This window comes from Cydia fagiglandana, chromosome 3 (assembly GCF_963556715.1).
Source record: "Cydia fagiglandana chromosome 3, ilCydFagi1.1, whole genome shotgun sequence".
NCBI lineage: Eukaryota > Metazoa > Arthropoda > Insecta > Lepidoptera > Tortricidae > Cydia > Cydia fagiglandana.
The window spans coordinates 17885700-18029878 of record NC_085934.1 but is presented as its reverse complement, the minus strand read 5'-3'; the positions used below and the strand labels follow the sequence as shown (position 1 = coordinate 18029878).

The 144179-nt window shown below is 39.2% G+C and overlaps 5 protein-coding genes across 5 annotated transcripts; 1 reads left to right on the top strand and 4 right to left on the bottom strand.

Moving 5' to 3' along the window:
- Nucleotides 1–62453: 62453 nt before the first annotated feature.
- On the bottom strand, nucleotides 62454–77033 carry LOC134680252 (fatty acid synthase-like). Its single transcript, XM_063539345.1, has 20 exons — nucleotides 76969–77033; nucleotides 75287–75441; nucleotides 74431–75185; nucleotides 74122–74352; nucleotides 73357–73993; nucleotides 73033–73226; nucleotides 72577–72805; nucleotides 72076–72326; nucleotides 71771–71998; nucleotides 70305–71142; nucleotides 69829–69926; nucleotides 69167–69364; nucleotides 68083–68484; nucleotides 67531–67737; nucleotides 66675–67417; nucleotides 66461–66600; nucleotides 66080–66200; nucleotides 65517–65716; nucleotides 64728–65135; nucleotides 62454–62712 (listed from the first exon to the last, which is right to left on the bottom strand). Exons 2-20 carry the CDS (start codon nucleotides 75429–75431, stop codon nucleotides 62528–62530), a joined length of 6210 nt encoding a protein of 2069 aa, XP_063395415.1. The 5' UTR covers nucleotides 75432–75441; nucleotides 76969–77033; the 3' UTR covers nucleotides 62454–62527.
- Nucleotides 77034–78644: 1611 nt separating this feature from the next.
- LOC134680251 (tripeptidyl-peptidase 2) lies at nucleotides 78645–108032 on the bottom strand. Its single transcript, XM_063539344.1, has 24 exons — nucleotides 107831–108032; nucleotides 107617–107748; nucleotides 107286–107472; nucleotides 106765–106915; nucleotides 106259–106422; nucleotides 105130–105373; nucleotides 104321–104451; nucleotides 103952–104114; nucleotides 102496–102566; nucleotides 101924–102063; nucleotides 100525–100702; nucleotides 98561–98726; nucleotides 96823–96983; nucleotides 95984–96162; nucleotides 92546–92763; nucleotides 91798–91909; nucleotides 91143–91265; nucleotides 90629–90784; nucleotides 89746–89834; nucleotides 88737–88960; nucleotides 87680–87791; nucleotides 86938–87096; nucleotides 85654–85825; nucleotides 78645–84992 (listed from the first exon to the last, which is right to left on the bottom strand). The coding sequence occupies exons 1-24, from the start codon at nucleotides 107993–107995 to the stop codon at nucleotides 84783–84785; spliced, it is 3807 nt and encodes a 1268-aa protein (XP_063395414.1). The 5' UTR covers nucleotides 107996–108032; the 3' UTR covers nucleotides 78645–84782.
- A 7910-nt stretch (nucleotides 108033–115942) lies between these two features.
- LOC134680250 (mitotic spindle assembly checkpoint protein MAD2B) lies at nucleotides 115943–116705 on the top strand. The gene has a single exon (XM_063539342.1). The coding sequence runs from the start codon at nucleotides 116121–116123 to the stop codon at nucleotides 116703–116705; it is 585 nt and encodes a 194-aa protein (XP_063395412.1). The 5' UTR covers nucleotides 115943–116120.
- Nucleotides 116706–116939: 234 nt separating this feature from the next.
- On the bottom strand, nucleotides 116940–118405 carry LOC134680249 (gamma-butyrobetaine dioxygenase). The gene has a single exon (XM_063539341.1). The coding sequence runs from the start codon at nucleotides 118186–118188 to the stop codon at nucleotides 116953–116955; it is 1236 nt and encodes a 411-aa protein (XP_063395411.1). The 5' UTR covers nucleotides 118189–118405; the 3' UTR covers nucleotides 116940–116952.
- Nucleotides 118406–119587: 1182 nt separating this feature from the next.
- Nucleotides 119588–132491, bottom strand: LOC134680248 (sulfite oxidase, mitochondrial). Its single transcript, XM_063539340.1, has 11 exons — nucleotides 132349–132491; nucleotides 131847–131998; nucleotides 130763–130910; nucleotides 130057–130235; nucleotides 128919–129072; nucleotides 127856–128045; nucleotides 125168–125299; nucleotides 123837–124029; nucleotides 122342–122542; nucleotides 121913–122076; nucleotides 119588–120701 (listed from the first exon to the last, which is right to left on the bottom strand). The coding sequence occupies exons 1-11, from the start codon at nucleotides 132372–132374 to the stop codon at nucleotides 120576–120578; spliced, it is 1665 nt and encodes a 554-aa protein (XP_063395410.1). The 5' UTR covers nucleotides 132375–132491; the 3' UTR covers nucleotides 119588–120575.
- Between the last annotated feature and the right edge of the window lie 11688 nt (nucleotides 132492–144179).

Genomic DNA, 144179 nt, shown 5'->3' with positions numbered 1-144179 from the left:
TGTCGTAGTTACTCACAAATAACTCACTTTCGATACATCTAATAATCATGGTATCGGTTTTCGCTGTCAAGTTAAATGTAAGCTAAATCGCATTCTCAATCTGCATAACAACGTATCACATTTTTGAATTTACTTAAATATCAACTTCATACACATGTACCATAAGGACGGATTTGGAACGTGTGGAACGTGTACGTCAATAAAATTCGACCCATGTACGATTGGCGATGAAACCGTTGTGCCATAAAAGGGACAAAATTAATTGGTTTTTATTAAAAAATTCTCGCGCTTAGGATGACCACGAAGCGGATACACGCGAGTTAGACAATTATCGACTTTCTGACAATGGTTATAGGGTTTTTGAGGGATATTGTTTATGTGGTTTTAGGGTGATGAAACGATGCAGATTGACGTTGTGTGCCCTTTTATGGCGGGATCCTTTATCACGCGATGCGTGTAATCAAGGGTGTGGTTTTTCACTTTCCTCGCCAGTGACAGTGAAATTGTTTTTCCCGACAGCGTGAATACGGTGCATGATTTTTTTTTACTGCTCATACAGTGAAACCTGGAGAATTAAGTATCAGGAATAAATTTTGAGCCGATTAAAGACACACATACTCGTGCTAAACAGATCATATAATCAGCATCGAAAGAAACGGATCAGACTATATGCGTTAAGAACAAACTTTTCTGCCCTGGTGAAATACAAACGAGATGTTTTCATCACACTAACGAGAGGCATTATAGGTACTAGCTGTTAAACATTACAAATTAATGCTTTAAAAGTTGGCCGTTAAAAACCTTCATCCATACCTACATCCTACCGGTTAATATGAGCAAACAACTAGAAATTTGCACTTTAGATAGAGGATTGATTTCAAAGAATAAAGAGAGTCTTTTCAACTCGGAAATTCCGAGTAATACTTTTTTATTCAGACTAGGTATTCACTACTCAGAGTACCTTTTATCGCAAAGTATTTGTATTTTGAAAAAGTATTTTGAAAATACCTATTTCGTATTTTGTATTTAAATACAAATTCAAAAACTATTTTGTATTTTGCATTTGAAATAGTATTATCAAGGAAGTATTTGTATTTTGTATTTAAATACTTTTTATAAAGTATTTTTCACATCTCTGAATAGGATTCATCTTTAGTTTAGGGCGGCCAGTTATTTAAAGTGGCCAGTTACTGGCGAATTACCCTACTTAGTAGTAGCAGTAACAAAAAGTGACAATGCAAATTGCAATCAGTGAGGTGAGGTGCGCGCTAAGCGCGAGTACGGGCGCACCGCACGCGTCTGTGTGCGTGCATTACACACACAAATACAGTCTCTCACGCCGCGGTTACGCCCCGTCAGAGCGACGGGTATATTCAGCTTGAAATCTCAAAATTGACTTTTAGCTCAGCTCCCGTTTCGTCTTAAAATAAAACTATGTAGAATTAGTTGTGTTTGCTCAGAGCAAAAAAAGGTCAACCACGGCGTTGCATGAACAAGAGATTTCCTTTAGCAGGATTGGTCCTTAGGACCCAAGGATGGATTTAAGAAGTGGAGCCACCCAGATTTTTGATGCAGGTGGGGGGTGGGGGGGCTTTAAGCGTCTGCGACGTTTGAGGTTAATAATTCTTTAAGTTTAGGTTCTAAGTCAAGTTTAGTATCATTTTCAACTAAACCAAAGATGTAGACATAGATTTCATCGAAATCGGTTCAGCGTTTATTGATTTCCCATACAATCCTACACCTTACCTTCCATTTTTAAGGTATATTTTTTTGGGATAAAAACTATCCTATGTCTTCCCTGGGACTCAAACGATCTCTATACCAAATTTTATCTAAATCGGTTCAGCGGTTATTGAATCCCCATACAAATTTCCTCCTCCCTTTTCACACCCTTAAGGGATGATTATTGAGATTAAAAGTATGCTATGTTATTCCCTGGGACTCAAACTATCTCTGTACCAAATTTTAACTAAATTGGTTAACAATCATAGTTTAACCACGGCGCTTTTAAAACTTCCGTTAATGTGTTTTTGTTAAAACACAGTTTTATGTAACTTTTTTTGTAGTAAAACAAAATGTAATATACTTAGTACAAAGGGATATAAATCTGACAGAACAAAGGCTTTCTATTCAAAATGCACAAAGCGCACAATACAGCCGGCTTGAATAAAGCGAATTACATTCATTTATTATTTTAAATTAGCTTTAAATTTAGTTCCGGCTTGAAGTGCAGAGAAAAGGCAATGGAAACGGGATCGCGTTTTACAAAATGGAATACTGCAAAGTCAGTTGAGGAACAGTGGAAATTTAGGCGCTTTTTAGGGTTCCGTAGGCAAATGGCAAAAAACGGAACCCTTATGGATTCGTCATGTCTGTCTGTCTGTCTGTCTGTCCGTATGTCACAGCCACTTTTTCCCGAAACTATAGAACTATACTGTTGAAACTTGGTAAGTAGATGTATTCTGTGAACCGCATTAAGATTTTCACACAAAAATAGAAAAAAAAACAATAAATTTTGGGGGTTCCCCATACTTAGAACTGAAACTCAAAATTTTTTTTGTCATCAAACCCATGCGTGTAGGGTATCTATGGATAGGCCTTCAAAAATGATATTGAGGTTTCTAATACCATTTTTTATAAACTGAATAGTTTGCGAGTGAAACACTTCCAAATTGGTAAAATGTGCCCCCCCCCCCCCTAAAACTTCTAAAATAAGAGAATGATAAAACTAAAGAAAATATACGATGTACATTACCATGCAAACTTCCACCAAAAATTGGTTTGAACGAGATCTAGTAAGTAGTTTTTTTTAATACGTCATAAATCGTAAACCGCAATTGTATTATGTTACTTGCTGCTACGGAACCCTTCATGGGCGAGTCCGACTCGTACTTGGCAGCTTTTTTTCTCTTATTTCACTGTAAAAAGTAAACTTCTAACCCATTCATGAAACTTTGCGGGCCTGATTTGGTTGATTTATGTTTTATCCCTTTCTTCCTTTTCCTTTTCGACAAACGATTCATAGCTTATTCAGTATTTATGTTATGGTAACGTTTAATGTACTCTAAATAATAAAAAAATCTCCTTGTTTTTGACGGGGTTTTTCTTTTTTTAATATTGATGATGATGAACCATATATATAATAATTATAAAGATGTAAAATGTTTAACAACCATTACTTTTTTATTATAGAAACAGCTCGTCTGGAAGGAAAGTTTAATAGAATTTCTCTAATGAAGTGAAAACGATAATTTATTTCACATAAAATTTAAAATTAAGTGTTGATTAATATTGTAGACTCGTCTCCTCGCCAGGGCTATAACTGCGAAAATCGAAGTTCGCAAATTGCGGGGTTTTTTTTCTGTCACTCTAACTACGCCTTCATTGGAGTAAAAGAGAAAGATCCCCGCAATTTGCGAATTTCGGTTTTCGCGGTAGCCGCTCTGATTCCAATAATCTAGTCCAAGCTTGAGTTCACACAAATAAATGTTCTTACGAGGATTCGAACCTAGGACCATTTATTTCATAGACAGGATCACTACCCACTAGGCCAGACCCGTCATCAAACGGCCTTCCGACTGATCTCTTAAAGTCCCCACTGATTACCATTTCGCCGGATATTAGCCGATATCACCCTGTGAGTTAAACGCAAAATTTGACAGCTCCGAAAAACTGACGAGCAATTATTTTATGCAACCCGATGATGCCATAACTACGGGGGTGCGCGGGACGAGGTGAGCGAAGTCCCGTGCCGTGATTGGTCCGTTCAAATAAACGGACGTCACACAGAGACACTTTCGACTCGAACATGGAGTAAAATTACCGTATGCGTGGCAGAGGGGGTAGCGCGACTATACTCAGTTTGGAGGATTTTTTGTCTGTACGTCCGGCGAACTGGTAATCTGTGGGTCCCTTTATTCATATCATAGCGAAGGAGATTGGGCACTTTAGTATGGGAAGTGTCCAATGGATGTATTCCACCTGTTATTACAATCAGAATACACCTTTTTGTAACTAAAATTAACACGTGATAGTTTCAGCTGCTCTATTATGTAGGTAAGTACATTAACAACATTCTAAAGCAAACAAAGGAAATTAATTAACAATGAATTTATAAAGGGAATCTAAATTTCTATTACGGTTTTCTTCAAGGCTTCCGCTTATTGCCAATTAACTATGAAAACAAACATTGTACGATACGTACCATACATTCAGATATAGGTATGTACCTAGGTAGAGGACCAAAATACGAGTATAATAGTCAGTTGAACGGTAATATTTGCCTTGTTCACATCACCATCATTTGCAGAGATGTGACTTATTTGACTTATGTCAAACACTTACTTACTTGTATTTAAAATACAAAATACCTATTTTGTATTTAAATACCTTTTGAAGAAAACTATTTTGTATTGTATATAAAATAGTTTTTGGGACCTATTTTCTATTTTCAAAATACAAAATACTTTATAGTAGGTAATTTAGGTAGGAGTTACCTCTTCTGATGTTACAATCCTGGCAACTCTCTCATTCTTTTAACATGGAACTGCTGTTTCAGGGCACGAGAGGAGAACAAACTTTTCTGCCCTGGTGAAACACAAACGTGACGTTTTCATTACACTAACGAGAGGTATTACCTATACTAGCTGTAAAACATTACATATCTAAATTAATGCTTTTAAAAATTGCCCGTTAAAACCATCATCCATCCATCCTTCCGGTTAATATGAGCAAACAACTAGAAATTTGCACTTTAGATAGAGGACTGATTGACACACTGTTTTCAAAGAATAAAGAGAGTCTTTTCAACTTGGAAATTCCGAGTAATACTTTTTAATTCAAACTAGGTATTCACTATTCAGAGTACCTTTTATCGCAAAGTATTTGTATTTAAAAAAAGTATTTTGAAAATACCTATTTCGTATTTTGTATTTTAAATATAAATTCAAAAACTATTTTGTATTTTGCGTTTGAAATAGTATATCAAGGAAGTATTTGCATTTTGTATTTAAGTACTTTTTATAAAGTATTTTTCACATCTCTGATCATTTGGAAGTAGAAATACGTATATTACCTTGTCTTCGTAAAATTGTATGTTGGCGTTTCTTTTATAAAAGACCTGCGTCCATCAAATATTCCGAGTTAATTTCGAGCGTAAGCAAGCAAGCTACATTTTAAGTACCTATTTTAACAGACCTCCAAAATGTCTGCTGCTAACATACTTAGAAGTTGCCTTTATTAGATCCGCCTCAGTTAACAAGTAAAGTTAAAAACTTTACGGAAACCACGAGTTTTTTAACGCCGCTCCAATATTCAGCCAGGGCGGCCATTGTACCTTTTGTCGTGGAACGTCACATATCTTTACTATTTCATATCTAGTTCATCTCTAATTCATTTCCCGAATCGCGTCGGATATCCTTATTTAAAAATAAGCACAAACAACAGCAGCACAGACTTTACTGACAAAGCTGCTTGAAAAGCTTTACGCTGGAAATACAGCTGTCTTGTTTAGGAAATAACGTCCACTAAAAACAATTAAATAACAAACAGAAATACCAACGACGCCAAATAGCATTCGCACTTAGCATATTGCCACTACTGCAAACACAGACCATGTATTTGATTAGACACAGCAAATACCTACTCATACTTTATGTAATTTTTTTTTATTAGTGTAACGCACTGTAAAGGTGACAGTCCATTTCCAACGTCATTGACAATTACGGCGACGCGTTCAGTACCGATAGTGCAGCTGCGGTTAGAAATGGAATGTTACCATAAAAGTACCTACATTACTCAGCCCAGCTCTCGTTTCTAACGTTCTAAATGTCAGACCGCAAACATCGGAAATCGATAATTTCGAGCAACTATCTCTTTTTTTACCCCAACTAAAGAGTCACAGCTCGAAATTTGCGAACTGTCGGTGTTTGCGGTAGGCCCTTAGATTTAGATTATATACTTAAGTGCAATTTAGTCGTGTCCGATTCAGCTTCGACATTAATACTTTTGTACATTAAAGTATGTCCGACTCTTCTTCTCCACAGGTCGTGTTTCTCGACCGACTCTCATGAAATGTTATGTAATGAGCTTGTTCGAAAATTGTCGATTTAGTTTTTGAAAATTAATGGCGGATTCGGACTCGCGTCTACAACTAACAGGGCTACCTTATTTGTGACAATTCAACCAAAGTTCTAATTTATCATCACTACATTTTCTTTGTGACGTTAAAGTGACATGCATGCACTGAAAAAAATATGAGCTATCGAGCACACATTAAAATTATTTCATTAAGATTAACTGCTATTACAATATCGACTAATGTACGTTCGTTCGTACGTAACGTACAAACAGTAAAGTTTACTGCTTGGTTCAATAGGCTCCCCTGGAACTGTTGAAAACATTAAAATTTAACGCAATTTCAATTGTTTCAACCGATATTTTTTTTCAGTGTGGTTGTCGAATAAAAATTGAAAGCGCTTGCGACGTCTAGTTTCATCTACGGTCTGCGAGTCTGAGACTGCAAGCCATTACACTGGCATTGAGCGGAAAATAGCAATACCCACGCCAGCAGCACGATGTTTTCAGGTTTTCACACCTCCTATTTGGAAGATAGCTTTCCGTTCCGACTTTAAGGCTCCTCTACACGATGGGTCAACGCCGGCCACTCCAAGGGACGCATTTATGCGTCAGAGGGAGCAAGTGATATTGCTATCTCATTCTACCGCATGGCTGCGTCCCTTGGAGTGGCCGGCGTTGGCCCATCGTGTAGAGGAGCCATTACGTAGATACTGGCATGAACGGAGCATGTACGCCGACGTAGGTACCTTTTTTTTTACTCCTTACAATAGGGGGTATCCTTTACTCTTATCAGGCGGGGCTCACACCGCGATTTCGTTGCGTCGCTACAAATACATGCGACCACACCAGTTTTGGTGTCTAAAGGGGCCCACTGATTAACAGTCCGCCGGACGGTATCGGCCTGTCAGTAGTTCGGAACTGTCAAAAGTTTGTTCTAACTGACAGGCCGATACCGTCCGGCGGACTGTTGATCAGTGGGCCCCCTAACAGTAACTAGTAGTTGCCGCGCACCGCTATGGAACGGACGCCTGCGCTTGTATTTCTCGTAATAGACCCGTTTTGTTAGAGAGTGAACCTTTTGTACCTAGTAAGTACTATTATTTTCTCCACACCAGCTCGGAAAGGCTTACTTTGCACTTCAAAAACGGATAGCAAAGTTGCACTTTGCTATCAGTAATTCACATGTGAGGTAAAGTAATCAAATGCAAATTTTGAGTTGTTTTCTGATGTTGACTGGTAAAACTGACTTTTACAACAACAAAACAACAAATCGTTTATTGACCAAATATTTTTACAATTGACATCACAGATTGAACTTAGCAGAAAATTTGATTTTACAATTAAACTTAATATCCATCGGCCCCAAACTAGGCGCAGCCTGTATCTCGGGAACCGGAAAAATAGAATTTACTGAGAGACTTTAACAAAACTGAATATGATGGCCGTTTTTTTTTTTTTTTAAAAGAACTATCTAATATAAATTTAATTTAAGTACAAAAAATGCATGCAGGAATATATACAAACAAAAAGCACAATCAGAAATAAACCATGCAGCGTAAGTGGATTTAAATTTAAGGAGTGAATTGTGTGTGTGTGTGTGTGTGAATAGGTGTGTGTGTGTGTGTGTGTGTGTGTGTGTGTGTGTGTGTGTGTGTATACGCTACCTAAGTACGAATAATTTCTTCTGTCTGATCGTAAGACTGTGTAAGAAGCCATTTCTTAGTTTTCGATTTTAATACAGAGCAAGAGAAGTCATCAAATTTACATAATTTAGAAACCCTATTGTAGACTATGGGGTGCAGGAAGAATGGAAAGCGTTTGGCGAAAGCAGTGTTAACTCGAGGACAACAGACAGTCAGGTGATTAAGACGTTTTTGACGACGTCTGACGTGGTCTACAGTTTTATATTTTGATATTTTACATTTAATATTTGCTTTGGGTTGGTGTGGTGAATAATTTTGTGTTTCACTCGTGGGCAAATTTTGTTTAACCCTCGTGCTTTGAAACTCTCACAACCTCAAGATTCCATTTTTCGAACCACTCGCTACGCTCGTGGCTCAATTTTGGAATCTTTCGCTTGCTCGGGTATCATTATTAGCACGAGCGGTAGAACAACAACTTTGCCACCTTGTAAAACAAATAATTATTATTCTGTGCTCCTATTTAGATACAAAAAAGCCTTCCCTTTTCTTTTAGTGAGAAAAAAATTAGATATTTTCCATTCCATACGTTGCGTTATCATACGTCATATCATTATGGAAAAGTCGCACGAAGGGCCTAGTGCTATAATGACGACGCTTAGGATACAATCTTCCAAAGAAATCATTCGAGATAAGCGAAGCCCTCGTCGCCCGAAGGCTACCCTGAAAAGGGTTCGTATCTTATATTTGTGATTTGTTGCGTTTGACAGTCACATTTGGCTAGTACGCCAGTCAAAGAAGACGGAGACCTAAGAACTCTTTTGTCTCAATACGAGCACACTATGGATGCAATTCGCACGTCGCGTCGCTCCGATGTGCGGGAGGATGTCGCTATAATACGCGCTATAATTGTCACGCTCAAATATCGGAACGACTTGCGAATCCCATCCAGTATGATAACCGCCTATGGGGTTTTGGTCTTGCCAAGCCAAGAGCGAACCGGACATGCAAACCCAGGAGAGTATCGCGTATTACTAGTATGATATATTAGGAGCATTCCACGGGCTGTACCGTACAAACGCATTGTATTTCCTGTGTTGCGACTTTTTTCTCGGGATTTAAAGCAGGCGATTATTTTTCTGTGCATATTTTTGACCATTTGTCATAGAAAAGAAAACTCTTATACCTTTAAATCTTCAGAAACTTCGCGTTTGTACGGGACAACGGTAGACAATTTCACGGAATGCTCCATTATCATTTTCATTTTTTTTTAGTAATTTTATAAACATTTGGTTTTTTTTTACATTCACTTTAAATTTATATTTTAGATATTCATTTTTTATTTAGCAAATCGTGTTAAATCGTGTAATCAATTAATAAAGATCTGGAATATCAACGTCTATCTACATTCGCTTGATATAAAATCTAATCATAGCTTGAAATCAGTGTGACCTTCATAAATATCTTTTTTGACTGGTCTAATGATTGGACTCGAGAGACGATCGTAAAAAATGCTATCTTTGCTCTTTGCTATTCGTACTTAGTTATCTGTTGCTACCTATATTATTAAAATCCCTTGGTAAATCCAGAAATAATATTAATATAACTATCAATATGCTCTAAAACGGCCATATTATGGAAGGTGCCACAGATATTTTCTCCAAAACGTATAAAAAATAGAAGCCCAAACATCCTATACAAGTTAACCAAAGTGGCTTGATATATTTTATTATATAATATTTTGCATACCACGCAACTTTTTGTATGGAAGGCCGTCCGGCGTAAACCCTTAACTTACAAACTGACGAGGGTAGATGGCAGCTAACTTACCATGCCATATATATGAGAATTCATTTAATAAGCACAATATAATAAATCCGTGGTCCGCAAGCAAAAACCTAATAACACAAACTATAACTCCCGGTAACAGTCGCGCCACCGACGTATGTAGAAATGGCCCAAGTCATGAGCTTAATGAATTAAGGGTTCATTTAGACTGCGCGCGAACTCTTATACGATTTTAGTTACATTGGTCCATGGTCCGCCATTGAGGCTACATCAATCCGCCAACCGATCAAAAAAAGTAATGTATGAAACCCATGCATGCGAGACGCGAGTATTGCGAATTCTCGGTCCATCTAAATGAGCCCTAAGGTACCGTTGGGATTTAGACTGCAACAAACTTTAAACGGCATCGTATCAAACGGTATCAAGATCGATGTCGCCGCCCGAAACTTTGACATTTGCGGCAGCAATACAGTCGACAGCAATATCGCGCCCCAATAAACCAGCAAATGCTGGTGCAGTCTGTATCCGAGTGGTACCTTAAAGACAATAAGCGTTTACCACACTGAGGCGCTCCCGAACTTATTTAAGTTATACTTAATGCAATACTCTGTTGCACACTTCAAACATAAAATGAAAAGAGTGAGTAAGCGTCTTTTGAATCAAATTTGTGGTGAAAGAGTTGCTTTTCAATTTATACAAAAAAAGCTTGGCAAGTTTTTCAGAAAAAAAACACTTAAGTTGTAGGACAGCGGTATGTGAACCACATATATTATGTAATATTAAACAGGCCTTATTCAATATAGGTTCGTGGATTTACATTTTTCGTAAAGTTACAAGATCCAGCCAATATTAATTGAGCTTTAGTTAAATTTTGTTACAAGATGACGCCTGCCAAGGGTTTCCTGCATCCTACGCGATATTGGTTTTTTTAGGCGCAAAACAAGGGATGTTAGCGTTATCTAACCTATTTAGTAAACCCGTCATCAGATAGAATAATGATATAAAATGACAAAACTACGCTCTCTGAATTCTACTTTTACCTTCACCTTAAATATTTTTTTTATCCGACTACTACAATAATCAATTTCAAGTGGTACCTACTATTTTAACGTCCTTTATTAACATCGCAGTTTTTATCATAAGTACTTATTAAATTCTGGTCTTTCACTATCGGCCTCATCTCAAAACTCAAAGTCGCTCAACGAGCTATGGAGAGGGCTATGCTCGGAGTTTCTCTACGTGATCGAATCAGAAATGAGGAGATCCGTAGACGAACTAAAGTCACCGACATAGCCCACCGGATTAGCAAGCTGAAGTGGCAATGGGCAGGCCACATTGCACGCAGAGAAGATGGCCGATGGGGTCGAAAAGTGCTCGAGTGGAGACCACGGACTAGCAAGCGCAGCGTAGGACGTCCACCCACAAGATGGACAGACGATCTTGTTAAGGTCGCCGGAAGACGCTGGATGCGGGTCGCTTCCAACCGGCACGTATGGAGGTCCAAGGGGGAGGCCTATGTTCAGCAGTGGACGTCTTATGGCTGAGATGATGATGATGATGACTTATTAAATTTGTCAAAAACTTCGAGCATATCTTGCTCTATTATTATCCGCTGAATCTTTTTGTGAATCCTATTTTTAAAGTGGTTTAATATACCTATATGGGAAATAATGTAAACAAACAATGCTACCTTAATTACATCGGAATCTCGAAATTTTTAACTTTATTAATTTCTAGTTAATATATATTATACGTTAATTATTAATATTTCATTGAAAATAACCTACATAAAGATTTACATTAATACACATATAATATTTTTCTAATGTTAAGAAAAGCTGTCACACAACTTGTATAGTTCTGCGACCCGGACATCCTGTCCATCCGCTACCGCCTGTGCCTCGCGCCTATGCGTAAGCCGTCTTACTTTCCCTTGGTTTATGAATGCTGCATAATTTAGGGACGCCACGGTTATTTCCTCGCGGGCTGAACCGCTTACAAAACGCGATTATGCGGGCTCCAACCCGAGATGGTTTGTGTCGTGTTGATGGGGACTTATGTCTTAATCTAAAAAAAGAAGCAGCGTGGCTGCTATTTTTGTATCTTTTGAATAATGTGATTCGTTTTTTAGGGTTCTGTACCTTAAAAATAAAAAACGGAACCCTTAAGCAGGCCACTGACGAGCCTTCCAAATGGATGCCGTTACAATGGATTCATCCAAATGGAAGGCATCCTAATATTAAACATTGTACGTTTTTGACATTCACGGACCGATTTTGGATTGCAGACACGCTATTTGGACTGTTGGAAGGCTCGTCAGTGGCCACCTTTATAGGATCACTCATTACCATCATTACCCCCTCCTCCCCCTTTATCTCCAAAACTACTAGGTCTAATTTTTTTTTTAAATTTCACAACAATTCACAATCTATAGATGACAGAAAAACCTATTAGAAATGTACAGTCAAGCATAAGTCGGACTTAATTTACTTAATTTATGATCCGGCCCCTGCGGGTTTTTAAAGACATATCATTCACATTCCTCATAAAAAATACATTGTAAAAAATTCGGTAATGTACGGAACCTTTAGACCGCAAGTCCGACATACACTTGAACGGTTTTTCAACGTCGAAACAACAATTTATTTCAATTGATCTGAAAAAACGAGGGAAATAATAATATAAAATATGAAGATAAATGTGCCCGATTATGTTGTTGTGTGTGTTATGTGATTCTACCGTTCGTTCGTTCCTTCTATTTATAAGCATTCTACTTTCCAAAAGTCAGGAGTTAGGTGCAAAGTTCGTGAACTATATGCCGTATACCAACTGCGACACGTGCCTAGTTTTTCGGCTTGCGAACTATTCGGAACAGCTTAGCACGGAGATGCTTTTTGCGAGAAACCGTTAATGGAGAGGCAGCTTAGTAACAGATGATTCAGTTGCTTTTCTATTTACTTACACTTTTTTAGATAGGTAATGCTCACCAGCGACTATGTAAGAATGAAGTCTTTGTAATCGGGTGAGACTTACTAGGTGGGTCCAAATAACATAAAAAAACAAATTTTGAGAAATTTGTCACTTACTAGGTTTTGTATGTATTTACTCTATTGTACATAGAAATAAAAACACGAGAAACACAGTTACAGAGAGAGAGAGAGAGTTACACGGTTTTGTTATGGGACAGTCGAGCATCATCGTACGTTTTACTATTTTTTACCGTTACTTTTATCCCGTGTGCGGCAGGCTGTATCTCATGAACCCTCATAGCTAGGCAGTTGAAATTTTCACAGATGATTTATTTTCGTTGCCGCTATAATAACAAATACTAAAAAGTACGGAACCCTCGCCCACCGACGAGCCCGACTCGCACTTGTCCGGTTTTATTTATTTATACATAGTATCTCGTAAAATTGATTACATATTATTGACGGCAAACTGAAATTAAATAACAGATCCGCATTCATCGGCCCGAAAATGACTGCTAAATATATTAAACCGGAAAATGCCTGGAAATGTTTCACAATGAATCAGTATTATGTGAATGGTTAAATGTGATTGGATTACCTTGTTGCAATCGGAAATTGAGATTTGTGAGATAGCCATGTCAAAATTGTCATTAAATAATCCAATTCCAATTTACTTACTGATATACGACGGGGCTGGAACCATGTACATCAGTTGTACAGTCAAGGAATTTAAATTCCGACCCATTTCGTACTTTGTCACAGTGACAATCAATATGAAAGCCGCTAGAGACCTCATACGGTTGTCACTGTGATAAAGTACGAAATGGGTCGGAATTTAAATTCCTTGACTGTACACGAAGAAGTTTTTTGATGTGGACTGTTACGGCACATTTAGATGGTACGGGCACTTACATGCAGGTTTCATTACATTGCGGTATTTTATCGGTCGGCTGAATTGGATGTAACCTCAATAGTCCGCAATGTAACTAAAGCTTCATCTAGCCTCCCCAAGTTTCCTCTTAAGCTTTAGTTTTGTTTGTGAATTTGGAACGTTGTCTTATTTAATAAAATAAAAATTAAATTTTGGAATAAAGCCTTTATAATATAGCTGGTCGCTGGCAGTGAATGTGTTAAAGATTTTGATATTTATTTTATATAACATGATCGCTCGCGCTGATTGGTCGTCTCAAGGTATTAAGTTTAGTTATGTTGACATAACAATATCAGATCTTTAACAATTTAAATACAACTCCTTAGTATTGAACTGTTATTTCTGTGCTACACCTTCATCTTGTTTGGATTTGCCACCAAACTCTGCTAATCTATTAGGCACCTACTGGCTAATATTTACGTAGGTAACATCTAGATGTTTCTGTATAGTTTCAAGTTAGTACCATAATTAGGTTGGTGTATATTTATTATGTCGTACTACACGTGTATAATCTATCATCCTGTAAGTAAGCGAACAAGAAATATTTCTTTTTACACGTGTTTCGTGTACCTAAATACTGTACCTATACTTGCTTTGATATTCTGTTATAGCATTTTCAATAAGCAAAATATGTATTTTTAAAACTTTAAAGGATGACTCACGTTAGACCGGGCCGTGTCCGGGCCGGAGCTTCCTCCTCTTCCCTCAAAGCTCTTCTTTCAAAGTCGAATCGAATAAAATCACGGCAAAAAGGATTTAGGAGGACTAATCGAGAAAAGTTAACCGCGGCTGTGTGTTTCAATATTTTAGGAGTACCTAACCATGGAACTCCGAATTGGTACGAATACAAGGAGATATAGGATATACTGCAGAACCCTTGCTTATAATAAAGCGAACGTCATTACGATTACTAACGGTTAGTCTAACCGGGCCTAAGTTTAATATCTTAGAATAGAACCCACAAAATTCAAAACTACCCATTCAACAGATTTATATAAATAGTGTACCTCGTAAATGTTTATTTGCTCTGCAAAAGCATTAATAACGCATTCTTACTTTATTAAAAGCACTCTGCGACCCGGTTTCCTCCACATCAAAACCATGTAAGTCCTTACTATGTTTTATAGAGTTACGCCATTTTTGTTTGGTCGTGAAAAATATGCTTGCCGCTCAAAATGTCGTAAATGCTTACTTTTGCCGCGGATTTCCGTCACTTTGGGTGAACTTGGAGTATTACACATCTTCAGAACCTTATGTGTGGCCATAAAACATCGTTACATTTACATTTGGCTGTCGTAACACGGGCAATTTAATCGTTGGTACAATAAAATTAATGGAAAATAAAGAAACCCGTGCAATTGCTACCCGCATACGTGGCATAATGACAGTAAATCATATGTTGTAAAACAAAAAAATTACAGTATTAAAGGAATGTTAGGAACGCCACAATTTTGTCTTTTTCATGCGTAATACGAGTGAATGTAGGTAGAGAGCCGAGACTAATGAAAAATGGAGATCCGTCCTTATCTGTTATAACTTTAACATTAAGCCTCGTGATTACAAATCTGCCTATAATTTTGATGACAGTGATAAACCTATTTAGGTTTAACCTGTTTAGGTTTAGAGAATATCAATAATTATTAAACAAATTATTTAATTTGTTTAATAATTATTAAACAAATTATTTAATTTGTTTAATAATTATTGATATTCTCTAAACCAGGAATTATTTAATTTGTTTAATAATTATTGATATTCTCTTCCCCTTTGATATTAAATGTATATTTTCAATGTTCGTATTTGTATTTAAAAGTATTTTTGGTTAAAAATTTTGTTACACGACATAATAGTGATTGTCTAAAGGTGACAGTCCATTTCCAACGACAACTGCACTGCTACTGCTCATTTTACTAAAATTAACAGTAATAACAACAACAAAAAAAAAACTCAGTAAAATTAACAGTAATTTTTAGGGTTCCGTACCCAAAGGGTAAAACGGGACCCTATTACTAAGACTTCGCTGTCCGTCCGTCCGTCCGTCCGTCCGTCTGTCTGTCACCAGGCTGTATCTCACGAACCGTGATAGCTAGACAGTTGAAATTTTCACAGATGATGTATTTCTGTTGCCGCTATAAGAACAAATACTAAAAACAGAATAAAATAAAGATTTAAGTGGGGCTCCCATACAGCAAACGTGATTTTTGACCAAAGTTAAGCAACGTCGGGCGTAGTCAGTACTTGGATGGGTGACCGTTTTCTTTTTGCATTTTTTTCCGTTTTTTTTTGCTTTATAGTACGGAACCCTTCGTGCGCGAGTCCGACTCGCACTTGCCCGGTTTTTTGTTAAATTGACAGAAATGCAGCTGTCGTTGGAAATGGAATGTTACCCTTAAGCGCGTTTGTACGACAGACTTTATTTTAATACTTGTCTTCACGTTACCTAATGGCTTTCTCGACAAAATATGGAGTAATAATAGGTTGGGCGGGCCTCATATTTCACCAAGCTGACTTTAACATCCTTGCTATAGGCTTACTGTGTCCCGCGGGTTCAAAAATTAGAAAATATTGCTTGCTCTTGGCAGGTTAATAAATTGTGTTAAAGTTATAGATACACCATTTTAACTTATAATTAGAATCTGATGACTTTTGTACCTAATTAACAAACAAATCGAAGTTGTTAATTGAATTTCAAACAGAATATTGGACGAATATTCAATAACAACAACAATATAAATTAACATAAATAATTACGTTATAAACTATGTGAGGTGTGCAATATAGAATTTTGTATTGTACAATTAGTTTAAATGAGTGGTACGTTTAAACTTTTACTAATTGTTCATTATTAATTGCCCACGCTTTAAAATTTACATGTACATATTTTGTAAAAAACTAAACTTGTTAAAATTATTTTCCTAAGCACTGAACTTATCCAATTGCTCAAATAAAATACACAGTAGTAGTACACTGAATACAGGGTGATTCAGGAGACGTGAGCAGGACTAACTGCGCATTTCGTAAATTATAAGCAACTGTTTCGTATCAGTATTAGCGAGGTTAACGTTAATTTTCTAGTCTTGGTGAAAAAAAAGTCACTAATTTATTTACGACATGCATGGTCACCCTAAAATCAGAATACTAAACTACTAATATTCTGTGTCAAATTGAATGTCATCACTGTCATCACGGTCTGGTAACTTTTGAAAACTCGTATCTCACTCAAGTTTGACAGTTTATTTTCTTCGTAATCAAAATGCTGTCATTACGGTTAGAAAGGTTTTATGTTTCTTAATTAGGTCTTGTAGGGTAACCATGATTGTAGAGAATTAAATTTGCCCTCACCAAAAAGTTAAAAATAGGAAAAAGTGTGGTTGTTTCACCTAAATACGACAGTGATCGATCAATTATCAGTTACTGAGTGTGCAGGATTAGTCCTGCTCACGTCTCATGAATCACCCTGTATAATTTATATTTGAATAACCAATTCAGTAAGTTGAGCTCGAAAGTCATTCAAGTGCTTAGGTCAATAGTCGACATGCCAAAGGACTTGCTTGTAATATGATTAGGGCTTAAGGCAGGAGAATACTCATGAGAGTATTTTTTGCAATTGATTGGAGAGTACGTGCCTAATTTTTTAATTCGATTATTGCACTGAGAAGCTAAGTCACATTGAATCAATATAATTATAGCTCATTGGATATACCGGGTGTAGCCCGTAATATGAGCAAAAAATTAAACTGTAGGCTGTACTCCTCATACTGACCAACTTTTGTTCAGCGACTTTTAAAAATAACTTGTGGTTTGATTTTTAATACACTTTAAAGTTTATTCTAAGACGCAATGTATTGCGAATTTTGTTATGTTTAAGGCGTGACAAGCAACGTCAATCACAATGATATGGCGTGGCGATGGCGTCTATTGAAGATAATATTTATTTTGTATGAAAAATAGGGAGTCTAAATACTTCATAATTTTTAAAAGTTCTTGAACTTAAGTGTTTTAATTGTTTGCTCGTGTTACAGGCCACACCCGGTATGTATCCTAACAATTACAGAACATTTGTAGCTTAACCCATTAGCGCCCATTGTACCTACTTGGGTATTACTTATTATTGAAAGGGGTTTACTTAACTATTACGCGCATGGGCGCGAGCGTGACTTGCAAATCATAATAAATAAATAAAAAACCAGGCCACCTAGCCAAGGTTACAATCGCTATCGCTTCGACAACGAAAAGCATTATGTATCTCTATCACTCTTTCACATTAGTGTGACAGTGACAGTTGCGTTTCGATCGCTACGGAGCGTTAGCGATTGGCATCTTGGCTACGCGGCCTGTCAGGATATCGCCGTCGACGGATACGTCTGGGAGGACATCATCATCATCATCATCACCTACTTAGGTACACCTGGGTTACGGCGTTCGCTTGGATTTTCTACTGTCTCTACCAGCATTATAAAAATGGTGGGGCCCTAAAAGTGGGTGTAGCCGCAAATATGTGAATCATACAAGAACGGCTGAACATATCGCTCATCACTCTCATGAGAGACTTTACAATTTTTTCAAACGTAAAATACCTACGTTATTCGTTCCTGAAATTCCGTTCCTAATTTTCATCAACTTATCGATTATCCAATTGCCTTCTGGCCATATTTGCGAACACATTTTCAAGCATGAGTGGCAAAGCCACACGTGTACCTACGGTAAACACAAACTAATGAAAAGTTTGCTACAAAATACACACATAAATAAGAAAACATCAAGGAATATACACGTTTACCCGTTGCTAATTTGAACGATTAGGGTAAGTTTCTTGTTTACAGAGAAGACTGCGTAAATTATACTTGAGCGCTCAATTATGTTAATAGGTAAATGCGTGACCGCCATAATATGCTTTCAAGACCTCGGGTTGTGGCTTATACGTCGTATAGAAGACATATTTCAAGGTGCAAATATTTAATCGCGTGTCGGTAATCTACAGCAAGAAGCCAGGTCGTATTAGGCAAGCATTCCGCACATTTCACGCCTTATTTCCAGATTTGTGTTGATTTTTCATTGGTCGATCGTGTCGTATCGTGTTTGTCAGCTACTTCTAAGCGTGATTCACGCACTTTAAACTCTCGCGTTTTGTACACATATTTAATTACACAAACGGGTCTACCGCGATATAATTTCATTGTTTTTACCTTTAATTCCGATGTTTCAGCTGAGTTGCACCAGCTGTGGTCACAAATGTCAACGGAGATATTAATAAAACACCACTAAACTACCCGAAATTAGTTTATAAAAAAGTTCGGGGTATTAAAAGTAAAAACAATGAAATTATATCGCGGTAGACCCGTTTGTGTAATTAAATATGTGATTCACGCACTTAACTTGGAGCCAGCTTTACTTGAAAAAAAAACTATAATAGAGAAAACCAAACTAATCTGAAGCGTTTACCAGGCTGAGGGATATATATTTCCCACATACGGCAATTCAAACATGTGTTCTATTTTCGATGAGTAAGACTCGATTGTCATTTTTGACTGTCAAGGTTAAAAAAGCCTCAATTTCATTTTGGATTAGAAGCTTTTGCTTTCGTAAAAACTGGTGCCTGGATTAGGTTTTCAAGCCAACCCCAGCGGCGTTAGAGTTAGACAAAGAAAAGTCTGCATCGATTTTGATAGCCCACGTAGTGCAAGTGTTATTTTAAACGTCACATTTCTATGAAATTATGACGTATAAATAACACTGACACTGCATGGGCTATCAAAATCGATGCAGACTTTTCTTGGTCGAACTCTAGCAGCCATAGTCGCGTTTTATCGCCTGTCATGTCATGCGTCATTTTAGCCCTTACATATACCTATTAGAACACAATAAGTACATACGTGTAAATGACTTAGGTTTACTCAGCTTTCTACTAGGTTTATTTTTCTCACTGGAATAGCAAAACGCTGGTGCTAAACAAAACAAAACTATTTTCTAACCTATAACAGTTCGTTGGTATAAAAACTTTTCTCATAACTGTGCTTTTCTAACTCGTAAAATGGACCTAAATTAAAATAGGTACGCTAAAAACATTTTCAAAGCAAATCTCAGAAGGACAAAAGTCCAATTTGTGAGTCGCAAAACCTTTGAGCTCTTCAAAATTTGTGAATGACGTCTGTGAGGGCGAGTATATTAATGAATAGAAATAATACAAAGTCAATCATTTTTGTATTAAGCCGTCGTTTTTGCCATATGTGACATCATAAAGTAATGTATGTATATGTAGTCTGTGGTGACATAAATTAACGCAAGGAACTTGGCGAGGGCGTAAATTAAATGGGTTATTCCCACTAGTTACCACCAAGTTGTTACCAGTGGTAACTACTGGGAATTTTTTTCCCACCTTTTACCACTGGTAAAAAAACAACTACTGGGAAAAAAATCCCAGTAGTTACCACCAAACCGAGTTGGTGCGTAATAACGTCATAAGAAAACATTGATGAAAGGACATGAAGATCTGTCCACAACGTTACCATGGAGAACTGTCCACAACGTGACACTTTTTCGTGTATGCTACCGGTGTTCATCGATTTATAAGACGTTAAAATTAACAAATTATGCTTTTTAAAGTGAACTTCCGAGGCTAAGGGTTAATTCCGAATAGCCTTCGCGTGTGCGGTTAAACCAAATTACTAGTTGCGCTGCATGAGCTAACGAGCCTCGGCCAAGTTCAGGGACTTTATTTCTCGAAATTTAAGTCGAGATTTAGAGAATGAAATTATTTTCTTTAAACTTGTTATTTAACTAACGTCAAAATAAATCAAATTTTTGATAAAATTATAAACTGTTTTCGATAAAACTTTCTGCAGGTAGGTATTTACATTGCGTTTAATTTTTCCTGATCTTACGGTAAATGCAAAGGCTTCGTTTACGTTACCTACAGAAACTTTTACAATTTTTCAAACACCTCCAACTCGAATAAAAAAATACAAACAAAATACGCAAGTCAAATTCATTTCACAGCTATATTTAAACCGCCACTCGTTTCGTAATTATTTTACCTGCTACTCTCTGACTTAAATTTTACAAAAGATATGACTTTTTAAGGTACCGTAAGAAGCAGACATCGTAAATTTTATATCATTTTTGGTGCAGCGAAGTGGTGTTAACGGAATTGGTATACTTAAACATATTCAACCCAAATGATTAATTAGCGTTAATTACGTTAATATTAACCTTAATTTACCATTTCAGTTGGAATTTTCTATACCGATTCCGTTAACACCACTCCGAGCTCCGCTGCACCGAAAATGCTATAAAATTTACGATGTCTGGTATGAACTCACAAAAATAGTTCATTTTCTTAATATACCTACCTAAACAATGAATTAAATAAAGTATGGAAATACCTAGCGTGACTGTTAATTGGCCCCTCCATAGTAATTGGCCACCTAATAAATCAGAAAGAAACAAGGCAATAGAAGTCTCATTGTTAGGAGCCGCCATTATTATGTAGTGGCCAATGACTATAGCAGTCACCCTATTGTATGCCCATGGTCCCATGTTAATTATACGCATAAATAGTTACCATGAGCATTTTCATTTTCTTGCAGTATTTTTTTGTATTGCGACAATTTTAAAAGTTTTAATTGGAGTCTGCCTTTGCAAATATAGGCTAGTTTCCTTGTGAATTCTTACATGCAATTTACCCTTACTTACCCTTAGTAAAAAGGTGTGAATTTTCACAAAAAAACTATAACTTTTTATTAGCATTTATCTTAAATGCTAATTTACCTTTCTAAAGCGAGGTCCTCCCAGACTAATTTATTATACATGTAGGTATTGTAGGTACATACCAAAGACATATGTAACTACGTATAAGATGAATAAAGACTAAGGAAAAAACGTGCCTCGGAAATCAAGAAATAGTCATTCTCGCATAGATGGTGCACACACCTTTGGCCTATGCTCGGCTAGATGGCGAGACGACACCGTTTCATATTTCACAATTTTAACAAATAGATATCAGTGAATGAGCAATTGAGCATGGGTCAAAACAATATAAAAATAATAATATCATATATATACATTTTTGATAATTTTATACGTGTTAATTTTGAGTTTTAGTCGTGTGGCGATAGATGGCAGTAAATTTACAGTGACTACAAAATTTACTATGACAGGACCCCTCTGTACTATCTATTCTCTTTGGTACATACGATTCATTTTCTATATTTTTACGCTCCAAACTTCATGTTAAATCATAAACATTTTGCAGCGATCTTTTTGAAACGAACTTTGGAACGAGCTGTTAACCACCACAAAAGACCATCAATGGAGATTTTAAATACTATTAAACCTTTTTTAAATATTGATCCAGGAGAACCGTGGCAAAGATTGACAAGAAACAGTTAATTTACCGATTTTATTTTACCATTTACATTTAACATTTTTTTAATTTACGATTTTCTTTCTTTAAAAAGTAACAATTCCCTGACAAGGCAATATATGTGACGTTCCACGGGTAAAGGTACCTTATGGCGGTTGGCGCTTACGCTATTACTAACGCCGCTCCAATATTATTGCGGTGCTATGTGACGTAAGCACCAATCGCCATAGGGTACCTTTTTCCGTGGAACGTCAGATATAATGCCTTGTCAGGGAATTGTTACATTTTAAATATTTACAAACGGGTAGGAAAAGAACCAGCCCACGCCAAACCAGACACGCTTGACCGGTTCTTTAATTTCAATCCCAGCCTCTATTACGTGAGGGGTATTCGGACAATTTTTCACTCGCCAGCGCTTCCGACCTCTGGAGAGAACGCAGTGCTATGCCGAGATTCGATATTATATTCTGTATATTCTCATTTGGCTACCTAATTTTCGTAACAATTTACGTGACGGAAACTAAAATATTACAGTATGCCAGTGTGTACCTAAATGCTAGAGAATAGTATCTCTCATCTCTGTTCGTGAAATTACGGTGTTTTTGATCTGAGAGCCTACCGCGGACCACGTTCTACGTGTTGCCTCCCTGTCACACTTACGTACGAATTTACAAGTTCGACAGAGAGGCAACACGTCGAACGTGGGTCGCGGTAGACCTTCTGTCTAGGGCTCTTTACTCTAGTCATAGTGGAGCGGTAGAGCGATTGAACTGGGTGGTGGGAAGGTAGTATGGGAAAAATCTAGAACTCTGTGATAAAACAACGAAACCTAATTGTGTTTGGGGGTTTTTAATATTGTCTTGATAAATGTTGCCTATGGAAAGAAAACTACAGTCAGCGATAAAATCTTATACCAAAAATATTTTTTTTTGCCAAAAGGTTCTGTGCAAGCATTATTCATTCTCTCAAAATTTAAATCCATTGCCTGTGTTATGGCATGGCAACACCACGATGCACTGCGCAGTCGCGCAATAGACCAAGCATTCAAATGGACCAATGAGAGCAGTTTGGTTCTCGGTTAAAAAGATGTCGGGTTATGAAAGTTTTTCTCGGTTCATAAAACTATATTTTACATAGAATTGTGTGATAAATGAACTCGTTTGACCATAAAAAGATTTGTAACATAACTTTAAGTGTGTGTGCATAAAGATTTACGCTGGGCCCGGTCGAAACATTGAAATCTGTGTGTAAATCAACCAGTGCATATAGCCGCCGTCGCCAGACTCGTCAAAGAGGTATGTGGATTCATTTTTGGTGGTTTGTGTAATGCTAGTACAATAAAACATTTAACCTATGGTTTACAGTTAGTAATTATAACATCGAAGGCAAAAAATACGAACAGGTTCGATCAACTATTTCTTGTTGTTATTCTGTCCCATCACAGCCAGGATACAATAGTAGCATAGTTTCTTAGAAGAGCTGCTGTACCATGTTCTACAAACGTGCTTAGTAGATGTCCCATATATGGAAAGGCCTTATAACTATAAAATTTCAAGTTTGGGTCGTTTAAATACGAAATAACTAATATTTTAAGAATGAGCCAGGAGACCGTAACCATGGCAACAAGTGACAATAAAAGATCCAGATATTTCTATTATCGTTTAAATATCGACCCTATAAATACGTTCAACCTTAAATAACGACTTGGCAGGCCACGACGGATTCTCATAATTTATCTCCAAGATTTGCTAGAAGTGGGCTCCATATTCATGACTTGAACTGAACCCAGACTTGGCTAATTAAATTTACATTTGTCAAACGCTTCTTACTATAGAGTCTGCGACTGGAAAATTTCCAAAATCTTCCGCCCTAGTTAACAGATCTAATTAATCATTTATTTTACGTTAAAATATGAAGTTATTTTAGTCTTCAGCCCTAAGAAGTCAAACTTAAATACCTATAAATATTATTACCTTAAAATATGACTTTTTAACTGCACGTTTGAGTATGGGAGTAAATTGTAACGATTTCCCGCAAAATATTAATCAGTTCTTTAAAATAGTATAACCCTTTCATAAAAAAATAAAACTAAAAGTCTATGGCGAAGAAATTAAGCTAGATTTACTTTTCAAGAAAATTTGTTCTTTCCAGGCGTTCTGCCTTGCCAATCGTTGATATTTCAAAATAGGTATTTTAAATAGTTATTTGCCTCGTAATATAATACCTATATTAAATAAACACCCCATAATTCACTGCCAATTACACATTACTTAAGTTAATTAAGACTTTCACACGCTTCGAATATCAATTAAATATAGCTTGGAGCAAAATTTAATCAACCTTTACGCCCTAGAGCCATAAAATAAATTGGCTGCGACACATGGGCGGCACAAATCTTCGTTACTTGTATTTACGATGACCTTAAGGTATATAAAAGAAACGCTAACGGGAGGAAAATACGTTGTTATACTCTGTACCTAAGCCTTGATAAAGAATAGATACATTGATTTAGGGTTTGGTGGTATTTCGCCCTAACCCTCTTCATTGTTAATACAGTATGTTGCTAATGCTCTGGTTTCCTAGAATAGCGGTGCCGTCATATAGCGGCCGTCTCCATACAAAACTACACTGAGAGAAAAATCACCAGGAATTAAAAAACAGTTCTGTACTGGGGGAAAAAATGAAGTTTTAGTAATAATTATGGACGTTTCACTATTTCTGTAAAGTTTATTTATTTCTACAAACAGCTCAGTAATCCCAAATATAATTTCAACAAACAGATAATAGAAATTGCAAGAACTAATAGAAATTGCAAAAGTCAATTCGTTCCTATTAGTTAACTCTCCTTGTCCCCGGATTAAGTGTATTTTTGTTGTACTTTTCTCTCAGTGTACTACATCCATATTTAGCCGTATTATTTAGTATGAAGACGGCCGCTATATGACGGCAACGCGTTGTAACGCTGTCCTAGGAAAACCGATCTTAACTTACAGATCGTCTACTGACTAAAATATTTTGCTTATTTTTCGCTTCATCAACTAAACGGCAAATGTTGGCCACATTTTTCCGTTTATGTGAAAAAGCAATAAAATAAAAAATTAAACTATGTGACAAAGGCCATAAGTTGGGGAATCAGTAGGACAACAATAGTTATATATTTACCTACTGATTTATACATAAATTAATTGGTTTATTATACAACGCAATTTCCCGGATGAGGGCGCCACGCAGTCTTAAAAATAAAGGCAAGATAAATTTTGTCCACTTCGTTGCGGGTCTTTCCTTGTTGAGCCCTCCGGTTCACCTCAGAATCTTTATAAATCTTCCCATTTGATGGTGAATAAAGTATGTATAATGGCCCCTCTACACGATGGGCCAACGCCGGCCACTGCAAGGGACGCATTTATGCGTTAGAGGGAGCAAGTGATATTGCTATCTCATTCTACCGCATGGCTGCGTCCCTTGGAGTGGCCGGCGTTAGCCTATCGTGTAGAGGAGCCATAACTCACGCTGGAGCGAGCCCGGGCCGCGTGCTTCAGGCGCTTCGTTTTCTATGTAAAGCACCACGTGATCACCCATCAGCCGTCATAGAAAATGACCCGTTGGTCGCCTCGGCCCGGCCCGGTCTAACGTGAATAATCCTTCTGAATATACTCCGCCCACTGCCACTTAAATTTATCAACTATCGAAGGGCCACTTGCACCATGTCACTAACCTGGGATTAACCGGTTAAAACTGGAGTTACCATAGTTACCAGTACAATTTGACACTGGGTTAACGGTTTAACCGGTTAACCCCGAGTTAGTGGGATGGTGCAAGTCGCGCTAAGATATCTTAACGACCTCTGTCCTTTTGTAGACTAAAATATGCGGGGATAAAACATTTTCCATCTTCACTGCACTAAACTCAATTGTAGAGAGTTAAAGTTTACAATACCCAATTATATCGTCGTTCGGAAATATTGGAGCTAAAACCGATTAGAACAGCGAGGGAGCAATTTGAAATTTAATAGGGCGTGTTATAATAAGTTAACTCCGAAACTCGAAAAATAGTCAAATGAATGTTTTAATTTTCATGTTAAATAGGGATGCGCTCACTTTATGGTGCCGTAGGTTTAGAGAGCGGAGTTTTTGAAAAATCGTACCGCTTTTTTATATGACAATACGGTTGCCAAAAATTTAATAAGCAATCTTGGGGATTTTCTCTAGGGACTTCAGCGTAACATACAATGCACTTTACATTTATGCACAAAAGCTAAAAATATGAAAATTACTTAGGTAGGTACTTCTCAAAATACGCAGTTTCATTTTTGAGGGAACTGAACGAATTTTCTTTTTAAAACTTACAATAAATTATAAACAAAAAGTGAGAGTGAGATAAGAACATGAACCTACTGGGCCTTAAGTGGACACCTGAGACTCAATAGAACTTGTCAAAATATCGAGGCCATTTAGCATGGCTGTATAATTTAGGAAAAAGTTAATTGACACAAGTTTTTATTGTCGGACAACAGGGACCTAAATGGACTAAAGTGAGGCTGCTGAGCGCCTTTGGGACATATTAATTTTATTATTGTTTGACTTTTGGCAGTATAATAAATACAATTACAAGTCTTGTCATAAAAATTAGGTACGGAAAAATGACTGAAGCCATTATTGAACAAAATCTGAGTGTTTTGTATAAAACAGTTATTAAAGAACCAATTTGTTTTAAGTAAATAAATAAATAAGTATTATAGGACATTCTTACACAGAATGACTAAGTCCCACAGTAAGCTCAAGAAGGCTTGTGTTGTGGGTACTCAGACAACGATAATATATATAATATACAAACACTTAAATACATAGAAAACACCCATGACTCAGGAACAAATATCTGTATCATCATACAAATAAATGCCCTTACTGGGATTCGAACCCAGGACCATCGGCTTCGCAGGCAGGGTCACTACCCACTAGGCCAGACCGGTCGTCAAGTAGAATCGATCAAAATTACTACATATTTTTGTAACAATAGGTATTTCCTTAAGGTATTCAATCGGTATTTGCGCTTTTCTGTACCGTGATCGTGCCATGGCCTAACGTAAAATGATAATGCCTAATATTGAATTAATATTTGGTATAAAGTGACTACATACATGGCAATCAAGCGTCAGTAAAGGATGACTCACGCTAGACCGGGCCGAGCCCGGACCAAGGCGTCCACATTTCATTTTCTAAATTTTATATTAAAGGAAAAATTGAAAAATTACGCTTCCGGCAGGACTTGAACCCGCAACTCCGCAATCCGTGCGTTAGTTAGCTCTGCCAATTGAGCTACGGAAGCCTACCAGAACCACGGATACAACGCACGCACGCACAGATTGCGGAGGTTGCGGGTTCAAGTCCTGCCGGAAGCGTAATTTTTCAATTTTTTCCTTTAATATAAAATTTGGAATATCGCTCGCAAACGCAGACGTATCTGCATGTTTAAAAAATTGATGTAATTTTCTATGACGGCTGAGCGGTGCGTGGTGCTTTCCTTTAGCCTAAGCAAATTAGAAAAATCTGCGGAAATAATTCGTGTAGTTTTGAAAATTGGTACAGGTATACCTTGTGGTGTCCAGATAAACATACTAAAAGTCCTCGAGGGTAGGGGGTGTGCTGGGGGTGTAGAGGGGGGTTGAAGGTACTTTTTTTCATATTTTTGCTCATATCTCGAATATCTGTACGAATAGCATTATAATTACTTAAGACAAAAGTTTTAACATAAAATTTACTACAAATTTGGTTATGTTTATTTTTACTCTGTGATCAATACTTTAGGGGCTACAGGCTGTTAAAGTTAAATAAGTAATAAAAAATAGACGGTTTAAGAAAACGTCGTTTTTTTGTAATTGTTCATCACAAATAAAAAAATTAGCTTAGAGTAAGCAAGCTAAGCAACCTGCTGATAAAATATAAAAAAATAGGCCATATGCATGTCGGGCCATGCTCAGTGTAGGGTTCCGGAGTTACCCGTCTGTCAAAATAGACTATTTGCCATAACTCAAAAACAGCTGTACCGATTAGATTTGCTACATTTTTCCTTGAAAGTATTTACTAAGTTATGTTTTCACGATTTTTTTCATATTTTTTGGACCCATGGTTCAAAAGTTAGGGGAACTAAGGGGTAAATCACAACTTTTTTTCTTTCAGATCGATTATTTCCGAAAATATTAAGTTGATCAAAAAATGGTTCTTGAAGACCCTTACTCGTTTTAAAAGACCTATCCAACGACACCCCACACTATAGGGTGGAAGCGAAAAAAAATTTCATCCCCACTTTAATGTAGGGCAACCACCATAAAAAAATTTTTTTCTACTTTTCATGTTTAAATTTGACACGAATATATAAATCAGTTACACTGACAAAGTTGTAAAATATAAATTAGAAAAAATATTTTTTTAGGGTGGCTGCCGTACATTAAAAAGGGGATGAAATTTTTTTTCGCTTCCACCCTATAGTGTGGGGTGTCGTTGGATAGGTCTTTTAAAACGAATACAGGTCTTCGAGAACCATTTTTTGATCTGCTTAATATTTTCGGAAATATTCGATCTGAAAGAAAAAAAGTTGTGTTTTCCACTTTAGTTCCCCTAACATTTGAACCATGGGTCCAAAAAATATGAAAAAAATCGTGAAAGTAAAGCTTAGTAAAGACTTTCAGAGAAAAATATAGCGAACCTAATCGATTAAGCAGTTTTTGAGTTTTTGCAAGTAGTCTATTATGACGGACGGGTAACGACGGAACCCTACACTGAGCATGACCCGACATGCTCTTGGCCGGTTTTTTTATATTTTATTAGCAGGTCATTTAGCTTGCTTACTCTCAATTAAAATTTTTATTTATGATGAAAAATTATGAAAATACGACGTTTTTTTAAACCGTCTATTTTTTATCTCTTATTTAACTTTAACAGCCTGTAGCTCCTAAAGTATTGATCGTAGAGCAAAAATAAACATAACCAAATTTGTAGTAAATTTTATGTTAAAACTTTTGTCCGAAGTAATTATAATGCAATTCGTACACATTTTCGAGATATGAGCAAAAATATGAAAAAAGGTACCTTCAACCCCCCTCTACACCCCCAGCACACCCCCTACCCTCGAGGACTTTTAGTATGTTTATCTAGACACCACAAGGTATGCCTGTACCAATTTTCAAAACTACACGAATTATTTCCGCAGCTTGCCCAAATTCGGCTTAATTTGACGTGGCTACTTAGAAAACGATGCGCCGGAAGCTCCGGCACGGACACGGCCCGGTCTAACGTGAGTCATCCTGAATGCAACAGCAGTTGCCATCCAAACGTCACCTTTAGCCGTGCTGCTTATGAAACCAAAACACAACCTAGTCCGAACCCCTAAAGCCAACTTGGCGAAATTCGACTTTCCCCATCACCGCGTCTACAACTCTATAAAACTTACTCCTTCGAAAAGTTCCCACAAAGCCAGGAATATTCATAGAGCCAATTGTTTAATAATCCCTTCTTATTAATTCAAATGAAGTTTGGTGAAAATTTATTTTGGAGCGATGAAATTATACAGCCCGTGTTAATTGGGCTCTTATTTTATTTTTAAGGCCCTTTGGGGGCGCGGGGCTCAAGGCCGAAACACACCAGATGGGCATTAAGTTTCAGGGATGGAAAGCTGGACTGACTGGAAGCTGTGTTCTGAACTGAGAATAATATTTATTTGAAAGTTATAAATGGCATGACATGTATTTAGTTTGTTTTACAGCACATTATATTAAAAGTAAGAGCCCGATTCGGATTTTGAAATAGATATCTATTAGATATCTTTTAGACATCACCAAGATACGATAACGATATGTTTAAGATCTACCCTGTCAAATTTGACATTTGCGCGATTCTGGAGATACTCTTGAACGATTTCCACAGGATATGACTTAGAGATCCAATTCACATCTAATAGATATCTTACTCTATCTAACGTAAAAGTGACATTGGTTGCTCGAATTGCGCTGCAAAAGAGAACTAGTTGATATCTAAACTATAACGTATCTAGAATGGATCTAGTACGTGTCGTCTCTTGTGAATATCTTGAAGTTCGAATACGGCAGTAAGACAGTAAATAAACTCCCGTTAATTATACAAACAATAAACGAGGACAAACAAGACTTAATCAGAGAACGTAATTGAATACATAATAGTACATTTCGATGCTAGTGCGGAAGGTATGTCATTACTTCACGAGTACCGAGATATCTTGCCACGAGCCGCAGGCGAGTGGCAAGACTCGGGACGAGTGAAGAATGACATTTCCGCACGTGTATCGAACGACGTTTTTTAATACAGTTGCGAAAAAATAAGAAAAACATTGTTAATTGTACACTAAACAAAAGTGGTAACAGTGATAGCTCGGTTAGACGTCGTCTTTAAGTATATTATATCTATGGGCGTTTGGCAGCTATTCCGTTCCATTCAGTCAACTTATTAAGAACGGAATTTTCAATATTGAATATTAAAAAATAAACGTGTTATAATGATGAAGAGGTAAGTAATTAAATATGAAATATGTAATATTTTTCGTATTCTTACATTAACGGTAGGTTTTTATGCTGATTACGACGTTTAAAGGAAACTAATATTAACACTCATCAATAAGTAGTCGTGAATTGGAACAAGTATAAATTTAAAAAAATTGGAAAAGTAAAAAGCACTAGTTCGAGATAACCAACTTTCCGCACGCTAAACAGCTACGTAAAGTAGCACTTTTTGAGCAACTGTATTAAAAAAGTATTTTATATCAGGTCGTTTCTCAAAAAGTTGGCACCGCCACCTGTAAATAGGTTTATGTTAGAACTTTTTTTTCGTTATGTACTATTTTTATATATAAAAAATTAATACATATTTAGAGAGACTTTTTACACAGAGGCCTAATACTTTGAAAAAGATTTAATAAATATTGATTACAAAAAAAAATATTGTAACTACGTTTATCCGTTAACCTGCCGTGTCCCAACGCGAGGTACTGATGTTCCGAGCTATGAAAACCACACAAAATATTAACTTAATTTAACGGCATTGCCGTATTTTATTAACATATATCCTTAACTTTTAAAGTATTACTATCGCATAACAATATTATACTTATATTTTAAGTTATTCGGCTTCAAAGTTTGTCCAAGGCAATTCTTAACAGTCACCTGGCGCGTCACGTTCACGACGATTGTATAACCCCCACCGCACCTTTCCCGTCTCACTCCGCACGAGCTGAAGCCGTCACTCATCAGCTATCACCTGGTAGGACGAAGACGTGGTTATTGTGCTTCACAAATAAAACACAAACGACAAAGTATCGGAAATTGGAGTTTGTAATGGGTAAGTACTCTTTATCCTGGAGTCGATATCTTGCTAATTATGTAACCTATCGCATTACTATCAAGATATGTAACGTAAACAATAGTTTAGTTTTATATGCCTATGTATGGAGTTCATCAAGCTAATACATTTTGTGTATTCGCGATATAACTGCCATTTTCCCCATCACCTGCATATCGTCCACCTGGCTAAAACTGCCAGGTGGATGAGATTTTGCGGCAGGTTAATGTCACTGATACCACAACTAATACTCGTAACTATATAATTATATAGCGGTTATATCGCTTTTGTGTGTTAATTTAGGAATAAAAACTATCCTGTCTGTTAAAGCTGCATATTATTGAAATTTTTGTACTTTTGTCTTAAGTCTCGTTAACCTGTCCAAAAAAGTCAGGTGAATGATGTAATGGCAGGTGAACGAAGCGTCATTCACCTGCCATATGACAGGTGATCGATAATTATTTAAAATCCACGTTACATATACTCAAACTAGATTTGTGACGTCCCACGGGAAAAGGTACCTTATGAGGGTTTTTAGTTTTAGACATATCTTAAAATGTTTTGTAAAAAGTATAAGTATATGCAGATTAGTCCCGTTCTTGTCAAAACCCAGTTCTGATGATGGGATCTATGAAGAATCGAGGGAACTCCTCAAATCTTAAAGGCATACGTATAGTGATTTTTGTATTTTTATTTACAAATCAAGCATATACATTCACAAAAGTGACATTGGATGAAGTGGAACTGCTGATGAAGATCAGAACGAAACTCTTCAACGACGCATAGTTCACGTTTGGCGATTTGTCCTCTTCGTTATGTTTGTTAAGTAAGATAAGTTTGTAAGCTGCATTTTTGTCAATCTCGAGTTCTGATGATGGGATCCACGAGGAATCGAGGGAACTCCTCAAATCTTAAAGGCATACATATAGTGATTTTTGTGTTTTTATTTACAAATCAAGCATATACATTCACAAAAGTGACATTGGATGAAGTGGAACTGCTGATGAAGATCAGAACGGAACTCTTCAACGACGCATAGTTCACGTTTGGCGATTTGTCCTCTTCGTTATGTTTGTTAAGCAAGATAAGTTTATAAGCTGCATTTTTGCCAATCTCGAGTTCTGATGATGGGATCCATGAGGAATCGAGGGAACTCCTCAAATCTTAAAGGCATGCGTATAGTGATAGTGACTTTTGGATTTTCATCAGAAAATCAAGCATTTTCATTAAAAACTGTCGCATTTGATGAAGTGGAACTGCTGATGACGATTAGAACAGAACTCTTCAACGATGCATAGTACACGTTTGGCGATTTAGATTTTGACTTGGATTGGGACTGGGGCTTGGACCCGGACCCAGACTCGGGCCCAGACTCGGACCCGGACTGTGACTCGGACCCGGACCTAGACTCAAACCCGGAGTCGGACCTGGACCTGGATCCCGGCTCTTATCTGAACCTGAACCCGCGGACCTAACCTGACCTGACCTTGCACCAAACCTGAGTTCCACTAGGTACTGCGAGGGTTCATCATCAGCTCTATCTTAGTAACCACTTTTCCAAGTGTTCATCAAGACGTGTTGGATGACCAAAATAGCGTGTGTCTATGTTGCACCAAACCTGAGTTCCACTAGGTGCTGCGAAGGTTCAGCATCAGCTCTATCTTGGGTACTGCTCTCCCAAGTCCTCATCAAGACGTGTCGAATGACCAAAACAGCGTGTGTCTATGTTGCACCAAACCTGAGTTCCACTAGGTACTGCGAGGGTTCAGCATCAGCTCTATCTTGGGTACTGCTCTCCCAAGTCCTCATCAAGACGTGTCGAATGACCAAAACAGCGTGTGTCTATGTTGCACCAAACCTGAGTTCCACTGGGTACTGCGAGGGTTCAGCATCAGCTCTATCTTGGGTACTGCCCTCCCAAGTCCTTATCAAGACGTGTCGACTGACCAAAACAGCGTGTGTCTATGTTGCATCAAACCTGAGTTCCAGTAGGTACTGCGAGGGCTCAGCATCAGCTCTATCTTGGGTACTGCACTTCCAAGTGCTCATCAAGACGTGTTGGATGACCAAAACAGCGTGTGTCTATGTTGCACCAAACCTGAGTTCCACTAGGTACTGCCAGGGTGAATAGACAGCAAGATTGAATGTTTACTTATTCACAGAAACTTGTTGTTAAATTGGGAATCGAATCGAAGGTGAGGTGGGTCAGAATCCAAAATTTTAATCATCGTGGTGGACAATAAGTTCCCTTTTTATCGAAGATGACACATTTTTCGATTATTTTTAGATGGCATTGAAATGATGTGGTGGACAGGTGGATGACACTCATTACAGGTGAATGATGACAAGAAACCAGGTTAACGGCAACGGACACAGGTTAATGACGCCTCTCGATAACCTGTCAATATTTTCATTGGAATTTGTACTTATTTCTCGATAACCTGCTTCTACTATCGATAACCTGGAGACAAAATATCTTTCACCTGCCCTTGATATCATTCACCTGAATTTCAAACGCCTATATCTTCTAAACTAATTGAAGGAATTGCTTCCCTTCCACATTTTCTAATAGTTTAAGTTGCCTTTTAACGATCCCAATAAAAAAAAATGCGAAAATGCAAAATTTTTGAAAAACATAAATTTTAACCTGGCGGTGCCAACTTTTTGAGAAACGACCATCAGTAAGTGCACGTCTGGCAAATTGCCTGTTTTTGTGGGCCGTATTAAATAAATAAACATGTTACCACTGATACATGACGATGCGGGCTGTAAACCGCTTGAAAATAAAGCAAAATTTTAACACAAATGATCAAACTCGTACAAGAACATTTAAAAAATATGAAAAACATTTTAAATTTGATGTTTGGTGTAAAAAAATAAATGGAAAAGTAGGCATTTGTAACAATTAAAATGATTCAATGTCAGGAATAAGGATGACTCACGCTAGACCGGACCGGGGTCGGGCCGGAGCTTCCAGCGCTTCGTTTCCTATGGAAAGCACCACGTGCGCATCGATCAGCCGTCATAGAAAGTGACATGTCGGATTCCTCGGTCCGGGCCCGGCCCGGTCTAGCGTGAGTCATCCTTAATCAGGAGCTCTCGGTATATGCCTATTATATGAGCGTGCAAACACATTATAAGTTGGCTACATGTATCAGTAGGTTCAAGGAAATTGTGAAAAAATACACACGGAGACACGGATTTACGTGGGCCTAAATAGTTCGACGTTAAAACGTATGCAGCTCCATGCTGTAAAAAGGGACAACTTGAAAATCCTTCACTCTATCACGTCACGCCTCCAAACAAAATCCTACGTGCCGGGCCCCACGCCATCAGACGACCATATTTCGCACGACTGGTCTTACGATTCCCAGTGACAAATAATACCCTCATCGAAGAAAATCTGCCGTATTCGAACTTGAAGATATTCACAAGAGACGACACGTACTAGATCCATTCTAGATACGTTATAGTTTAGGTATCAACTAGTTCTCTTTTGCAGCGCAATTCGGGCAACCAATGTCACTTTTACGATAGAGTAAGATATCTATTAGATGTGAATTGGATCTCTAAGTCATATCCTGTGGAAAACGTTCAAGAGTATCTCCAGAATCGCGCAAAGGTCAAATTTGACAGGTTAGATCTTAAACAAATCGTTATAGTACCTTGGTGATGTCTAAAATATACCTATCTAATAGATATCTATTTCAAAATCCGAATCGGGCCCTATATAACCTATTTCAGTTAGATACATTCGGCAAATACGACCTAGAGAGCAAGAAGTCGAACTGGGCAGTACTTATTAGTCTGCGAGCGGATTTAGTGAATAAAATATAATAATTGGAATTTAGGTATATTAGATGTCAATATGTAAGTATGAATTGACCTTTATAGGTAAGGTAAAGGTATTCCACGTAAAGTCTCATACTGGGAAACAGATGCAATTCGATTAGTAAAGTTGGTTCTTATTATTATCAGGAAGTTTGTTACTTTCAGGAGAAGCTAAAGTTAGCTTTTTATAACAAGCTCAAGACCTCAAGATTTCTACTTTGCTTTAGTAGCTTTATTATGTAGGTGTTCGTGTGTATTTGTGTGTAATGTAAAGGCTAATACATACCATACATAAAAAAAAATTTTTTTTATTTATTTTTTCAAACAATATACTTTTGGCTAGGTATACAAAAGTTTCGCCAAACTGTAGACAGTTTGTTGGCGAATAGTGCGCTCTCAATTATTTTTATAAGTAAGTAAAAAAAAAAAAAAAAAGTACTTTATGCGTTATACCTACAGAGTACAGCACAAACTGTTATGTCATACTATTCTTAGATTAAGTTAATTCTAAAAATTGTTAAAATGCATATATCCGTAGTTCAACAAGACCGGTTTGTAACACTGTACGTACGGTCAGCATGCGTACCTACTCAAACATTCACCTCAAACGCCACTTTAATTACGAACATTGAATCAGCTGAAAAGTCTAAACTGGACCAAGTCAAGAATTTCCCGTGAAATCCCACAACGACCGATCATGCAGAATCGCACCAAATCGTCGGTTTACCTCATTAAAGGGCTTTCTACTCTTAAATCTCGACCCTTAAATCTAGCAAGCTCTAGCTCCTCCAGTGAACCTATACCCTCAACCTAATAGGGTTAGACCAAGAAAAGTTTGCAGCGATTTTGATAGCCCACTCAATGCAAGTGTTATTTATACGTCATTATTCCATAGAAGTTTGACTTTTAAAATGGCACCTTTACTGCGTGAGCTATCAAAATCGCTGCAGACTTTTCTCGGGCTGACTCTAAGGGTTTTGTCACCTTAGTGCAACCGGTAATCAATTTTTTCCCACCCCAAAGCCAGTTACGACCATCTAAGCCTAGAAAATACATTCTAGCAAATACTAGCCCTGTCTAACTTCTGCACTCTCTGCTGGCTCCACGCAAAGGGCCTTCAACGGCCAATTTTCTGAATGGCAATTATTACTTAGACACAGCTTAGGACAGCGGAAGCACGTTACAAAAACGTCGATCGTCGTCGAAAATCCATTCATCAGTAAAACATGCAAGGTGTAATAACGTCTTCATTTTGACACGTAATAATCTTGAATTTAAACAGGCTTTTACTTTTTATGTATATGCCACAGCTAGCAACTGAAATGGTGACTTGATGCGTGGTTTCTAAGGGTAGAAATTAAATAAATAGCCTGTTGAACTTGTGAATCCCAGTAACATAAATGCAATTTCCAACTAACTCTACCTACCTGTTTCGAAAGAAACCTCAGTTTTGTTAGAGAAGGAAGTGAAGAGTCACAAGAAATTAGCTGCCGCTGTACAAGAAAATGGGAAATACCTAATTCTATAATATTAGAAAAATATGTATAAGCACCTGTGGAGACTGGAGGCTCGCATCGCGCTTGGATTCATTGAAATTACAGGCACAACTCTTTGGCACGGTTCCCAGAATTTAAAGCCAAGGATTTTGAGGTCATATTATTTCTGGGGTGTAATCAATAATAATATATAATGCGACCGCTTCAGTTGTAGTTGGAAGTAAATACGGAACTGGTGGTTTTAGTTTTAAATCCAAAAAATACTAAAAAGACCGTCACGACGACACCACCAAGAATATTTCTGCAACGCCGTTCAGCAGACAGTTGCAGCGTCTAGCGCCATTGTTTTTCGCGCTCGTTTTTCACACTTTTGTGACTTTTCGTTGCTTCCATAATAAAGGCGCACATTTGCGCAAATGAACTACCCGTCACTTTCAACGTCTGCGCCTGCGGTTGCCATCTAACTTGGTCCCATTGATCACCAACACGTCATGACCATGACGATGACGCGAACTTCGCTAATAGGGTGTCGGAAATCTTATTAGTGAAGTGTTTGTGCGCTACTCGAAGTATGAAGTTTGGACTTAGTTGTTAGACTTTTATGAATAAGTTTTGTTTGATGACATATTGGAATTGAGTTGAGAATGAGATTTTGATACATTAAGTACTTGTATGTCCAAGCGCTTAACAATTCGGTTTTAAGAAGCTTAGGCTGCTTGGAGTCGTGTCGTCCTAATACGCCGCGTAAGTATCATGGTATTTGCAGGGCCCGGGGACCGATTTTTGAATTTCGAGCGATAGAAATTGGGAATCTAGTGGTATTGACCACTCGTTTTCAATTTTATTAGTAGAATTTAAATGCCTAGTATTGGAGATATTATTGAATGAAATACACGAAATCGAGCGGTCGAATTTCAAAAATCGGCTCACGGGTCTCGTCGGATCGAGTGTACCTACATAATGACGTGCTAAAAGCTGCAAGGGCCGGTGCCCATTTTTGGTCAAAAGCATAACCTTATAATAATTATATCTTTACAAAACAAGCCTTACTTATTTTTCGCTTATTAATATACTATGATTTTGGCATCACAATGCAAGGGCCACAACTACACGAAAATATCGTAAGTCGGTTTTATCCTTTTGTCCAAACATATACAACAACCCGTTTGTATTACCACCGTAGAATAGTGACTTTAATTCGACGCTTATACGTATTATGTTTTGTTGTTTTTTTAATAGAAACTTGTTCTAGATACTTACTTTCTTTTCTCGTCGTTGGTCTACATATTATCTCGAAGCAACCTGTTCAAATATACAACAAAAGAGATATTTCCCGCGGGTAGGCTGCGCCGCAAGATATTTGCTTAATATTGCATGCAAAGCTAGCCTTCAGGTGCTCTCGAAGCACATACATTCTGAAGAAAATGCAAAACAACACTTTATATTTAGTGTGACCAGGTAGTTATAAGTTTTCTCGATATTGCCACGATGGTAATACGTTTTAAATGTTCGTAAATAATCGTTCATGTCTACACATGACTATCATTATTGTGAGAAAAATGAAATGCATGGGGTGGCAGACAAAACTTAATATTTTCGACTTATAAAAAAAAAACAGAAAAAGCCCTAATAACAAACTTTCGGATTCGGAAATAACAAATATATTCGATTTAATAACACACGTAAACGCATATTTACGAGCGAAACGTCTATCACTATCTTTTATCGCTGGTACTGAAGAAACAAAATACCTAAAAAATGAAATACTGTCTGTGTGTACCAGCGGACTATTTATAATTTTATTATTAATGCGAATAAAACTTTTATCCTTATAGTCTTACGTAATACTGACACAGAAGCATGATGTTACAATAAGTTATATAATGACTTATAATAAATATTGTACCTAATTTATATTTATCTTTATCTTAATATATTTAATTTATTGGAACCGCTAATGAAAAAGAAATTTACGGACCAATGAAATTAATTTCCGTAAAAGCCAATTAAAGTTAAAATGAAAGTGCTGGGCAATTACTCAACGAACAAAACCCACACTTGAAGCGGAAATGAAATGAAATGTATGTACAGTCGAGGTCAAAGATATGTTTACACTTGTGCACCTTACTCCCTTGTAATATCTTCGACGTCTACTGTACATACAATATAAATAATCTATTTCTTATAATAATAGCATAAGTTTAAGGCGTGCTTTTTCCGTAGGAGCTAAGCGAACCAGTTTTTTGAATCCATTAGAAATATAAGAAACAATGTTTTAAAATTGTGAAAAAAATATATCTTATACTTAAGGATCTGGCAGATACGTTTTGGATCTCAAAAACATGATTAGATAAACTTTGCTCGATAGAAAAAAATTCCAAAGTTACGCCTTTTTTTAACAATAAATCAAAACCAGAGCTACAATACAAACTTTTTTGACTTGTTTTTTACATAAATGTATAGGTAATAAGATAATCTAGATGTTTTGGATCACTTTGTCTCGGTAACATCATTAAAATAATTTCTATGTTTCAATACCTACTAAATCTGCAAGCGCCATCACTCGCGAACGCACTTACGCCCTCTTCAGTCGCGCGGCAGCGCTTGTAGAGGATGGACCTGCGTCAGTGTGTTCCGCGCGGTCACGTGATTTTACCATTTACAAACAATGGGAAACAAAGCATATGAAACGCAAGAAAAAGTCACTAAGTGCTATAAAAACACACTTTCTGATAACAGAAGCATCTAATACTTTACGAGGTGTTTGAAAGCGCCTAGCTTTACTACATCAACAGTTAAAATATTTCAGTATTTTCACTAGGTCAGCAACCAATTTCAATGTAGGTAAATAATATTATATTCCTAGATAATATAATTGTGAGTATGTAAGTATGATATATTTACAGTATTTCACCTTTACTGATATACCTACGTCAGATCTGCAAAATGATTATATTCCTTCGTGCTCTTTGACTCCTTTGAAAATCAGAAATTATTTATTTGGATTGACACAGTATGGGGATGTATAGTGTTACGCTTTTAGTATGAGGGTGCCGAAGGCGCCCGGCTTTGGATCGCATGCAACGTGCCAGGCCCGTCAAGCGTGCAATTACATCATCATAATGATAAATTTATATAAATATAAAATTTTTCTTTAATGTATTGTTTTTCGGGATGTATTCAAGCGATTTGCTGAAATTTATTGAATAGTGTTCTTTATTTAGGTATGCCTCGATACTCAAAAACCGAATACCATTTTGTCATATAAAAAAAATTACTCTCTACTCAACCGGTGTTTTACAATGTAGTATACAAACTCTTCGATTATGTTTGCGTTTTCTTATCAGGTTGTCGTATTTAAGAGTAAAATGCTTATCTCTCACCCCGATTGATTAAGGTTCTACCTACCTACCTACCTACCTTACCTACCTACCTACCTACCTACCTACCTACCTACCTACCTACCTACCTACCTACCTACCTACCTACCTACCTACCTACCTACCTGCCTACCTACCTTACCTACCTACCTACCTACCTACCTACGTACCTACCTACCTACCTACCTACCTACCTACCTTACCTACCTACCTACCTACCTACCTACCTACCTACCTTACCTACCTACCTTACCTACCTACCTACCTACCTACCTTACCTACCTACCTACCTACCTACCTACCTACCTACCTACCTACCTACCTACCTTACCTACCTACCTACCTACCTACCTACCTACCTACCTACCTACCTTACCTACCTACCTACCTACCTACCTACCTTACCTACCTACCTACCTACCTACCTACCTACCTACCTTACCTTTATATGAACAATACCTTACCTTAATTGACCGTCACCTTAAAAATGTTTATTGTATACAGCCTGGTGACAGACGGACGGACGGACGGACGGACGGACGGACAGCGAAGTCTTAGTAATAGGGTCCCGTTTTACCCTTTGGGTACGGAACCCTAAAAAGAGGATTCGCGAGATTCGCGAGATTCCTTGGTAACCCCGTCCCATATATTTCCAGACACGTAGGTTTATCTCTTTTACAAATTCTGGGTGCGTTCCAGCGCCGAGATTCACTTCGCTCCTATCTCAGTGAATTAACCTCGCGGACCTCGCCCACATTTTCGCGGTGTTGTTTACAAAATGTTTACAAAAACGGGTACCGTGTGTGGTGTGGACGAGACTTTATGACATAAAATGTAGAACGCGCATATATAGGTAACACCCCTGGAGTTGCAAGCGTCCATAGGGGATCTCTATTGTTTCCCAATAAGTTTTAAGTCATAATGTAGTAGTAGTAAAACACTTTAATGTACAAAAATCAAAACAAATCAGGAAAATTAACATTCTTCATTAGTACAAAGGCGAACTTATCCCTCTAAGGGATCTCTTCCAGTTAACCTTTGAGCAATTGAGGGAGAATTCGAGATGGTAGACATTCGTACTGTACCAACAGCGTAAATAAAAGAAAAAGAAAAAGAAAAGAATAATAATAATTAAAACGAAAAGTTTCTTAGTTACTTATAATATAATACTAGCAGCTTACCTACAGCAAATATATACATATATAAACAACTAAATACTTACATATTATATAATACATATGTACAAAAACTACAATACCACAACAACAAATACATTAATGTATTGTTTGTCCGCATTTTAGTTAGTCATAATTTGTTTTTCTCAAACACGGTTTCAGAATTATGACTAATAATAATATGACACGCCGCAGGGCAGCTTGTGGCGAGCTGTTGGGGAGTAACGACCCCACGGACCCGAGTGCTCCCGAGAGTCGGTCAGGGTCTCCGTCTCCGGCGTGTCTTTGTCGGTCGGAGTGGACCCCAAGGGGACCCGCAGGACTCTCAGCTCTGGCTTGCCTTAATTGGCCGTCCAGAGAGGAGTCGCTAGAGCTATATGCTCCAGAGGTGGAAGTGAAAGATGCATAAGACGCGAGTTGGCACAGTGGCTGGTAACAGCCACTGGGTAGAAAGCGGCGCACACCTCTCGACACCCCTGAGCCGCTCACACCGATGTTGCCCCTGGTCGTCTTCACGACGGCAGTTTCAGGGGCCCATCTAGTCAGCGGCAAGTCACCACCTGCCTCGATAACGTGTGTTAGCATTGTTAAGGCAGGTGTCCGAACTCTTTACAATAGCCCAGTCTCATTGTCCACCCAAACTTCAATCCATAGACCTGTATACTATTCACTTTTGCTACAATAGTCCCAATGCCTGCTGAGACCGGTTCATGGGTGTCTATTGTTGCACCTGTGAACGGGTTCCAGCAGGCGTTCTACATGACATTAAAGCTCTCCAAGGGGCCTCTACGTGTTGGATCTGTGTCCCCACGCAAGCCTATCAAAAAACCGGGATTATAGGCCCGTGATATCCAAGGATATGACAAACAATACATTATGACTTAAAACTTTACGTCAAACAAACCCGTCCATAGGCTACGGTGACCGCTTGGGTCTTAAGCTTGTTTGCCACCCACAAGACAAAAACTCCCGCTTTATAGTTGTACAAGCAATTTACCTGCAACCAGTTTGCATTCAATTCCGAGCTACAATTTCTTTAAAAGTAATTCTGAACGAGGAATCCAGAACCTGCAGACAAATAGTTTTTAACTTTTTATTTAAATGCATATTGCAACGGACACCTAGGTTGGAGTTTCGGTCAGCGGTCGCGGCTTTTCCTGTAGGTTTAATTAAATTTCAGAGTCTGCCGTAGGTTGTGATTGGCTGAACGAGCACGAACCAGAGGTTCTACCGCGAACGTTCAACGTGTTGCCTCCCTGTCGCACTTGTAAATTCATACGTAAGTGTGACAGGGCAACACGTCGATCGTGGTTCGCGGTAGGCCCAGTTTCAAGGACTATACGTTTTATAAAGAGAAATTGTTTAACTTTAATATTGAAATGAACTTTCAAGAGCTCTATTTATAGTTCATAAAAGAGAGTTAATAAAATTTCCGTTGCTAGCTCTCTCAGTATTAAATAATTGACCTGCAAGGCGAGGAGTTTAATAAGTTTCTTTACAGTTTTTTATTACATTTTTATGCATGACTTATCGGATCCTAACTTGAACGCTTATTTGACAAGACTATCCCATTCGTTTAAATTAAATATTATTTTGCACAACTACTAGTATCAAGAAACATTTTTAATGGGTTAATTACTGGATCTTAACAGTTGCGTTTCAGTCGCTACGGAGCGTATACGATTGGCATGTTGGCTACGCAGCCAGCACAGTGGCACAGAATAATTAATAGTACTACCGTACAGAAAGGAATCTTCCTACAAAAACGAAGTATGACACCGGTTCAGGGTCGAATCATGCTGTCCCTTCTAATATATGGCACTATCCCTTTCGGCTATTTAGGGTTTTCAATAATCAAGTGATTATCTTATCTGTGGTCGTGCACGCAAAAGGAAGTCAAGTGGTGCCGACCCTAATAATTGCTCGGAGCAATGCTGAGCCGAGCGGAGCCGAGTTTGACCAAAGTCAGGAGTTTTGCACGCCTGTCCACCTGGGGAAAAATCGAGGCCGATTTATAAAACAAGTTAATAATTTGCGTCGTTTATTTAACTTCATTTAAATAATATTTAGTAACGTTAATTAACCATTCTAATTTAATGATTAGAACTTTATTGTCCACTTTATCCAATGAATAATAATTTAGCATGTTAAGTAATTTACAAATTTTGCGTTACCAAGTTTGGCATTTAACTTAATATTTTGCTTTAAGCATTTGAATATTGTATAAGCCGAAATGGTTAAATCGCTTTTGAAGGTTTCTGATCTCAAATTAACAATTTCATATTGAATATAAAATTAAATAAGTTTTATAGATGGAAAATGGAGAGTTTACCCAACTGCGGCAAAGCCATAAAGGAGGGGTATTTTTACCTGACCCCTTGAGAAAATCCTCTTATGTGTGCTCTTTATAGGACGAGAAAAACTTATTATATACCTAACTATTTTTAGAGTTGACTCACGGACGAAGAAGAACGAAGGGGACCATAGAGACCTTATTGTTCATCTGTGTTATTATTCATCTGTATTAGAGTTACACCAGGAAAAGTCTGCAGCGATTTTGATAGCCCACGCAGTGCCAGGTTATTTATACGTCATAATTTCATAGAAGTTTGACGTTTAAAATGACACTTGCACTGCGTGGGCTATCAAAATCGCTGCAGACTTTTCTCGGTCTGATTCTACCTATTCATAAATCGCTTAAAAATTAAACAGTAAAAATTTTCACAGGACTAGTAAGGTATAAAAATTATCCAATTTCCTATAAAAGCTAAGCAGAAGAGATTGAATTATGTAGGCATTTCTGATACCTACAAATATTTACAAAAAAACATCGTCATTTTTTAATAACAAGAAAATGTGAAATTCCTTTAAGAAAAACTCCGAAAATTTATTTAACAAAACAAGCAAATGAAAACCCTTTACCTTTTTACCTGCCAGTAAACAAAGTCTAGTCTTTAAGAAAAGTGTAGTCTTTAAGAACAACCACTGTACCTACATACTTTTCTCAATAAATGACATATTTGTATTTGTTTGTAAAAAAATCAATAAAATTACAGTTTCCTGCCACGATTGCGGTTCTGCTATAAAAATCAAACCAAGGGGAAGCGGGAAGAATATACGAACAAATTAACAAGCGGTTGTTCTGGCAAATTAGTATTTTATACAATCGTGATATAATAGAGAGCTTTTCAGTCGAGTACCGTGTTTAGGCAACGAAGCTTGCTGAGTTGCCTAAGTCAGGTACGAGATTGAAAAGCTTGATTATATCACTATTGTATACAATACTTTTTCTACGAGCCAACAAAAATAATACTTGAAACTAGTAGAATCATACAAACAATTGGTTTGGTACCAAAAGTATACGCAGCTAAGATATACAAGCAGCCGCGATACCTTCATACTGGTACGCGCCCCCGCCGCCGCGCCCGGCGCTTTGGTCAACGACACCTTCTCGTAACTCATGAGGCCCTGGTACCTGCTCCGCGCTAAATTAAATTTGTAGACCATTGTTTTCTAGATTTTGGCCACCGTAGCCTATGGAGACTAACAAAAAACACTAAGTACCACCACCAACCACCACCACCACCACCGTAACCACCTCATCAAATACCATTGAAACCATACACATATACACTATTAAAACGATCCGTTCCGTAAAATACATAAATATGTAACTGTATCTTGGATATTTAATTAAAAGTTTAAAATGGTTTCATGAGTTAGGTTATTAGGACCTGATGGAATGGCGGTTTTGTTTCTTTTAAATTCTACTATTGTCTATGATGGGTAGTGTTGTGACTAAAGTTTGTAATATAAACCCGCTACACACTACCCAACCCACGCTCTGTACCTACCGCCACGGTTATAAAATACATCAATACATGATTCTTAAGTACTAATTTGTCTCCTGATCGTGATTATGCAAATTAAAAATAAGTAACTACTTGTTTTTTACTTTTGGTATTTTATTATTCGATATGGTTTGACATTAGTAAAGTAGTATGTAGGAGTCTTGCCCATCACTAGTAAATTGATCATTCAGAGACAATTTCAATATGGCGGTTTGTTTACATAGTTAGCAAGTTCTATTGAAATAGACTTTACTATACAACCTAAAATTAATAATTAATTTGAGCTGTGGTTTTGTTTCGTCCTGTTGATCGCGGAGAGCTGTGATTGGTCAATTTCATTATAGTTGACTAAACTGTATCGTAATGAATATTATAGTTGAGTTGGGAGCCCACACATTAAAAATACCCAATTGAAGTTTGGTATAAGAAATCTTAATTCAAGAATTATAGTCGACGAGTAGAAAAATGTATTTTTCTCAAAAATGGACGGCAAAGTCGAATTTGCCGTCTAAAAAATAGGACGCGAAGCGCGTAGTTTATGGTCAGTCAAAAATTAAAAAGTTAAAAACATTGCAGTCTCGATTTTGGGACTGCAATGTTGTATACAAATTCCATTATTTGTCGAGTTCCAAACTTTTTAAAAGTTGAAATGACCATATCAAATGAAGGCACAGGCCCATTAAACAGCCAAACAGATGATTAGTACCGCGACTATTTAGATGTCTCAAATAGGTTGGCGTATTATTTTTTTATTAAAAAAATAAAAAGGCGGCAAGGGCTTTTTTCTGTCAAAATATATATAAGAACGTTGCTTTTGTAAAATATTTCTATGATATTTATATTTCTTGCACCATTTTTGAGAAAAGCACTATATATGACTCGGCTGGAAGGCTACTTGCTGGCTTCGGATTCAATTAAACGGACTCCCAAGGTCGTCCGTTTAAAACGAATCCTCAGCCTGCAAGTAGCTACTTCCGAGCCTCGACAATAATGTACTATATGTACGGCGGGCCCGTGTTTTACGAAGCGAATTTGAACGAACATTGCTAGCGTCGCACCAAACAAAGTCTGCAGCGGATTTGATAGCCCACGCAGGGTAAGTGTTAATAGTGTTATGTATACGCAGGCGTGGCTCACTCCGCAATTTCGTCGCTTTGCTACAGGTAGCTAAAAGTACATCCGTTCGGCCCCAATTTTGGGGTTTGCCATAAGCCGTGCGTGCGGCCATATCTGTGCTGATCGTAACAGACGCGTTTTGTTAGAGAGTGTGTTCTGTACCTAATACTATTATTTATTCTGTGGTAGAGGGCATCTAGCACAATCATAATCATAGGGCCGCGGATCGCGAAAATCAAAATTTCGTTATTTGCTCTATCGATAGAATAAGCAAGAGTGATAGAGAGGCAGGGGGCCGATTTTTCAAATTCTACTTACCACTCGATTTCGTGTATTTCGTTAAATGATATCTCCACTACTAGGCGTTTAAATTCTACTAATAGAATTGAAAACGAGTGGTAAATACCACTAGATTCCAAATTTAGATCGCTCGTATTTCAAAAATTAGCATTTCGCCGTTTTCCACCGATTTTCGAGTGACCAAATCGAGCGCTCGAAATTCAAAAATCGGCCCCCAGAAACCGAACTTCGATTTTCGTGTTTCGCGGTAGGCCACCTGAAACAAACCGCCTTGATGCATCAAGGTCATGGTGAAAACTGGTCAAAAAAAGTGCTTAAGGCCTAGTATGTGTATGTAAATTACTCTATGGTTTACTAAGTGCACTAGTGCTGCACTCTAGCGGCAGAACATTGCAGTAATACTCCCTATTTATAGAAAACATTTCTCAGTGAAGTTTTTCTATTGCTGTTGAAATTGTTAAATTAGCTAGGCATGAGACACTACGCATTTTTTCCGTCACATTTGCTCGAAAAGGCGATATTACTGCCATGAAGGTAATGAACTTGGTAATGGTCTGTGTTGTCTGAATTTACGGAATCCACTATTTTGCATGGCTTGACTGACTCCCATTTAGCCCGTTTCACGAATATTAACCCCCCATATTCATAAATGTCTAAGAACCTGATTTAGGTAATTTATATTTTATCCCTTTCTTACAAATACATAAGTCAAAATGACAGATAAGGGCATACGATTATTAAATAATTGAGTTTTGTAGTGCTATTATGAATAAGGGGGTAAGTAAGGGGGAGTTTAGCTTCTGCCCGCGACTTCGTCTGCGTGGAATTATGATGATGATTGACAAAACTACCCTGTCCTTTCTCGGGGCCTGAACTATCTCCACACCAAATTATGTCCAAATCGGTTCAGCGGTTTAAGCGTGAAGAGGTTTGACAGGCACATTTTCGCATTTATATTATTAGTGTGGGTAACATTTGTGAAACCGGATATACACGGTGGCCAAAAAATAAGTGCATTCCCGTTGCCAGGGAGGTTTTGGGATTATACTGAGAAGAAAAGAAAAAATATTGCCTGTTTCATACATTTTGGCCGGTCCATTTTCTATGGGGTAAATTTTTTATTTGGCGATTTCGTGGTTGGACCCATAGTAAAAGTTGATCAGAATAATCTTAAAAACTACCAACAAACTAGACTGCAAGCAACCGGATACTTGTAATTTGAGTCGTTTCTTTTTTACATCTATTCTATTTTTATATAATTGGGTACTATATATGTTTACACTAATTTTTATACATTTGTAAATTATCTTTGTAAATTTGGAAACTATAGGTCTATACTAAAATTAATTTGTAGCTACTAGCTAAGTTGCTCATATGTTTATTGTAAGACTGTTTTTTACTCAATAAAACAAAAAAAGCACTTAATTTTTTTTGGGCAGCCTGTATATACGTACAAAGAGAGGTATATATATCAATTAAGTACAGTCGAGTGAACTTAAGTTTATAACTAAGTTAGAAACCGGTGTAAGGTGTATTGTTGATATAGTCACCAACGCGCAATAAAGCGAACCGACGGCAGATAACGTCACTCAAAACACTAGTCAATGAAAAGGTTTCTATGAATGAGCGTAACGTGAATTGATTATTATTAATACATACGTTACATATATGCATATTTAGGGTATATGTACAAACTGTAGCGATGCTACATAATTTCCTATACCAAACATATACTTCCTCATACAACGTGACCTATACAACATTGGTGTCGCATTTTCGGCAGAATAACATACACCAGAGTATGACACTTATGTAAAACTGTAATGTACCTTCTCAGCTGTAGGTTGATTAGCATATACTGTCTCCTGGCTAACTGGTTTCGAAGAAACAAGTCCAAAGAGCATGCCATTCGAACGGAACTTGTCATCCAGATTGAGCAGAGGTTGTCGAACCAAACCTGGCTTCACGTATATCAAAATTATCTTCGTGATATATCCTAACTGCCCAAGTAGGTCACATCCTAATTTAATTCGTATTTTAGAATCATTTTCGGAATTTTTATGAAACATAAATTGCAACTTTGAGGGTGCCAATGAGTTGAGATTTTTGACAGGTGAACTGTCAGAAAATAAGTTACGCGTTTAGTTACCGCATCGGAAGGAAGATATTCTGAATGAAGCAATGTAGAAAACAGTAATAAAAAATATAATTATTAGCAATTATTATTAACCACTTAGAATATTACAAGTATTAATGAGTATTGACATTTTCCGAGAATCATTTGATTTGGAAAGGATTTAAGTTGGTTTGACGTTTAGTGTGTTGATGTGAATCGAAACGCAACGTGTCCGGTAGGATTTTATTTCGAACTGTCACTGTCACTTCACTTGGACTTGGAATGGGAATACGCTAGGATGTAGATGGTTTCGAATTAAAGATTAAGAGGGATTGCCTCGTCTCCTTCCGCCGCCTGGTCCGGCTGGTGGGAGACCGATTTGTAAAGTGCGTATATCGCTGTGCGTGAATTGTGCGCGTGATTTATTTAGTGCGTCCCGTGTCGCCGATGGACATGAGCACGGTTGGTGATCGTGTTCCCTGGCGCGCTGTTGCGCGTCCCCGATTTTGCTGAGCGTCATGCTGACGCTGCTTCTACGCCGTAGGACGCGGCCTCGACCTGCAGGCCGTGTGTCGGATGGCTATGCTGCCGTCCGACGACTCCAAGGTGTCTTCACGCGGGTCCTTCCCGTGAAACTCCGAGCGCCGCGGCTTGTTCTCGCCTTAGCTTGTCACAGCTGGGGCTCGATGAACGCCCGCCGCTGATCTACGTCGATCTGTCTGCTACGCTAGGTTCCAGGATGAAAGCTACACCCGGTATCCGTGAGTGCACTAGACTTTCGTTTTAGGTTTTGGCCAAAACTCCGCGTTTCGCCCGTCTCGCGATCGTAGGTTAAGAATTGCCATAGTGTCACCCCACAGCCGCCAACGGCTTATAGAAACAAATTGTATTTTGAGTAGCGCCCGCCCCGAAGCGGAGTGCCTTGTAATTATTTAGCGGGGTATATTAAATTGCATGTCAAATATTTGGTTTTATCTTTTCAATATCCTACCAAGTTCCCGTTAACCAGGTTAGAATAACAAGAGGACCCTTGTACTCCAATAGTCCAATGTTTTACTGCGGATCTTATCCGAGGCACTTTTTCCTATTAACTATTTAAACATTTAAAACCTTATTATTTTTTATACACTATAATGTCACACCACTTTAAATTGTTATTTTTTTATTCACGACAATGGCGCCCGAAGAAAGCTTAAATTAAATATATAGCCTGGTTACTGTGAGCTTGGGAAGCGATAACATCAATTTTATAAAATTTTTGTCATTTAAAAAACTTTATTTTTAAAAAATTTAGTGAAATTATTTGTTTTAAAAATATAATATTAATTAATTTGTATGTTTACTTGTGACAGGGTAGCGAATTCATCAATTATTACAATTATTATTAGGCTACACTATGACTAATTAGCATAGCGCTCAGCCACATATTATTTTTTCACCATGCTCCATTTGAGAGGTAGGTAATTTATTTTAACACTTCCTGTATAAAGTGAAGTGTTACCAATTTATTATACTTTATTACATACCCTGACACAAGCAAACCATTTTTTTCTACCGACATGCCGGACGGGGAAGGAGAGGAATTTTATGAAGTAGGAGGGGGGGATACCTTATCTACTCACCCCTACCCATGCCTAATGCCTCATTGTTTAATACGCGACCATGGGGTGCCGCGTTAGACACCCACCCGCCCGACCCACCCATTTCAAAAGTATTAAAATATTTATTCATTTTTATTTCTCAAACCAACTCAAACTTTTCATTCCGGTGACTTAGTATGACAGACGAGACACTCTAAATTTCTTGGTTTTTGACTTATTCGGTTCTAAATAGAACTATTTTATAGAACTTAAATGTTCATATTATTTGTTTTTGTTTTTTTTTTTAAATTTGAGGAAATTGGTCTTAGAATCAACCTCAATTTCGGCTATCTTAGCATAGCATCTTTTAAAGTTCTGCTGAAATATGCACCATTTGTATTCGCTAAAGGTAGGGACATGTTGTCGAACGGCATGCTGCATTCCATTTGGAGTAGTATTCCTGATTCGTCACATAACCTCCGAATTTCCGACTGCTAGAGCAAACCGCTTTGTAGTTAAGGTAATCTGGAAAAAATCAGTTACCATTTAATTTTAAAGCATTGGTTCAGTGACATTATGCTCAATGTTATATTTTACAAGGTGTATTTTCAAGTTAGTAACTTATTTTTTATTTGGGTGAACTTAGGTAACAACCCATTTTTTTGAGTACGCGTACCCCCTTGACTCATTTGGTCAAGATTTTTTTTTCAAGCGTTTCTAGGGAAACCAAATTTTTTTGTGACTACACACCCTAAGGGTCCAGGGTGATGTAATTATATTGGATATAATTCACTGACTTAGACATGAAAAAGAAAACCAAGTTTTTTTTCACTTAGTGTAAGCCCGCTGGCTACACATTGGGATTTGACTTGAGTGTGAGCTACAAGTTAGCCTCCACTATTATTGATATTATTTGTAGATATAAATTAGCAACTACTTCCCACATTATATTAAGGTACTAGTAATTTAATTTTGTAGTCATAGGCATGCACATAGTAGGGCATGCCATATTAAAACTTAATTATTAATATTGCATTATGTATATGACTACTTGTAATATACTAAATAGTAAGAATTTATAAATATAGTTGAAAATACTTAATATTTAAATTGGATTTAAATACTTTAGTGAATCTTAGAATAGGGAGTTAGCTTATTATTATTTATGTTGAATAGTGGCTAGACCAGTCAATATAGGATTACTTGAATTAAAAAAATATTTTTTAGTTAGGTTGCAGAAACCACAGTGTAGTGGCCATGCACTGTGATTTCTAATAGAGTTAACATTTAGAAATAAAACTTACAGTCCCAGAGATGGACATAGGTAGATTAAAACATAATAATATTTAGCATATATGCATGCATAGTTAACGTCCTAATAGACTCGGTGATTTTTTGAGAAAAGATTTTTTTTTCTCCGGTTACCCCGGCTGCCTCGGTTAACCGGTGCTTAACCTCTTTGCCGAGAGAGGGGATATTGTAGCGATGCTACATAATTTCCTATACCAAACATATACTTCCTCATACAACGTGACCTATACAACATTGGTGTCGCATTTTCGGCAGAATAACATACACCAGAGTATGACACTTATGTAAAACTGTAATGTACCTTCTCAGCTGTAGGTTGATTAGCATATACTGTCTCCTGGCTAACTGGTTTCGAAGAAACAAGTCCAAAGAGCATGCCATTCGAACGGAACTTGTCATCCAGATTGAGCAGAGGTTGTCGAACCAAACCTGGCTTCACGTATATCAAAATTATCTTCGTGATATATCCTAACTGCCCAAGTAGGTCACATCCTAATTTAATTCGTATTTTAGAATCATTTTCGGAATTTTTATGAAACATAAATTGCAACTTTGAGGGTGCCAATGAGTTGAGATTTTTGACAGGTGAACTGTCAGAAAATAAGTTACGCGTTTAGTTACCGCATCGGAAGGAAGATATTCTGAATGAAGCAATGTAGAAAACAGTAATAAAAAATATAATTATTAGCAATTATTATTAACCACTTAGAATATTACAAGTATTAATGAGTATTGACATTTTCCGAGAATCATTTGATTTGGAAAGGATTTAAGTTGGTTTGACGTTTAGTGTGTTGATGTGAATCGAAACGCAACGTGTCCGGTAGGATTTTATTTCGAACTGTCACTGTCACTTCACTTGGACTTGGAATGGGAATACGCTAGGATGTAGATGGTTTCGAATTAAAGATTAAGAGGGATTGCCTCGTCTCCTTCCGCCGCCTGGTCCGGCTGGTGGGAGACCGATTTGTAAAGTGCGTATATCGCTGTGCGTGAATTGTGCGCGTGATTTATTTAGTGCGTCCCGTGTCGCCGATGGACATGAGCACGGTTGGTGATCGTGTTCCCTGGCGCGCTGTTGCGCGTCCCCGATTTTGCTGAGCGTCATGCTGACGCTGCTTCTACGCCGTAGGACGCGGCCTCGACCTGCAGGCCGTGTGTCGGATGGCTATGCTGCCGTCCGACGACTCCAAGGTGTCTTCACGCGGGTCCTTCCCGTGAAACTCCGAGCGCCGCGGCTTGTTCTCGCCTTAGCTTGTCACAGCTGGGGCTCGATGAACGCCCGCCGCTGATCTACGTCGATCTGTCTGCTACGCTAGGTTCCAGGATGAAAGCTACACCCGGTATCCGTGAGTGCACTAGACTTTCGTTTTAGGTTTTGGCCAAAACTCCGCGTTTCGCCCGTCTCGCGATCGTAGGTTAAGAATTGCCATAGTGTCACCCCACAGCCGCCAACGGCTTATAGAAACAAATTGTATTTTGAGTAGCGCCCGCCCCGAAGCGGAGTGCCTTGTAATTATTTAGCGGGGTATATTAAATTGCATGTCAAATATTTGGTTTTATCTTTTCAGTATCCTACCAAGTTCCCGTTAACCAGGTTAGAATAACAAGAGGACCCTTGTACTCCAATAGTCCAATGTTTTACTGCGGATCTTATCCGAGGCACTTTTTCCTATTAACTATTTAAACATTTAAAACCTTATTATTTTTTATACACTATAATGTCACACCACTTTAAATTGTTATTTTTTTATTCACGACAAAACTTAGTAGAAAACTGTACCCTTGGAAGGCAGTTTTCAGATACACTCCACGGACTAACTCATGTATATAGCTCCGTCCTTTAGCGATTCAGTTTAGGTCCTAAACAGAATAGGTAGTAAATACATACAGGGGCCCATTTCTGGAACGATATATTTATTAGACTAATATTATTAGTTCACGACTGTCAAATCATATTATGGATTGTCATTACAAAACACTTATCATATTAGACTAGAGTCGGACCAAGGATAGTCTGCAGCAGATTTGATAGCCCAAGCAGTGTGTTATTTATACGTCATAATTTCGTAGTTGTTTGACGTTTAAAATATTGAATCCGCTGCAGACTTTTATTCGTCTAACTCTAATATCGTACGAGAAAATGGGCAACAGGCAGGAATAGATTGTAATTAAAAGACAACTAGCAGCAAGAATGCCAAGTTACCATTATTGTCGTATAAACTTTATAAAGACTATAGAGCTAATTTCGCTCGGACTCGAGCTAAGAAAGCCATTATCTGAGCGTCGGTAATAAGAGGCTGCAGCGAACATGCAAAATGGCCGAATTGTCCAACTGGGCACTCGGCCAAAGGGCTGTTACTCTCCATGCTTCCAAGTTTAACTGCCTTTACGCGCGAAAGTTCGTACTGCGGATCTTGTGCATTTCATGTTTACATTTTTTAGGGTTCCGTACCCAAAGGGTAAAACGGGACCCTATTACTAAGACTCCGCTGTCCGTCCGTTCGTCCGTCCATCCGTCTGTCACCAGGCTGTATCTTACGAACCGTGGTAGCTAGACAGTTGAAATTTTCACATATGATGTATTTCTGTTGCCGCTATAATATAACAATAACAACAAATACTAAAAAGTACGGAACCCTCGGTGGGCGAATCCGACTCGCACTTGTTGTACTATTACTTATTGTTGATAATTTTGTGTTTGCGTTTAAATTTCAACGGATTTTTTTTATGACATTTTGTACAAGCCGTGAGGTTAAGTATGTATAAGAAAAATATTCCTACAATTTTTTTCAACGAAGTTTGATTTGAGGCATCTAGATGTTTACAAATAGCCAAGTAAGATAGCAAGACTTACTATACGAGCATGTACGAGTAAGGTACTTAAACGTACTGGTGCGGTCCCAGTACATGTCATCTTGGAACTTAAGTCATTATCCATAGAAGTGACAGCAAGGTGTCATCTATTGGGTATTAGCATGTCGAGCACTAGTACGTTTACCTGACATCATGGTTGGCACCATGATGTCAGGTAAACGTACTTTCCAGCACGGACCGTAATAACCTAACTCGACGTTCTGAAATGCAAATGCAGCCGCTAGTCTTAATTTAATTCGCGTGATCCGGCCACTGGTGATTGCCTCTCCCGCAGATTTACACTAGGGGCCCTATTCTAACCGTTTAACACAAGTACTAGTAAATACGAGTAAAATCGTATACATACATGTTACAGTAGCCTTACGTGTGCGCGACCGCACGATGAAATACAAGTCTCTCCATTGAATTTTCAACACTGCCAAAATTCAAGGTCCAGTAATGTAAGTATATGTAATGTTTTTTTAATCGAAATTCTAATATAGAAAATGCATTGATATATATAATCATAACAGCTAGATGACGTGGACGCTGGATACCTATTAGCTGACTAAAAGAACAGACTCACTGAAAATGACACACACAGGCTGATTCTAGCGTTCCCGGAGAGGGTCAACACGACTCGCATGGCGGTTGGGCGATGGGGCGTTGTAAAAATCCGACAACCATCTGTTAATAATCGATCCTCAACCTTTGATGAATCCTTTATTACAAAGGAAATATTTACCGTCCAGGATAAAGACGGATGATTTCACAAAATCAGTACCTATATTGACAATCAGTACCTATATTGACCTTATAAAACAAAATCCCCCGCTGCGTCTATCTGCGTAAATGTAAATGTATATATTTTGAAATTGAAATCGTCTATTGCAGTCGTTTATATCGTTTATAGTTAACTATATAGGTACAGGTGTTTTTAAATATAAGCTGTTCATGTGACGCCATGTTAGAGCACAGCAACATAGTTCCACATAGGACAACATACTAATCTATTCTAAAATTGTACATATTATTTACATATCGTCGGGTGACAAGCAAAAGTCACTAAGTACTATCAAAAAATTAAAGTAACAATGCACTTTATTATACTTGTAACACGGTTTATTTTCCAATAATTTCAATGGTGTTAGTTAGTGACATTTGCTTGTCACCCGACGATATATTCCTAATATGTAGTTAATTAATTATTTTACACTTTAATAATATCTGACATGTACATCCTAATTATAGATTTACAATTACAAGTATCACTATGTATACATATTTGTATGTTTGTTCGCGATTGTTTGTTCGCGATAATCTGAAAAACTACTGAACGGATTTTCATGCGCTTTTCACCCATCAATAGTGATTCTTGAGGAAGGTTTAGGTGTATAATTTGCCAACCCGCGCGAAGCCGGGGCCGGTTGCTAGTCTATTTATATATAACTTTTAAAATACCTTTCGCCAATGTTCCCATATTGTTAAGCTACTATTATAATGTGTCGAATACTACCCCAGTGTTGTCGCCAGCCAATTCAGACGACGAGCTGAATGGATGGCTTTGTTAAACTGTTTGAGACGTTAATGGCCTTTAGCCACAGACAAAACATCCTCCAGACTGAGCATAGTCGCGTTACCCCCTCTGCCACGCGTACGGTAATTTTACTCCATGTTCGAGTCGAAAGTGTCTTTGTGTAACGCCCGTGTCTTTGAACGGACCAATCACGACACTGGACTTCGCTCACCTCGTCCCGCGCACCCCCGCATTTTCGGCATCACCGGTTGCATGAAATAATTGCTCTAAACTCGGTCTAGAGGATTCCTAGTCTATGCATTTAGCCGACGATCGCTAACTTTGCAAATTTACAATCTGTATCAAACGATAATTCGTAGTGATGTAGGTATGCAACCGACAATGCCAGATAACCAGAGGGCCTACCGCGAACCACGGTCGACGTGTTACCTCTCTGTCGCCCTTGGAAATTCGTACGTAAGTGTGACAGGGAGGCAAGACGTCCAACATGGTTTGTGATAGGCCCACAGAAAGGTAGGAAAAAGGAAATTAGAAATAAATGTTTTTCAAACTGCAAAAAATACGAGTATTATAGTAACAGCACCAGTCATGGGACATTTAAGAGGAAATTTGGAGTATTTATGATATTTCCCTTATACATGTAATTAATGGTCTAACGCTTAGCGTGTTAAAAGATGAAAGTCCTATCCGTCTTTCATGTTTTAGGCGTGTTGTATCAAAGATACTGCAATTAGTTTCCACATATTTAACAAATTAAAACTATGCTTTTTTTTCTCCAGTCATGGACACCAAAGTTCCAGTAATGGGCCCCCGGTAATGGACGTGGATCCAGTAATGGGCCCCCTATAATGGACATTGCTCTATCAGTATAAAATATTGAAATGGGGAATAAATTACGACAAAATAAAACAATTTTTGGTATAAGCTTTTATCGCTGAATGTATTTTTCTTTCCACAGCCAAATTATTATTGTATTAGATCCACCGAGACAATTCTAATATACCCTAACACAATTAGTTAGGGTTTAATGCGATGAAGTTCCCACGGCCACCTCCTGTCTCCATCATCAGATCAGGTCCATGTTATCATAATATTGCATTATCATCCGATTTGCATACTTAATTACGTACTTACACAAAATTTCAACTGAATTGGAAATCGAAAAGTGGCTCAAATTCAGCTACCAAGATTGGACCCACACTAACTAACAGGGCGAGTTAAATAAAAGTTTGGAAAAACGATATTAATTTATCCGAAGTCCGAGAATACCTCCTGATTGACATATTTCTTAACTACATTTTATTTCTGTATTGTTTAAACATGAAATTATGGCATAGCAAGCATCATTCTGTCATTTGTCCCATCATAGGAGGTACGCAGTTTTACAGCTCCTATAATGGTTTTGGGCCAAATACCACTATTTTTTTACATCTGTGGAGTCACAACATAGTGTGTTGTATACCTTATCTCATGGTAAATGCAATTAACAAAACACATTCTAGTTTTCATCAAGTATTAATTAACTAGTAGTTCGCCCCGAACTGTGAACTCGCGGTTCGCCAAAAATATCAATTGAATGCAGTGCTACTTAGTCCGAGATGGGCATTTCGTAATTGATTCCTGATTCCACGATTACTTAAAATTACTTTGTAATCTGATTACCGATTCCCAGATTACTTTGTAATCTTACCATACCGAAGTACTATCCATTTGAGGAATCAGGAATTAATTTTCGAATACTACAATTACTAGTAATTGGAATCAATGTAGATTCCTCATTACAGGAATATATTATTTAACTCCTTTCAGATTACATTTCGTACTACTACTATCAAAAGTACAATTCGATAGTAGATATAGATGTTGTTGACTTACTAGGATGGATCTACCTATACCTTATTTGAAACAGGTGTACAGATTTCGAAAATGACGATCATGACCAATATAACGACATCCATGATGACTTTTATGACATACTGCATGGCCGCCATTATGGATTCCAAAATGATCATCATTTTCGAAATCAGGGCCCCCTACAACCTACAAAGCGACATCCATGACGACTTTTATGACATAGTGCATGGGCGCCATCTTGGATTCCAAAATAGTCATCATTTTCGAAATCTGCGCCCCCTAAAACATATAAAACGATATCCATGACGACTTTTATGACATAGTGCATGGCCGCCATCTTGGATTCCAAAATAATCATTATTTTCGAAATCTGCGCCCCCCAAAACCTATAAAACGACATCCATGACGACTTTTATGATATAGTGCATGGCCGCCATTTTGGAATCCAATATGGTCATCATTTTCGAAATCTGTGCCCCCTAAAACCTAAAAAACGACTTTTATGACATCGTGCATGGCCGCCATTTTGCAATCCAAAATGGTCATCCTTTTCGAAATCTGCGCCCCCCAAAACCTATAAAACGACATCCATGACGACTTTTATCACATAGTGCATGGCCGCCATTTTGTAATTCAACAAGGTCATCATTTTCGAAATCGGGGCCCCCTAAAACCTATAAAACGACATCCATTACGACTTTTATGACATAGTGCATGGCCGCCATGTTGGATTCCAAAATGGTCATCATTTTCTAAATCTGCGCCCCCTAAAACCTATAAAACGACATATATGACGACTTTTATAACATAGTGCATGGCCGCCATTTTGGAATCCGAAATGGTCATCATTTCCGAAATCTGCGCCCCCCCAAAACCTATAAAACGACATCCATGACGACTTTTATGACATAGTGTATGGCCGCCAAGTTGGATTCCAAAATGGTCATCATTTTCTAAATCTGCGCCCCCTAAAACCTATAAAACGACATATATGACGACTTTTATAACATAGTGCATTGCCGCCATTTTGGAATCCGAAATGGTCATCATTTCCGAAATCTGCGCCCCCCCAAAACCTATAAAACGACATCCATGACGACTTTTATGACATAGTGTATGGCCGCCAAGTTGGAATCCAAAATGGTCATCATTTTCGAAATCGGGGCCCCCTAAAATCTATAAAACGACATCCATGACGACTTTTATGACATAGTGCATGGCCGCCATGTTGGATTCCAAAATGGTCATCATTTTCGAAATCTGCGCCCCCTAAAACCTATAAAACGACATATATGACGACTTTTATAACATAGTGCATGGCCGCCATTTTGGAATCCGAAATGGTCATCATTTCCGAAATCTGCGCCCCCCCAAAACCTATAAAACGACATCCATGACGACTTTTATGACATAGTGTATGGCCGCCAATTTGGAATCCAAAATGGTCTTCATTTTCGAAATCTGTGCCCCCTAAAACCTATAAAACCACATCCATGACGACTTTTATGACATAGTGCATGGCCGCCATTTTGCAATTCAAAATGGTCATAATTTTGGATATCTGCGCCCCCCAAAACCTATAAAGCGACATCCATGACGACTTTTATGACATAGTGCATGGCCGCCATTTTGGAATTCAAAACGGTCATCATTTTTGACATCTGCGCCCCCAAAACCTATAAAATCACATCCATGACGACTTTTATGACATAGTGCATGGCCGCCATTTTGCAATTCAAAATGGTCATAATTTTGGATATCTGCGCCCCCCAAAACCTATAAAACGACATCCATGACGACTTTTATGACATAGTGCATGGCCGCCATTTTGGAATTCAAAACGGTCATCATTTTCGAAATCTGCGCCCCCCAAAACCTATAAAACGACATCCATGACGACTTTTATGACATAGTGCATGGCCGCCATTTTAGAATCCAAAATGGTCATCATTTCTGAAATCTGCGCCCCCCAAAACCTATAAAACGACATCCATGACGACTTTTATGACATAGTGTATGGCCGCCAAGTTGGAATCCAAAATGGTCATCATTTTCGAAATCGGGGCCCCCTAAAATCTATAAAACGACATCCATGACGACTTTTATGACATAGTGCATGGCCACCATGTTAGATTCCAAAATGGTCATCATTTTCGAAATCTGCGCCCCCCAAAACCTATAAAACGACACCCATGACGACTTTTATGACATAGTGCATGGCCGCCATTTTGGAATCCGAAATGGTCATCATTTTCGAAATCTGTGCCCCCTAAAACCTATAAAACGACACCCATGACGACTTTTATGACATAGTGCATGGCCGCCATGTTGGATTTCAAAATAATCATCTTTTTCGAAATCTGCGCCCCCCAAAACCTATAAAACGACATCCATGACGACTTTTATGACATAGTGCATGGCCGCCATGTTGGATTTCAAAATAACCATCATTTTCGAAATCTGCGCCTTCCAAAACCTAAAAAACGACATCCATGACGATTTTTATGACATAGTGCATGGCCGCCATGCCGTCCATAAATTACGTCATCGATATTTGACGATTTTGGACCACCCCCCCTAAAATCATCCAAAAATCATGCTTCGAATGACCCTGTTTCCTCCTACGTCGTGCTACCGTCATCCGATGTCCAGACCCCCCCTAATTTGAGATGACGTAATTTATGAATAGCCCCCATCTTGGATTCCAAAATGGTCATCGTTTTCGAAATCTTCGCCCCCCAAAACCTATAAAACGACATCCATGACGATTTTTATGACAAAGTGCATGGCCGCCATGTTGGGTTTCAAAATAGTCATCATTTTCGAAATCTGCGCCCCCTAAAACCTATAAAACGACATTCATGACGACTTTTATGACATAGTGCATGGCCGCCATTTTGGAATCCAAAACGGTCATCATTTCTGAAATCTGCGCCCCCAAAAACATATAAAACGACATCCATGACGACTTTTATGACACAGTGCATGGCCGCCATTTTGAAATTCGATATGGTCATCATTTTCGAAATCTTTGCCCCCTAAAACCTATAAGACGACACCCATGACGACTTTTATGACATAGTGCATGATGGCCGCCATGTTGGATTTCAAAATAATCATCATTTTCGAAATCTGCGCCCCCCAAAACCTAAAAAACGACATCCATGACGATTTTTATGACATAGTGCATGGCCGCCATCTTGGATTCCAAAATGGTCATCGTTTTCGAAATCTGCGCCCCCAAAACCTATAAATACGACATCCATGACGACTTTTATGACATAGTATATGGTCGCCATTTTGGAATCCAAAATGGTTATCATTTTCGAAATCTGCGCCCCCTAAAGCCTATAAAACGACATCCATGACGACTTTTATGACATAGTGCATGGCCGCCATCTTGGATTCCAAAATAGACTTCATTTTTGAAAAAAATCTAAAATTAAAAAGACAATATTATAAATGTGTAACAAACCGAGCACTTTCATTACCAAACTCGACCATACCATACATACTTTCTTTCAATAAAAATGACCAGAATAGCTAGACCCCTCACAAATGGCTTTTTAGCATTTTAAGCTCTTCTAGCTCAATAACCTCTTTTTCGAGCCTGCTCAAAATTTAATGACTAAAATATAATGCCCTCAACTACACGTTTACCCAATTTCATTTAAATTAGAACAAATTTACTTAAGTTCTTGAGTATCAAACTATCTTCTGACAGATCAGCTTAAAAACATCGAAATGCCGGGACGTGCCGCTAGCCAGCCGCGTGATCCAAGTCGAATGTAAGAACTTCGCTTCGCTTCGCTCGCTCGTTCGATTATAATTTAATAAATTAACTCACCTCTCTTAGCGAAGTTGTTAAGAATTCGTAGTGGTATTTTTTTTCAGTGAACGACAACTTTTAGGTTGACGCCAATTTCTTAAAAAACAACCAAATTTAATAAAATTTCAAACTGAAACAGCTCTAGGACTCTTATTTATGATAATATACAGCCAGTGTTTATAAACTACTTTTAGATACTTATTTTAGAGGAATTATGTTTTTTTGTCCCATTACTGGTTCCACGTCCATTATAGGGTCCACTACTATATATGATACGAGATGGTGTGAATTAAAAATAAAACTAGGAATATTATTTAAGAACCTAATACATTTTTAAAAAAAACGATAACATTGGCTTCTTGGAGATTAGTATAGACAGCTATTTACTGGGGTGAGACAGTGTGACAGGCAAGCCGCAGGGCTGCAACCATGACCGTGAGTAAGTACCTACATAGACTAGGAATCCTCTAGACCGAGTTTAGAGCAATTACTTCATGCGACCGATGATGCCAAAAATGCGCGGGTGCGCGGAACGAGGTGAGCGAAGTTCCGTGCCGTGATTGGTCCGTTCAAAGACACGGACGTCACACAAAGACACTTTCGACTCGAACATGGAGTAAAATTACCGTATGCGTGGCAGAGGGGGTAGCGCTACTATATGCTGAGTCTGGTGGATGTCTTGTCTATGGGTACCTATAAAGTGTCATTCTATGGAACTAGCTAACTATGTAAACAAACTATACTGAAATTGTCTCTGAATGATGAATTTACTAGTGATTTTTGTTTACATAGTTAGCAAGTTCCATAGAATGACACTTTAGATAAGTACTTGGTTTCAAAGTTAATGTAACAGCAAATGAGATAAGTACAAACAACGCAATATAAACAATGTACTGTACAGGCGGGCTTGGCCTTGAAATAGTTTAATGGTCACTTGTCATAGAAAATATTTTCTTTATTATTTTTACTATACTTCTTATATTGTTCAAGTTCATGTAGGTACCTAGTCCACTTTTTTAAATTCATAAATATTATTTGTGCTTGTTGATTAGTAATGATTAGTATTCATAATATTGTTATAAAGAAACTGGTTATTTATTATGAATAAATTTATTCTTATTCTTATTTATTTATTTTGTATAATTACGAGAAATTGCAGACATCTTCAGCGCGAGGCAGACGCTCCAAGGTCGCGCAGTGCGCGGAAGGTAAGCGCGCGCACCTCGCGAGCACTGAGGAACACGTCGTGGCCTCGCTCCAGGACCAGTTTGATCTCGGTGTTCATCAGAGAGTCCATGCCCAGCTCGGCCAGCGTCGCCGTCTCACTCACCTTGGCCACGTCGGTGATACCTGGTAGAGATGCAACGGATAGTTGTTTGGCCGGATACCGGATACCAGATATTCGGCCTGACTATCGGCCGAATATCCGGTATCAGGACTAATTTCTAGGTTCAAAATGAGTGCGCGTGCAAGTCAGTGGAATGATTAAATTGTTTTAAAATAATAAACAAGTACGATTATGACCGTGTCTCTTTCTTAAATCCAATTAGTTTACTCCGAAATCAGGCAATATTACTATCCGGTATCCGGCCGGATAGTATGTCACTATCCGGTATCCGGTAAGATAGAAAATAAAGGCCGGATAGGCCGGATACCGGATAGTAACCGGATATCCGGTGCATCTCTAATACCTGGATATGATGGTCGTTATTGTCTACGTGACAGCGTGATAAACAGAACTCGGATAGGGTGAGCTATTTGCCTTATAATTTGACATGTCTTATGTCATATATAAGGCAAATAGCTCACCCTATCCGAGCTCTGGTGATAAAACAATATCCGTCACTTCAATCTCGTTCTCTCTCTCAATCGCGCTCTGTAAAGTGACGGTTATTTTGTCACGTGGATAAAGCCATCGATAATAGGCCTGCTGCGTCGTTAAAACAACATTTAGGAACATTTATCAACATAGCTAAATAGTGACGAATTCACGAAGGACAATTTTCATCGGTTTAGCATCTTGACTTATAAACTTATTTGGGAAAATATCTATATATAGATGAAAAGGGTCAATTTGCATTTCAATTCAAATTGTCTAAAAAAATTTGACAAATTAGCTATAAACTTTTACAGAACTTTTGGATATTTTTATACCTACCAGATAACAAAATTTAATGTCCGTTCTACTAACATATAGCCTGACAAGTTCTTTTTTAGCCCTGATATAATGTCGCTACAAACAGCTTACATATAGCAACAATACGTGTACGTCATGAATAGTCGGGACAGTGTGTATTGGCATCGTGCAAGAGCGAGTGAGGTATACAATTATGTACATGTGAGTTGTAGAAGTATGTTTCCCAATCGAAACCCAATCGAAAGAGCATGTTTAGTTGATAATTAAGTATGAATAATTTACCTATCCGCCATAATTTGATTCTAAATATTCGACCTCCGTATATATATTTACCAGATTCAGTCACTCGTGGTGGTAATGGCTCATTCTTATAATAAATATTTTTGATTATAGCACTAAAGACGCCTTAAATGAGAAAAATAATAATTTAATAATTAATATTCATATTTATAGTTCGTTTTTTTTAGCATTAGAAAGAACTCCAGAGAAGCAAGCGTGCAGTTTTTATCAGGCTCTTTAATTGTTAATAATTATTGAATTATCTAATGTAGCATGGTCAATACATATAATTTACTTCAAATTTTTACCGCTAAAAGTGCCGGATTTGGAACCACAAGCTTACTTCTGCGAAGTTCTTTCTAATGCTAAAAAAAACGAACTATAGTACAAAACTAACCAGTTTATTACAAACTCACTATGAAAATCAGTACCCGTCATGTCAACAAATAATTTCACAACATTGTTTAATGGAATGCTACTGAATCCCGTATCCTTTTTCTGTCGCAAGTATTTTAATGTATTTAAAATTATTTGTTTAGCATCGGTGTGAATTTTTTTGGGCATTTTGATTGCAAAATCTATTATTATCCTGAAATATTTACAATCATTTTCGATTTGTTTACATCGGTGACATTCAATGACTTTCAATGTCGGATGTCAAACAAAATAATTGCCATTAAAATAAATTAGTTCCATCGAAAATCCGCAACGTGGCGAGGGCTAAAAAGGAACTTGTTAGGCTTTACATATATATCCAATGATTCGAAAAAAACGCTCGCTTCAAGAAATGGATTATTGACGTCATTAATAAACGCGCTGCATGCCTCAATTCGCTATTAATCGTTTGTCTTTACCTGTCATTTTGAATCTGTATTTCGAAGAAAGGTATTAAACATAAGTGAACTAATTGAGGATTGTATTTTTTATGAATAAGGGGTTAAGTGCGTACCTAGGATATCAGCGACGGCCTGCAGGAGGCCCTTTAGCGACTGGTCACTGGCCCGTCCTTTATCGCCAATGACCGTGGAGGCGGTGACGGCATGCGGCAGCGACAGAAACACGCCCAGCGTCTCTAATACTGAGCTGATGGTCAGCGCCCTCATGCCGCCGATCTCGACGTCGCGGTAGCCGATAATGTCAACGATCATGCCGACGTCGCCGATGGCGCCCCACTGGACAGCTAGCGCTGGGAACCCGTCTGCCCGCCGCTGCTCGCAGAGCCGCTCCATAGCGCTATTGGCGAACCCATAAGCGTTCATCCCGTAGCCTCCGCGGCCGGCGGACACTGATGAGAACGCCACGAAATACTCTAGCTCAGGCGCTAGCTCGCGCGATGCGGCATCCAGCTCACGGGTCGCTGCCAACACCATTAGTAATATCATAAAACAAAGTATTTACTGCTAACAAACACTTTTTGAGGACATCCTCTCTCTCACCAATGTGAAAAAGAATACATTACGACATACAAAAATACATTATGTTCGTAAAAGTACCTAATTGTATCATGTATACTACATGTGTTTGCACCGCCTAGAACTTATCTGTTTTGTCGAAAGGTTGACTGGTAGAGAATGCCTTATGGCATTAAGTTTGCCTTTTATACAATGTGTTTTTCCTATATGCAATAAAGATTAAAATAGGATCTCTCTCTCTCTCGTTAGGATGCAAAAAGCTCGTGATTATGTGTAGAAATAACATATGTAGATAAAATCAAAATAAGACTGAAGGGCCCACTGACCATTAATCTTAGGGCGGGCGATGGCTTGGAAATGCTCCGGGGTTTGGCTCTCGAGGAGTGCGTCATGCATAACGGCGGCTAGGTTGAAGATGCCGCCGATCGGCGCCGCTGACGCCGCCTCGAGCAGCAATGCACGTGACCCCTGCGCCGTGCACGCATCTTTGGTAGATACTACGACGCGGACGCCCGCTTCGCGCCATCTGTTAGCAGTAGACAATTGGAGGTACATCTGGTACATACTTATTAAGAGGGCAGTGGACAGGATTTCTCAATTCGGTAATCTGGTCCCTTTTGGATACAGACAGACATTATTACAAAATATATTTTTCCTTCATGTACATGAAGGAAGGTTGTCAAATATCAAAATTCGAAATCGTATTGGAACAAACGGGAGTGGGGGTCAACGTATACACATGTGTGGGTGTTAAAAACGCCCCTTTCACTGCATTGAGTTAATAAGTCGTTGACTCTTTAGGAACTGGCGATCTGAATTTCGCTATGATTTTCGTTAAAGGATTTTGAAAACAAAGATAAGGACATACAGTAAGACCATTGTGCCTCACCTGCGAATGCACCTGGCCTGGTACCCAGTACGCACACCGCTGCGCGAGCTAAAGACGAGCGTGCGTGCGCCGCGACCCACCAGCCACTCACCCAGCTCCAGACCGATGCCTCCCAGCCCACCTGAATCACCATATCTTGTTAAACTTACTCATTATAAGGGCCCCCCCACATCTAGCGTCTTTCGAGCGTCGGCGTCTACAACTCTATGGCCGCTGCTCGACGCAACGTCGACGCAACTGCGCAGCGACGTCATTTTCCATAGCGCTGACCAGACGCCGACAGACGCCGACGCTCGAAAGACGCTAGATGTGGGGGGCCCTAAGAGTAGATATATTGGAATAATCAAATGTGCACCACGGGCCTAAGTGGAGGTTACTAACCAACAAGCACGTAGCTCTTCTCTGGGTGCATATAAGTTTTGGGCAGGGCAGGCATTAGCTGCACTGGTGCCGGATCGTCGTCAACCTTCTCGCGTACGCGAATCAACACCTTGCCGATGTGCTTACCGGTCGCCATGAACCTGAAAACCATCAGGCGTTAGGGGTGGGAAAGTATTCACATGTGCTTTTATATTATAGTTAAACGTGAACTCGCCTGAACGCCTCCTCAAGATGGTTGTGGGAGTAAACAGTGGTGGGCAGTGGACGCACCGCCCCAGTGGCGATGCCCTCGGTTATGCACTTTGACACCTCCGCCTTATCAGGGTGTTCGCTGCGCTCGTCGAGCAGCGCATCTAGCGAAATTCCGTGTACAGTCGTGTTCTTCAACTGTACAGATATGCCAAACGCCGTATTAGCGCTCAGGTCCACCTTGCCAATTTGGAGGAAGCGGCCGCCCTCGGCGAGACAGCGAAGCGACGCCTGCAGTTTGTTGCCCGCAATTGAGTTGAGCACGAGATCGACACCGCGGCCGTGCGTGCGTCTCCGCACTAGTTGTTCGCAAGAGCAATTGCGCGACTGACCGATGTTAGCATTCGTAAGTTGCGGGAAGCGCTCGAGAAGGAAGCTGCGCTTATCGGGCGTGCCCACGGTCGTGAAGACTGTGCAGCCCGCGTGCAGGGCGATGGCGATAGCCGCCTGGCCCACGCCGCCCGCGCCCGCATACACCAGCACAGTCTCGCCGCGTCGCATTCGCCCACGGACCACCAGCGCGTAGTACGCCGTGGCGTACGCCACAGGCACGGTGGATGCCTCCTCCAGCGTCCACTGTTTTGGAATCTCCCACAAAAAGTTCTTATCAGCCAACACCGTGGTTGCTAAGCCCTTGGCTGGCACCATGCCCATCACACGTTTGCCAGTTGAAGAGAGACCACTGAACTCTAAGCCGAGGATGCATTCCTACAAAACCAAGAAAGCTATTAAAATAAAGGAACACGGCATCGGCACAACAGTAGGAACCTATTGGTCCTACTAACTACGAATAGATAAATAATTATGTGTTCCGTACGTACCTGTTCAGCGAGGTCCCCAGGTAGCGCGTCGGACGGGAGTTTGCCCGTGGCGATCATGACGTCACGGAAGTTGAGCGGCGCGTAATAGACGCGGCACAGGTCGGTGTGAGGGCGCGACGTGACCGAGGCGTAACGCAAGTCACTCTCGATCCAACGCAGTGATGACAGGTCGCCGCGCGTCAGCGTATTCACGTATGCATGTTCCACCTGCAACGGAACCCGACCGCAGGTTCAATTCAGTTACTGTCGACCCGAGCAGCTTTTTCATCTTGTACATTTGAAAAGTTCAATTGTAATATCTGGGTACCTTGTGTTCTTGTAAAACAACATCTAGACGTTCGAATGAGACAAAAAATACATATTTACTAATACTAATTTGAATACAGCGGATTTTATGTTCAAGTTATTTTTTGTTCTTATTAGTTCTCAATCAAATGGAAAATGAGTGGAGATTTCTAATAATTTTATAGTAGACACTTAATTTGCACATGACTAAACTGAAATAGAAAACTCGCATTTATATACTTTACGATAAGATCTACGCAGACTCACCTGCCGCAAAGCCTCGTTGATGTCACCAAGCGACTGATGACGGAAGGTGCCCCAGACGCCTGCACGCAGCACATTCACGGTCAGGTCGAGTTGCACCTGCGCGCAATACATCGGCGCAGCAGGATCGAAGGCCTCTCCTCCGGGCAGGTAGTATACCCGCAAACGATCCCCACCAGATTCCAATCTAAGGGACGTGCCTAGCCCCAGCAAGCCGGAACCTTGCTCGTTCGACCACAAGTACACGCGCAAGTCCTCGCTTTCTGCTCGTTTCATGGCATCCTTCAGATATTCCACCCAGGCGTAGTCGTCGTCACGCGCTTCTATAACGATCTTCGTCGCCGGCACGGCCGCTGCGCGCCGCAGCAGTAAATACTCGCGCGAAGCGGTGCGAGCACGCGATATCTTTAAACACATATAGGATACTCAATGTTACACCATACTGTGTCAAAATCCGATGTTGAGTTGAGTTGAGTTAAAAAGTCTATTAATGGCCCTACGATACCGATCTGTTAGTGTCAAGTGGCGTGTTTGGTTGAAGAAATGTAATTAATTTTTGACATTGACAGATCGGTATCGTACCGCAGTGATGTCTTACAAATATTTTTCCAATAGGACCGATAGTAGATTGTGTCATATCTGGTCATATAGAATCCTGAACAAAGCGAAGGAATCTACAATACTCGCTACGCTCAGGATTCTAAAATAGAAACTTGAGAGTAGTGAGGGATTCAATAGTGGACGTCATTTTGCTAATATTTACTACCCTGCTGCTCTTCACATCATGATTATGATTAGAAAATTATCATATGTATTTCAAAACATTTATGCAAAAAAAGTGCCCTAGAACTTCTAAAAGTACTACTTCGATCCCTTCTAGCAGGGAAGAAAAGTGCTACTTTGAGCCCTCCTAGCAGGGGAGAACCGTGCCACTTTTGATCCCTCCTAGCAGGGAAGAAAAGTGCCACTTTGACCCCTTCTAGCAGGGAAGAAAAAGCCCTTTTCTTAATAGGTGATGTGAACAGATGTCTGATAATTTTATGTAGTAGTCCAGAGGAATAAATGTAAAAAAATTGCCAATAATTACTAGCATAAGACCTGCTTCCTCTAACAGCGATTGTACAGCAGGTAAGTCAGACGCCAGTGCCGGTTCATCCAGCACAATGAAGCTCCCTGCAGCAGCCACCGCAGTCAGTGAACCGGGCCGATGAGTCAGCAGGTCTGTTGCCAAGATCACGTGCCAATCTGTCCTAAAGCCTTCGCTTTCTACTTCCTGATTTGACACCTGGAAAAATTACAACATTTTCTCGTGCAGCTCGAGCATCTTGCTCGTAAGTACATCGAAATAAACACGTGGAGCTCTGGATGCGTGCGAGACTTTCAAACATTTTTTTTTCTTGGCTCATAAAGTTCTGTAGGCACTTCTCTAAAAACGTAGGTATGTAAGGAAGTGAATTGAACCTAAACCCTTACTGTGCATTTTAAGAGGAATTTCCTCCCGTGGACGCTCCAGCTGTGGAATGAGCTCCCATCCGAGGTTTTTCGAGGGTCTACAGTATAGAGTGCTTCAAAAAAGGAGTGTACATGTTTTTAAAAGGTCGGCAACGCGCATGTGAGACCTCTGGAGATGCAGGCGTCCATAGGCTACGGTGACTGCTTACCATCAGGCCGTATGCTTGTTGCCACTGATGTGGTATTAAAAAAAAAGAATTGGTATCATTTAGCTCTCAATAAATAATTAACCAATACTTGCACTCCCTGCGAGGCCATTGCGTCGGAGTACTGCGCCGCGTCGGCGCCGGCGACCACCGTCCCGTCCACGAGCACTCGCGGCTCCGCCTCCAGTACTGAACAAACACAAATAAAGCATATTAAAATTGTTTACATGTTTGGTATCACATATAGTTAATAAGAGCTTTGAGTTCTATAAATTCAAATTTGTCCTTCAGCCGGTAAATAGGTTTATAGGTCACTTTCTTAGCAGGATACTTTCGAGTTAGGTCACGTTCTGAGAACGTCGCTTTCGATGTAGGTTACTTTCTGAGTTGGTCTAAGAAAAGAAAAGTTGAAAGTGTGAAGTTTACTTTGACAGCGTACGCCATAACACTTATTGTCCATGGCGCTATGGGCACGACAAGTTACGACGCCTTTAGGTGTTCTAGGTGTTCTTGGCGTTCAAAAGGTTTAAGATACCTATTAGATGGGAAATATGTTGGGTTCTATACCTTTCTTGGCGTATGGTAGCATCAGCGCTGCCGCGGGCCGATTTAGCGCTAGTTCGGCGACTTTCAACTTGTGCACGCTGCAGTTCTCAAGCGCTAGATGTAATGTGGCGGCTGCATAACGCTCTTCCGAAGTGTCTGTACATACTCGTTCAAACGGAATATATACATATTTGTCAAGATTGGGCGTGAACGCAACATTGACGCGGCGCGGTGACAGTGAGCATTTTACGCCACGGAGTTCTACGCCGCCCGCCACGACTATATCAATATCACGGCGCACCTTGACGGGCAATGGGCCGCCGTTGGCCACCGTCGCCGCTGCTCGCTGTTCCATAGGGTCAATAACCACACTTTGGATAAACGTAGGCAAATATAAACCACGCCATTCTTGGCCCAAACAATAGAATTGAAGCATTGTGTCCATAAACGAAATCCAATTTTCAGCCCAGTCGATCATGCCGCACGTGGCACGCGCATCCGAAGACTGGATCCCGCAAAACAAGCCCTCGTAGTTGTAACCACGTAGATGCAGTATTTTATAAACCTCTGCAGAAGTGAGTGACGGTAGATCCTCCTTTTGCTCTTCTGTATCCAAGGTGGTGGAGGACAGACGCTCTGAAGCAGGGTCGTTGGTGAGTCGCATGGATCCTGAAACCAGGACGTCATCGCCTTCGCAAATCTCAAATTCTCCAGAGCCACTAAAAATTGTGACAATAAACCGCACCGGAGCATCGCGGGATATGATGGTAGGACGACGCAAGTGCATATTCTCTATCACCACCGCTGCCTCCTCTATCTTTACCTTTTGCATCTTGGCCATAGTCGTCCACACCAGGGTCTGTTGGCAGGTAATTATATTTAGGTAACTATTTTTAAACAGTCGCACTGAGCGTACAACTTCTGATTTGGGCAAAGAGCAATAAATTAAGCAATAATAGATATACAATACTGGACACACACTACGTATTTTTTGTGGGACAGATGATTATTTCATAAATGCTTCAGTAGGTATGTTTTCAAAATTCTAAATTAAATATTTAATTACTTTCTGATGTATACATATACATTAGTTTTCATTACATTACACCACTATAGCTCGTTTTTTTAGCATTAGGAAGAACTTGAAAGAAGGTAAGCGATCTTGACATGTCTTTTAATTGCAAAACGCTTTTTAAAAATCAATAACTATTACTTATAAAAGCAGAATAATATAAATATCGTATTAGATTCATAATTGTTACATATTTGCCGTGACTTATTTTTAAAATGTGTTTTTCAAATCAAGATTGTTTACCTTATTTCTAATGCTAAAAAAATTAACTATAAGAGAAAGAGAGTTTCTCTCATGGTCCTCTTTAGGCCAGACATTGTAAGCTGATCTGCTTAAATATTAATAGCTAGCCAGCCTTTGCCAACTTCATTGCTTCATAAATGTAATATTGTTCGCAAGTGCTGTGCTAACTTACGAGGTATCCAGTGGCGGGGAAGAGGATCCTGCCATCGATATTGTATCCGGCAAAGAAAGCGTCTTCTGGATTGTTGAGGTTGTACTCGACGACGTTTTGACCGCTACTGACGGCCGTCTTGGGGCCCGCCACGGTCCACTCGACGGAATGGTCCCAGCCAACGTGAGACGCGAGTGAGGGTGTACCGCGCGATACGGGCCAGGACACCGCCGGATATAAGCGCGCCACCTTAATACATTAAAAAGTTTATCATGTAAGATGAAGTTAATTAAAGCAGTTTAAATAAAGATATAAGGAGCACCTGCCTGAGGTTGCTTGCCGGCTGCGTAGATCTTGCCTACACCCGTGAGCAAGTGTACGAGCGTGTCGAGCGCCTCACGGCGCAGCAGTGGGATGTGCACCGCGTCAGGCAGCGTGCTCTTGAGCACAGCCTGCATCTGCGCGTGCGGTGCCAATTCCACAAGCAGTGCGTTCTCTGGCACATGCGCCAGCGCCGTTGCCAACCGAACTGGTGACGTCAAGTTGTTCACGTGGTACGTGGCGTCACTTAAGTTTGCTGCAACACCATACTTTGTATCAGTCAGTGCTTAAACTATCTTTAAAACCCTATATTTCATCAACCCTTTACTTGCGGAAAAGTGTCCTTGGAGAAATGTTCTGAATTTTCACAGGCTTTTATTTAACTTGCCCATTAGTCTGTATGTATGTTAGAGCGCGTGGTTGTTTTAGTCGACAGTTCATACGTCTGCAGTCTGCGATTGTAACAAATATTAAACTTACAAAAAATATTACTTAAAATAAAATACCTAAATCTGAGTTCCACTGTTCCTGTGGTATAGAGGTTGAAAGCCAGCGTTCGCTGCGCGTCTTGGGCTCGGGGATAACTTTTAAAAGGTTGGCATGCAGGATTGGCGCGGCAGGAGCAATGTACTTGCTGTGAAATGCCATGTTTGAGCTATTGATGCGCCGCGTAAACACGCCTTTCGCGGATAGTTCTGCCATAAACTTTTCAATTGAAGCAGGAGGGCCGGAGACCTGCACAAGAAGTGTTCTAATTTTTAGTTTATCCGCGAGCTCCACGCAGACGGTAATTTATGAATATATTCTTTCCTTTCAGGTATCAGACAAGACTCTCCTTCTCTGTAGAAAATACCTAGAATTTACTCAGTGTCTTTATGAAGTCAGTGACTTTACCAGATTTTTGAAAAAGTTTGGATAGTAATGCTTAGTTGTATGAAATACGAGTAAGATCGTGGCCTCACCAAGATATCGTTAGGGGTGTTGTAGCAAGCGCATTCAACGTCAGGTGGGCAGAGTAGTTGAGCTTCTTCCCAGGACATACCGATGGCGGCCATGGCGCCCGGAGCTACCCGCGCGTCCAGAAGGCTGCGTCCGCGCCAGTACGCGCATAGCACCGCTTGCTCCGCCGTCAGTGTCTCATCGGCATATGCGCACCCTGCACCCCGATTAACATATTAACATAGGCGTAGTGGTAACAACTTAACGAAATGCTTCAATAGGCCTCACCTCAGAGTTAAAGCCTTTTATGGATCTCTTTCTAAATTTTAGCACAGGTATGCACTTACCGATTTCGCCGCAAGAAGAACCAATAATACCATCGGGGTGCACACCCAGCTCGCGTAACACGTCCACCAATGCCACCTGTATGGCGGTAATGGAAACGAAAGTGTTTATGATGTTGTCGAAGATAGCATCCGGTGCGTCTGCAATCACGTACTGAAGGTCCACTCCATGTGGCTTGAGTGCCGCAGACGAGCGCGCGATGCTTGACGCGAACGCCGACAAGCGCATCAGCTCACGCGCTGCTCCAGACCACTGAGAACCCACGCCGCTAAACACTAACCAGACCGGACGTGCCTCGTTGTCACATTTCAACACCTTAATAATGGGTTCAACATTGTGCTCCGAATCTAGGACGCCAAACCCGCGATATGGATGGCCGGGGATGGCACGTGCGTGCACAGCGTCGATAAGAGCATGCAACTCAGTGTCATGCTGGTGGGCGGCGGCCAATCGGATCAGCCGCTGAGTGGCCTCATCGGTGCGGCCCGAAGCTAGTACGAGACGTGGAACTGGGTACTTGGCGAGCCGCGGACGTTCTCCACGCCCTCCCTCGAGGATCACGTGTGCGTTTGAACCGCCGAACCCGAACGAGTTCACTGCTACAAGACCTCCCTTCCATGGCGTGTTCTCGAGTACTACCTGCAACATAGGCACCTTATACAATTTCAAAAGTATAATTTTTAACGTCATTTTCATTAATAATCAAGTAAAATTTTCACTGTGAAATATATTAACGTATATTTTATTATCTGTTCTGTTTGTGTTACCTTCAAGCGGCCGTCTCTGAGTGCTGGGATTTTCTCATTGGGATTTTCGTAGTGTAGGTTACCGGGGATCATACCGCGCTCCATCGCCAGCACCACCTTAGCAACAGAACAGAGCCCGGAGGCTGGCTCTGCATGTCCCATGTTGGACTTGACTGCACCAATTGACAGAGGTGTCTGCCGGTCTTTGCAAAATAGTTCTGCGATCGCATTTAGCTCTTGTGGGTCACCAGCCTATAAAACATCGTTAAGATACACAAGTTATGTAACATCATGTTATAGACGTCAACGTATATAAGCTGTGCGGTTTACCTTAGTACCGGTGCCGTGTGCCTCCACGTAGACGACGTCCTGCGGCCGAAGATGTGCCTTCTCAAAAGTCTCTTGGGCAAGTCGGCCCTGCATCACGCCGGAAGGGTAAGTGATCCCGTTCGCCTTGAAGCCATCATTGTTCATGCTTGCACCACGTACTGTGCAGTACACACGGCGCGCATCGTGACTGCGCTGCAGCAGTAGGGCAACAACCGCCTCGGACCGTACATAACCACGACCACTAGCATCGAATGCGGCGCAACGTCCTTCAGGCGATAACATATTCAGCTTTTTGAAATTTACGGAGCTTGGCTTGAGACAAAGATTAGTGCCAGCGACTACAGCGGCATCACATGAACCGTTGCAAATGGCATCAAAGGCGTGCGCTAGCGCATACATGGAACTAGAACAAGCGGTATCAACGGCTAACGATGGTCCTTTGAGGTCAAATGTGTAGGATATCCTGTTAGCAAACATGGCGCGAGCGCAGCCAGTCACTGCGTATCCGTTGTCCATGTTTGCAGACCACTCCTCAGTCTCCGAGTTGGAAACACCGACATAGACTCCGGTGCGCGAGCCGCGTAGCTCGGTGGGGTTGTAGCCAGCGTCCACCATAACCTCGTGCACTACCTCCATGAGCAACCGTAGCTGCGGGTCCATGACGTGTGCTTGCTTGGCGTGCACGCGGAAATAACCAGCATCGAAGTGCTTTAGATCCTTGAGCTTGCCGCTACGTTCGAGCAATCCGTCCAAACCTAAACCAACCAACGAAACATATTTCAGGAACAAGTATGCAATGGTTTTTTTTTTATGTATGTAGGAACAATCATGTCGCATAGACTTAAAGAGTTCTCACCCTGTGTCCAGCGGCGGTCGTCAGCAGTGACGAGGTCTACGCCGTCGAACAGATTCTGCGCAAACTCTTCGATGTTACTTGACTCGGGCAGGCGCCCCGATAGCCCCGTCAGTACCACCTCCGAATCGTTGCTGTTTCTGTCCATCGCAAAGTATCTGGAAAATACCTGTAGAAGGTAAGTCTAAAGCTTAACACTAGTAAAAAGTAAAAAAAAACTTTAAACAAACAACGAACTATGAGACTGGTGGCAACATGTGGTTACAAAAAAACTGGAATATACAAACTTTGAAACAGTCTGCCGAGCCCTTTCGCGCATTTAGGAGCTGCATGGCAGACGAGTGTTTTGTAAAGCTACATATAAATTGCTATTTATGTTGTCGCCAGTCTCATCTTTGTATCAGATGGCGTAAATGCCTTAGGAGGCGACAGGTAGCAATTCTCAACCAATTATCGTGAAATTTTGTGAGCAGGTTCAGTAGTTAGAGAGGGTAGGTAGTTATATAGAATTTTTATATCGTTTTGTTTTTTGGAAAATGATCGAAATAGTTGAAATTGGCATAAAGGACTTAAGTGCCATTACGGTCCATGGTACTTAAGACCATTGTGAGTATATTCGCTGTGATATTGACTTACTTAACGAAGTATTTTTTGTTTTTACATATAATGCCGGCCGTTACCGGATTCGAACCCGGGACCATCGCTTCATAGGCAGGGTTCCTAACCCAATACAAATCATACATAAATAAGCCAGACATGTTTTAAATCGCTTATCGCGAGGTCTACAGTTCACAGAGTCATTAGTCAAATATTCGCAAATTATTTACGCAGGTGTAAGTTTAATAATACCCACAATAGGTATTACGAGGTAGAAACAATAGGAAAAGACTGGAAATAAAATGGCAACAGACAGACATGAATGCAAGAAAATAATGACCAAATTCGAAACTCCAATTCGGCTGTAGCTAAGTATGCTTTTAATGCATTAGGCTCAGAGAACGGAGTTTTTGAAAAGTCGTAGCGCTTTTTTTAGATTACGATACTGCCAAAAATTGAGTGTGTTATAGGCCCCGTGCATGAACTGTAGGGGTCAGCAAAGGAGCCGTCAGATTTTTGGCGCGAGGCGTAAATGTGTCGTTGCTTCAGAAACTACTTTGCACCAAGAAACATACCGACAAGAACGGTAGATGGTAGCACTTGCTTTGGCAATGTACATACTGTGCACATAAATGTAGCAGCAAAGTGGGTATAAATGAGAAACTAGGCCTTATTGGGATTAGTCCGTTTTCCTCACGATGTTTTCCTTTACCTAAAAGCGTCTGGTAAATATCAATTGATATTTCGTACATAAGTTGCGAAAAACTCATTGGTACGAGCCGGGATTTGAACCCGCGACCTCCGGATCGCAAGTCGTACGCTGTTAAGGAGCCCACATATTACCAGTTCGCCGGACGATATCAGGCTGTCAGATCAGGTGTTCGCAACTGTCACCTTAATTGCGATTAACTGACATATCGTCCGGCGAACTGGTAAACTGTGGGCACCTAAAGATACCGGGAAATTTTAGTTACAAGATTTGAAGCGCTGCTATTTATACCTAACACAATATAATAACTTAATAAGCTAAATAAAAGTATGTAAAAATATATACGTACATAAAAGTGTGTAAAAATATATTCACCCACGTAATCTAGTCGGATTTCGTTCGTTTCAATACTCGAATCCAACTGCACTGTGGCAAGGATATGTCTGCATGTCCCTCGACGTTGCCCTGCAGAGGGGTAGGGAGGGGCGGTCTTGTCGCGGCGGAGCCGGCTGTTTGAGCATTAATATGTATTTAAATAATTTGCGATTTATTGTCAACATCAACAGCGACATACTGCATAGTTTAGTATCCAATTATACTTATGTAGTTCTTGCGATGCGGATGCGGTTCGTGTTGGATGCGGGTGGCGCAAGAACTGTCATTGTGGCACTCTAGGGGAGACCTACGTCCAGCAGTGGACGTCCTCTGGCTGTTATGATAATAATGATGATGATGAGTTACTTCTTAGTAGTTTGTAATCGAATTGTTTTATCTATGCTCGCTCTCTGCACTCTCTTAGCAAAAATGGCCGCACGCGCAGGTTCACATTTCTTTGTGCAAAACTAAATTAAATAGTGTTAATATCGAAAAATAGTGATAAGTCAAAATTAAAAGACGTGATCAAAATTGTACCGGCTACATGATTGGACAACGGCGCCTGGGCTGCAATCGCTCCTTCTGCTGCTATCGCCATTTGACATATAAGTATCTAAAGACGGGCTTTGCGGGCAATAAGAATGGGGCCAGAGGGCCTACCGCGAAGCACGTTCGACGTGTTGCCTCCCTCTCACACTTACGTACAAATTTACAAGTGGAACTGAGAGTCAACACGTCGTACGTGGTTCACGGTAGGCTCTTTGTACAGTGGTGCCACGCATACGAATTCGAGCCCATCGTGCAGTTTAACTCTAACGCCACAAAGCGATTCATTGATGAGTTCGCATCACTCGCGCGGTTGTATTGGACAAATAAATTGGATAGTTGGATAGGTAGGTGGAATACCACTACCATCCTAAGCCCCCATTCGCACGACAGCTTTTCTAACGCGCGTTAAAAAAGCGCTTGAATCTGTCAACACTCTAAATTTTATTTAACGACCAAGGCTTAAAGTCGAAAATCCAACAACGCTTGATAAAAATCGCCACCGCTGTCGTGTGTCCATTTGTATCATTCAAACGCTTTTTTAACGCGCGTTAAAAAAGCTCCCGTGAGAATGGGGGCTAACGTTGCAATGTGATTCTAATACCTAGGTATTACTGAATCGCAATTAAAAAGGGATTGAGATAGCTGTCAATCCATATTGATTTTGACGTAAGTGTATGGAAATCTGTTATTTCTAATCCCTTTCTGATCGCGGCATGATAATAGTGTAAGTGTGACATCATTTGTAAGTATAGTATTTGTGTACCTACTTACTTTACTAATAAGCACCTTGGTCTATTGACATAATAAATACGATAATATAAGCTTATTTGTGAATTCATTAATAAAATAAATAAAACACAAGGGTACCTGCTGCGTCACCGCCGGACCTGTGTCCTCATAACAAGAGTGTGCCTAGGGTTGCCATACGCCAGGATTTCCCCAGGATCTTCGGTCGTCAAGATGCGGGTAGACTTGGCCACTGTCAGGGTTTTTAGAAACCTCAACTAATCACTTAGTGTGAATCAACTAGTCTTCTAGTCTAGAAGATAGCTAAAAGTTTTGTGTAGAGAAAATTTTCGTTCATTATTTAACAAATATATTAAGTGTTAAAATTGATTAAAAGAAAACAAATTTAATCATAAAACGCTTTATTTCTGCTTATCAACAATTCATTAAAAAAACATTGCCTATCATAATCGCGAAGCACAATATTAACTACTACATTATTATAGGAATCTCCTTAAATTTGGGGAGATTCAAAGGGACTCCCAAGGACATCTAATGGGTTTTAGTTTAGAAAAGAGTTCGTGATATGTTGATGTTGGCTACGCACCCAGCTCATCTTAACGGCTCCTCAACAACCACAGAGTTTAAATATACAATAACAACAAATAAGTTTAATTATTGCTCTATGTGGAAATTAATACGTGAATCGAAAAACTACATAGGTATTTCAATTAAAATTCAATTACATTTGACAATATAGGCATAAATAAAATATTAATACATGTGGGTCGATTGCTTCATACAGAATTTGTTTAATAAAAAGTGGTAGTACAAACGTCACATCAAGAATACTTTCAGAGAACGGCCGACCCGTTTATAACATTATATTTGCCAAACTAAAACCCACAAGTTTAAAACGTGATTGACTATGTGGTAAGCACCTTATATGACTTCAAGGCGATATACTATTTTTACATAGTAACGCAACTTAGTACCCAAAAGGTCTACGTTCAAGTCGAAGATTAAACCGGTGGCCACTTTTAAGCGCTCCATCGTTTCGGTGACACTTTTTGAAACTTCGGCGGTTATCACACTGGATGCGATTTGAGCGAGAAAACGCTATGCGTGTATTATAGCGACATAAAAGATGCCACACTGTATACATAATTTGCCTAAAACATTTATTGAGCCAAGACCAATCTAGGGGACACTGCTGACACCGCTGCTACACAGAGACATTTACACCTCAAAAGAATTTTAGATTTTTTGTATTTTAAACTATAGTAATAGGGTAATTCGTCAATAACTGGCCACCGATTAGTTACTGGCCACCCTAAACTAAAAATGGATGTTATTCACCTATAAACGGAATTAATTTTAGTATAAAGTGGCTAGTTAATGAAAAGTGGCCAATTATAGAAACCTTGTACTAAGATGTTTCTTGTACTTGTGTAACATGTTATAGGTGAATAGAATTCATTTTTAGTTTAGGGTGGCCAGTTATTAACCGGTGGCGGTGGTGGTGGCTTTACCCTGCCTATTTTTGTGTAATTCGACATATAGAGAGTTTATACATCTCTATTCTCTAAGCTAAGTAATTATGTTATTTTATTGAATTAATATTTGCAATTGTAATTTGTAATTGTTGATTATTTATGTAAATTGGTTGTATGTAAATTGCATATTGACGTGTAAAAGTGCCCTTGCGGTCTATTTGCTAAATAAATGTTTGAGTTTTGAAGCTAAGGACGCTGTATACAGAGGAACGAGATAGCAAATACTACTTGTTCTCTAACGCATATTTGCGTCCCTTATACTAGACATATGACCTTGACTGGAAAACGGATGGACCCAAGAGGCAAATAAAATGTGACATCCCACGGGTAAAGGCACCTCATGGCGGTTGGCGCTTACGCTATTATGAACGCCGCTCCAATATTATTGCGGCGCTATGCAACGTAAGCGCCAGCCGCCATAAGGTACCTTTTGCCGTGGAACGTCACAAATAAGAATATAAATGTCAATTTATAAAGTTTCCATTATATTTTTAACTGTATTTTATCAATTGCGCTCTCATATACACACGTAAGGGTACACATATTTATGAATATATGGATCTTATTGCAAAATAATGATGCTTGATACAACTTTAAAGTTGTATGGTGCACTTATTGTAATTGGCGCAATATTATGTAATACTATAACAGATATAGATTGAATTTGGGACTGTGTACTATGTATATGTCCACACAGTAACAGGAGTTTAGCCGCCGGCGTACAACCGAGCGTTCTCATTTTAAAACATTCTGGAATAACAGGAAATTTGAAAGTAACAATTAAATGTCTGCTCCTAGTCTCGTTAAGTATAAAGGTTTTTTTTAGCATTAGAAAGAAGTTGCAAGAAGGTAAGCGATCTTGACATGTCTTTTAATTGAAAAACGCTTTTTAAAAATCAAAAACTATTACTAATGAAAGCAGAAGAATACAAATGATCTTATTAGATTCATAATTGTTACATATTTGCCGTAACTTATTTTTAAAATGTGTTTTTTAATTAAAAGACACATCAAGATTGTTTACCTTATTTCTAATGCTAAAAAAAACGAACTATAGTCTCGTTAAGTATAAAAGAAATTGATCGAGTAGACATTTTGTAAGTATGTAAAAGTTCTGCGCGACAAACACAGGTAAGTAGGTACTTAAAAGTTCGTGCAAAATTTCATGTAGGTAAGTAATTTAAGCATGCCATTTTAACCTTGGAGTCTAAATATACAGTCAAGGAATTTAAATTCCGACCCATTTCGTACTTTGTCACAGTGATTATCAATATGAAAGCCGCTAGAAACCTCATACGGTTGTCACTGTGACAAAGTACGAAATGGGTCGGAATTTAAATTCCTTGACTGTACATATTCAGTGCAATGTAATTTAAATCTTTCCTGAAACAAGTAAAGTAATATTTCTTTTGTTTTATTGCGTTTTAAAACAAACGAAATTCCTTCGTAATTACATACAGAACAAGGTTCAAATTGAAAATTGTAAAACTTTCTGTGGTGGGTCTTACGAGGTTAAAATGAGAGAGTATCTTCGTTTATATGAGAGCGGCCTTGTGTGACTCTTAACTGGCAATTCGTAAACCTTATGTCCAAGACATAAGACCCAAGGTTGGTTAAAATCGTGTTTATGTTGGCAGATGTAAGTTCCGATTTCACGCGTAACAATGAAACTGCATTTATTATTCTATGTAAAATATTGCTTAATTTTCGATTCGGTGTAATACAATATACATTTTTATTACACTAGTGAGGTCATTCGTTTACAATTTCGACAGTAAAATATAACTTAAGGGTCGATTGCATTACGTGGGCCATTCTGAAAGTTTCTGGATTCTGATATATGAGACGACATATTTTTTCTAAGTGGCCAGTTCCAGAAATATTCAGTAGGTATGCCCTAAGTATATATAATATGATAAATATTGTCAGATATAATTAAATGTAAACAAAGTAACTAATGAAACTAATCAGGGTATCAGAAACGATTGAAATTAAATTATGATAGAACAATGAAAAATATTAAGATAACTTTTGTCACAATACTGGCAAGTTTTCTTACGAACAATGTTATTTACGGTGTAAAATATAATCTTAACAATATAAGAAACATGTTGAATGTTTACAAATAATAAGTGTTTGAGCATAAACAAAAAGCACCCCGACTTTACATCTCGTCTAAAATTAAAGTATTGGATAACATAATAGGTATATAAATGGAAAGGCAATAAAAGATTATTAGGTAATGGTAACATTCCATTTATAACCGCAGCTGCACTACCGGTACTGAACGCGTCGCTGTTATTGCCAATTTCCATAGTAAAATGAACAGTAGTGCAGCTGTCGTTGGAAATGGACTGTCACCTTTAGTCAATTATTAACAGTGATCGGCACTGAAGGTGCCACACCACGGGATACAGAGTGGAAATATAGAAATCTTAATATTGACATGGCTCAAATGCCGCGATCTTGTTCGACAAAGTAATTCTATTGAGTGTTATTTTGACCTTTTGGACGCCAATGACCGTTATATCCGCACCGCAGGTCCAACGCCAAATACGGATGAATCGGTCACAAACCACAGAGCAACAAAGACCTACGTGCATATTCAATTTCAGTTTTGACACTTCGGTGACGTGGCGTTCGGGTGACAGCTTTTGTGTTTGACACGGCGTCGAAAAGGTTAAATAAGATTTTTTAAGTTTTAGAATAAGATTTCTACTCGGAATACAGTCAGTGCTGCTCACTGATTATTACAATCAAATGCAGTGAAGAGGTGACACGAAAACGATTTAAAGATAAATTATACTCTAAGGCCGACTTGCACCATTCCACTAACCCGGGGTTAACCGGTTAAACCTGGCGTTACCATGGTTACCAGTACAATTTGACATTAGGATAACGGTTTAACTGATTAATCCCGGGTTAGTGGAATGGTGCAAGTGGGTCTAATGAGCTTAGCGTAAAGTCTAAATACCTCATGAACACTTCAATGATAACATGTACTTCCATAACTAACCTACAATATGTGACGTTCCACGGCAAAAGGTACTTTATGGCGGCTGGCGCTTACGTCGCATAGCGCCGCAATAATATTGGAGCGGCGTTAATAATAGCGTAAGCGCCAACCACCATAAGGTACCTTTACCCGTGGGACGTCACATATAGGTATCATATCAATGCTTACAATGCTATGTCTAATGTTTTATTATATGGGCAGGTAATATTTTATCTACTTAATCTTGTATTTAAATATATGTGTGCATCATGTATTGAACATGTTGTTATATTTTTCTATACTTCGTTAGAATCTTGGGTTTCCATTTTTGGAAGTAAAGGAAAATCACTGAAACTGGCATATCAGGTAATATATTTTTGCGCTAGCAATACTGAACAATATGTATTTGGATATATCTTGTGTGTATATAATGGTTTATGGTGTGTACAATAAAATAAGGTATATATGTACATTCAATATTTCATTAAAAGCCAATGCATAATACTTGGGATGCATACAATACATAATTTATTTTAAGTTGCAAATACGTATAAAATGAAATCATAATAGTTAATACGTCTCGAGTATTAGGCATTGAATGGTAACCTTCACAAGCTCGTGCGAAAATGTACAAGCACTGACCCTAACCCTTCGTATGTCTAAGCACTGATCAGTGCGAACGAATTTAAACCTATTGTATTAAACAGAGGATTTTAATTCGAGTGCTTAGACAGATGAAAGGTTAATAATTACTGTTTTACATAAATATTATATTTGAAACGAGCTTGATATAACTTCTGCACTAAGCTAAATTTTGTGCGTTTTATTGGCGATGGCGATTAAGATTGTCAATTGATAAATGAATCAAAAATAGACTTTGAATTTCTAATCGTAGATTATTGACACAGGATTTAAAAACCCAAACGTGATCGCATTTTTACGCTTAAGCTCTGGTTTCCTAGGATAGCGCTGCCGTTATACAGCGGCCGTAATATTACGGACGCAAAAACAATGTTCCTTCAATCACCGACTTCCTAGAGGAAACCGCGCCATTTTGTTTACATAGACTACGTTCTAGTGACATTATTCACCGCTGTATTACGCTATCCTAGAAAACGAGAGCTTTAGGAAGTCAGTTTTTAGTCACATAATTAAATTGTATATTTATAATTTATGTTCAATTATTTTAGGTAATACCAGCCGAGAAGGTCTAGCCAAGTAAGAATCGTTTGTAGAAAACGTCAAACGAAATTAAAATAACGAAGGTGGAGGTACTGGTGATCGACATGCTAATGCCCAATAGATGACACCTTGCTGTCGTCACCTCTATTGACAATGACTTAAGTTTCAAGATGACATGTACTGGGACCGCGTCGAGCACCAGTACCACCACCTTATGAAAATAATCACGCCACTTTTCGTACCACACCCTACATATATTTACTTTTCGACTGGCATTTGTCGATATACGATTATCATTAGAGATGCACCGGATATTCGGTTAGTATCCGGTATCCGGTCTATCCCGCCATGATTATATCCGTCCGGATACCGGATAGTGACCTACTATCCGGCCAGATACCGGATAGTAACATTGCTTGATTTCGGAGTAAACTAATTGGATTTAAGAAACAGTCTTGGTCATAATCGTACTTGTTTATTATTTTAAAACATTCCACTGACTTGCACGCGCACTCATTTCGAACCTAGAAATGTGTCCGCGCGAACGTTGACTAGGAAACAGGTCAAACCTGAAGAATGCGCACCTGTAAACTGTAAAAAACCGAAATGTAGGTATAGTTACGCTGGCCGAATATTCGGCGGCCGGATACCGGATATTCGGCCGAAGGTCAGGCCGAATATCCGGTATCCGGTATCCGGCCTAACAACTATCCGTTGCATCTCTAATTATAATCTCGGCTACGCCTCCCGTTTGTATGTCTCTACCGTATTTCAGGAGGCGATAATCTTGGATATTGGTACAGCTAAAATTTAGAACGGACGGTAGCTACTAGGGTACTTGATCGGTATGGACAACTGCGTGTACTTGACTAGGTAGTCCCAGCCGAGCTGTTGGTACGCCTGGACGAGGCGCTCTTCCACCTCGCGGGACGGTCGGTCTTCTTGGATCTTGGAGAGGAGCTTGATCGCGCGGCCCCAGTGCTTGAGGGTGAAGCAGTGCCAAACGCCGTAGTGGATCGCCTGTGGTAATAATAATAATTAAAAACATGTATTAGGGCTCATTTAGACGATGCGAGAACTCGCATGCGAGTTTCATTACATTGCGGGTTTTGATCGGTCGGTTGAATTAGACGTAACCAGCAATCCGCAATGTAACTAAAATCGCATGCGAGTTGGCGCGCCGTCTAGATCAGCCCTTAGGAATTCCTGTATATGGGTGATATTCCACCTGTCCAATTTGTATGTCGAACGTGTATATTGTCTCACATTTTGCTTAATGAGAGTGAGATGCAATGACATTGGACAAAGATATTAGACAGATGGAATACCACCCTAAGTTTAATAAAGGCCTGGCCAAACAGCCGGCGCGACGCAGCGCACCGAATATCCAGTATCCGGCCAAACAACTATCCGTTGCATCTCTAATATAAACACATCATCTACTATTTGACGTACACGAATGTATTTTCTACTCGTTAAATATACCTTGGCATCGGTGAGGTCAGTGAACTTGAGCAAATCGGCCATATTGGCAGTGAGCTGCGCCAGTAGCTTGTCCTTGGCGGCGGGGCTCTGCGCTAGAGCCTTGAGGCGGCACAGCGCGGTACCCTTTCTGCACAGCGCATCGTTCTAGTCGCACCATCTACAGGTGTAGCTTTGCTACTCGGTATATGATACCCACCTTGGCATCGGTGAGGTCGGTGAACTTGAGCAAATCGGCCATATTGGCAGTGAGCTGCGCCAGTAGCTTGTCCTTGGCGGCGGGGCTCTGCGCTAGAGCCTTGAGGCGGCACAGCGCGGTACCTTTTCTGCACAGCGCGTCGATCAGGTAGCCGCGTTGTTTTTCATGCTCCCTGGAAGAAAAAAACGAGCTGTTATTTAGAAAGCTACTGAATTTAAACGGCAACACCCGTCATCATGCTTTTAACGTAAAACTGCGAGATCTTTTTACTCATATGCCAATGCCATTCAATATAAAGATTCCAAGTAGGCATGTTACAATGCACTTATGAACGTCAAACAAAGCAACGCCGGCTCTAACCCTACACCTCACCTCAATTAAGGATCATTGATTATATCCCCTGCCATCAAATTATGTTTTTTATTGACTTATCTTAGGATTTCTCAAAACTGCATTGGTTAGTTTAATCGGTACTTAAAACTATTTGATCTTGGCGTCTAGTACTAGCTTCATCAAGACAGGTATGATTAAACAATAATTCATCACATAATAGTGAAGTAATAACTTGTCTTAGGCATCAAAAAGGCTAAACTTTTTACTTAATAACTAGTCCAATTAACGCCTCTTTAGTTCCAGGGATATATAGCCAGCCAAAAGAGTTTCAAAAAGAAAGATAAGAAAAAAGAAAGGTTTTCAAATTCTTCTTCTTCTTCCTCGCGTTATCCCGGCATTTTGCCACGGCTCATGGGAGCCTGGGGTCCGCTTGACAACTAATCCCATGATTTGACGTAGGCACTAGTTTTTACGAAAGCGACTGCCATCTGACCTTCCAACCCAGAGGGGAAACTAGGCCTTATTGGGATTAGTCCGGTTTCCTCACGATGTTTTCCTTCACCGAAAGGCAACTGGTAAATATCAAATGATATTTCGTACATAAGTTCCGAAAAACTCATTGGTACGAGCCGGGGTTTGAACCCGCGACCTCCGGATTGAAAGTCGCACACTCTTACCGCTAGGCCACCAGCGCTTTTGAAAGGTTTTCAAATTAGAATTGAATTTTTGATTGTCATTGGCGTCATTGCTGATCCGATATCGCGAGAAACAAGGGATTAGTAAGTACAGATCAGTTTAATTTTGATAGCATTAGGTACTTCTAGTGACCCATTATCGCGTCCGTGGAACTCAAGGCAAGGGGGTAGTACCACCGCACTGTTAACTGTACATCGGTGGACCTTATGCCTTTTGTAATAAGGTCCACAGTTAGGAGTGTTGCTGTGTACTTACTGTTTAATTTTCGTGGCGTCGCTCCTAGTATCGTTCTTCATGCCTAGATACGCGAGCAGCTTCTCCTGGTCGATCTGCTTGATCACCTTGTCCGCTGTGGTGATGAGCTGCTCGCACCATGCCGTCGTCACGTCGGTTTCTTCGTCGGCGTTGGGGAGTCTGTTCAAGGGAATATATGTTTACATGTGTTGTCGATAAGGACTATTTTAATTTATTTTTGTCTGTTGACTTTGCCTTTGTCGTAGTAGTAACTACGTAGTTAAGATTGACGAAATATAAAGTAAGCCGATCTCTCGAACAAGTTAGAATAAGATCGGCTCATTTTATGTTTCGTCAACTTTACCTATTCGTATTTTAACTCAGGGATTTATGCTTATAGTGAATGAATGATTATAATCTATTTTATCGTTATTGAATCTGGTTTCCTAGGGCTCATTTAGACGATGCGAGAAATGGCATGCGAGTTTCATTACATTGCGGTTTCTGATTAGTAACTAAAATCGCATGCGAGTTCGCTCGCCATCGAAAATCAGGCCTAAATCACATTTTAGTCCAATTGCAGCTTTCTGAGTAGCGAAGACCGAGTTTTTTTAGCGAGCCAGTGAGTATATACACTTGTACAGTCAGCGATCAACGAGACATGTATTTATTTTATTGAATCGGGATCTAAATCTACAAGTTTGTTTCTTACCCGAAATAGATGACACCTAGATTCTACAAACAACACTATATATGTACTTACTTTTTAGGATCCGTAGGCGAGTCGATGCCGTGTAAATATGCAATATGTGCCCCGAGGTATCCCGGGAACTTTTCTAATACTTCTTCATAGACTTGCTCTAATTTGTCACCCTCTAAAATAATAATAATAAAATATATGTGTTAAACGATTAGTTAAGCATGTACAGTCAGCAGCAGAAGTAGCTAAGGGGCGAGGTAATCAAAATTACCTTGACGCGCTCTTATTCTCTTAACAATAAAGTCGCGACAAGATCATTTTGAACACCTGGCCCGCTTAGCAACTTCTGCCGCTGACTGTACGTAACTCTGTTTTATGACCATATGTACATTTTAATATTGACATTGTAAATATCTAGTTGTAGTATATTACTGTTTTATATTTTATGTTTCTTTTTGTTCTTCATTCTTATTTTAAATTATTTTTTGTGTTATTTTTCATGCCAGTTGCTGGTAAAATGTGTGATTTCTGTGTTTAACTTATGCACCGCATTTTAGGCAGAATAAATGATTAATATTTTAGCCCAGTCAATGCAATTGACTCACGTCAAAATCGAATTGAAACTGTAAACAACTACAATTATGCCATGTGTATTTATTTCGCTAAATTGTTAAAATATTGTGTATTGTTACGCATACGCCAGCCACACCGTACTCAGTGTAGACAGAACTCACCTAATTTAGTCAACCAGTTGGTCATAAACTCCTTGCTGGCCTCCATGTAGTCCTCGCCCGGTTTCGTCTTCTCCTTAACCCTATTGTTGTTGGTGGTCCTCTTCGGCGGTTCACAGACCACATACTGCAACTCGTAGGAGTCTACCTTGCAGCCTAACTCAGCGACGCCGTACTTAGTGTAGACAGAACTCACCATATTTAGTCAACCAGTTGGTCATAAACTCCTTGCTGGCCTCCATATAGTCCTCGCCCAGTTTCGTCTTCTCCTTATCCCTATTGCTGTTGGTGGTCCTCTTCGGTGGTTCACAGACCACATACTGCAACTCGTAGAAGACTACCTTGCGGCCTAACTCAGCCACACCGTACTTAGTGTAGACAGAACTCACCTAATTTAGTCAACCAGTTGGTCATAAACTCTTTGCTGGCCTCCATATAGTCCTCGCCCGGTTTCGTCTTCTCCTTGTCCCTATTGTTGTTGGTGGTCCTCTTGGGCGGTTCACAGACCACATACTGCAACTCGTAGGAGTCTACCTTGCGGCCTAGCTCGTCTTTGGCGAACGTGACTGTGCCGGTTAGGGTGTGGCCTATGGTTAGGTTGGAACGGCTGATTCTGGAAGAAATACGTATGTATGTTGAAAAACGTAATTTGATTATAGATATTTTTACAGAGGCCATTGACACAAATAATAATAACTTAGCGAAATGTCACTACGAATTTTAACTGAGTAAGGTGTGTAAAATACTTATAGGGACGAAAAGTGAGGCTATAATATTATGTTTGTATATGTATGACACTCATGACCCCAATATTTAATAGTTATTTACGATACAAATGCGGAAAAGAGGAAATTCGAAACGAGTGGCGATAAATTAAAACACGTATTGTCCTTGATCCCGCCCTAGGGCGTTAAAGTAGCACCATATGTACTGTAAAGATATTTGCACTAAACCGTCTGTGAACGTCATAGTTCGTTTACTTGAATATAACACAGACAAGACATCCATCAGACTGAGCATAGTCGCGCTACCCCCTCTGCCACGCATACGGTAATATTACTCCATGTTGGAGTCGAAAGTGTCTTTGTGTGACGTCCGTGTCTTTGAACGGACCAATCACGGCACGGGACTTCGTTCACCTCGTCCCGCGCACCCCCGCATTTTTGGCATCATCGGTTGCATGAAATAATTGCTCTAAACTCGGTCTAGAGGACCTAGTCTATGGAGGCCTAGTCTATGGAATATAATTATGAAAGTTAGTAGTTAGTTAATTCCTTATGGGGAGACAGCAGGCGCCACCGTATTTCATATTAATCACTTCGCACTTGTATGCAAATAATATTCCTGACTGTACATAAGTGCAACTGAACGTTAGACACGTTATGTGGAGACACTTACTTGTCGGAAGGCACTGGCGCGAAGTAAACCGGTAGAATACTGCCACTGGGGACGGCTGCTGAGCTGAATTTCTTGCCACTGGTCAGAGCCTAAAATTAACATTACAGTTTATTGGCAATCAGATACTCTTCGGCAAAGTAGCCTACCGACTGCGCCAAATAATACATATATTTATAAAATTTGTGTTCTTTAATAGCGATTTTTTATACAGTATCGTATCAAACAACGCGCCGAAAGCTCGACAGTTCGCGTTCAAAAGTATCTGAAAGTTTAATTGTTATTTAGATAGAGCTATATCGCTTTTAGTTAAGCCAAGGTGAAATCGTTAACGCTCCGAAGCGAACGATACGCAAGTGTCACTGTCGCACTAGTGTAGAAGAGTGATAGAGAGAGATACGCTGAACCACCATGATACCAGAGAATGGTTGGTACTTTTGACGTATAGTCTGATACGCTACTTTTGATGGTGATTGTACTAATTGATTTGCTAATAAATCGCTATAATAATTAGGAATGCTATAACAATGATGTATTACGTCATAATTTTATCAACATTGACTTACAACTAAGTTTTACTTGTTCTCGTACTATTTATACGTGAAAACTACTCCCGTAAAACCGCGGTGTGAATTGCTATGGCCGATATGGGCGAAGGGAGGGGAGGGGCATATATTTAGTTTCAAAATTTACTGTCTAGAAAGGGGGGGGGGCACCTACCCATGAAAGTATTTCAACTAACCTGAGCTCTAGTACAGTAGGCGTCCAGCGAGATCGGCTGCGGTAGCCGCTGCTGTATCGCCACCGGTAACTCTTGCAGCTTATCTAACAACGCTCTGTTCTCGTGACGTATGTTCAAGTATGCCATATAAAGTACTCAACTAACCTGAGCTCTAGTACAGTACGCGTCCAGCGAGATCGGCTGCGGTAGCCGCTGCTGTATCGCCACCGGTAACTCTTGCAGCTTATCTAACAACGCTCTGTTCTCGTGACGTATGTTCAATCGGAGCACGTAGTCGCCCTTCTCGAGTTTCACTGAATACTGAAAAAATATTTGGCATTAGTATTTTTATGAATGTCACCTAATTAAAATCTATCCGAGACTGGGATTGCACTTTTCAAGCACACTTCAGATTTGAATCTTAAAACCACCACGATACAGCCGCTTTTTAAACTACATTGTTGCTGTGGCACGCGTTAAACACGGTAGCTAGCGCAAAAGAAATAATGGCTTCTCTTTAACAAATTATGGTCTTAGGCGTAAAAATCATTTGAGAAAATTCGTAGGTACTATATTTAACCCTTTAACTGCCATTAATTCCGCCATCAAAATGACACGGTCTATCGTATCGCAACTCATTACGCATTAATGTTGCTAAAGATAAAACTAGTCTACTTACCTTGGAAGGATACGCATCCCCTACAAACATGAGCTGCTTACAGCTGTTATATAACATCCACATCTGCGCTTCAAACTCCGACTCGTATAACATGTCACATAGTGGCGATACTATTGGTGATACCTGCAAACATTATTAAGTATATCGACGTGGTTTTAAATCTAAATTAAATTCAGAAAATATAATATAGGGTAAACTATATTTTAATATCCCCTACGGATCATTCATTACATTATTTAGTATACTTAAAAATAAAATAAAATAAAATAAAATAGATTTTAAGTAAACAAATATTGTACGCCTGACAGGCAAATTATAGTGAGTCAACTAAAATATGTACATATCATGTAATCCACCTTTCTGTAACACCTATAATTATGCAATAAATGATAAAAAAAAAAAAAAACGTAAACTGTAGTATACAGTGCTAACAAAATATCAAAGAAGATATCGAACGTGTTGTGTACTTCGCGGTAGCTATGTTATTATACAATGTTATAAATATCTATGATAAAGTTAAGGTAACATCGATAACAGACATGTCGATATTTCATTTTGTCAATCACTTTATTTTGCCACAATAACTTCTATGTCTGATCATCAGTGACATTAGATTTAAGATTATTAAAATAAAATACACGTGTAAAATAGTTACCTCGGTAGCCTTTGCGATGTGGAAGTTGTAAGTGTTGATAAGTTGATAGATCTGCCTGCTAGGAGGGACTATATCTCTAGATGTTAGCGGCGACAATTTTGATTCCGACGGCCTGAGTAGAGACAACAATAAATTATTTTCATTAATAAAGTTCTTGATTACAAAACACAGACATTTATCGAGAATAGCCCCTAAATCATCATGACTTGGTCAATGTGGGTTTGATCTCAAAAGGTACACTTACTTTTACACTCGAACAAGTTCTCGTGGATGCTCCACTATTAGGGTTTGCACGACGGATCCGAAATGTATGGGAAGATCCGCGGATCCGGATCCAGATCCGGATAATTTCATACATTTCGGATCCGGATTGCAAACCCTATCCACTATATATTTATACTAGTTGGACCTACAGTGTACGGCGAATTGTAATTGTAAGGTGACAATTATGACAGTGGTGAAACAGGGCCGGTCTGCGGCGCATTTAAGCAAAATTAAACGTTTATTTTCAAGTAGTATTTTACTTTAGATTAGCGCTAAGATGCCCTTGCAGCCGCAGCGACGCCAACGATGTCCCTCGCCGGCTTTTGGACTGTAACAATTGTTCCTTTGAGAACAATCGTTAGAGTCCGAAATGACCCGTAGCTAGGCTTCATTCCGTGTAGCTCGATAGTATACTCTGTCTCTAGCGACCTTATGTTCGCCTCTTATTCATCCTTTTTAGATCCCTGTCTGTATGATTTCTTACCTAATAACTGGTTCGCTGTATTTCAGAGTAGCGTTAGGCTGGGCGTCTTGCATTCGCAGTGACGTCAACGACGTCCCTCGCGGGCCTTCGGACGCTAACAATCGCAGCTTTGGGCCACAGCTGGGCTTCAGCCCGTGCAGCTCGATGGTATACTCGGTTTCTAGTGATCCTATGTTCGCCCAGTATTTTGCTATTACTACTTCTAAGGTTACACCGCCCTGTGGAAGACATATAGTGTTAATTATTAGCATTATTCCCGGTCGCATTTTTCCCCACTAGCGTTAGTTCCGCGTTCCGCGTAGCGTTATTAGTTCACACGCGGGGCTCCTATTTCTGGGCGGTTTGCTAACGAACCTAACCTGGCGCTCTTATAGTTGAGTTTTACGTTTCCGAGGGGGTGAAGCAGACGAGTGGTAGAACAGGCGGGCGGGCGCCCCGCGCGCCCCGCCGCACCATTCCCGCGCAGCACGTCTACATCCTTATTCTGGCGCCATCGGTATTCTGAATATTCTGATTTGTCAGTTCCGGGATTTTTTCCGGCAAATAATATCGAATAAGATTTATTAGCAAATTCGTAATTTAATGAGTACTTAATGAAATTATATACAATATGAGAGTATACCCCGACAAACTAAGAACCTAATCAAATTATACCCAATTACTATGAGACAGAAATTAGTACTTAAGTACTTACCTTAAAAATATAATAGAGTTAGACCAAGAAAATTCTGCAACGATTTTGATTGCACACGCAGTGCAAGTATTATTTTGAACGACAAACCTTCATGAAATTATGATTAACACTTGCACTGCGTGTGTAATCAAAATTGTCGCAGACTTGGTCTAATTCTAGAAGTCAATTTCGGGCAAGTAGGTATTGAAAATAAGGAGGAATAGGAATACTGTAGTTCGTTTTTTTAGCATTAGAAAGTACTTGAAAGAAGGTAAGCGATCTAGACAGGTCTTTTAATTGAATGGCGCTTTGTAAAAATCAGTAACTATTACTTATGAAAGCTTATTTTATATATTGGGACTTTTATTTTATATAAAATCAATCAACATTTGGCATGATGTGTCACATCCCCGTAGCTGCAGGCGTCCATAGGCTATGGTGAATGCGGGTCGTATGCTGCCTTGCCACCAGTGTGGTATATAAACAGCATTTTTTGGAATAAATTTCCATATAGCACGGTACGGACTTGGCGGAAATAAGGTAGAAGTACTAGTGCACAACGCTGCACTAGTATTCGACACGGGCACTTTATGTCAAAGTGACAAGAATTAAATTTGAATACAGAAAGATCGTCGCCGTTCAAATTTAACCTATATTACTTTGACATAAAGTATAGTGTGTAGCTTTCAAATAGAGCTCAACGGCTAATCCTATTGTCTATTGTTAAGTAAAACCGCACGTGCTACTTACGTGCAAAAAAGGGTCTTAATTATTTTATTTGGCACCTGAGCGCCGGCTAGGCCAACGCTCAAAAAACCAGTGTAGGTGCGCTCTCCGATAACGCGCCTTTGTGTCATCTCGATGACACATTTTAGACTGGTTCTGTAGCGTTCGACTTGCCGCACTCAGTAACCGGAGTACGTATTTTTTATGCAGGTGGTTGTGGCACGTGGCATGAGCGGTTTTACTTAACAATAGACAATAGGAGTCTGTGGCCATGAGTAAGCCCATTCATAATAAAAAAAAAGGATTAGCCGTCGAGCTCTATTTGAAAGCTACACACTATACCCATGTCGAATACTAGTGCAGCGTCGAGCACTAGTACTTCTACCTTACCTAATATTAAACACAAAACCATTTTAGGCATTTTTCGACCACTTCCCTTAAAACGCATGTAGGTAACTCGGAAACTAAAAGCGGTGAAATGGTTAGGTACCACTCGGAAGCCGGTGTTGCTCGAAGGGTACCACCATACACTAAACACTCCCACATAGGTATTTGAATCCCGGACACATATGTTTAAAAATGATTCAATTTGAAATAGCCTTTAATAAAATTTGTTTACACAATTTATCAATCGTGACTGAATTCCGGATTGGTTAGACGGGTGTGTGCCTTTGCTTCCCAACTTGTTATAAATTGACAATATGACGGGCGAATGTCTGAAATGTCACAGTAATTAAGAATTATTTTGCTTTTCTTCGTAAGAATGTTGAAAAACATTGTGTGTATAACATATTTGCATATTTATACAGTGGTTACCCATTTTATGAAACGTCCACTAAACTAGCATAGGTCCGACGCTGGCAGTGGCCACGGGCGTACTGGCGCGGGGAATAGGCGCAAGGTATTGCCGCGTAGGGTGTAATTTAGTAGGCAAAAGTTGAATTCATAAAATTATGAATGAAAAGATTAACGTATCGATAAAAGGACCAGCAAAAACGAAGATTTACTTAAAAGCTATCGAATGAGGTAAGTTTCATATCCATTTTCGTCGTAGTACTTCTAAAATATGGATCAAAAGACAGCTTTAAGCATGTTTTCAACTTAAGATTCTATCGAGAAAATAATGAGCCGTTGTGTTTCTGACAAGCAATAACGTAGTTCAAGGACTAAAGTTATACATACTAGAAAATAATGCATGAAATCCTTGTAAAAGTCTGTAAATATGGTTACAAAAAAGCGCATTTTACTACACACCGCGCCTTAATTTAGTGTGACGTCCATGAAAAGTGAGGAAAAATGCGACCGGGAATAATGCTACGTGGAACTAACGCGAGTGGGGAAAAATGCGATCGGGAATAATGCTACGCGGAAGTAACGCGTTTGGGGTACTGATCTAGCTACTCCTTGATCCAATGTGTATTTGCGTCTCACATTGGATCACATGTGCTTAATGACTCATTAATAATGAGAGAGTGAGACGCTATGCACATTGGACAAAGAAATTGGACAGGTGGCCTGTGCTGTATGCCGTTATCATCCTATTAAAGGACCATGGGCAACTTTGTATGGAGCCTTGCCCCAAAACCAACAGAGTTGAGAGTTAGGTCATTAGATAGGTATTTCTCTGTACTTCATTTCGTTCGTTCTAGGGGCACCAAGCGGAATTCCATTGCAGAACTGAGATATTGGTATTTTAGCCAAAATGTCGTCACCCTTATTACCTAGGCAATAGGGTCCAATTAAGTAAATTAACTGCTGCAGGGTAGATGTTCGCGCACCGCCGGGCGTATTTGCCGCGCTCGCCCGGCGGTGGACTCTATTGCCTAGGTAATAAGGGTGACCACATTTTGACTAAAATACCAGTATCTCAGTTCTGCAGTACGAGTACGAGTATCTATCTAATGACCTAACTCTCAAATTTTACATTGTTTTGGGGCAATTTTGACGCATCTTCCTTTGTTATTAGACTGCGAGTATATTATTACTCATTGTTCATGTCTAGCCCTTCATAGGTGCTACACTCGAAGTAGTAAACTCACCACCACAGCGAAGGGGTGTACGGCGGGCGCCTCAGCGGTGACCGAGATCATCTTCTGCGTCTCGTGCGCGCGGCAACTCTCGTGTGGCAACAGCTGCATGGTGTGGATGAGGAAACGGCCCGTCTGCTCCTTGTCCTTGGTTGTGAGCTTCAGGACGCCCCACGTCGCTTCTAGAGGCGCTGTGAACAATATACATAATTTAAATCAATTTTCCCTGAATTGAAGGGATGTTTACAAAAACAACATAACTGACTACACTGGTTGACACCTGAAACGATTAACAATGTTCTTAAAAAAGTGTCAACCGCTCTGAGCAGTTATGTTGTTTTTGTAAACATCCCTTCAATTGGTTTAATCTACATTTTGTCTGCTTCTGTCCGCGTCGAAATCGGTAAACTGCCCACGATTCCTTTCGACGTTACTTTAGGTACTACCTAAGGGTATGTATCCCTGCAAAGCATAAAGCAGTTTATTCTATCTGCCTAAACTTACAAATGCTATGTTAATCCTAAGGTAGATGGATTATATTTGCAACGATTGATTGTTCATTTCATATATACAATTTCAGAATAAAATTTTGCGATATAAAAGTAATATTGCGAATATATTGCACTCTTTTAGATTATAGTACAATACCGTTACCGATTCCTGTTCTTGTTACGTTTTCATGTGTAACAAGCGTGGCTCACTCCGCGATTTTATCGCATCGCTACAAGTACATGCGGCCCACACCAATTTTAGTGTCTAGCCATAGTGGTTGCCGCGCACCGCTACGGAACGTTTTATTTGAGTGAACCTTATGTACCTAGTATTATTTATTCTGTGCCTGTTACACTCACGTATAATAAAATGCCTCTTGATGGTATGCGGCGCGTAAACGGCGGACGCAGACAGAAGTAAGCCTTTGGAGTCGGGCTGCGCTGATTCAGCTTGCAACACGGTTATAGGTATCCTGAACACAGGCCCTTTCTCTATGCAGTTAGTGTCGTACGCGTCGATACTGGAACAAATATTTGTTATTATAGTTCGCTTTTTTTAGCATTAGTAATAAGCTAAACAATCTTGATGTGTCTTTTAATTGAAAAACACGTTTTTTAAAATAAGTCAAGACAATATGGAACAATTATGAATCTAATACGATCATTTATATTCTTCTACTTTCAGCACTTGTCCCACCAAGAGCGAGTAAGCGATTAACTATCGGCGATTTTCTCGCCCAAGAAACGAACAAAAGATTAGGATCATGTGTTAGTAAAAGAGACACATATATTACTAGTTCATCGCTGGCTGTTCACACTGCCGGCGAGAACACTCGCTCTACTAGTTTGTCGCCGCGATAAGATAAAATTAGCTCAGCGGTACTCGCTCGGCGATGCTCGCTTCGTAGTTAGAAATCAAGCTGCGAGACCAATCAGTCTGCGTGTTCGGCTACGCTGCACCGCCCGAGCGAGTGACGCGAGTAATAGCCCGTCGCACTCGAGCACTCGCCTATAGCCGAGCGACAAAACTATTGGAGCTAACACTCGCTTCTCGCCGCTCGCCCACTCGTTTCTAGTTTATCGTTCTACTCGCTTATCGCTCATCGTCGGCGGTGGGACAAGTGCCTTAATAAGTAATAGTTACTGATTTTTAACCTCTAGCCGCCCAGAGACCTATAAAAAGGTATCCTGTTACATTCTAATTTGAACTTTTTGTTGACAAAATAAAACTTAATTTTGCTTGGCAAGGTTTGACGTATGGGCGGCTAGAGGTTAAAAAGCGTTTTTGAATAAAAAGACATATCACGATCGCTTACCTTCTTTCTAATGCCAAAAAAACGAACTATAATTGATTGATCAAAGATTATTTCCCATTCATCTTGCATTGCATTTAGCATTTACCTTGTGAAATGAGGTCCAGATGGCAACGCAGGCTGTATCCAAACAGACGCAATCCTTAAAATATTCGCTAAGAACAGGAAAGCGGGAGACACCCACTCGCCTAGAACAGAGCGAGTTTCATGGGACGTGTCTTTTGGCATTTACCTGTGAAATGAGGTCCAGAAGGCAACGTAGCGATCTGTATCCTCATAGACACTGGCCAGGACAGAGCGAGTTTTATGATAAAAAAGAAGTCTTACCATTTACCTTGTGAAATGAGGTCCAAGTGGCAACGCAGCGGTCTGTATCCGCACAGACACAGGCCGCAGAGTAAGTATTCACTAAGGACAGAAAAGCGGAAGCAGAGACTCTGCATTGCAGGACAGAGGAGTTTTATGTTAATAAGTCTTTTGGCATTTACCTTGTGAAATGAGGTCCGGATGGTAACGCGGCGGTCTCTATCCGCACAGACACAGGTCTTGGAGTATTTGCTAAGGACAAAAAAGCGGGAGCCGAGACCCACTCTGCATTGCAGGACAGAGGAGTTTCATGTTTGGCATTTACCTTGTGAAATGAAGTTCGAATGGTAACGCGGCGGTCTGTATCCCCACTGACACAGGTCTTGGAGTATTTGCTAAGGACAAAAATGCCGGAGCCGAGACCCACTCTGCATTGCAGGACAGAGGAGTTTCATGTTAATACGTTTTTTGGCATTTACCTTGTGAAATGAGGTCCGGATGGTAACGAAGCTGTCTGTATCCTCACAGAAACAGGCCTTGGAGTATTCGCTAAGGACAGGAAAGCCGGAGCAGAGACCCATTCGGCATTGCAGGACAGAGCCAGGTTCATGGCGAAGTCGATCTGCCGTGGTATCAGCGTTTTGTCTGCAAATGTCAGGCTATATAGCTTTTGGTGTATCTGTTTGATACTCTAATGCATCGGATTAAAAAAAACGGGTTGCACTCCGGGAGTGCAGGCAGAAGTGAAAACTTATGACATTGTAACAATTTTCCGATCAGGTCACGTGTCCGTCTTACGTTTAACATTTTTCCCCATCACAAAAAATTTACAGCACCGCTAAAGAAGTTTTCAATTCCTAAAATACAATGGTTGTCACCGAGATATATAAGATTTTATATAAATAAGGGCAAGTTCACCCAAAGGGACAAATGCACCTACCCTAGCAACTACCTTAAAAATAAAGGGTCACAGGCGTTTCCACCGTGACCGCACATTTTTCAGTAAAGAGGATGGAGGAGGAGGATTAAATGGCCTCTAATGTAATCCTTAGATGTAGGCAAAGTTGGAACTACACATGTACTCACTTGTTTCGAGTGACCTTATGGATTTTTTTAATTTACTTTCTTCACATTTACTGCCTGCTGTTTCAGTATAATGCCTTGCTAATTGTACTAATACTAGAGCTAAAAAGGTTCCACCGATTAGAAGTCTGTTTCATTCTAAAGGAAGACTGGCGATAGGGCGCCCTCTTATGCAAGTTTATTACCGTCCCACTTATCGTGCGTCACATGATATACTAAAAAGTACGTCGTTTTTCGACATCGCGGGTTAGTAATTACGTCTTCCCCTCTCATTAAGCATAATGTGAGACGCAATACACATTGGATAAAGATATTGGACAGATTGAATACCAAACCTAAAGAAATGAGCGCATTACACGACCATAACGCAATGTTCTTGCTTTTTCAACTAGGATGGTTTAGGCAGTCTTCTCTTGACGGTTAGTCCTGATATTTTAAACCCCAGCCTAAGGTTTTCGGCATCTACTCTAACTACAAATAACCAAACAATGAACATACCGTCAAAGAACCGTTGTAAAATGTAAACAGCATCTGAACAACACAGGTCATATTCTTTTGTTGGGCCTAATGGGAATAAGAAATACATATTGAACGAAATCAAAATTATTCTGATAGTTCTGAGTAATTATTTACCCATTTCACCATGGCCCTATTTATATATTGTAATAATTTTTAGGTTGGCCACTTCTGTTCCGCTAGACTGCAAAGAGGTTGACAACCTTTTGATGGTGGGAGGAAAAATGGGAGGAGGTATAGATACGCAAGGCAAGTTGTCCAACCGGCAGCAATGAGTGAATAGCGAGTGTTTATTCTGTACATGCGATTGTATTCTTAGTAAAAGACTCCGCGATTAACGGTTTTTCGATGTATCAATTTTTTTCACATAGGATCTATATCTACACATATTTATATTTCTTGCGCGAGTTAATAGTCGCTCGCAAGTCACTTTATCGTCGCTGGTGAGACAACTACCATAAGGAGGTCTTGAGAAAAGGTCAAAGAATAATCAAGGATAAGAGAAAAAATTGTTACAGTTTCAATCCCAAAAAGTATATACAAACTCCAGCAAAATTGTTGAAAGTCAAAAGTAGTTTTGAAGTGTTATTGTCACTTTATCATGATTAATGAAACTCCCATAAATAACCCGTTATGCTCTAGTTTCCTAGGATAGCGGTGCCGTCATATAGCGGCCGTCTCCATACAAATACTACGACATCCATATTTAGCCGTATTATTTAATATGGAGACGGCCGCTATATGACGGCACCGCTATCCTAGGAAAACCGGTCTTTATACCAAAATAATCAACAACCAGAACACTTTCTAAAATCTACACAACTACCATTACATTGGTACTCACTCTCCATATCCAGATGGCTCTGCAAGAACTGCGGTTGGATTGTGATCCCTATGTCCTTGGGCACATCGTTCAATTTGGGTCGCAGCAGAATGCCCTTGCCGTTGTGGGGTCCGCACTGCACGCTGATTGTGACGTCACGCTCCGGCTCGGCGTGATATGTTGTGAGGTGATCGAAAGTCTGAAAAATAATTAATTTTTCTCAAAAATGGACGGCAAAGTCGACTTTGCCTTCTAAAAAATAGGTCGCGAAGCGCGTAGTTTATGGTCAATCAAAAATTAAAAAGTTAAAAACATTGCAGTCTCGATTTTGGGACTGCAATGTTGCATACAAATTCCATTATTTGTCGAGTTCCAAACTTTTTAAAAGTTGAAATGGCCATATCAAATGAAGGCACAGGCCCATTAAACAGCCAAACAGATGATTAGTACCGCGACTATTTAGGTGTCTCAAATAGGTTGGCGTATTTTCAGCAGAAAATGACACTTAATTTTTTTTAATAAAAAAATAAAAAGGCGGCAAGGGCTTGTTTCTATGAAAATATATACGTAAGGACGTTGCTTTTGTAGAATATTTCTATGATATTTATGTTTCTTACTCCCAAGGTCGTCCGTTTAAAACGAATCCTCAGCCTGCAAGTAGCTACTTCCGAGCCTCGACAATAATGTACTATTACATGTATAGGGAACACGCATGAACTATAGGGCAGCACAGGAGCCCACTGTCTATTGGCGAGAGTTGGAAAAGTTTAAGCCCAATGATATGATGATGATGATACTAACTACTAATCCCAATGGACTTTCGTCTGAAATAAATAATTTTTTAAGCATACAATGTAGGCTACAAGATGGCAGAACTTACAATGCACAAGAAAAAGTACGTGAACTATAGTCTGTAATTTTAGGTACATATTTAAATAAAAGTAAACAATTTGTAAATTTTCGGATAGTCACAACATTTATTGGTTAACCAACCAAATACAAAACCGCCTGAATCAGTCACTGAACGACCTGACTTTAACCTACATTATTTGATGATGTAATTGATATTGATATTTATTGAAATAAAATTGTACAGTAATGTTTTCATCTACCCTCAACTGGCTTAAGGAGCCATTTGAGGGTAGATTTTGTTTACTTTTACATAAATACCTAAATATACAGAGTATAGGGGGCAGCACTTGCTTTGGCATGAAGTGACTATATACAGTTTATGGTTCCGATTCAGGTCACAAGATGGCAGACATTGTCGCCACAACCGCTCCAATATAATTAATGGCAAATGTTCAGCCGACGTCAAATATATGTTTACACTTTTGCACCTTACTCCTTTGTAATAAGGCGAAAAGTGTAAACATATCTTTGACGTCGACTGTACAGATTTCAAGACTATTTTTTTTACCTTTTCAATATTAATAAGTCCACAACCCTGCGCCCACGGCTCGACGCTGTTAAGGAACGTTGCTGAATTCTCTATGGCTCTCTTTATTGAGTATGGAGAGTATGGAAGCTCCTTGGCTTTTAGACCAGAGATGAGCGCCGCTGAAATAAAAAAAAATATTACTTAATTTTAAGATTCAATAAAATATGAATTAGTATATTTTTATTGGAGCAAATAAAAATTTAGAATCGATTCTGGCGGCCTAGCCAAGGTGACAATTGCTTGCTCATCGCCATCGAATCGTTTTGTGTCTCTCTATCACTCTTCCATATTAGTGACACTTCGCCATCGAATCGTTTTGTGTCTCTACCATATTAGACAGTGACGATTGCGTTTCGTTCGCTACGGAGCGTTAGCGATTGGCATGCTGTCTACGGGGCCTGATTTCAAGTACTTCTCACTTTAGATGCGCGATTTTAAGAAATGGCTAAAATGTACTAACAGATAAACATTTAGTTGACCAATGGTAATCCTTATAGGCTTATATCGTTACAATATGGTTCACAATAGTTATATTTATAAAAACCACTTACCGACAATGCCGGCGACGTGAGGGGCGGCCATCGATGTACCATTCATTAGTTGAGAATTTTTTAATGTAAACCTGCGACAAGTGAACGGAATATTAGTAAGTAAGTTTTATACATATTTTAAATATGTATACTATTTCAATAGCATAAATATGTCAACAAAACAGCTAGTGAATTCGTTCTTCCGAAAACGCAGTATTATACGAACAAAGTTATAACTCACATATGGTCAAACCAATTTGTCAGTCAGTAAGAATCAGGAAAACTATATTCATTCTTTTATTTTGGGTGCTAGTACTAGTGTAAGACAAAGATACTATGATTCTCTCTGTCTATCCTTTGTTCTCCGTCTGCCTAAAACGGATAGTGCCTATGTCGCGTTATGCCTAAACTTCAATCTTTAGGGGCATAAAAACTATCTAGCTTGCTGGCCGTTTCGCTGTTTGTCTGTATAGTGGACCGGCTGTTTAGAGCTCGTGCCTAATTCTCTAAGTGACATACTCGCGTTTTGCCTAAACTTCAACTTTCAGGGGCGATAGGTCATTTCTGCTGTTTGTCTATAGTGGACTGCCTGTTTCGAGCACTTACCTAAATCTTTAAGTGGCATAGTAATAATACCGCTGTTGTCCTAATGCGTGTTAGTCGTAATGCGATGTAGCTTAACAGCCATTTAGTCTTAATACCCTTTAGTACCAAAGCTATAATGGCATGTTGATAATTAGGAACTTGACGTTTTATGTCATGTGCGATTTAGACTTGAGAGCTACATAGGCACAATCCGTTTTAGGCAGACGGAGAACAAATGGACATTTTACCCCCTTATTCATAAACGCGCTACAAACCTCCAGTAGCTAATAATCGTTTGTCCTTATCTGTCATTTTGATTTATGTATTTGTAAGAACGGGAAAAAACATAATTTAACTAAATCAGGCCCGCAAAGTTTTATATTCCGGGGGGGTATGTCTCCACCAGTTCGAGAACCCGGAAGAAAATCCTGACTTAGGGTCGGTTGCACCAAATTGTTCGTATTGTTAAAGAGTTCGCAAAATTTTATGTATGGAAAGTTTCATAGTAAAGCGCCGGGGCGCGCCGGCTGACGTTGATCAGTCTGTCAAATGTGGTTGGTGCAACTGGCCCTTACAGGAGACCATTAAAACAGTCAAAACTAGGTTTTTAAAGTTAGGGCCATTACGAGGTCACCTTGTCCATGGTGTATAGATAGCAGCGCTCGGCAACAAGCGGCCTCCCACTTGCGACCCGCGAGCCTCCCTGGCCAATTTGTATGTAATATTCACAAACGTCAATGTCTGATAAAGTAATAAAGCAGCCGTCGGCGCAGGGCCGACGCGAGCTCCACGAGAACGCGCCGCCCGCCACGCGCGCGCGCATCGAGTACGCCGCTGACGTCATGTTGCCGACCGCTGGTGTATAGTACAGTTCCAGTAGTGAACACGTTACCTAGCTACGGAGGCGACGGCGCCGCCGGGCGCGCACGTGGTGACGCCGGGCGCGCCGTCGGCGCAGGGCCCGCGCGAGCTCCACGAGAACGCGCCGCCCGCCACGCGCGCGCGCATCGAGTACGCTGCTGACGTCATGTCCGGGGACACGTATGCGCCAACACCTGATAAACAACGTGCTACTTTAGTATGCTAATCGAAAGGATTACAGAAACTTAGTATAAGGCATAATCTGTAACCGCTATATTAAAACCGTCAAAAATGATGAATTTACTAGTGAGTTTTTTTTACATAGTTAGCAAGTTCGATAGAATGACACTTTACAGAATGTGCACCGAGAATCATCCTTGAAATGAATAGTTCCGTTTACCAATGAGGACGGGTTGCGCGATGTCCGGCGGCGCGCCGACGGTGCAGAGCGCCGGGCCGTGGTTGCCCGCCGACACCACCCACGACACGCCGTAGCGGTTCACAACCTCGCAGATTATGTCGCCCACCCGCCTGTACATGGAAAAAAAATTCAATAAATAAATTACTCTACTTCAGCTTTATTAGCTGCTAGGCCATGTTGGACACAATCCAGCAACACACACGTCTTATACAAACATCAAGCTGTCAGTCCAATCTCCATTAAATATGTGTACACAACGTAATACGTACCCGGTGGACCCGGGTATGTCCTTAAACTACGTCCAAGACCACCGGTGGACGGGCAGCAGCGTCCCTCAAATTCAGTGTACTCGACTGCGATCGCCAACCCGCCTGCCAAGCGTGGCGATTATGGCATTCACCCCCCATAAGGGAGAAGCCTATGTTCAGCAGTGGACGTCTTATGGCTGAGATGATGATGATGATGATGATGATGAACGTAATACGTAATTTTATCTTGGTGCATAATTACATTCAGTCATCATTATCAGAAGTGCTCCTCAGAATTCCACCAACAACACAACACTCTACTCCTTTCCTGTTTTACAACGCCGCATCAAATAAACACTACGGTCATAAAGATAACTACCCCTTTTGAAATTATTTTTATTGACACTGGTATCACTGAATTGCACCTCTTTCAGTGCCATTCCATGTGAAAACTAAGTAGGAGTATAACCCCACTGACGGCACCACACGATTGCATATCCTATTTTACCCCTAAATTGTGGTAAAAAAAGTACTACTTACCCAGTATTGCACCAATGAGCATGCTCCCCATAGCTCATATTAATTACGTCAATCTTCATCTTTTTACTAAGCTCCATGACTTTGATACACGCTCTAACCAGCGCTGTGCCGGTTTCCATAGAAACCAGTCTACTGTCTCCAATAGTGAGGGAGATGATTTTGGCTCCGGGAGCGACTCCATTCTTGTCTGGCTCGTCGGGGAAGTAGCCAGCTGCGATGGCCGCCACGTGGGTGCCGTGGGTCGCTGTAAATGATTAACATTGTTGTACTCAAATTCTTTCCGAAAATTCATATCACACATAAACATTACATAATGTTATGAAAGATCGCAATATAATGCATCTTATTTGCTGTACACACGGTATAAACATGGAGCTAAAAGAAACAGTTCTAAATGGTGAATAAAATCAGGCGTTACTTTGCTGAAATCCATATTAATTAAAAGCAAAATATTACTTTGCTAATCCAAAGCATTTTAATTCTTCATTTGTAATAGTTCCAAGTGGAATATTTTTAATTCAGCTAACCAATAGTTTAGGAATGGTTTTACAAATTAATCATTTTGTATCGGAAATGGGGCGGTTATTAGCATTGAAAGTGTTAGCAATGATTTGAGTAACCATGACAGGATAAACATAACTCGCTGTAACTATTGAGGGTGAAATAATAACTCGCCGAGGCCAGGATGCCGAGTCTATGATATGTAGTAGTAGTAGTGGTACCTAGTAGTAGTAATCACTTTATTGTACACAACACAGCTTTACACAAATAAATTACAGTAATAGAAGTACAAAGGCGAACCTATCCCTATAAGGCAGCGGTCGGCAACCAGCGGCCCGCCAACCTCTCGCTTGCGGCCCGCGAACCTCCCTAGCTATTTTGTATGTAATACTGAAGAACGACAATGTTTGCTAAAGTCACAAATATTACCAAAGTGCGGCCCGCGTCATCTTCGTTAACTTTTATGTGGCCCTGGGCTGCTAAAAGGTTGCCGACCGCTGCTATAAGGGATCTCTTCCAGCTAACGTTCGAGTAGATGACAGGAAAACTTCAGTCAGGTCTGATAGACTAACATACGGGACGGGACAGGACGTGAGCGGGCCTATTGGGAGGTGAAACATGAACTCACAGCACATAGCGACGACCTCAAGCGTGCGTCCCTCGTCATGAACATTGATGGAGACCGTCATCTCGTCCAGCTCCGTCAGGTGCGAGTGCTCGTGGGTAATGCTGTACTCGCCGAGGCATGGACCGGAGGCCAAATCACCGCTCTCTGATGTGTCTATGCATGCTCTGTTAGCAAAAATATCATTTTTAAAGTTTATTAAAGTTTACATAGTCATTTAAATAAAAACCATAGAAAAATTATAATATTAAAAAAGGGGTACAAATGACTGAACAGTCCTCAATAAAGATAATAAGCAGCCTTACAAAGCTTGCTTTTTGCGCAATTTGAAAGACATCAGGTTGTCCACATTGATCATTACAATATGTTTTTATATTGATGCAATCTTGAGACCAACAGATATTATAAATGATTTTGATAACAGATAATTTTCATTTTGAGTTTATTGTTATATGTACTCACAAAAAAATATAAATACAGGATAAGGAAAAGCCGCTTCAACTTCTTACCTCCAAGAAGTCCCATCATGGAACAACACACAATCATAAGTAGGCCCAAGATCTGAGTACTTCTTCTCAACCGCTTGTAATACTTCCACCCTGGTCTCCAACTCCTCCTTAAGCAGCTTGTCTTCCGGGCTAAGCGTTGGATTCTTTGATACTATCAGAAAAAAATAAAAACATTTTGTTAAACTTCACTATCGGTTACCGTGAAACACATCAGTGGTTAAGGGTCTCCCCAGATAAGCCGATAGGAAAAAGCTTCATGTCTGCAAATTAACAGCAAAAAAGCCATTGATGCGTTGACAGGCGCCGGCGGATGCGAACTGAACTGAATTTGCTCTTATTATGCGGATTTAGCCAATTCCGTGTCAACATATGTGGGGGAACATTAATGTTTAGCATCAGAGGGTGAGGGATCCTGTGCCATATATTTGTGTTGTATACAATAAAGAGTTTATACATACACACATACATACAGATTCAAGAAACTTGCTGTCAGATTCATCAACACCTCAGCAAATACTAACCAACATCACTTTCAAAATCCTGCAGCTGCTTGTTAGATTCAGCATAAGCTGGCTTGTGTCCAACATCCCACAAGTGCTCCTTCCGATGCTCCTGAATGCGCTCCTTTAGCTTAGACGGATACAAGCTGAAAGGGTACAGAACACCCACCCTCCATTCACCTGATGGGTTCTTCCAAGATTCTAGAATCTAAACAAACATTTGTAAACAACAATATAACATTTAGGTTACTAGTAAAATTACGCATATTTATTATATGAAAAATAAATCTAGTGTACAAGTTAATAATAAACAGTTTTCAATAAAATAATTAGGTCATGAATGGAAACTTGCCTTCAATTTGCGCCCCGTAAGGCCGGTAATACATCCGTCAACAACTTTACGTATAACCGTACTAGTGTCCACGTCGCCACAGCCACTACAGTCAAACCTCTCAATAACCTTCGTCTCACCCGTGGTCGTCACCTAAAACACAGAACCATTCATAACTTTAATAAAAATTCACTAAAATACGAACGAAACAAACCATGACGAGACAACTTTTTACCTGAAGACCAGACGCTGCCGGGTCGACACCTGAATCAAAAATTGCAATAACAGTGTCTCGGCCATCGTAGAGAGGATTTTTATTTAAAAACGAGACAACTCCCGTCTCTTTTTTCGGTAATAATCCCCAAACAGGGAATTCACAGTCGATCGGTGCGTCTGCCATTTTTGATGACCCGATATCTAGTGTTGCCAAGAAGAAGAAAATAAAATAGTAGATATCATTGTTATAGTCGGTCTAACCATTTCCGTCAGTGGAAAACAGCGGCAAATTTACAAAATGTAGACACGGAGGTTAAACCTTACTATAGAAAATTTAAATTTCACGACTTTTTCTTTAGACAAACTTATATTACATCTCCACTATTCAAATCAAAGATTCAAATATGATTAACAAATCAACCTGCAAATCAACTCCACCAACTTTACTCTGTGTGTTTATATTTGGTTTATATGATACCTATACTGGCCATAATACTAAAAAAAATGTGTTAATAAAAATGCATACATGACATTATAACAAGTAAAAGTCAATTTTAGAGTGTCATACATAATACTCATAATTCCTATCTGTTATCGAATCCAAAGATCAAATCTTTTATTATCCATATAAGATGTGGTTTAATATTCTTCCATCTTATTTTATAATTGTTGGTGCTATGGCTTTGCCTGGGTATGGATTGTGGTGGGCGCATTACTTGGTAAATGGAAATGTAAGAAATTATATAATTTAGTTTATAAGTTTTTATACAATATTAATTTGCTTAATGTTTCAATAAACGAGCATGAATTATCTAAGAAAAAAAAGAGAGCAAAAGCTAGTTATTACATTAATCCGCCGTACATTTATGTAGTAAATAGAACAAATCAGTTTTTCAGTTAGTTCAATGGATTTTCTTACAAGTTGCCTTCAGAAACTCGCGAACTAAATTGACATGAGTTTGACAAATAAAATGATAAGGAATAGCAAAGAAAAATAGGGGTATATGTCGATAAAATGATATCGATAAGTAAGATGCACTTACTAAAAACTTTTACCCATGTGATAATTATAAAGGGGTCACAAACGATTTCAATTTGTATGAATGTGACGCGAAAAGTGGTTGAATCAATTGTAAGATTGTGACGTTACCAATCAAATCAGGAGGTGCGGATGTGAAACTGACAAGTTTAAATACTAAGACGAAACAGGATCTGAGTTTTAAATATTTTAATATACCCATCTCGCTAACGGAAGCGGCTCCTAAAACTAATGCGATAAGGACAAGGCGAAAATTATCTGTGCCGGACCGTTTTGCTTTTTTGGCTAATTGATATCAGTTTTGAATACTACGCCTCTCATTGCGGCATAGTCAATGAGGCCATTTTGGCCATTTTTGAAAGGCTCTAGAGCCTTAAAAAACAAAAATATCCAAAAAAGCAAAACGGTCCGACACAGATATTGACAATATTAATCTGTGTTGAAAAAATCATTGCTCTAGCATCAAAACTCACGGAGGAAACAGTCACAAAACAGATAGGTACAGAAGTCAATCACATGTATGTACTTCACATTTCATACCTACGCTCGGCGGTCGCTCTAGGGTTGTTAACTATAGCTTATGCACAAAAAACTATCGTGGTAGTGGCACTCGTATAGCTAGTTGTTTGATTTATTGTTGAGGATGGAACGGGATGAAATGGAAATATAAATTAATAATAACTTAAAGTTATTATTAATTTTTAAAATATTATTAATTTTTAAAATATTTTAATTTTAATGTCATTGTTAAACTGGTAGTTTAAAGAACCGGCCAAATGCGAGTCGGACTCGCGTTCCAAGGGTTCCGTACATTACTAAATTTTTAACAATATATTTTTTTATATATGACTTTTATATATTGACTACATATTTCTAATAGGTTTTCCTGTCATCTATAGGTAAAGACCTATTTAATGTATTGTTTTCAAAATTTTAGACCCAGTAGTTTCGGAGATCAAGGGGGGAATGGTCATTTTTTGCCTATTTTCTTGAATTACTTCTAAACTCTTTATTCTAAAATTATAAAAAAGAATATGTTTGAGATTCTCACATTGAGCTCTTTCATTTGATATGTAACACGATATAGTTTGAAAAACTTTATTTTTTGATTTTCTCATTTACCCCCCAAAAGTGGCCCCCATGTTTAAAATTCATTTGTTTACGTTACATGTCCGTCTTTGGGTCACAAACTTACATATGTGTACCAAATTTCAACTTAATTGGTCCAGTAGTTTCGGAGAAAATAGGCTGTGACAGACGGACAGACAGACAGACAGACAGACAGACAGACGCACGAGTGATCCTATAAGGGTTCCGTTTTTTCCTTTTGAGGTACGGAACCCTAAAAACGATAATTCACCGTTTAATGTTGAATTTAAATAACCATCTACTGAACAATTATAATAACTTTTTTTTGTTTCTTCATTATTGCACAAAAAAGTTCACAGACGCGTGTCTCGAGTGGATGGCACTCGCGCTCGCAGTGGTCCCAACCGGTCCGAGATATCGTGTCCGTGAGCAGTGTCTTATGTGTGCGTTGCTCGAGCGCACTTTGTATGTAGATTGATTTCTGTACCTATCTGTTTTGTGAAACAGTCGAGTACGTTTGTATGGAGGTATGACCACTCCTGTTGGCTCTTAATATGCAGGTTTGGGGGCAAGTTGTTTATATCAAGAGCTCGCGGTTCTTCTTCTTCTTCCTCGCGTTATCCCGGCATTCTGCCACGGCTCATGGGAGCCTGGGATCCGCTTGACAACTAATCCCATGATTTGACGTAGGCACTAGTTTTACGAAAGCGACTGCCATCTGACCTTCACACCCCGAGGGTAAACTAGGCCTTATTGGGATTAGTCCGGTTTCCTCACGATGTTTTCCTTCACCGAAAAGCGACTGGCAAATATCAAATGATATTTCGTACATAAGTTCCGAAAAACTTTTTTTTTTTTTTTTTTATTATGAATGGCCTTACTCATGGCCACAGACTAGCCGAGGCGTAGCCGAGCTCGCCCAGAAGGTGCCTGTTCACTCTTGATTTGAAGGTTGCCGGGTTATAAGAACACGGAAATTGGTACGAGCCGGAGTTTGAACCCGCGACCTCCAGATTGCAAGTCGCACGCTCTTACCGCTAGGCCACCAGCGCTCAAGAGCTCGCGGTTGTCGCTATAAATCTAAAATTAGTGATTTAATTTTATACAATGTGACCGGTAGATGAGATTGATCGATAATTAAAGTTAGACCAAGAAAAGTCTGCAGCGATTTTGATGGCCCACTCAGTGAACCTGTTATTTAATACGTCATTTGTTCTCCGTCTGCCTAAAACAGATTGTGCCTATGTAGCTCTCAAGTCTAAATCGCACATGACATAAAACGTCAAGTTCCTAATTACCAACATGCCATTATAGCTTTTGTACTAAAGGGTATTAAGACTAAATGGCTGTTAAGCTACATCGCATTACGACTAACACGCATTAGGACAACAGCGGTATTATTACTATGCCACTTAAAGATTTAGGTAAGTGCTCGAAACAGGCAGTCCACTATAGACAAACAGCAGAAATGACCTATCGCCCCTGAAAGTTGAAGTTTAGGCAAAACGCGAGTATGTCACTTAAAGAATTAGGCACGAGCTCTAAACAGCCGGTCCACTATACAGACAAACAGCGAAACGGCCAGCAAGCTAGATAGTTTTTATGCCCCTAAAGATTGAAGTTTAGGCATAACGCGACATAGGCACTATCCGGTTTAGGCAGACGGAGAACAAAGGATAATTTCATAGAATTTTGACGTTTAAAATAATACTTGCACTGCTTGGGCTATTAAAATCGCTGCAGACTTTTTTTGGTCTAACTGTATTTAAATTCTGACCTAATTATCAACTTGAATGTCCAGTTTAGGGACTGGTCTTCTTTACAATCGAAGCAATACGGATCACCGAGACGATTTAATTTTTACGTCCACATCACACAAAATAAATGAGAAATGTTATCTTATTTCCCCGTCTGGGTCGGCCTTATTTATATTTAGAGCCAAAATCACTGTTTCTATGTTATCACCTACAACTTGGTACTCTAGCTGTAAGTTTTCCTAACAAATAAAATAAAAATAAGAAAATATTTATTTAATTACCTACAATATGTTTACCCAATATTCTTGTATCTATTACTATAAAAATGCACAATTTTCGAAATACCAATTAACATTTGTAAAATAATTTAAATGACTTAAAGATACATTTTAACTGACCGCGCAACAGTAGCGCCGCTAGCGGTGAATTCTCGCGATATTCTCTAATTCAAACTTTTTAGAAAATATCGATATAAACAGCACTGGCCAAACTGTGGTATCATTTGTGCACATTGACCTGTCAAGTCAATTTAGTTCGCGAGATTCTGGGGGCAACCTTAGATTTTCTAGAATAAACTGTCAGGTTACAATTTAAATCCGAATCAGTTTTAAACTGCTCTATTTCTCGGACCCTAATATTTCTCGTACACCCAAGGAGGGCAAGGTCTTTGCAAGGTCTGTGGATCTCTTTATAATTAGATCTCTATATTATACTACTCTTTGATACAACTTACTTATACTTGGTCAAGCAAATTTTTTAAGTAAAAAGGGTGGCAAATTTATTTATCGTATGGCATTATACACTGTGTTTTTAAATAATGTAGGCGCGAAGGATTATCGTCTCATAGAAAATTTGAATTTGGCGCCTGTTTCTACTGACAAGATTTGCAAGCAGATCTTGTCAGTAGCAAAAGGTGGCAAATTTGATAAATGTAGGCGTGAAGGGATATCGACCCATATAAAATTTGAATTTCGCGCCTTTTTTTACTAACAAGGTTTGCTTGACCAGCTATATATCGTTACTTACGTTCTTTAATTTTCTTCTTCGTTTCAAACAAATTAACTGGCAACACACAGTCTACTGTCACTTCACGAACAAGCACAATATTATTTCTGTAATATTTTGCTGGGCGGCTCAATAAAATGTGGTACGAAATTCTGCCTAGTTTCTGCATTATTACAGCAGCCCTAGGCTTGCCTGGGTGGGGCCTATATCATTGCCACAACCTTCTGCTAGGCAACGTAAGTAACACATCAAAACAACCTGTTAGGTAACACTTTGATTAGTTTTCGTGTGCACAGATTATCTATTTTGTCACTAAGTTCTATAACTAATTTTAAATGTGTAGTAACTGAGCTAATTATTTCCTTAAATATTACTTTTCAATTTGTTTGTCACAGTTTAGGCCTGCAGTAACGCACAGTAGATATGGCTAAAAACTGGGTTCAATTCTAAGGAATCCAGGTTATTGGTCGACTGAAAACGGAGTGGGGAGAGGTTAACTGACATTTGTCTATTTGCCTAAAACATTATCAAATTCCAGTAAAAATGGAGTAGGTATCCTATTTTAACATCTCAAAGTATTATGTATGGTTACACACAGTTACTCAAATTTTATAATAATTTCATCTAGAACTGTACTTATAGTTTGTTACATTTACTTATTAAAAAGAAACAATACCAACCACCATAAACCTATCACCTTTTGTAAATCGTTTTTGTTGAACATGTGACAATAAGGTCAGGTAAGGGGTCATCCATTAATTACGTCACACCAATTTCTAGGTTTTTTGACCCCCCCCCCCCCTTGTCACACTTGGTCACATTTGGCAAACCCCTCCCCCCTATAGTTCGTTTTTTTTAGCATTAGAAAGAACTCCACAGAAGTAAGCGTACAGTTTTTATCAGGCTCTTTAATTGTTAATAATTATTGAATTATCTAATGTAGCACGGTCAATACATATAATTTACTTCAAATTATTACCGCTAAAAGTGCCGGATTTGGAACCACAAGCTTACTTCTGCGAAGTTCTTTCTAATGCTAAAAAAAACGAACTATAGTGTGACGTCACTTTTTTTCTACGAAATCGCCAAATCGAATTAAGTAAGTACCTAAGTATTATTAATATTTTACGAAATATTTTTGACGATATAAATATTAGTAATTTTATAACCCATAACTGCTTAGGATAGAAAATTAAACGATTAAAAACTATTTTCGTTTTAAAAACTTGTTATTTAAATGTACAGCGAACTAAATAATTTAAATAAATTTTCGGTTACTGATGAAGTTAAAGTGACGTCACAAAGTTTGTGTCTCCCCCCTCCCCCATGTCACAATATGTCACATTTTCTTGACCCCCTCCCTCCCCCTAAACGTGTGACGTAATTAATGGATGACCCCTAAGTAGGAATAAGGTCACTGCCCTTTGTCAATAAGGATATCTAACTGTTAATTTACACCTTCATCTTAAAATAAGTTCTAGCTAGAGTTTTATTTATCTTGGTTATATCTGCTATTTTTATGTTTCAGCATTATAGACGCTCCATGTTGGACAGGTGGGACCGCCACACATATCAGCGCGATATGAGGTTAACTGGCAACCCCTACAAAGTAAATGTAAGTACTATTGTATTCATTTAGCAAATATTCATAGTAAGTGTTTGCAATGAAATTTTTTTTTAATAACCCATTATAGTGTCCCACTGCTGAGCAAAGGCCTATCCCCTTGATCACCACAACACCCGTTGTTGTGCTTTTTCCGTCCAGTTACTAATGAAGGTGTCTAAGTTGTCTCGCCATCTCCGTCTGGGCCTGTCTTTTATTAATTGTTCTTGTTTGCGAAAATTAGGTATTTTCTATCTTGAGTGAAGTGCAATTAATAAGTAATAATATGAATGCACAAGTAAAGCTGTCTTTTACCAGTTTTACCTCTTCATGCTTCAACCATCAAATTAATTTAGATGGGGAAGGACATAAGATAGTATTCTTCTTCCTCAATTCCTCAAAGGCTCGCAACCGCATGAGGTCGTCATTTTGTGCACCAAGGCTCTCCATTCTACATGATTTTCCGCCTTCATGATAATAGGCGCCTGTGTAGATCCCTGGCAGGCCTTCTTTACAGTGTCCACCAGCGGGTTGCTGGATGTCCACCACCCCGTCCTCCATCCACCATGCCGGATAGTTATTATCCAACTTTTCGTATGCCTTGTCCTATACTTCTCAGATAACGTGGACTGTAATTCCAAGGTTATTACCTAATTCAGTAATAAATTTTTAAAATGACATTCGAAGAGGAGATGAAAAGGGGGGAGGAATTTATTATGGAAATACAAATTTTTCGCAGATGATTAGTAACTTTTTTTATAATAAAATAAATAATAATAATATTTTACCTTTTCCAGGGGCTTGAGGCTATTCCAGATAAATAAAGGCAGTAAGAAGAAAGTTACAGTGCTGTTATTGTAGTGTAAAATACATAAAAATTATGGTAAATAAATTTCATTTTTAAGTTGCTTTATTGTTTTTTATAAAATTACCAGCCTTTATTCCCTACACAATTTGTACATTATCGGGTAGTTTTAACATTTTATTGGTTAACCAATAAAACCGCCTGGATCTGTCACTGAACGACTTGACTTTAACCTACATTATTTGATCATGTAATTGTTCATCTACCCTTAGCCCCCATTACGGCTCAGCCACAACATCGAGCGACTTGCGACGGCGGGAGCGATAACCATAGGTTGGAGCGAAAGGTCCAATCGCTGTGTCACGCTCCAACCTATGGTTATCGCTCCCACCGTCGCAAGTCGTTCGATGTCTTGGCCGAGCCGTTAGCATGAGAGCTGTTTCAACGTGCGTTAAAAAAGCGCTTGAATCTGTCCGCACTCTAAATTCGATTTAACGACCAAAGCTTAAAGTCGAAAATCCTACAACGCTTGATAAAAAGCGCCACCGCTGTCGTGTGAATACATATACGAGCCGAAAGAAAACTAAAGTTGGTCAAGCAAATCTTGTCAGTAGAAAAAGGCTCGAAATTCAAATTTTCATGAGACGATATCCCTTCGCGCCTACATTTTTCAAATTTGCCGCCTTTTTCTACTGACAAGATCTGCTTGACCAACTTTAGTTTTCTTTCGGCTTTGATTTTTTGTACTTTGCGTGATTCTGACCGGAAACGTCACTTCATTGTGTCAAATGTCAATGTCATGATTGTCATGAACAAATTATTTGTTTTGGGGTTTTGTTGATGTTATGAATTATTTATGAACTTATAAAAATTCGTTCAATTTGTTAAATATAAACTATTCGACATAATAGTGCTGATGAATCAAATTAGTTATGTTTTTGAGCGGGAACGGGAATTCGTGATTGGTGAAATGATTGATCCTGGTTTATCATCATTAACCCCACTTTCAAGATGACTGATAATTGTTTTGTGGATATTACCATTGAATTTCTAGCTGTTGCCTTCCACAACATTTTGTATTACGCCTCTGTCTACCCGAAAAGTGTCTTCGAAACGAGAAAGAAGTACAGCGTCGTAGTTTACCGGTGCATACATCCTGAAGTTAACCAATATCTCGACCTGAGCCTCAAAAATATTGCAGAATGTTTGAAGAGCGAGCAACTGCGACGCGCCGAGTTTTCCGTTACAGATGAAAGCTACAAACCTGTGATCAATTTTGTTTTCGATTTTGAGAAACAGAAACAGTCAGATGAAAATTCCGACGCCTATTTGATTCAAGCCGAGCAAAATCTCCGAGCCTTTTGCTTGAATTTGGTCAGCAATAGTGAAAAGTTTTTAGTTCCTGATGACTGTAGCTTCTCAATATTTATACACACAAATGAATCTAACGCCGTTGCATTGGCAAATAATCCTGAATTGGAGGACTTTCCGTTTGTTGTAGTTGAAGGAGCAACAGAGGAGATAAATAACATTATACCATTAAGGAGATTTAATGTAAGATGTTATAATATTGATACCTATGTAGAAATAAAATAAGGACTCATACTTTACTGTAACTAAACTTTATACAACTGCTGTATAAAATTTATAATTCAGATGTTATGATTTTGATTTGTTAAAATGACAGCTTACAGAAACAATCCTATTATAATAGTATCATACGTGAGAAAAATATAATTGAAATATTTAAATGTACATTTAATTCATTTTAAAATGAAATATATTATGTACCTACATGTTAGTAAAAGTGTGTTTCAATTTGCTAAAAACTATAACAGCCATATCAAACACCATCCATATTTTCCAATTTAACTTTTAAACATCTCCACCGGGAGTATATTTCATCCCAATCCACATAGGCACCAATCAATTTCCGAACATTATTTGAGCTGTCGTCATATGCATTCCGCCCATGCAGCAACCTTATGTTATCAAATGTCAAGATGTCTCCAGCCTTTGTCTTGAATTTCGCAGAGAATTTATGATTTAAATTCAGAAATAAGGCCCATGCTTCATACCAAGGTTGAACTAGTTCTATTGGCCCTGGAAAATAATTTCCTCTTTGAGGCACAGAGAAATTAATTCTCATTACTTCTCCATGTTTATCCAAGCAAATAACTGGCGATCTGTGGAGTTTGAAGAATTCATTACCATCTTCGGTGCCAATGTCACTCCATTCAATCTCAACATCCGTTAGAAGCTTAAACTGTTCTGGATGGTTTTGTTTAATGTATGAAGCCACATAGTGAGCGTCAGAGAGAATATTCTCTCCGCCTTGACTTTGAGTTTGCTCTAAACAATGCAACATATTCACTCCTGGACAATATTCATAGTATGGCAAGTCAATATGCACTTGCAGATTGGTGTTAAGATATGCTACATTACTGGTGTTGGGAACATTTTGCACCACAAATTTGACGCCATAATGTGTTCTCCTTGTAAATCCAATGGTGTCCACAATTTTGTCTATGGCTGTAGAAGAATTTGGTGTGTTTTGAATCAAAGCTACTCCATAAACTGATAGACTGTGTAACCAATTGTATAATGCCTGGTTTGAGTTCAAAATCTCATCATAATCATGTTTAGAACAGATCTTCTGAAAATCATTACCTTCCCAGGCAATTTTGGCAGGTTTATAAATAGCACTGTCATAAATTCTCTTATTTTCTGCACTAAAATTTCTGAACTCGAGCCACTTTAAGTCAAACTCCGATATATGGCCGTCATCCCAGGTAAGCTTCACAGAATTTTCGTCCTTCTGGACATTTTTCGCCTTAACTTTTAAGTCGAATTTGCTCCAATCAACTGTCCGGCTTTTCGCTGATCGGTGGAAACACTGTTCGCACTGGCAGTTATCCCTCAACCACACGTAGGGAAATTGTAAAGATTGGCCACTTATAACCAGCTTTAACGTATCAGATTGTTTGAAAAGCGCGTTCTGTGTATGAATTTGAATAACACTACTTTTTAATACGTTAGATATTAGCCTATTTGTGCAGAGTTGTCTGAACGCGAGCATTTTGCTCTCTTGTACAATACTAAATGATAAGAGATAAGTTGGTTGACACAAGCCATTGTGATAGTAGGTAATTAAACTGTATAATTAATTACCTACCTAATTGTGTAATTAACTATTTAATGAACTTTGCTCCTTCAAACCGGCTTAGTATAAGAACCAGAAACCGTTTTATTACGCAATAAAAGGCACGCGGATTCTAAATTGGATTTTGATATGGGTAGGTTTGAGAGGTGGAGGAATGTAATTATCAAACTAGAACTCTAGATGCATTGCTGTAAGGTTAAAAATCGCGCATGGTCCGAGTACAGATTCGGTATTATAAGTTAAGCCAGGAGTGGCTCACTCCGCGATTTCGTCGCTTTGCAACAGGTAGCTACAGAGATAGATGTCGACCGTAATGCCTTAATATTACGGTTGAAACATCTCCATGCATTTTTGAACGCCAGTGTACATCCGTTCCACACCAATTTTAGTGGCTATAGTTCGTTTTTTTTAGCATTAGAAATAAGGTAAACAATCTTGATGTGTATTTTAATTGAAAAACACATTTTAAAAATATGTTACGGCAAATATGTAACAATTATGAATCTAATACGATCTTTTATATTCCTCTGCTTTCATAAGTAATAGTTTTTGATTTTTAAAAAGCGTTTTTCAATTAAAAGACATGTCAAGATCGCTTACCTTCTTGCAAGTTCTTTCTAATGCTAAAAAAAACGAACTATAGCCATAAGCCGCGCGTGGCGCTGTCGCCACCTAGCGACCATATCTGTCCTGATCGTAACAGACGCGTTTTGTTAGAGAGTGAGTCTTCTGTACCTAGCACTATTATTTATTCTGTGGCTAAGCTCAGTATGCTTCTTATCTTTGGCGTAAGTCGAAATTTAAAAAACCGGCCAAGTGCGAGTAGGACTCGCGCACGTAGGGTTCCGTACCATTACGCAAAAAACGGCAAAAAAAATTGGTGTATGGGAGCCTCACTTAAATATTTATTACATTCTGTTTTTAGTATTTGTTTTTATAGCGGCGACAGAATACATCATCTATGAAAATTTCAACTGCCTAGCTATCACGGTTTATTAAATACAGCCTGGTGACAGACGGACAACGGAGTCTTAGTAATAGGGTCCCGTTTTTACCCTTTGGGTGCGGAACCCTAAAAAACGACCTGAAATAAAACCATGGTTTAAATAAACGAACGTATATTCATCTTAATATTTATATAGGTACAACATGTACTTATAAAGCTCAAAAAAACGTGTTATATAACCCCCTTATTCATAAACGTTTACTAAAGTTGACAAGCCGATAATAATCGTTTGTCCCTTTCCATTATACCAATACGTCGGAAAGGGACAAACGATTATTATCGGCTTGTTAACTTAGTAAACGTTTATGAATAAGGGGGTAAGAATATAACAACCACTAAACATAAACAACCTAATGGTTGAACAAAAAAATGTTTAACGTAATGTTGTAACAATAATTTGTTAAAACATAATTTTAAGATTTTGCATTGTACCACACCACACTGTTAACTGTACATCAGTGGACCTTATGCCTTTTGCAATAAGGTCCACAGATGTACAGTTAGGAGTGTTGCTGTTTGTATTATTATGATAACATGTTTAATCATAAAGTAAATAAGTTAACATTATAAATATGTACCTAAGTATGTACTTAGCATGAGCAATACATTCAATCATATTTATAGACAGTTGCCTTGCCCTCGATTCTGATTACAGACAATAGACGCAAATATAAGCTTCTCTCAAACTTAATGTATTGTCTGTCTGTTTATCTTTATCAATGGTATTTATTTTACATTTAACGCTTTAACGAGTTTGAAGGTGTCAGATATCACGCTAAATTGAGGTCTATCACTTTGAAATAAAGTTTAAAATAACTGTAGGACCCAGTGGCGCGCGTCAAACATATCCATAGGCAAGCCGAGGCTAATTTGGCTTACATATTTCCTTTATAACTCTGCTCAAACGTCCAAAAACAGGCAAGCCGGTGGGAATCGGCGTTTATGGACAAGCCGCCACTGGTAGGAACTGTATTCCTTAATACAAGGCTTAAATTACCAATTATATAATTATTATGAATTATCTTTAGGTGGATAGGTGTAGGGCAGACAGGGCAATGTACTACATCTATGATATTATAGTATAGTGAACCATTTTGAACCTTATCATAAAGTCAACTATTATGAGCGTCATATGATATCCCTTTATATTCACAAGGTTCAAAGTGGCATGACACGAATGAATAAACTTTTCCTGTGCATTGTAGTGGTTACGTATGTTTTAAGTTACCTAATTAAGAGAAATAAACTCTATCTATGAGGTATAAAGTTAATTTTTCACAATCAATCAGGGGAGTAATCAGTCTACTTGTATCTTAATTTTATGGTAGGCGTTGCTGAGGATGCCCCGGATGTTCCAAATGTCGTCGAACTTTTCCGGCTGTGTGTTGAAATTGCTGTCGGTCGCTTTCACCCATAGCTCCATCTAGTAACAAAAAAAAAAGTAATATTTAAAGTGGGATGTGAGCAGTGAACTTATTTGTCCATGCATGGCTATGGTACACCCCAAGTAAAGATAACCTCATTTAAAGCGTACTGTACATCGCTGTACACCTGTAGCCTATGGACAAGATACACTCAGCGATCGTTAAACGCTCTGCGAGTCCAGTATAATGACGCTTTCAGGGTCCTGTTGCGGCTGCCGCGGCACTGTAGCGCGTCCGGAATGTTTGCGGACGCGAGCGTGGACGGTTTCCACGCCACGCTCCGCAAACTTTGCGCCGCGATGCTAAGCAGGGTGCGTGACAGCCGCCACAGCCTCCTGGCTATAGTGGGTAACAGGTGGGACAGTGGCTTGCTAAAGCACTGGTCCTCCCTACATGTTAGTCTTAATAATTGTAAATTTAATTTAATCTAATGTTATTTATGAATGTTAATAGTAATTTCAAATTTAAATTGTATTTTAATTATGTGTAAGTTGTTTGTTAATTTTAATTTTTAATCTTTAATCTAATTGTAATTTTAATCTTATTTCATTTAAAATATGGACTGTCAACTGTCTGAAATAAATTATTTTTATTTTTTATTTTATGGCGCCGCCCAGGTTGGTCTGAGAAATAGTATGAAGCTGTCGTCTCACGAATATGAACATTTTCAACACGTCGTGCGTTGGCGTCGCTTGTATTTCCCCCACCACCAATTCGCACATAGCTAGTAGTATAGGGACCGTGCGCGTTGGGGGGGTCTGCCATCTTGTGGCCTGAATCGGAAACATATGTGCACATGTACATTGCCAAAGCAAGTGCTACCATCTACCGTTCTCATCGGTACGTTTTCTTGTGCATATTAGGTTCTGCCATCTTGTGGTAGCCAACAAGCCGATATAGCCATCGGAAGCATAAACGACACATTTACGCCACGCGCCAAAAATCTGACGGCTCCTATGTTGCACCCTATAGTTGATGCACGGGGCCTATAGAGCGAACTATCGGGCTAATTTCTAACCAAGTCTTCGAGTTCTTTGTGCACTGAGATTGGCTTTCGTGGTAAAGCGGTGCGTCACTCGTCACACATTCGGCCTGCAACTATGTGCCGGCCCGTGCTTACCTATCCCTTCGGACGGAAAGCACCGTCCACAGCGCCAATGTGTAGTGATCCCATACGGCCTCCATCCATCTGGCCTCGGTTCGAGCTTACCTCTCCCCTCTTAGCTGGAAGTCGCGCCGTCCAGAGCGCCCAGGAGTAGTGGTACGGCGGCGCGTCGTCGCTTGTCGTACATTCGGCCTCCACCCATGATTGTCCTCGGTCCGTGCTTAAGTCCACGCGGAGGATCTTTGCGCCGCCGCCGGAGTACGCGTACCCTGCAAAAGAAATAAATGAGGTTGCCTAAAAGTGCAAGGCCCATGCGAAACTGTTTATAATATTGTGTAACATCTATATAACCATGGTCGCAATAAAGTATGATGATGTTGAAAATAACAATCGCCCAAAGAGTGTTGCTTAAATTCGATTCGAATGTAAGTCCGCGGTCTCCCAAGTCTGGGACGGTTTAAAGGCGCGGTAGTCTTACTTGTCCCATAGGTACACTTGTGACCACGACCCAAACCTTTTCATTGAGAAAGATACCTCTGATTTCTATGCAGCCATCCTTCATCTTAACCGTTTCTCCGTCCGCCGGGTCGCATATAGCCGACGTCACCGGTAGACTATACACGGGCGGTGCGGTGGCAAAGTCCGCGGTCTCCCAAGTCTTGGACGGGTTGAAGGAGCGGTAGTCTTGCTTATGCCAGTGGGATGAGCTCTCGTCCTCGCCTATCGTTATGGATTCTGAAATTAAAAAAAAAAGTTACTTGGTAAAGTTTAAAAAAAAATTGGTTGCAACACTAGTCACTAATGCCACTTATACTTACGCGTGAATTGAGTGAAGGTATTTTGCGGGCCTGGGCTAACGGTAACGAGTCTTATGGCATACCTATTGATCGATATTAGTGCAGTAGCATTAAACTACTTATTATACGTCGCGTTGCACTTAATAGAAGGACAACGAACAGGGATATTTCATTGTTTATAAACGCCTTCCTGCTCATGCCGCTGCGCCGCTGCCCGCAGTCGGCGCCAGAACCCGGTTTTTGGGCGACAGTAATCAGTGACCTCGTAAGACCCAATGTGTATGACAATGTACACTCTAATCGAACATTTCAATCTAATTCGAACCTTTTGAAGACGAATTAAGTAGCATTTCTTTTGTGTCATTGTTTTCTAAAACAAACGAAAGTCACTCTAATGTACTTTATAACAAGGTTCAAAATAAAAACTGGGACACTTTGTATGGTGGGCCTTACGAGGGTAATGTTTAGGATGTATTGTACTAACCAAGCCCCTTGACGCTGCGCACCGCGGGCGCGCCGGGCAAGACCACGCGCAGCGGGTACCCGTGGTCCGGCGGCAGCACGGCGCCGTTCATGTGCGTAGCCAGTAATATCCGCGAGCTGGGGTTAACGGCCATGTGGAGAGGGATGGATGTGCTGAAGTTGTGGCCTTTGTCTATGACTGTACTAACCAAGCCACTTGACGCTGCGCACCGCGGGCGCGCCGGGCACGACCACACGCAGCGGGTACCCGTGGTCCGGCGGCAGCACGGCGCCGTTCATGTGTGTAGCCAGTAATATACGCGAGCTGGGGTCAACGGCCATGTGGAGAGGGATGGATGTGCTGAAGTTGTGGCCTTTGTCTATGAATGTACTAACCAAGCCACTTGACGCTGCGCACCGCGGGCGCGCCGGGCACGACCACGCGCAGCGGGTACCCGTGGTCCGGCGGCAGCACGGCGCCGTTCATGTGCGTAGCCAGTAATATACGCGAGCTGGGGTCAACGGCCATGTGGAGAGGGATGGATGTACTGAAGTTGTGGCCTTTGTCTATGAATGTACTAACCAAGCCACTTGACGCTGCGCACCGCGGGCGCGCCGGGCACGACCACGCGCAGGGGGTACCCGTGGTCCGGCGGCAGCACGGCGCCGTTCATGTGTGTAGCCAGTAATATACGCGAGCTGGGGTCAACGGCCATGTGGAGAGGGATGGATGTGCTGAAGTTGTGGCCTTTGTCTATGAATGTACTAACCAAGCCACTTGACGCTGCGCACCGCGGGCGCGCCGGGCACGACCACGCGCAGCGGGTACCCGTGGTCCGGCGGCAGCACGGCGCCGTTCATGTGCGTAGCCAGTAATATACGCGAGCTGGGGTCAACGGCCATGTGGAGAGGGATGGATGTACTGAAGTTGTGGCCGGTCGCGTCTATGTCCGAACCTGTGAACTGTGGGTGAGTTAGTTTCGATATTGAAGAGATTGGTTTTGAAATGGACTAAATCAACTAAAAAAAAACCGGCCAAGTGCGAGTCGGACTCGCGTTCCAAGGGTTCCGTACATTACACAATTTTTTTATGTGAAACGTGAGTGATATGTCTTTAAAAACACCGTAGTCTTTTAAGTCCCGAGTAAGAGCAACTCAAAAGGACTCGAGTCTCCGAATAAAGACTCCGTCAACAATATTATAGGATTTTCCTAAATAACAGTAAAGAAATTAGGCGTTATTGTATGATTTGTGTACATACCTAAGTCACAAATTTTACATAAAGACAATGCGTTTTGATTTTTTTTAAATCAAGGGTCTCTATCAAGTTGAAAAGAACTCGAGTTTAGACCAGCCCGTTCACACAGTCTCCGTATTTACGGTACCCGTTTTAACGGATACAACAAAAAAATATGCTTTGTTCACACATAGGCACCGTATAGCGTTCAACGTATCCGGCATTAACTGAGAGCTCGTTCACACATATAGTCTCCGTAATTACGGCACACGTAAATTCGCAGTATACCGTATACCACCGCTAGTCTACCAGGATGGACGTTGTCGTGTTGTATTGGTACTATCGCCGGCGGAGACGGTATAATCGGCGTTATCCACTCTTGGTGCAAAGAGCTAGAGCAGGTGCTTACAGTTTACTCATGAGTCAGTGCGGGGAGACGACTCAATTTTTTTTAATTACTTTCGTATATCGATGTCTTCTTTTGATCATCTTCTTAAACTACTGGAAAAGGACTACTACTTGTTTGTCTAGCTCCACCGCTCCCCCCGCCCCTCACCCCACACACAGTTTTATATCCAGTAAAAACGTACGGATACATGACGGATACGTATTCCGTTCATCCAGTATTCGATGACAAAACGGAATGTCGTAATTTAACGGACCGACATTTTTGACTGTATACTGAATACTGTGTCATTTGTGAAGTCGCTCATACAACTCCATACGCCATCAATGAAAATAAACGTATACGATAAAACGGAACAGTAAAACGGAGACCCTGTGTGAACGGGCTGTAAGAGTCTCAAAAACTGATTCGAGTCTGGGAGCACAGAACTCAAAGTAGTCTTAACCAACACTACTTACTATGATGTGTTTCCCTTGTGTGTTCTCCATATCCACTCCGCAGTGTTTCAGCACGTCACGCAAATACACGCCACTCCAGACCGCGTTGCTGATGGCGCCGCCCTGCCAACTCAGACCTTTCACTGGTTTCACCTGCTTTACGCAGAGCACAGCGAAATTAGCCATGGTTAATAGGTACTATATCCGTACACGGCGGGAAGAAGTTTACAACTCGAGATATTCTTTTGAAGAAATTTGAACTTAAAATAAAATTACATAAGGTTCCAACTTCTTCAATTTTTTCACACAAGTTATCATTCTTCTTCCCGAAGTGTACGGAATTATTTTCTTCACCTTTTGACCGCCACGACTATTTTACACTACACGCAATAGTAAACTTTATTTGAATTAGTTAAGGTTCATTTGAATGCTTTAACGTTTGTCAGCTGGGGCGGTCAAAGGGTGGTCGTAAGTGGGAGCAAAAGCTAGCATTCATTTTGGCTATCATGCGAATTGTTTTTGAATTAGTTGCGTGCGCTTGGAAAAAACCATATCAAAAACATATTACAGCGTAAACTTTAATCAGGCAAACCAATTTTGTCAGTAGCAATAGAATAAAAAAACCAAACTCATTCTTTTTTCTGGGTGATAATAATAGTGAAAGAAAATAAAGTATGATTCTCTGTGCCTAAGGACACTATAAGCTAAGGACGAAGGATTTCTCTGTCTGTTCCTAACTCTGTCACACGCGCATAATGCTATCCCGGTCGCACAGTGGTATTGACCGCCGGCATAATGGGCGGGACAGCAATACAATTAAGCGCGTGCGATAGAGATAATAACAGGCGGGTCAATGTATGAAATTCTTCGTGCTTATCGTTCTTACTTTATGCCACAGTGACAAGTGATTCTTGATAAACTATAAGCACACAACACATGGCAGTTATCTCGGCACATTTGTTTGAAAAAGCGTATGCCTATGCCGCTGTGGGGTTGATGATCATTTTGATAAAAAGCAAATAAGATATGACTATGACAAATATAGGCGTTAGTGGTTTGTGATTTATATTCTGTTTTCACAGAATATTATGTGTATTAAGAGATAGAGTTAGATCAAGATGACTCTGCAACGATTTTGATAACTTAGAATGTGCAAGTGTTATTTATATTACGTCAGTTTCATAAAAGTTTGACGTTTAAAATAATAATAACACTTGCACAGTCTACGTTAACAATACCGCTGCAGAGTTATCTTGGTCTAACTCTAGAAGTAAACTGATAAGTGCATAATAAGAAATAAGAATAGTTATAGAAAAGAAGAAATAAAAAATAATTTTATACAGCTAAAAACTAACAATATACTCGTATGTACAAAAAACTATATTACTCGCAGACACATTTTCTAGTAGTAGTTTCAAGATAGAAAATTTTAGCACTAATTAGTGATTAGTGTAATACACAAATGCAACTGCTTACATAAAGCCATTTTTGTGATAGACCTGGAACAAAACATGCGTAAAAGCAAATATTTCAATTTACAGCATTTATCCCACACCCACACAAGACAACATGAGTAATATGATTATGTGAGTCGCTTAACTTCAAACTCGGGTAAATCCATCTGTCTGATTATGCGATTTTGGTATTAAGAAAACGTAATAGGGTAGATATTTGCTGGGAGGGTCCAATGGATTTACCCGAGTTTGAAGTTAAGCGACACATGTCCCAAGTTGCAACTCTCTACTAAAACTAAACTCTTAACTGATCAGCTTATAATTATTTAAATTAAAGTAAAAAAAATAACTTTTGGGCAAGTTTAAACTTTTGGACGCCAATGACCGATATATCCGCACCGCAGGTCCAACGCCAAACGTGGATTAATTAATCACAGACCACAGAGCAACATAGACTTACGTGCTACTTCGGTGACGTGGCGTTCGAGTGACAGCTTTTGTTTGACACGGCGTCGAAAAGGTTAAGAGGTTAAGACTTGAGACTCCGGTACCGTTAGGACTTAGTATTCTTACGGTAGATGTCGCTAAGTGCTTCGCTTCTGTTTGTCAGCTATCGGCTGTTCGAATCTTGCCCAAAGCGGTGAACTTTTTTTAATTTTTCCTTTAATTTAAACGCCTGTTTGTTCACTTCATGTTCACTTTGATACTTTCAATCACCTACTAGAATAGGCGGGAGCCGAGCGCGCCCGAAAATATACTCTGTCAAGCCGTTTCCGTCAGTAGAAAAGAGCGGCAAATTTAAAAAACGTAGGCGCGGAGGGCGAACGTATGGGGCTATTCATAAATTACGTCATATCAAATTAGGGGGCCGCGTCTGGACATCGGGTGATGGTAGCATGACGTAGGAGGAACCCGGGTCATTCGAAGCATGATTTTTTGATGATTTGGGGGGGGGGGGGGGTATCGTCAAAAACCGATGACGTAATTTATGCATGGACAGCCCCTATTATAGAAAATATGAATTTCGCGCCTTTTTCTACTGACAAACTTATTTGACCAGCTATAAATTATACACGAAAAAGTCAAGTTGAAAGAGAAATACACCTTATTCCCCGCGCACATAAGCGCGGCCCGCACGCTCGCCTGCCGGAACTTGGCCAGGTCTTGTAGTGTAAACGTGGCTGAATCGTCTCATGAATCAACCCTCCCCCAAACTAAATTATACTCAAAAACTCAAGTTGAAAGAGAAAGAAACCTTATTCATCTCGCTCCGCCTATTCCCCGCGCACATAAGCGCGGCCCGCACGCTCGCCTGCCGGAACTTGGCCAGGTCCTGTAGTGTGAATGTGACTGCGTCGTCGCGGCCCGCGATGTTGATGCAGAGTCTGTGCGTCTCGGCCTCGACTTCGGGCACGGGCATGTGTTGACGGACGTAGAATAGCTCGCTGGCGACAAAACGAAATTTATAGTCGTCTGCCAACAAACCACGTTGTGGTTTGACAGAAGAATTAATGTACATAATGTAATGAAAAAAATAATATACATTTAGTAGTTTCAAACTTAACATTTTCGGGTAAAATAACCGTGAATATTTTTTAGATTAGACAGACCTATATTTTATTTTTATATTATGATGAAATAAAGTATCTTCCGGTAGCCGAGGCTCGTACGTCTTCAGTTTACGCGGTTAACGTCCTAACCATAACCATATGTGACGTCCCACGGGTAAAGGTGCCTTATGGCGGTTGACGCTTACGCTATTATTAACGCCGCGCCAATATTATTGCGGCGCTATGCGGCGTAAGCGCCAGCCATCATAAGTTACCTTTACCCGTGGAACGTCACATATAAATATAATATTATAGTAGTGTGACTACCTAAAACTACAAATCAATATATATAGGTATTCAATAAAATAATTTGAATGAGGCGATTTCGTCGCGTCGCAACAAGTACCTACCTACATGCGGCCCACACCAATTTTGGTGTCTAGCTGTAGTTGTCGCCGCGCGCCGCTATCGAACGGACGTCTGCTCGCTCTTGCGCATGGTATAATAATATACTCCGCCTGGTACTCTCTTCCCGTCTTTTCGTGGTCACGTGACTGACACAAGACGTCATCATGCGACAGCGCTATATGATAATATGCGATAGCGCTATATATAGCGGCCATGTTATTGTGACGTAGGCTTGTGTCACTCTGGGAAGAGAAGACCATGTTTTATTAGACTATGCTCTTGCGTGAAGAGAGTGAACCTTCAGTATTACCTAGTACTATTATTTATTCTGTGGTTGTAGGTACGAGAAGCAGATCATACTTGGGTGTGTCGAAGTGTTCCACTTGCAGCTTCATGGGTATCTCGGCGTTGAACGGCTTGGCTGTCTTGATGATAAGCCTGCGGTCTCGAACGGGCTCCTTTACCCACATCTCGTCGTCCGAGTGGTCCACTACGTCTTCATCTCGAAGATTACCTGGGGAAAGTTAGATTGTAGGTATAAGATCGATTAGGTATAGCGTGCGGCTTTCAAACCCGGGCTATTGCCTGTGAGTTTTCTGGAATCTACGTACCACCGAGTTCACAAACATCTTTACAAGCAAATATTTAAAGGACCTTATTGACGCTGTCCTAGATGCGTGTAATTATATTTTACTGAAAGAATACCAAAATCCACGCAGTTCTGTCTATAAAGTCACGCTACATGCAAGCTTAACGGTACAATGAAGAATACACGTTTACGGGCGGTATTCCACCTTCACCACCAATTTCTTGTTCCAATTGTTTCAATTCAATTTCTTGTTTCAATCTCTCATTAAGCAAAATATGAGACAAAATACACTTTGGATAAAGATACCTATTGGACAGATGGAAGACCACCCTACGCTAAGTATTTTGTCCGTTAGGTATTCACCATGGTATAATAATATACTCCGCCTGGTACTCTCTTCCCGTCTTTTCTAGGTCACCTGACTGACACAAGCCTACGTCATCATGCGACAGCGCTATATATATAGCGGCCATGTTATTGTGACGTAGGTTTGTCTCACTCTGAGAAGAGAAGACCATGTTTTATTAGACTATGGTATTCACGTAGTAAATCACTAGTGTCCGAGAGTTTCGGTTTCGGCACAAAACACATGTTTCAGCCGTAGGTTAGGCTTCGGACAAAAAACTTCATACAGACAAAATCTGGCGAAAACACACACATTTCGACATTCAACAAATGCTGATAATTCCTTACCTATCCTATAGGACTCGAGCAGTGTATATATATACAGACAAATTCTCGCGAAAACACACACATTTCGACATTCAACAAATGCTGGTAATTCCTTACCTATATCCTATAGGACTCGAGCAGTGTATATATATATATATATATATATATATATATACAGACAAATTCTCGCGAACACACACACATTTCGACATTCAACAAATGCTGATAATTCCTTACCTATCCTATAGGACTCGAGCAGTGTATATATCTCCTTAGTTTTATGCATCCCATAGACGTTCCAGAAGGGTTCTATACTAAGGCCGGCTGCGTTGAGTATCTGCTCTCCCCCCGGGTGGGAGGGGAGGAACGATGTGACGTCATATACGCCGTGTTTGTATGTCACCCAAAAGCTGTCACTGAAAAAATATTATGATATCTTATTTACGTGAGTGTAAATGCTGTGTAAAAGGTTTAAACAAATAAACACATTAGTGTTTACTTACTTACTTCATTTTTTGTGAGTTTTAACAAAATTAAACTACCTACTTTAATTGATGAGTTTGATCAAAAATAAAATTGTGCATTATTAGAAGTATATTTTGACCTTTAGTGCAAAAATTGTTAATGTGCAAGTTATTTTTGGTAACAGTAATTAGGTATTGTGACCTAAAAAAAAACAATGATTTTTCAAAAATTCTGCTGCCTGAACCTACTGCACCTTAACAATGTTGCGCATGGAGCTTATTTACTAAAATTTTATAAGCCATTTAAGGGTGGTATTCCACTTGTCTAATTTCTTTGTTTAATGTGTATTTTGTCTCACATTTTGCTTAATGAGAGAGTGAGAGACAATGACATTGGACCAAGATATTGGACAGATGGAATACGGCGGTATTCTGCCGTATTATATTATTTCGGGCGCTAAATAATATAATGTACTAACGTGGAGTCATGCTTGCTAACTTCTTCTGCACTGTACACGGGTAAGCCTGGTTGCTTAGCCCCAGCCTCGATGACTACATCTTTATCCTCAACGGTATCTTTTTTTGTGCGCTTCTCGCTGATGTTATTTTGTGATTTAATGACATCATCTGAAACATAATGTGGATTTAGTAAATATTTATTATTTGAAATCACAAAACATATTTTATATTTATATTTTTTATTAAAAATGCTATAGTGTAGAAATAGATTGTTAGAACTATCAAAAACGGAATCATTGTTTTCAAGACCATAATTCATTGTAATATAATTATGTTAGCAGTTACTTACATACAATAATATAATATAAAAATGTTAAGAAAACATGTTCATTTTACTAATTATAAATCTTTAGTACAGATAAACAGAATCATGATCAAAAAATTGGGAAAATTTTCATCAGTTTAAGCTTCTTAAGGATGAGTTATTATATGTATATATATTTGGCATGAAGCTGACGTAGATGACCCCTATCAGTTGCAATTTAATCACAAATGTAATCAGATTTGATATTGGTACAATTGTAAATACATAATATTTATCTGTTATACTGTTATAGTAATGTTGAGCAAAGTTGTGTGGCAATAATAAAACAGATTAGATAAAAGTTTTTTAAACATTATTTGTGACGTTTTCCAACCAAAAGGGACATTGTCAGTTGTCAATAAGGTTGATTTCAAATTGAAGCTATATGGAAATAGCACATTATTGAGAACTGACAATAAGTACCCTCTTTTGAATTGGCACATTTATTAAATATATTTGCGTGGTTTTATTTTGTAATTGAAAATGTTTTCAGTTTCTCACATCATAGTAGAAAAATTAAGTTTGAAGGTAATTAGATTTCACAGATAAATATTTATCAATTCAGTTTGTAACTGAGTAAAAACTTGTTATTGTTGTTTTAACCGAAACATTTTCATTTATAATTAACATTTCTTACAAGATGCATTTTTATACATAATTTGTTTTCCTCAATGGCGCAAGCAACATTAGAAATTTCAATAATAATTAATTATTGTATAAAACGGGTTATAAAAACTTACCACCCAGAGTTTTTCCAATAAGTACAGATCCAAATAACACAATAGCAAGTTTTTTTCTGAACCCTCGCCTATCTTCGCCATTATTGTGGTATTTTCCACACTGCAATATTATTGGAGCATAATTCACTAGTTGTGCCTTTTGTCGTATGAATCTAAAACAAACACAATTTTTACAAGTTTTTATTTAACTTGCCCTGTTAATATTGTATGTTTGTTAGTAAGTGTGGGTTAAATCTTGGAAGCTAATTTTGGCCCCCTTCGAGATTACCACATGAAATTTTGCATACCATACAGTTAAGTGTAATATAATAGCAGTCAATAAGAAAATGGAATTGGGAAAACTATTACTTATGTGATGTGACTGTTTTCTCTGACCACCTAGAAATATCTATAGGCAAATAAACATTAGTAACAGGTAAAATACTAAGCATAATTTTATTTCACCGTTAATTTGAGTTACGTATGAAACTTAATTTATTCCGCGTAACTACGAATAACTTACCGAAAAACAACTGTTTTCAGAGCCATGCTGACAGCATGTATTACATCATTGAGTTGTAGCAGGCCTTATCTTAATGAGTATAACTGTATTATCGAGGAATTCGTCACAAACATCTGTATTTATTTTCGAGTAATTTTCTCCTCCTGACCTTGATTTGATAGTGATTTTGACACTGACAGTGACAGCACAAAGGCGTAATTAAAAAGTTTAAACGCCGCGAAGGCTAGACGTACAATAAATACTGTGATTTACTGTGGCCTATTTTATAAAGCTACAAGTTACAATTTACAAGCGGAAGTCTCTTTCTGACCCTATGTGTTAGAAAGAGACTTCCGCTTGTAAATTGTAACTTGTAGCTTTATAAAATTAGGCCCTGATATCGTGATATCTATTGATCGTTTAGTGTAGAATATTGACGGAGCACAATATTTATCACGGAAGTCTAGATTTCTGATTCCGGATCTCAGTTTGTGATAAATAATGTGATCCTTTAATATACAAGACTACACGTACAGTAATAGCCATAACACACTACGAAAGAGGTATCTCGTTCTCGCTCTTAGTTATAGTTGCGGCGCACCAAGGTCTCGGTCTCGGTGCGGCAGTGTGTTACGGCTTTTAATATGAGGATTGGCACTTGATTGGCACCTTTGTCAACCGCCATCATAATTTAAAGATGTCAGTTAAAACTGAAAAACTTAATATCAAGCTTTCAAAAATGTACCTACAGTAGAACCCGTTTAATACGATCACGTTTAAAACGATTTCCCGCATAATACGCCATTTTACGCCGGTCCCTGCAATTTTAGGCTTGTTTTCATATATTTTATCACGGTTAATACGACTCGTGTCCCGCTTAATACGCCATCTAAAATTCCCGTTACGAACCATCTGCACGTTTGTGTTATTTCCATAACCATCGTACGGTCGTATTGTTATGCAATACGCCGTTAACCAATATTTTTTAATGTGTTTATTGTCTACCTAAGGTTTTTGTTTTGTCTTTAATATCTTTTGTCGGGTCCTTATCGGCGTGAGAATGCTATGCCATCTGTTTGACAGTTATGGACCACGGAGTGCAAGCTATCGCTCCCAGATTTTTATTTGCAGTTAGTTGAGTAACTACTACCTAGTAACTACTCGTGGAGTCACGACTTTATAGTTGAGCCTATCGTTAGTGTTCCTAGATTATTTAGCCACGTGTGAACTTATACCTACCTACACTTAGATATCATTCGCTCATTATCACCTTCACATGAAATAATATTAGTTTTTATTTCACGGTTAATACGATTTCCCGTTTAAGACATTTATTTTGCTAGGTCCCCTCAGAATCGTCTTAAGCGGGTTCTACTGTACTTTGCTCGGAGCAGTGCGGAGCGTTAACACCAGCATAATGACCTCTGTATTTTTTAGTCTTATTAAGATACAATTGGCCGTCGTGCAGGTGGGTAGGTAGATTTCCATTTACCTATTTTCTACGTCTCTATAGGCCCCAGTACACAATGGGCCATCGCCGGCCACTCCAAGGGACGCAGCCTTGCGGTAGAATGAGATAGCAATATTACTTGCTCCCTCTAACGCATAAATGCGTCCCTTGGAGTGGCCGGCGATGGCCCATTGTGTACTGGGGCCTTATCTAATTAGTATTAAGCTAGAGACACGCTTAGCCCATGTACCTACGCAACGTATGCAATGCACTATGAAATCTGAACCCTGAAATTTATACATATGCTTACGACCCTACTTGTTATGCTACGTAACGCATGACAAGTATGATTATTAGCAGTGATCGTACATTTTCCAGCATTTTTAGGGTTCCGTACCCAAAGGGTAAAACGGGACCCTATTACTAAGACTTCGCTGTCCGTCCGTCCGTCCGTCCGTCCGTCCGTCCGTCCGTCCGTCCGTCCGTCCGTCCGTCCCTCTATCACCAGGCTGTATCTCACGAACCGTGATAGCTAGACAGTTGAAATTTTCACAGATGATGTATTTCTGTTGCCGCTATAACAACAAATACTAAAAACAGAATAAAATAAAGATTTAAATGGGGCTCCCACACAACAAACGTGATTTTTGACCAAAGTTAAGCAACGTCGGGAGTGGTCAGTACTTGGATGGATGACCGTTTTTTTTTTTTGCTTTTTTTTTGTTTTTTTTTGCATTATGGTACGGAACCCTTCGTGCGCGAGTCCGACTCGCACTTGCCCGGTTTTTGGTGCAGCGGAGTGGTGTTTAACGGAATTGGTATAAATAATTTCAACCCTAATGATTAATTAGCGTTAATTACGTTAATATTAACCTTAATTTACCATTTCAGTTGCAATTATCTATACCAATTCCGTTAACATCACTCTCCTGCACCAAAAAGGCTGGAAAATGTACGATCACTGATTATTAGAATAGGCATTAGGGAATGCAAAGCGCCAATCTTGGGTTATTAATTATTACACTGCATAGATAGTGTTTTAAATCTATTAAGTTTCTCACAGAAAATATCAAGGCTCAAAAATTTTCGCTTTAGTTCGTTTTCTCTTTACAAAAAAACTTCTAACAGATTAACGTTATCTTTCAAGTTAAAAGGAAAATATTTAAATAAGAAAAATTTACATCGATTTGTAGTATGTAGGTACATAGTTAAGTAGTCTTTTTAGGGTTCCGTACCCAAAGGGTAAAATGGGACCCTATTACTAAGACTCTGCTGTCCGTCCGTCTGTCACCAGGCTGTATCTCACGAACCGTGATAGTTGTTGAAATTTTCACAGATGATGTATTTCTGTTGCCGCTATGACAACAAATACTAAAAACAGAATAAAATAAAGATTTAAGTGGGGCTCCCATACAACAAACGTGATTTTTGACCGAAGTTAAGCAACGTCGGGCGGGGTCAGTACTTGGATGGGTGACCGTTTTTTTTGCCTTTTTTTGCATTATGGTACGGAACCCTTCGTGCGCGAGTCTGACTCGCACTTGCCCGGTTTTTTTTCATCTTGGGTGTTTTAGAATTCAATTGCCCCTTGTTGAGTTATAGTTTCGCGTAACATCTGTGGGTTGAATTTTCTTTTTACCTAATGAGTTTTTAAAGACCTTACACATTAGTTCTTGCTTGTAGTCAGTACTGTGACTACCTACGGTGATTTTTATTGCCGTGTAAGTCGTATAATAAGAGAAACATTTAAGTACTAAACAGCATTTGTACATGCCTGTATGTAAATTCGATTACTGATCATTCGCGAGTGTAGTCCTATGTACACATGCGGTTTCGCGTATTATAACGAATGCCAATCATGGGTACCATATACCGGGTGTGGCCTGTAATATGAGCAAAAAATTAAACTGTATGCTGTACTCCTCATACTGACCTACATTTGTTGTTGACTTTTATAAATAACTTGTGGTTTGATTTTTAATACACTTTAAAGTTTATTCTAAGAATGCGAGTTTTGTTATGTTTAAATGCGTGACAAATGACAATCAACGTCAATCATAATGATATGGCGTGGCGATGGCGTCCATTGAAGATAATATTTATTTTGTATGAAAAATAGGGAGTCTAAATACTTCAAAATTTTTAAAAGTTGTTGAACAAAAGTGTCACCGTTTGAGGAGTAACATCTATGTTTTAATTATTTGCTCGTGTTACAGGCCACACGCGGTACCTATTATTTCTGTTCCTTTGTATTGACAACACTTGGTCAACAATTGTGTTGGTGTTGTATGGAATTCCCGTGTAAACAGCTACACTCAGTCCATTAGTGGCGATCCTGGGATTCCCGGGTAATCCCGGGGTTGATCATGGCTTGATACCTACATACTGAAATCATTTGAGTGATATCAAATATTTTTTCTTGAGATTTTAGTGGATACTTACTTAATGACGATATTTTCACGCAACTTTGAGAAAATTGATTTGTAAGTGTACTTACTCTGTAATAGTAGATTGTTAACCAAGGGTTGAAAGGCACCTAATTCTGTCGAGGTAGTTTGGCGCTCGAACGCAGTGAGAGCGCCAATAGTCCGAGACAGAAATGGTGCCTTTCACCCGAGTTAAACACTCTACTTTTCATATCGAATGCGAGGAAACTAAACAAGACAAGTAGACCAATAGTGGGACCGGATTTTTGCACTAAAAGTTTTGATAATTCTAAAGATAAAAAAGTGACACTTATCTGACATGGGACATATTTTTAAGCATATTTGTAATATATGACTAAAAGTTAGAACGAGCGTTAGATATAAATTAGGTATTTATATATTTTTAGTAATGATTTTTTAATATTGAATTAAAGTGCAATGTTTAAGTTCCATCGTTTATAATATGTATGACGCTATATGATGTAAAATTATTAGAAAATTTTTTAACGTGCTTCTTTGTCAAACTACAATTAGCTTATTATTTTGTCGATATTGAATTAAAGTTTAATAAATCCACAACAACATATCTAAATTCTTAAGTTAATAGGCAAGCTAAAAAATTTGAAGAATAAGATATATGCTTTAGAATTAATATGCGTTTTATGTCCTATAAGATCTAATATTGAATTAGAGTCTGTAAAAATAAGTCTATTACTATAAAATAATATACGCCGCCATATTATGGAAACTAAGAAATTTCTGTGTGTAGCTTGCATTGTAATAGTAAAACCAATTTAAAAAGGCGCGAAATTTATACATATGCCGCGCTGGTCCGTCAGTGTCGCCGGCGCGGCGCCCGAGAGCCTATCATAGCCTACCTATACCTCGCCCCTCGCCTCGCCCCACCTCCTGCTCACAGCACTGTCTGTGTTTTCTTATCATTCATTTGTTTGTTTTCATATCTCATGCTCTGAAAGTGGGTCGTTGTTGTTCTAAAAGGTGCGCAGAAAGTGATACGTTTATGCTCTAGTGCAGAAAAGTGGTGTACTCCTCTGCGTCCCCGTCCACACAGGCGAAAAATCAATAAAAGTCGGACAAAACCAAAAAACTTCTAAGTAGCCCCAACAGGCAAAAACCAATCTTAGCGGGTAGTCCAATAAACAGTGCACGCTACTCGCATAATCATTTTCATGTTAGAGTCATCTACGCGACACGTTCTCATTCCAAAGTTCGACTTGTTCAAAGGCGAATATTTTAGTGCTCTGCGAAGTGTTACTTATGTGCTTACTTATTTATCGTTTGCTTTCAGAAAGTTGTGATTTAATGATGGATACCCTTCCAGGAGGTAATAACCTAATTACTAATAGTTACTTTTGATAGCTATGCTTGCTTGTTTATTATAAAAAAAAATAAGTGTAATGTCTTGTATTTTTTGCACATTGTTCAACTTCACCAAGGAGAAAAGTACAACTTCCTGATAGATCCGGTTTTGATATTATCAATTTTAGAAACTACAGAACTTGGGTTTTAACATACAACCATTATTTTATGCGACCTTACGCGACATTTTAACAAAATTTTCATTTTAATCGATGACTAGTTTAATCAAAAATGTGACTAAGCGACATTTTTTTTTAGGCAAATGGCTATGGAAGACACTTTCAAGAGACTTTTAGTGTCTTCCGATCCTTATATAACAGGACTAAGAAACTTTGGTGGTAAAAAGTCGCTTCCCAAGAAGCTTCGCTTTTAGAAGAAGATATTATGATCAAAATTTAATAAAATGTCATAATATAATTGTAATTTTGTTTTTATTAGTTGGCAAACCTGCATTAATACGATTTCTATAATAATCCTGAATGTTTAGGTTTTGTCCGACTTTTATTGATTTTTCGCCTGTGTGCCGTCCCACGAACAACTGGGTGGAAACAAAATGGAAAAATAGTGTCTTTATTTCCTCGCCTGGAACAATTGGTAATTGTTTAATTTTATTAATCCAACGTTGATCCTTTTTTTTATAAAAAATGATATAAGTGAACTGTTAAAAACAAATTATTCTTGATTTATTTCGTTGAATTCTATTTACTCGATTTCATAAGGCGGGAACCAAAAGGAATATACCAAAAATATTTTTTTAAACCTTACACTTGCGTAAATGGGCAAAGGCAGAATCTTATACAGCCACAGTTAAACGTTTGTACGATATTAAATTGATTTTTAAAGATATTTAGCACTATATTCATGAAAATAAAATAAAATACAAGAAAAAAATTACTTATATTATTAATCAAATTGTTATTTAATATTTAAAATACTTTTATTATGTTATTACGTGGTGCGGCGCACCAAGGTCGCGGTGCGGTCCGGTAGTCTGTTGCGGCTTTTAGAACGAAAAAGTATAAAATTAAAAAGTAAGAGGCAATCTCGCTGATTTTCATACTATAATGAACAAATCATTTAAAAATTACTGCAGTTTGTTAAAAAATGTGTGTTTTCGTAAATATTGCAATCTAAATGATTTTCGCTAGGGGTTATTAATCACACCTGTAAAGTCTCCGATTGCAAGTAAGTCCTAAGGAAAATAAATCATGGCCGTAGATCTATTAGGTACTTCCATTACTGATTTTGCGAAATTGCCTTGTCTTGTTTGGTTTCCTCGCATTCGATATGAAAAGTAGAGTGTTTAACTCGGGTGAAAGGCACCATTTCTGTCTCGGACTATTGGCGCTCTCACTGCGTTCGAGCGCCAAACTACCTCGACAGAAATGGGTGCCTTTCCACCCTTGGTTAACAATCTACTATTACCGTGCACATACATATATAACTTAGATGCGGACATTACGTGAAATTAAAATATCTTATTACGTAAAAATAGCTACAGCTGGTCAAGCAGATCTTGTCAGTAGGAAAAGGCGGCACATTTGAAAAATGTAGGCGCGAAGGGATATCGTCCCATAGAAAATTTGAATTTCGAAATTGTAATAAAAATGTACAAGATATTCACAACTATTTTTTACTATAGTTTGTCAAAGGACTGTCTCATTACAAACATAGAGAGAATCATCACACTATCTTAGACTTACACTAGTACTAGCACCCAAAGGAAAATAATGAATACAAGTAGTTTTTTGTTTTTATTTACTGACAAATTGGTTTGACCAACTATACCTATTTCTGGTTCCTATTGCCATGTCCTGTCCTATTCAATATCATAATTATTATGTATATTATTATAAACCAACAGCTCAATATTACACCTGGCGGTCTAGCATGAGTTGCGTTCTCGCACGCAAGTCCATACTTGAAGTCGCGCCAGATGTATGGAGTCGCGCGCAAGAACGCAACTCATGCTAGACCGCCAGGTATACATATTGAATATACAATAAGGTAAGTGGCCTCACTTACCTTATTGCTTATTGTATTCCGTGTGGGCCGTATATGCCTATATACGGCCCACCTTAAATTAAAATGTTTATTTAATAACAGGATATTAAGCATGAAAAACTCACTCAAATAGGTTTCCATTTATTTAAGTTTCTTCATTATACCAAAATAGTTAAAAAAATATTACGATACTCTTGGAAAATATACCTTTTATAAAAGTCCTATTGTGGGCCTTATTGAACACTAGCAGGGTATTATTTAATCCCGCAAAAAATAATCATTTTGGCAGTATGTAATAACAGATTTTATTGTTTTTAACTTAAGAGTTATACATATACAAATAACAATATTTGGTACTTCACAACAAGAAGATATTTTATAATAAGTGAAAATAATTCTTTTGGGGTTAGTAACTAAAGATATAAAAATTGTCTGGTTTACGCGAAAATAGTAGGTAACTAAATATAAATCTTTATTAGTTACAGTAGTATTATCTTTTAACATCTGGGGGCACTGCCGTGCCCCCGCCCAGACGAGCAAAGCGCAAGGGCACTATCTACCTTTTCTCGAAGCGCTTCGTCGTTTTTTGGAACCCTCATCATAGCTTGGGGTTGGACTATACCAGATAAACAAAGTTTTATTTATTGTTTATTAAGAAACAAACGGTTGTATACATTTACAGTTAAACAGAAAGATATGATAATATACTTAAACCTACAGTTTCCTCAATTAAAAATACGACAGCTAATTACAGTTATAATTTTAACATTTTAAACAAAAATATCTGAGCTATAGCTAATTTTATTTATCAGGGTACAGTCGAAGTCGCAAAAATTACGTTATTACAACTTCATAATACATACATTATATATAAAGTAGTTGTAATATACCTGCACACTCACATATACCGATTTAGTTGAAATTTGATATGTAGATAGGTATTGTTATGGGGAAGGATATAGAATAGATTTCAACCTCAATATTTACGCTTACGGGGTGAAGGCAGACTTCAACCCCAAGGTACGGTACGGTAGGTTGCGGAGTGAAGGGTTTATATGGGGAATCAGTAAGAAGTACATTGTGTAACAAATGCCCCCAGGTACTTATTTCAGGACTTTTAATAGTAAATCACCCCCAACCCTTTAAATTAGGGGATGGAAGACTGTCATAAGCAACTTACAAAAAGAAGTGAAATCGCACCAAAAACATTTTGATGTAAAATATTGCCCAGACGAAACCATAAGGCTCGCACTGTCAAAAAGTTATCAGATGTCTTGCCAAGTTTCTAACTCTACAAGCCCTAACTTCACTAGCTCTACACATTAGTCTCGTATGTGGCTTGGCCGTTTCGTTTAAAAACCGCCCAAGTGCGAGTCGGACGCGTTCCAAGGGTTCCGTACATTACACAATTTTTAACAATATGTTTTTTTAGTGAAAAGTGAGTAAAATGTCTTTTAAAAACCCGTAGGGATCGGATCAAAAACTAAGTACTTAAGTCCGACTCACGCTGGACTGCACATTCCTAATAGGTTTTCCTGTCATCTATAGGTAAAGAGCTAATATGTGTAATATTTTATACTTTTGCTATTTTATATGTGTAGTTTCGGAGATAAGGGGGGGGGGGGGGGTGATAATTTTTTGCCTATTTTCTAAAATAACTTCTAAACTAGTTATTTTAAAATTATGAAAAAATATATCTGAGATTCTCACAATGAGCCCCTTCATTTGATTATAACAAGATATACATAGATTTTTTTTCTTCTATTCATCATTACCTAATCTCAAAAGTGACCCCTTTATTTAAATTTCTATTATGTATTTACTAGAGATGCACCGGATATCCGGTTACTATCCGGTATCCGGCCTATCCGGCCATTATTTTACTATCCGGCCGGATACCGGATAGTGACCTACTATCCGGCCGGATACCGGATAGTAACATTGCTTTATTTCGGAGTAAACAAATTGGATTTAAGAAACAGACACGGTCATAATCGTACTTGTTTATTATTTTAAAACAATTTAATCATTCCACTGACTTGCACGAGCACTCATTTCGACCCTAGAAATGAGTCCGCGCGAACGTTTACTAGGAAACAGGTCAAACCTGCTGAATAACACCTGAAAACCGAAATGTAGGTATAGTTCCGCTGGCCGGATACCGGATATTCGGCCAGTGTCCCGGCCGGATATCCGGTATCCGGTATCCGGCCAAACAACTATCCGTTGCATCTCTAGTATTTACTTTACATGTCATTGTATGTCTTTGGGTTATAGACTTACATGTGTGTACCAAATTTCAACTTATTGCTCCAGTAGTTTCGGAGCAAATAGGCTGTGACAGACGGACAGCCAGACACACGAGTGATCCTATAAGGGATCAGTTTTTTTCTCTTTTGAGGTACGGAACCCTAAAATAATGAATATAATAAAGGTCATTGGGCGTTTTTGACCCGCTTTATGAATTTTCGCGTACAGAGACCAAACTAGTTTTAAAATAGAGAATTTAATCTCACTTTTCTAAATATTTAATTTTTTTTATGTATCACCCGGCAGAAATAAGTTATTCAACAGTACGAAATAGTGTTATTAATGCTTTTACTTTCAGCATTGTGCAAAAGTGTGGTTCATGCAGCATGATAAACGTTTTATAGCACAATGGCAAATGAAATGTTATCAATTGCGGCTGTTGCCGGGGTGGTCACCTCTGCAGTTTTTGCAGGTGGCCTTCTGGTCTAGAGGTCGCGTGCATTGGCTGGCCCAGTGTGGTTCGACGCAGCGAACGCAGGCGAGCTGTCTGTGACATCCATGTGATGAGTGCCGGAAGCCCTGGCAGCGGTGACATTGCGCGGGCCCCTTCCTTCCGCGCCATGCCTCCACCTTGACACTCCTCATGTAGAGAAGCTCCGACATCCCGTAGATGCCCATGTGCAGCCCGGGCGGCCCCCTCTTACGTGTATCCGTTTGACGTGTTTAGGGTGGCCCAGCTTCTCCAGGGGTTTCTTGATATCTTTAAGGAGGGGAGACCCCTGCAGTACTCCGCCTTGGAGCGGAGCTCGAAGAGTATCCCAGCCTCCGGTGGTGTGGTGAATGGTGACTCCCCCTTTATTTCGCGCCTGCTGCCTTTTTAAACGAATTAACAATTTATTTTGATCAAGCAGAATAAAAATATTGTTTTTTGAGAACTGGATTTTATTTTTGTTCCTCTTGATATTAAACAATATAACAACAACAACGCGATATAACAGCAGCTATTCAAAGTACTTTGGAATTAATTACAATAGTTCTGACTTAATTCATAGCAAAAATGCTATAATGATAAGAAATGATTTTTATTTTTTTCTCAATCCTCCCATGGCTTACAAGAATGCGATTAATACCACTGTGTAGCAGATACATTTACCTACATACCTAGCCCTATTTCGTTTGTGTACGCTGTGGGTCATATGTCCGAACAAAATGCCCAATGACCTTTTTCACCTTATGCCCATGTGGCGGTAGCGAAACAACCAAGCCACATATTTTGACTAAGGTGTAGAGTTAGTGAAGTTAGGGCTTATAGAGTTTGAAGCTTGGCTCGACAAAAGATCTGATAACTTTTTGACAGTGCGAGTCTTATGGTTTCGTCTTAGCAACATTTTACATGAAAATGTGTTTGGTGGGATAATTTTTTACAATATAAATATTTATTCGTAACAGTTAGTATTATCTTTTACCATAATTTTACAGTACATCTGGTGCTACATTACGACACGAGTGTTTTAATGTGCTATAATAAGCACATTAAAACACTCCCTTTGGCCGTGTTTTAAAATTCGTCACTCGTTGCAAAATTTCTATTTTACGCACTTCTATCGTAAATAACTACCTATGTAAGTAAGTAGTTACTGCCTTTAAAAAGTATAAGTGTCTCAATGTTATTAGACTTTTTGATTCTTTAAAACGTCTTTAAGTCAATAAAGCAAGTGAAAAATTATTAGAGTTAGACCAAGAAAAGCAGTGCAAGTGTTATTTATAAGTCATAATTTCATAGAAGTTTTTATTAAGAGTTATTAATAGGAGATCAAAAATATTCAAAATTATCTTAAAATATTTTAATCTATTATTTCATCTCATACGTCCAATAAGGCCCGGGACTGGACCTTTTTACCTGCACTGATAGTGGGCCTTCTTATATAGCAACAAGTACAAATTCAGAATAATAGGGAATAATAGGGTGCAACTGCTATTTTTGAAAGCTGGGCCTTGTTACCCGCCGGGCCTCATATGCCTGCACCTGACCTACCTTATTTATTTGTTTTACAAGGGGAAAAGTTATTGATTAACCGCTCGTGCTAATATTGATACCCAAACAAGCGAAACATTCTAAAATTGAACCACGAGTGTAGCGAGTGTTTCGTAAAGTTGAACCTTGAGCGTAGTGAAGGTTTCAAGGGACGAGGGTTAAATAAATAAGTAATTTTCACCACATCAGCTCGTAAAGGCTCTCTTGATTGTTCGAAACGGATAAGAAGAGTGGCATTTAATTTGATGCAAATTTTGAGTTGTTTCCGTAGGTATATTGACTCAGTTGGTTGGTAAAATTGATTTTT

Excerpts from the sequence above, each read along its gene's own strand:
- LOC134680252 (XM_063539345.1), bottom strand. The coding sequence starts at position 75,431 with ATGGACAGAAACAGCAACGATTCGGAGGTGGTACTGACGGGGCTATCG. Across the intron at positions 75,186-75,286 it reads CGACCGCCGCTGGACACAGG|GTTTGGACGGATTGCTCGAA; the intron begins GTGAGAACTCTT and ends TGGTTGGTTTAG. Across the intron at positions 65,136-65,516 it reads CGCCCGCCCTAAGATTAATG|CGACCCGTGAGCTGGATGCC; the intron begins GTCAGTGGGCCC and ends TGGTGTTGGCAG.
- LOC134680251 (XM_063539344.1), bottom strand. The coding sequence starts at position 107,995 with ATGGCAGACGCACCGATCGACTGTGAATTCCCTGTTTGGGGATTATTA. Across the intron at positions 107,749-107,830 it reads CGGCAGCGTCTGGTCTTCAG|GTGACGACCACGGGTGAGAC; the intron begins GTAAAAAGTTGT and ends TCTGTGTTTTAG. Across the intron at positions 98,727-100,524 it reads GAGCCATCTGGATATGGAGA|ACAAAACGCTGATACCACGG; the intron begins GTGAGTACCAAT and ends TGACATTTGCAG.
- LOC134680250 (XM_063539342.1), top strand. The coding sequence starts at position 116,121 with ATGACTGATAATTGTTTTGTGGATATTACCATTGAATTTCTAGCTGTT.
- LOC134680249 (XM_063539341.1), bottom strand. The coding sequence starts at position 118,188 with ATGCTCGCGTTCAGACAACTCTGCACAAATAGGCTAATATCTAACGTA.
- LOC134680248 (XM_063539340.1), bottom strand. The coding sequence starts at position 132,374 with ATGGCTCTGAAAACAGTTGTTTTTCG. Across the intron at positions 128,046-128,918 it reads GAACACTTCGACACACCCAA|CGAGCTATTCTACGTCCGTC; the intron begins GTATGATCTGCT and ends TTTTGTCGCCAG. Across the intron at positions 124,030-125,167 it reads CACAAGGGAAACACATCATA|TTCACAGGTTCGGACATAGA; the intron begins GTAAGTAGTGTT and ends ACTCACCCACAG.